This window comes from Ceratotherium simum, chromosome 12 (assembly GCF_057802395.1).
Source record: "Ceratotherium simum simum isolate JZ-2026a chromosome 12, ASM5780239v1, whole genome shotgun sequence".
In the NCBI taxonomy this organism is placed as follows: Eukaryota; Metazoa; Chordata; class Mammalia; order Perissodactyla; family Rhinocerotidae; genus Ceratotherium; species Ceratotherium simum.
Genome location: NC_141911.1, coordinates 11,763,583 through 11,907,761, shown reverse-complemented (window position 1 = coordinate 11,907,761; position 144,179 = coordinate 11,763,583). Strand labels below are relative to the sequence as shown.

The window sequence follows — 144,179 nt, the reverse complement described above, 5'->3', positions numbered from 1 at the left end:
AGAGGGAAGTTTATAGCAATACAGGCCTATCTCAACAAACAAGAAAAATCTCAAATAAACAATCTAACAATGCACCTAAAGGAACTGGAAAAAGAAGAACAAACATAGCCCAAAATCAGTAGAAGAAGGGAAATAATAAAAATCAGAGCAGAAATAAATGAAATAGAGACTAAAAAAACAATAGAAAAAATTAATAAAACCAAGAGCTGGTTCTTCGAAAAGATCAACAAAATTGACAAACCTTTAGCTAGACTCACCAAGAAAAAAAGAGAGAAGGCTCAAATAAGTAAAATCAGAAATGAAAGAGGAGAAATTACAACAGACACCTCAGAAATACAAAAGATTATAAGAGAATACTATGAAAAGCTATATGCCAACAAATTGGACAATCTGGATGAAATGGATAAATTCCTAGAATCATACAACCTTCCAAAACTGGATCAAGAAGAAATATAGAATTTGAATAGATCAATCACCAATAAGGAAACCGAAACAGTAATCAAAAACCTCCCCAAAAATAAAAGTCCAGGACCAGACGGCTTCCCTGGTGAATTCTACCAAACATTCAAAGAAGACTTAATACCTATCCTTCTCAAACTCTTCCAAAAACTTGAGGAGTGGGGGAAGCTCCCTAACTCATTCTACGAAGCCGACATTACCCTGATACCAAAACCAGACAAGGACAACACAAAAAAAGAAAATTACAGGCCAATATCACTGATGAACATTGATGCAAAAATCCTCAACAAAATACTAGCAAATTGCATATAACAATACATTAAAAAGATTATACACCATGATCAAGTGGGATTTATTCCAGGTATGCAGGGATGGTTCAACATTCGCAAATCAATCAATGCAATACACCACATTAATAAAATGAAGAATAAAAATCACATGATCGTCTCAATAGATGTAGAGAAAACATTTGACAAGATACAGCATCCATTTATGATAAAAACTCTGAATAAAATGGGTATAGAAGGAAAGTACCTCAACATAATAAAGGCCATATATGACAAACCCACAGCTAACATCATCCTTAATGGTGAAAAACTGAAAGCTATCCCTCTAAGAACAGGAACCAGACAAGGATGCCCACTCTCACCACTCCTATTTAACATAGTACTGGAAGTCCTAGCCAGAGCAATCAGGCAATAAAAAGGAATAAAAGGGATCCAAATTGGAAAGGAAGAAGTGAAACTCTCACTATTTGCAGATGACATGATTTTATATATAGAAAACCCTAAAGAATCCACCAAAAAACTTTTAGAAGTAATAAACGAATACGGTAAAGTTGCAGGATACAAAATCAACATACAAAAATCAGTTGCATTTCTATACACTAACAACAAAGTAGCAGAAAGAGAAATTAAGAATACAATCCCATTTACAATCGCAACAAAAAGAATAAAATACCTAGGAATAAACTTAACCAAAGAGGTGAAAGAGCTGTACACCGAAAACTATAAAACATTGCTGAAAGAAATTGAAGAAGACACAAAGAAATGGAAAGATATTCCGTGCTCTTGGATTGGAAGAATTAACATAGTTAAGATGTCCATACTTTCTAAAGCAATCTATAGATTCAATGCAATCCCTATCAAAGTTCCAACAACATTTTTCACAGAAATAGAACAAAGAATCCTAAAATTTATATGGAACAACAAAAGACCCCGAATAGCTAAAGGAATCCTGAGAAAAAAGAACAAATCACACTCCCTGATTTCAAAATATACTACAAAGCTATAGTAACCAAAACAGTATGGTACTGGCACAAAAACAGACACACAAATCAATGGAATAGAATCAAAAGCCCAGAAATAAACCCACACATCTGTGGACAGCTAATCTTCGACAAAGGAGCCAAGAACATACAATGGAGAAAAGAAAGTCTCTTCAACAAATGGTGTTGGGAAAACTGGACAGCCACATGCAAAAAAATGAAAGTAGACCCTTACCTTACACCATACACAAAAATTAACTCAAAATGGATTAAAGACTTGAATGTAAGACCTGAAACTATGAAACTTCTAGAAGAAAACATAGGCAGTACGCTCTTCGACATCGGTCTTAGCAACATATTTTCAAGCATCATGTCTGACCAGGCAAGAGAAACAATAGAAAAAATAAACAAATGAGACTACATCAAACTAAAAAACTTCTGCACAGCAAAGGAAACCATCAACAAAACGAAAAGACAACCTAACAATTGAGAGAAGATATTTGCAAACCATACATCTGATAAGGGGTTAATCTCCAAAATATACAAAGAACTCATGCATCTCAACAACAAAAAAACTAACGACCCAATTAAAAAATGGGCAAAAGACCTGAAAAGACATTTCTCCAAAGAAGATATACAGATGGCCAACAGGCACATGAAAAGATGTTCAACATCATTAACTATCAGGGAAATGCAAATCAAAACTACAATGAGATATCACCTCACGCCCGTAAGAATGGCTATAATTAACAAGACAGGAAACAACGTGTGTTGGAGAGGATGTGGAGAGAAGGGAACTCGCGTACACTGCTGGTGGGAGTGCAAACTGGTGCAGCCACTATGGAAAACAGTTTGGAGAGTCCTCAAAAAATTAAGGCTAGAACTACCATATGATCCAGCTATTCCACTGCTGGGTATTTATCCAAAGAACTTGAAAACACCAATGTGTAAAGATACATGCACCCCTGAGTTCATTGCAGCGTTATTCACAATAGCCAAGACTTGGAAGCAACCTAAGTGCCCACCAAGGGACGAATGGATAAAGAAGATGTGGTATATGTACAGAATGGAATACTACTCAGCCATAAGAAACAATGAAATCCAGCCATTTGTGACAACATGGATGGACCTTGAGGGTATTATGCAAAGTGAAATAAGTCAGAGGGAGAAGGTCAAATACCGTATGATCTCCTTCATTAAGTAGTAGATAATAACAACAACAAACAAACACATAGAGACAGAGATTGGATTGGTGGTTACCAGAGGGAAAGGGGGGAGGGAGGAGGGCGACAGGGATAATTCAGCACATGTGTGTGGTGATGGGTTGTAATTAGTATTTGCGTGGTGAACATGATGTAATCTATGCCGAAATAGAAGTATAATGATGTACACCTGAAATTTATACAGTGTTATAAACCAATGTTACTGCAATAAACAAAAAATTTAAAAAATAGAGAAAATTTTAAAAAAAAAGCACTCTTACAATGCACCTTTTGAGAAGAGGAAGCTAAAGCTCAGAGATGCTAAATAATTTATCCAAGGGCATGTGACGGCAAAATGGAGCGTAACCAATAAAAGTATGCTCTACCGCCACTTTACAGACTCAGAATCCTACAGCCTGGGGACACCTGGGTACAAGCCTGCCTCAAGGGGAAAGAATAAAACCAAAGTTAGTCTCTTCTCAACTCTCGGTCCTCCACCACCACTCCAGGGGAGACAGACCTAATGACCCTTCCCCAGAGCTGCCTCCCTGTAGCTCCAGGGAAGCCCTGTCCTGCTCCATTCGTAACACTGGGCATCCAACCTTGAACACAGCCTTGGACTGGCTCTTCCTGTGAGAAACCAGGAGAGAGTTCCAACCCACCCACTCCAACAAGAGAACCTGTCCCAGAACCCTCAAACTTCCCAAATTCTAGCCAACATTTCATACCAGCCATTTGGAAAACAAAACCCTTCAGTGAATTTTTCTGGGGGAAAGATTCCCTGCAGCACCTGCCTCCACCTAGGTGAGTGAATCTGCCACCCAAAGAGAAGGCTGTCCCTTCTCCACTATGTCTGAGCACCTACAACTCTTACTCAGCCCAGCAGTTGACACTTTGAGACCCCTTGTTTCTTAGGACACCGCAAGTTCTTGCTCACATCCTTTCTGGCCTTAAATTAAGCCTGTGTTTTCTACCATCGCTTCTCTGGGCTCCTGTGTTCTCAGTGGGACTCCAAAGGGAAGGAGAAACAAAGTCATTGCTTTCCCTGCCATTTTCCTATCAGTATACATTTGCAGTTGTAGGGAAAGTGTCTGGGCCTGCGCATGAGGATGCCTGGTCTCTGCTCCTGCTCTGCCTTGACTGAATCCCTTCTTCTCCGATGATTTGTAGAAGAGGAAGTAGCAAGGAATGGCCCAGGGACTCTTTTAACCCTAACCCTGAAGATGCCCTTCCAGGTAGAATGAGGCCAGTGTCCAGCCCCACCCAGCCTCACCCAGCTCTATAAAGGCAGCCACCCCCAGGAAGTTCCAGCTCTGTGCCCTCCTCAGCAATGAAGCTCTGTCTCTCTGGGTTATTCTTCCTCCTGGTGATCTCACTGCCTTCAGGTAAGACGATGGGTACAGGTCTGACCATGAAAGTGGGGGTCTTCCGAGGACTGAAGCACTTAAAAACCCCATGAGTATAAGCCCAGTAGGGGGACATTAATATCAAATGGACAAGCAGGCTAGGGATGGGATGTGGGTTAGTGGCCATCAGCCCCCACCCTGCTCATCTGTTGCAACATCCTGAAGGTCTGCCAGACCTGGAGAGAGGGGAGCCAATTGCATTGAAGGCATATCACTGTTCAGCTATCCAAACTCCTATTTCCCCTCAACTTCCTCTGATCAGCCGTAGACGGGCGGCCCTTGCTGAAATGTGATAGGAGGTAAAAGGATAGGGGACAGAAGGTAAATCACAGAATGATAAGCCATCCACCAGGAAGAAAGGAGAGGCCTAGGATTTCTCCCAGCCTCTTAAAGACTGATTTTTCTTTTCCGTGTTTTTTTTCCTTCAGTGAATGGTTTGTTTGGAAATGATGGAGTAGAACTTCGTGTTTGCACTACACTTGGTGGCAGATGTTTTTTCGGTTGTAAAATGGGATGGGCATGGGTGGCATACTGTCACAACGTACTGTCTTGTTGCATAGAAATGAAGAAAAATAAACCCCCGGCAGCCCTACTGCCATGACCCTCGCCTCATGGGTCCAATTAAAAGGATACATGAATGGCCAAAAGGACACAATCCTCAACCTGTGTGTAAGGATCATTAATGAGCCATGGGTAGCAAATGGGGGCCAGCTTCTGACAAATTTACTGGCAAAATCCCAGTATGTATCTTCTATGTATCTACCCAAATGTATCTCCTATTCTTTTTTCTGCCCTCCCATCTCCAATCGCTAATTCCTATTTCAAATTCAAATTCAATTGATTAATACACGACCACTGGCCCAAGAATATGCCGTATCCTGAGGCTAATAATAATAGATTACCATGTGCCAGTCACACTTTTAAGTGGATTACGTATGCTAAGTCACTTAACCTTCACAACAAGATCTGTGATTTCTCCTGTTTTTTCAGATGAAGAAACTTTTCAAAGGTCATACAACCAGTAAGAGTTAGTTAGCACTGGCTTTGAACCCAGACAGTCTTGATCCAGCGTCTTTCCTGTTAAGCTGTACCACCTCTCAATTACTAAGAATAGGAATCTAGCTGCAAGTTTTGATTGTAGATTGTAGTCCAATGAGGAGTCAAGAATCCAACTAGGCCCATGGAATAGCAAGCCCCTCAAAACTCTTCCTATGGCTTAAAGCCATAATGCTCTTGGTTGCTAAGTTGTGTTTGCGACTCTACTCAGTGGCTCTGATGATTCAAGACCAGTGTTGTCCTAAGATTCCACATATCAAACATCGCTGCCCTCACCACTGCAGTGGAAGCAATGGGCCGTACATACCCACACGACACTTCCAACTGTCTGCAGGGCAGTGTTGTTCCAGCAGCACTTTCTCACCACCCCTCCAGTGTCCCCACGCAGGGACAGAGGTCACAGATCTTCAAGACCCTTGTCATTATCTGCTCAGAAAAAAAGAACAGCAGCTGAGCTTCAGGGTTTCCCTTCTCCAAGGATGTGCCTGAAGGAAACACATCTGAATATCTGCACTGGAATGCTAAGCAGGCTCCATTCTCCCAGAAGACCTGCCTGCTCAGACTCCATACCTCCAATCTTCAACATTCAGCAAAAAAGAAAAACCAGGAATCTTCACTAGTCCATGGGGCTAGCCTCCCAGCGCTTTTATATTTTAGCTGGTCCTTTTGATTCTGTCTAGAGAGGTTCTGTGGTGTTGGGATGCCCGTATAATCTAACTTAAACTCACTCCCTAACCAAAAGAAAGAGAGAGGTGGTACAAAAGCTCGCAAAGTAATATAAATGCAATGAAATTGACATAAAAACAGAAAAGAAAAAGAGAAAACCCAGTGAAGGGAAAAAGCAAATATTCTTTCACCAGATTTCAAAAGGGTCCACAACCCAAAAAGAAGGCTAAACATTCCTACCCTTTTCTTGTGGTTCCTAAGGCCATGATTACACCAGCCTGGGGTGAGGTACTGCTCTACCTTTGACAGGCATGCAAGAAGAGACACAGGACACTGTCTTTGATTTTCTGCAGCTCAACTTAGATAAGACTGGAACATTCAAAGTGATTCTTGCTAAAAACCCACATCTGAAATTACTGAATTATCACACATAAAAGCCATTATGTGTTCACCTTGTGGCTCCATGGGTGTAGCCTTAGAAGTAGTGGCCACGGCCATCCCCTCTGAGGAAGCCAAAGGTGCCAATTGGCTAGGTTCCAGTACATAAAGGGAAAGGCTGTGCCACATAAAAGCCATTATGTGTTCACCTTGTGGCTCCATGGGTGTAGCCTTAGAAGTAGTGGCCACGGCCATCCCCTCTGAGGAAGCCAAAGGTGCCAATTGGCTAGGTTCCAGTACATAAAGGGAAAGGCTGTGCCACCCTTGGGGAAGGGCATTGAAGACAAGCAGCACCCCCAACCCCTAACTTACATGCACTATGAAGCCAGCACAGCGGTGGCAGTGGGAATCAGAATAGGCATCCACACATACAAAGGGAAAGCAGATCTCAGGAACAGAATCAAACCCAGTTCCCCAACACCATCACCTTACTGTAAAATTCTTCTTCCAGAATCAAACTTGAACATTTAAAGTTTTGGCTATGTATTTGTTTCCTGGGTCTGCCATAACAAATTACCACAAACTGGGGGGCTTAAAACAACAGAAATTGATTCTCTCACAGTTCTAGAGGCTAGAAGTCCAAAATCAGGGTATTTGCAGGGTCATATTGCCTCTGAAGGTTCTAGAAAAGAATGTCTCTAGATGTTCTTTTTTGTCTCTTCCTAGCTTCTAGTGGTTACTGGCAATCCTTGCCATTCCTTGGCTTACGGCCGCATCGCTTCAACCTCTGTCTCCGTCTTCACAAGTTCGTCTTACTTGTCTGTATGTGTCTCTGTGTCTTCACACGGCCTTCTTATAAGAATACCAGTCTTTGGGTTTAGGGCTGGCCCTAATCCTGTATGACCTCATCTCAACTAATTGCATCTACAAAGACCCTGTTTCCAAACAAGATCACAGTCTGAAGTTCCAAATGGACAGAATTTGGAGGGAACACTATTCAACCCAGCACAGGCTATAAATAGGAGATGTGCGTCTTCTTTTGGGGAAGTAGAGGCCTCTCTTTCCCCATATCCTTTTACACACAATGAGGAGAGCCAAGCCCAGGAGAGGATTTGCAAATGAATCAATCTTTGCTATGAAAACTAACATTTTTCCTCTTACTGGACATTCCCCAGACTCCCCCTGGAGAATAAGCAAAGGATAAGATGGTCCCTAGCCTCAAGATGCTCAGATTCTATTGGGAGAGAGAGAATCATAAATAATCACAATACAAGCTGACAGATCTTATAGAAATCCATGAGGTGATCTGCAGGCTTTCCTTTGAGACAGGAAGCTTTTTTCCCCAGCTTTATTGAGGCATGATTGACAATTTAAAATTGTATATATTTAAGACATACAACTGAATAATTTGATATAAGTATGCATTGTGAAATAATCACCACAAGCAAGACAATTCACATGTCTATCACCTCACAGAGTGTGTGTGCACGTGTGTGTGTGTGTTGAGAACACTGAAGATCTACCCTCTTAGCAAATTTCAAGTGTACAATACAGTATCATTGACACATGAAACTTTGAAGCCATGGTGGAGGTGAGCTGCAGGATATACTACAAATCGGGTTCTTTGTGTGGAAGTGTGGAGAAAATTATAGAAAATATAGTCCGTAGGGAGACACCCAGCCCAGAGGGAATGAAAGCAGAAAGTAAATCATCCACCAATTCTGTGCTCCCACTGGGCCAGTCTCTCCATAAGTCATCAACCGTGGCTTAGCGGTTAAGTGCGCACGCTCCGCTACTGGTGGCCCAGGTTCGGATCCCAGGGGCACACCAATGTACCGCTTGTCTCGCCATGCTGAGGCATGGCTGTATCCTCCCACATACAGCAACTACAGGGATGTGCAACTATGACATACAACTATATATTGGGGCTTTGGGGAGAGGGGAGGAAGAAAAAAGGAGGAGGATTGGCATGGATGTTAGCTCAGGGCTGATCTTCCTCACACAAAAAAAAAGAAGAAGAATTAAAAAAAAAAACATATATATATATATATATATATTTAGCTGTCAAATAATAATGATAGTGCAATTCCAATCCTGAGTCTCTTAAGTTGCATTAAAGGGGTCCAAGCTTGAGCCACAGAAACTCTCCCCAAAAGCCAGTTTCTGCACTCTTCAGTGTCCACATATGCTCCAACTTTGTACATCCAACTTCAGACTCCTCTCGCCGGAACAGAACTTGCTCTGTCTTTAGCCCTCATTCCCAGCTTAACTTCATTGTCCTGAGTCTTCCCATCATTTCTCTCACTACCCAATTCCCAGTTTTGAATCTCAAGATGCAAAAACCACACTGGGAGAAACTGTTCTTAGCAGGATGGGTGAGTAGGGTGAGAGAGGGAAAAAGGTGGGGAACACTCTGGCATTAAGCAGTGCCTCTGGGGCGTCCTTCTCAGAAACAGTTCATGTTCCCTCTCTGGCCAACAGTCCGGGAGCGATGGGCTGGGACCTGAGATGAGCAATCAGGTTATGGAGCCAGAACTCTGCACAACAGAACCAGGTCATATTGTCTCCCTTGAGATCATTACTATGTCTACCATCATTGGGATTGTGCCAGACCCTAAGAAAGGAAGAATTCTATTAGCAAGACTAGGTACATCCTACCCTGGGTTGCTCTGAGTTCTAGCATAAGAGCAGAGACCTCTTAAGTTTCCCCAGACCAGCCTTTGGCAAGGACCAGTCTCCAGTCTCCACGATAATGGCCCATTGTGCTGAGCACATGCCCAGACATCCCAGCAGACAGGACTGAGCCTGGCATGGCTGGGGGATCACAGGCAGACTCCCGGGCTTCAGGCCTGGCCTGATGAAAAGTGCAGTCAGCCACAGCAGTTCAGAGGCTGCATTCCCTGCATTCTTCCCCTCCAGAGTAAACTCGGAGCAGTAGTGAGCTCCGCCCATCAGATCCAGGTGGGGTATCCTACCCACAAAATCCAGGTAGCAGCCTCTGCTGCTCAGGTCTTCTCCACAAGCCACCAGCAGAGAGATTCTGACTCCATAAGACACGAAGTACTTTTGAATCAACCTGTTGGGAAAAGAGTGCCTTCTACATAAGCTGGTGGTTTGATTTGGAGATGCGAGTGGTTTTTTCTCAAATTACAGAACACTCCAGCTCATCTTACAGAGCCCAGGCGTGGTCTTCTGAGAACAAGAGCAACTTCACCATTACAAAGCTGGTGGAAGTAGCAGTTCCTCAAGCCCCTCCCCCAAAATACTCAAATGCTACATATTTACAGCATATTTCACAAGCAGCTCCAGCCCTAGCGTGTGCAGAGTTGCAACAGGCAATGCCCATGTTCACATGCCGAAGTGACTATGACAGCTATTTCAGACCTCAGGTTGCCTCCGGGTTGTGGCTTCTTAACTCAGACTGGACTCAGTACCAGTGAGCAACACAGGAAGCCGCTGATTATAAGTTACGGATGCTTACACGAGTGCCTGACCTTGATTTCTAAGGTTGCGTGGAAAGAAGTCCCGAAGTTTTGTTCTCTAAATTAGGGCAGGTTACTCAACAAATAGCCAGTCAATCAAGTGACCTGACATTCTAAAATCTTTCACAGCCTGAAGAGCAGCCATAAAAACTAACATTCAGAGCAGTTAAGAAATTTTCCCGACCACACAACTAGTGAAGGGCAAAGCTGGAACTCCAGCCCGGGTGCAGCCATTCCCTTCCGTGTCCTGATCCGGTAAAATGAAGCCCTGGGCTCTCTGAGAGCCCTGCTGGCACCAGAAGGAGAAGAGCCTAACCCTCAAGTTTCCAGAGGTGGTTAGAATGGCATGAATCAGGACTCCGGGAGAAACCAACCCTTCCAACAGGACCATAAGACAGGGACACTTAGGCTCGTATACTGAGACTTTGAAAGGACTTTATTGTTTGAACTTCTGAGAAATTCCCCTCCCAATATCCAGGGCAGGGGACTTCCCAGCTTCTGTCTGGTTCTCCCCACAGGCTAGTCTCACACTTCTGCTCAGGCTGGGGAGCTAATTGAGGGCGGAGTAGAGAAGAAGAAGAAATTGACCTTCCCGTTGGTCAGGCAGGTCACTCCCAGAGGGATAAAAGACCTTGACCCGAGGTCTTTGGGCTACATCTGGAGGGGGCTTCCCCTCCCTTGACTTCGGGGCAGGCTGACTCCTGGGTGCCTGGCCTTCTCCATCCAGAGTCCAGACAAGTATAACCAGCACCTTGACGGCCTTCAATGAGCCAGGAGACAGGGAAACCAGAGGAAGAAGCATTGCTGCTTCGACAGACTGAAACTTTCCTGGAGAGAGCAAAAGCATTTATTCGATTTGACAGAACAGCCCTTGAGAATGTCGCAATCTTCTGTCCATCTGTATTCACAAGGCTTGTCATCTGCAGTTGGCCCCTGACACCAAGCAGGTATTCTAGATAGGGTATGACCTCCACACACACCAGAAATAAGCAAACTGGCTTTCTGACTTTACAAGGAGATGTCCTGGGGGTTGGTTACCACAACCTAATTGTTTCTGGGGAAGCAGCCAAATCAACTTTCTCAACTTCTATTTGCTAGGTTAATTTCACCCCAAGTCCTGAGGACCACGAACCAGGCCCATGCTGGCCCTAATATAAAAGCCCCTCAGGAGGCCTGACCTAATATTATCTGAACATTCCTTCACCATTGCTCCGTTATGTACCGACCCAGGGGAATCCCCAATTCCTCCCAGTTCTGCAACTCCCTGCTAGAGGCTCAGCAGCCTTGGTTATTCTGGAAAGCGGCAAGGGGGTAATTTTAGCCCAAAGTCAGTTTATTCTGCTCCCAATGTCCTTCAAAGGAAGATGGAAAATAACTCAATCCTACAAACTTTAATTGAGGGAAAACATGATGTTTCCCTTTCACATCTATACATGAAGGCCTGCTTAGGTGGGTGCCTGGAGACTCTGCTCCAGGCATGAAGATTCTTCTCTCTGTATCTCTCTGTCTCTGTCTCCCACTCTCTCTCTGTCTCTCTCTCTCTCTCTGCCTCTCCTTCTTCTCTTGGCCCAATCTCTCCCAGGTAAAGCAGAATCTTTGGAGAATACTAAGAAGGTAATTGTTAATAAATACTAGTTTCTGCCGGTCTTGTTACCTTAGGGTTACCTAAGGCGACATCTGGCCTGAGAGCTCCTCTGGAGGGTCATTGTTATGCCCTGCCCATGGTGAACTACCACAGACAAGGTCTGCTTCTCCCCACCTTTGCACAACCAGATCGTGATCTGGGCCCGCACGACGCTCGGTGTGGGACTCGAGAAACGTCTGATGACAGATGCATGAGAGGCAGTGGGAGCAGTTCAAGCACTGAGGAGCTCGTGGGGTTCCCAGGGCCCCCGGCTGCCTGGCTTGGGGTCAGGGGCCCGTGATGCCAACAGGACTCTTTAATGGGATCAGGAGCATGTACTAGGTAAGAATGGGCCTCAGTATCAGACAACCTGGATTTAAATCTAGGTCCTTCCTGAGCCATGTATTAGCCAGGTGACCTTGAGCAAGTTATCTAACCTCTGTCAGCCTCCCTTTTTTCTTCCCTGGGAAGGGAATAACCAGGAAGAATAAGAAAAGAGGAATAATAGAGAATTTACTTTGCAGGATGGTTGGGAGGCTTGAGAAAGCTAAAAAGTGCTTCGCACAGACCGTGTCATAGAGTAACACTCCATAATTATTAACCAATAAGTAAGCACTCAATACAGAGTAGTTATTGTTGCTGCTGCTGTTAATGGTGGAGCAGCCCACTGCCCTCAGATTCTTGTTAAGTTCTCTCACTGTACCACATTGATGGAGCAATGGGCCAGGGTAGCAGCCCCTGAAGCCCCTAGGACTCAGAGTCACTAACAGTTAGAATGACCTATTCCTAGAGGTCATCACTGGAGAGGAGAGCCTTGTGGTCCAGCTGCTGGGACATGGCGCTGGGGAGACGCCTCCCAGAGCCAGCATGTCCCCCCAGCCGTGCCACTCCCCCCCTCACCCCTCCCACCAGCCTGCTAGGAAACCACATGGTCCACAAGCAAAGCCCTGGCCTGGGAGCCCCGAAACTGGGGATTTTCCCCACTCATGCACTATGACCCTGGGCACATCACGTCAACCCTGTGCAATAGGAAGGGTGGACTGGGTATACCATGGTGCTCCCTACTGAGGAGGGTGCCATCTAGAAAACAGTCGAGGCGTAGCAGATGCCCAGTTCCTGACTGGCTTGGAGGCACCACAGATGCATGGAGTGCCCCGTGGTGAGTGTCCTCCGAGGGGAGAGGGGCAGTGGGTGCATTCCCCAGCAGTGCACTGTCTGAAGAGGATGTAAAAACAATCATAAGGCCAACGAAAAGTCAGTTCTCTCTTTATTATCACCACATACCAGCAAATCTGAACAATGTCAATGGTGAAATACTTCTGGGGACAGGGAGTGGGTACCCCTCCCACTGTCCTTGATGTGACATTGCTCTGATCTCTTAGCCTCTGTATTTCCTAAAATGCTCCATGTCAGCACCCCCCCCCCTTTGTCTGGGATAGTGTTCGTTTTCTTCCTACTCCAGCTGCTGACGGGCCTCCACTGAGATCATGTCTGGGAGCCTCAACCTTGGGTCCCCAAGTTCCCCTCACCTTTGCTCCCTCACTGTGCCCACTCCCGGCTCTGTATCCAGCATAGACTCCTGGCCAGCAAAAGAGAATATGGGCTCAAATATTCGTTGCACCAGATCTGGGACCTTGGGCAGCTCAGGCAGCCTCTCCGAACCTCGATTTCCTCATCTGTAGAATGGGGATAGTACACAGCATACACACCTGTGAAGATCAACCAAGACACTGTACACATGAGCCTCTGCAAGACTTCGACAAGGATGAGCTGCTTTTGTTTGGTTTGGTTTATCCATCCCCCTTTTCATTACTTTGTTCCCCTCAGTTCCTTTGAGTCACAGGACGTGGGTCAGAGCCCTGTCCACTTCTGGTCCCACTCCTGCTCTTCTCTCATTTGTTTCAAAGCACAGTGTCCCCAGAACAATATTTCAGGCCTGCTCTGAGAGGTCAGGAGCCTCATCTCCCTGATTCTAGATTCCAAACCCCCGTGACTGCAGCCCAAAGTCAAACACACTTGGTGAGTCCCATCACTGACTACCAGCGAATTTTCTGTCTCTGGGAGCCACTTCTTTTTCTCAGATGCTGTGATCAATCTTTATCCTCCAAAAATGGATACTCATGTCACTGATTTTTTTTTTTAATCTATGAGCACAAACTTACATTTGCTGTAGTCTGCCCTTGTTTTATTAGATTTGGCCTCTCATGCCCATCTGTTAGGATCTTTCAGGATCCAGACTCTGCCACCCTATGATGAGGGGGTGGGTGGGATGGGCAGCTGCATGGCCAAGCCCACAATCTCCCCCAGGAGGAAAGGAAAGCTGTAGGCCCGGCTTAGAGAACATCTGTACCCCAGACTCCACTCCCGGGATCCTTGCCTTGGGTTTCGTGTGCAAGTTCAAGGCAATAATGAATATATTACAAGATGGATGATGTTGATATTTGGAACCTTCCATCCTTCTCTTTGCTGTCACTTTCTTTTTCCTTTACTAGACCACCCACTGCCCCCCTCTCAGCAGAGCTCATCCCAAAGTGCCCAAGACAAGTTGACTCATAAAGGGAATCCAACTGCAAGAATCAGTGAACTTTCTGTAAAGAGCCAGAGAGTAAATACATTAGGTTTTATGGACCTTTGCAGCATGAAAGCAGCTGTGTTTCAATAAAACTTTATTTATAAAAACAGGCAGGAATTGGCCCACAGGGTTCGATTTGCTACCTGCTGCTCTAACAGGACATTTCAGCTGCCCTTGCCCACCCTGGAGCTCTGAGTGAGCCACACTGAGTGCTGAGCGCCCAGAGAAGCCTAGGCCAAGATATCTGCCCTCAAGTGGCTTATAATCTACACGTATTTATGAAAGATGAATAAGTATACAAATGGAAACATTTAATGTTTTCCAGTAATATCACCACTATTCTTTCATTTGCTCTTCAAACATTTCCTGTGTAACTACTATGTTTCAAGCACCATGCTAGCCTGTGCGCGGTGTGGAGATGAACAAGCCCCGCACACTGCCCTCAGGGAGCTCCCTGCTCCACTGGCTGTATGAGCCTGGTTTCTGGGGCTTCTATCCTAGGAAGATTGGAGGGTGCACACAGACGAGAGCATAAAGGACAACAGCAAGAAGCAGAGGTGCTCGAGTCACCCCTGTACACCTTCCTTCTTTATCCTGCCAATGTGACTGTGGACAAGTTATTGAACTTCTCTAAATCTCAGCTTCTGCTCCTTTTTTTTTTTTTTTGGTGAGGAAGATCAGCCCTCTGCTAACATGTGCCAATCCTCCTCTTTTTTTTTGCTGAGGAAGACTGGCCCTGGGCTAACATCCGTGCCCATCTTCCTCCACTTTATACGGGATGCCGCCACAGCATGGCTTGCCAAGTGGTGCGTCGGTGCGTGCCTGGGATCTGAACCAGCGAACCCTGGGCTGCCGCAACGGAGTGCACGCACTTAACCGCTTGCGCCACCAGGCCAGCCCCCTCTCCTCCTTTTAAGATAACAATAATACTGGGGCCAGCCCTGTGGCCTAGTGGTTAAGTTCGGTGCAGTCTGCTTCAGCAGCCCAGGTTCAGTTCCCAGGCATGGACCTACACCACACGTCAGTGGCCATGCTGTGGCAGCGACCCATATTTAAATAGAGAAAGATTGACACAGATGTTAGCTCAGGGCTAATCTTCCTCAGCAAAAAACAATAGATAATAATACGTATCCCAAAATATTGTCATGAAGCTTAAATGAGACATTTGCAAAGCGCAAGGCCCAGCACGTTAGATGCTTAATAAATGATAGTCATATCAATTCTAAATAGAGAAACCTTCCTTATCAACATTACTTCTGACCATTCTATGCAATTCTGAGTTATGTGTATTCCATTCAAGGAAAGAACAAAGCATCCCAAAATGCAAAAGTGCATTCCTTTCTTCATTGTTTTTTGTATTCATTTATTCATCTAACAAATATATAATTCATGGCTACTACGTGAACAGGTGCCAACAAAAAAAAACAGCACGATCTCTGTCCTCTTTGAGTCTCTAGCATAGTAGAGGCAATAAACCAAAAGTAAATAAATAAATAAACAAACAAATCAATAATTTGTTGATTCAGTAACAGCTGAGCTGTTACCCTGTGCCAGGTCCTGGAGGGACCTTACTCCTTTATTATGTCTCATAATTATGAAACAAACAAATAAGCATGACATGTGATATAGACCAAGATTAAACAGATTATAGGGCTGAAGGACAACAATCCACAGGAAGGCAGAAGCAACTTGCATTCATCCCACAGCTCCTACAGTTCTCTGCGCCAGACACCAAAGGCCTTGGCCAGCTCTTCCTCCGCTTGTCGCCCTGCTGCTTTTGGGGCGTGGCACAAAGCGTCCCTCATGGAGAAGGACTCTTTTCTGCCACCATGTGGCAGGCTCTGTCCATTTTGCTCCGTCTGCAGCCTGACAGCCTGCTCAGAGTCCATAGAGAGCCCCAGCTGACAATGCCCCACTGTCTTCTTTAACATCCTGCCTGACAATGCTACTTCCTTTCCTTTGAGGTCCTCATGGTCACTGCAGTGGTGGGCGCAGAGGCAGCATTCAATGAAAAGCAAAGTTGATTAATAAAGGCAGAGCCCCCTCTGAGCTGTGATTTCTCCACAACACTGCCCAGTCTCCAGAGTGCTCTGTAACTTATGTTTACAGCACGAGACAATTTACAGAAATAAAGGCACAGAGAGGTTAAGGCTTTGGTCTTAGCCACACAGCAAGTGGGATTCAAAGCCCACATAAAAAGTCAAGCCAAGGACCACAGCAATCAGTGTCCTAACCTGAGGGAGGGGTCACAGAGCTGCATGCGGCTGTACCACGGGGACACTCCTGTGCCACTGGGTCTGACCCAAGGAAAGCAGCCCAAGTATGTGCCAAGGCAGCTCCCTCATCTGAAAACACACTCACACCAATGCCTGGATCTGGAAAGGCCCTTAGAAATCCTCTCTACAGAGAGAAAACAGAGGCCCAGAGAGGGGAGGGGACTTGCCCAAGATCACACTACTGGTGACACCAGAAACCAGAGAATGCCCCAGGTCTTCTGAGAGGCAGCCCAGTGTCCCATACTCCACACCACGCACATGTAGGGAAGGGAGCCAGCCAAGATGGTGGGCCACAATTAAAATTTTTAAATCTTTTTCAACTTTGCCTATTTTGGAAAATGTCAACTTGTGTAGGACTAGAAAGTGGACCAAAATTAATTGCAATCCAGTGATGATCCAAAAGGGACTCAATTCATTGAAAAGCTTCTAAGAGCCTTTGGAAGCTCTCGGTCTCGCTCTCTGTCACTCGTCAACGCTGCATGAAGCCGAGCCTGCAGTGAGAATGACAGGGTGGGAAAGAAGGCCAAATCCCTCGTGATCAAGAGGCTAGTAGGTAGAGTTCCTATTTTCACCACGAGGGGGCGCAGCTCAGCCAGGCAGCGAAATTGTCTGCTGTTCTCCTATCCTGTGGGTCTTTCCAGAGCCAATATGACCACTCGCGCCGCTTTTCCCCTTATAGGAGGCAACTTTCAACAACCTTTGGATGAGTGGGACAGAAAACTGCACAAGTGTGAACTGGGATATAAACTACACATCACACTGTAGGAGCCAGAGAGATGAAATTGTACTTTGTTGTTTGGTTTTTGCGGGGGTTTTTTTAGGGAGGGGGTGGGGGGGGAGCAGAGCAGGAGCATATTTATCTCAGTTTTGTAAAGGAAATCAATTTCTGACATTTTAAGAGATGGAAATCATTAGCAAAGATAAGTTGACAAGATGTATCAATTGGAGGTGAAGGTTTTTTTAATTGTACATAAAAATGTATATAAAAGGAAAGAAACTAATTTGGAAAACAAAGGGAGGGCAAAACAAATATAATGGAGAGTCGGTGAAGAGAACAGCACTGAAAGATTATAGACTCCGATGCAGCCTCCCTGCGCTCAGGCCCAACGTGTTCCTTACCAGCTGAGCGATATTAGGAAAAGTACTTAACTTCAGTTACTCATCTGTAAATGGAAAAATAATTATTACACGAGAGGCTATAAATAAGTTGATGTGGTTAGCACAACGTCTGGCAATCATATGAGTTCAATAGATGTTAGTACATCTGAATCTATAAGTTGATAATAAGAACTCATGGCACATGTCAGGTCTACACCCAGATTGACAAGAGGTCAGAAGAGACATGTTGTAAGGTACGTGGTAAGTGTTTTCTTATACTACATTTCTAATATTCAAAACCATCCAGCCAGATGTTATCTTTTTTTATGAAGTTTGCCAATACAAACAACTAGCTAGAAGATACAATGAAAGAAATGACCCCACTTAACAACAGCAAGGAAAAAAGAAAATACGTAGAAGTAAACTTCACAAGGAATGTGCAAATACCTACATGATGACACTTTCAACCTGTTGAGGCACCTGAAAGAAGACTTGAACAAATGGAAAGATTTGCCATGTTCTTAGATAAGAAGGTCGAATATGATAAACATGGCAACTCTCCCTAAGTTAATCTATAAATTGAATGTGACCTCATTAAAAATATCAAAAAGTTGAGGGGCCGGCCCGGTGGCGCAAGCGGTTGGGTGCGTGCACTCCGCTGCGGCGGCCCGGGGTTCGCTGGTTCGGATCCCCGGCGCGCACCGACGCACTGCTTTGGCGAGCCATGCTGTGGCAGCGACCCATATAAAGTGGAGGAGGATGGGCACGGATGTTAGCCCAGGGCCGTCTTCCTCGGCAAAAAAAGAGGAGGATTGGCAGATGTTAGCACAGGGCTGATCTCCTCACAAAAAAAAAAAAAAAATCAAAAAGTTGAAAATCAAACAAGCTAATTCCAAAGCTCATATGAAAAATATTAAAAGTAAGAATCTCATCGAAAATTCTAAAGATGAAGAGTAGACAAGTAGCCGTTCTGGATGTTAATTATTCAGTCTCAATAATTAAAACAGTGTGATAACGGCATATGACTAGATAGATCACTAAAGTCAAGATACGGACGCAGTACAAACGAGCATTTAGAAATGATAAAGAGGCCATCTAATCAAGGATTATTCAATAACTGGTGTCAGGAAAACTAGAGAGTCATCTGGAAAAATTATAAGGTTGGATCCCCGCCTAATACGGTAAGCAAAAATAAATTCCAAATGGATAAAGTTGTAAAGATAATAAGAGGAATCCGTAACAGTACTAGAAGAAAGTCTCTAATTACTTTATAACCCGTCTACCTGAAATTAAGCACAGGTACTACTATGGACTGAAAATTTGTGTCCCCCCAAAGTTTGTATGTTAAATCCTAACCCCCAATATGATGGTGTTAGGAGGTGGGGGCTTTGGGAAGTGATTAGGTCACGAGGATGGAGCTCTCACGAACTGGATTAGTGCTCTTATGAGAGTCATGCGAGAGCTTCCTTCCTCTCTGCTCTCTGCCACGTGAGGACACACAGGAAAGGATGTGAGGACATGGCCATCTGCAAACCAGGAAGTGGCCCTCGCCAGCACCTTCATCTTGGACTTCCCGGCCTCCAGGACTGTGAGAAATAAATTTCTGTTGTTTAAGACACCCAGTCTATGGTATTTTGTTATAGCAGCCCGAACTAAGACAGACACCATTTTAAAATAATAAATGGACTACACGAAATCAATAATGTCTTCACATAAAAGTCAAAACACTAAGTATGAACTGGGAACATAATTAGGAAACATCATAAATATTAAATTTGTAGAAGTTAGAGTAAAACTTCCAATTAAAATATTTTAAAATTTTAATAAGTCCTTTAAAATTACTTCTCTGAATATATATTTTTATATCCATTTTTATACTTCAAAAAGTCACAGACAATTCCTGATAGACACTTTTAATGATGAGCTCCTCAAGTTTTTAATAGTCACCGTCTATGAGAACCCTGTTCAAACAAGTAGATGATAAAAATCAACTTAAACCATTTTTACAGTCATTCAAAAATTTTTAACAATCAAAATTATACATAAAGACTCTAACAGCTCTTCCTTTTCTTTCATTGACAAATGTAATCTTTAAATAGTTTACAACAGTGAGAATGGATTTGAATCCATGTGAAACTTTCAAAAATAACAATGCTCTGATTTGCTGAATGTGTATTTCAAAATAATGATGAAGCTCTAATTTGAGAAAAGTCACCATCACTTAAGTGGATTGGGATGCTCCTTAAAGAGCACGTCACATGCAATCAAACTAAAGCAGCTGGAAAATGTGAAGACAGCTCCGCCTGCCAGGAGCCCTCACCTAAAGCCTTGCCCTCCCGCCCCTTACCAGCCACACCTTGACAGTACACCTGGCACTTGGGCACCAGGGTCACCACCTCCTCCAGCAGCCCCCGGGGCCCTTGGTCTGTAATGGACAGGCGGGTCTCTGCAGCTGGGCTCAGGTGGGTATCAGGGATGGAGTCCCCCTCTTGCCAGCAGCCAGCACTGAGTCTAGGCCACCCACAACGTGCACAGAACCTGTGGGGCCCATGCTGCCCAAGTGCCCTCAGGAGGCTGCAACAGCAGGAGGCACCTGGCTGGGGTCCCACTGTCCCGGGCCCAGCCCAGGGCTGAGAGGATCAACGTGTTGTGACACCCCGGCTGGCAGGTGTCTTAGTCCATTTGGGCTACTATAGCAAAATACCACAGACTGGGTGGCTTATAGACAGCAGACACTTATTGCTCACAGTTCTAGAAGCTGGAAGTCCAAGATGAAGGTGCTGGTAGATCTGGTGCCTGGTGAGAGCGCTTCCTGGTTCATAGCCAGCACCTTCTCTCTGTGTCCTCACATGGTGGAAGGGGCTAGGGAGCTCTCTTCAGTCTCTTTTAGAGGGGCACTATTCCCTCATAAGGGCTCCATCCTCATGACTAAGCACCTCCCAGCTAAGTCCCACCTCTGAATACCATCAGCCTGGTGTTAGGGTTTCGACATGTGAGTCTGGGGGCACGGGAACATTGAGACCACAGCAGAAGGGGTGAGGCTCTTGGCCTTAGCTGCTCTGGGTTTCGGGCCTGCTTTTGCTGTCTTTCAGCTTCCCTCTATTTCTAACTCCTTCACCTTGTAATTCACATATCATATCCCACTCCTGACGAAGAGGAAGACGTTTTTCTCTGCCTGGACAAGAATCCCAAGATGGGCTTTCAGTAAACTCCAAGAGATTTAGCCAGTGCTGGACTCAGTTACCCTTTTTTCCACTAATCACAGACTCGGGGTAATCCAGTGATTCTTCTTCTGCGCTCTTTGCTTCCACTTTCCAAGGCCCCGCCTGCTCTTAGCCACCTCCCATCAAGAGCTTGTCTCCGGGGGGCTGGCCCAGCAGCATAGCGGTTCAGTTCGCGCATTCCACTTCAGCGGCCCAGGGCTCGCCGGTTCAGATCCTAGGCATGACCTACTCACCGCTCATGAAGCCACGCTGAGGCTGCGTCCCACATAGAACTGGAAGGACCTACAACTAAGATATACAACTATGTACTGGGGCCTTTGGGGGGAAAAAAAAGAGGAAGATTTGGTAACAGAGGTCAGCTCAGGGCCAACTGCCTCAAAAAAAAAAAAAAAAAAAAGACTGGAAGAGAAGAAAAGGTTAGGGGGAAAAAAAAAAACTATCAACAAAAAAAAAAAAAGAGCTGGTCTCCAGCCTATCTGTTCCCTAAGAGATCCGTTCTCAACCATGCCACGGGGCCCAGGACTCTGGGGCTCAGATGGTCCTTCTTCTGGTCTTGACCACTTTGATTCCTGGTCGGCCTGGTCTTACACCCATGGGTGCCCTCACCTTGAATGGGCTCACACTTCTATCATCCCTCTGTTTTAGTCGCAACACTCTCTGTTGCTTAATTTGGGTGGGAAGGGTGACTTCCAGCACAGTCCCTCCAGGACCAGCCTTTCCCTTCGAGGAGAGCAGGACCGGTCCAGACCCCGCCAGCAGCTGCAGCGCTTCCTGCCCTGCCTGCCGCCATCACGCCGCAATTCCTGCTTGGGGAGAGTACATACCGAAACTGGGCTTTAAAAAATTAAACATATTAAATAGAAAGTGGATGCCACTGAGAATCCACCAGCTCGTAATGCCAACTCCAGACTGGCCTTCTGGACACAAACCAACTCTGTCACCTCTGGGGAAGGCCTTTGCCATTTTGTGTCCAAGACTTCACCTACCTCTAGCTTTGGAAATTTTCTTCAGTCAAAAGCATTGAGCTGTCTTTAAACTAAAAGGCAGCCGTATCTTAAAAATTCTTTCCCCCTCACCCAAAGAATCTTCTTCCTTCACAGTGAAAATACTCTGTATGATACAATAATGATGGATACATATCATTATACATTTGTCCAAACCCATAGAATGTACAACGCGAAGAGTGAACCATAATGTAAACTATGGACTCTGGGTGATAATGATGTGTCCATGTAGGTCCATCAGTTGTAACAATGCACCACTCTGGTGGTGGATGTTGATAGTGGGGAGGCTGTGAGTGTGGAGGCGGGGGTACATGGGAAATCTCTGTACCCTCAATTTTGCTGTGAACCTAAAACTGCTCTAAAAAATAAAGTCTATAAAAAACAGAGAAAAGAATGAACTACTGCTACTCACCTGAGCACAAGAGTAGGGTGAGGCTCCCAGACAGAATGATGAGGAAGCGACTCAGACACAAAAGGGCAAGCCTTCTTGACTCTGTTTATATGAATTTCAAGAACACACAAAACTAGGACAGAAGTCGTGGTTGCAGGTGTTGTGGGCGATGACAGGGAAGGGGCACAGAGAGACAGACAGGTCTATGCATCTGGTGGTGTTGACACGGGTGTCTTCATTAGTAAAAGTGCATCGATCTGCGCGCATAAGATCTGTGTACTCTATGCTGAACTTCAATTTAAGAACATCTAAGTGACACTAGGAAGCGTGCCCACTTCTCTCTTCATAAAGATGAATCTGAAACCCAAGCTTCGCTTGAGGACCAGAGAGAAAATTTGCAAACTGCCTGGGGCTGCCTCAAAGACAGTGACAAATAAGAGAAGTTCCTGTAGAGCAAAGCAAAGAGTTTGCAGCTTACACTGTCCTGTAGGTTCTTTGCTTCATCTGTAGCATGGCTTACGGTCAAAAGGAGGGCTCACGTCAGACCACGGACTGAATCATTCACAGTATCAGCCTGACAAAATTTGCAGGAGGCCTACAAATTCCCCGATCCCTGACATTTCAACCAAACTCTCATTTTCTCTTCCAGATTTGCTAACAATGCACAGACACTCCTCACCAGTCCCCTGCCCTCCTAGGCCCCCATTCCCGCCCACCACCGCCCCCCACAATGGGCACTCCTCAGATAAGACTCAGGCTTTCCAACCTGTGGCGCCAGCCCGGGAAAGGCAGACAGAGCGCTGGCCCTGTGGCCCCTCCGCCTGCTCCCCCCAGCCCTTCCCTTCCCTGGCACCAAAACAGATGACTTCATCTGCGGACCCAGCTCCTATCAGCTGCCAGGCCTCCCTGGGACCAGAGCGGGGAGGGAGCCTGGAGGCAGAGGACGGCCTGAGCTCTGGTTACTTTGGCACAGGCTGGGGCTCTGTGAAGTGTCAGCCGCAGCCTTCAAATCAGAGGAGACCCGGCCTCGTTCTGGGGGTTCCTGCCGCCCCGACCAGCAATGGCCCTGCACATGGCTACCTCTCCCGGCCCAGCCTCCATCCTCTTCCACGCTGTACTGGGGTACAAGACAGCTGCAGCTGGCAGCCACCACTTAGCCAGGCGCAGACGGGCAGAGGGAGTCTCCCTCTGTCCCTCAAAATAAAAGTTCCATTCCTGGTCCTGAGCTCCCACGCCATGATGGCACACCATTTATTTTTGTCCATGTTGTAGTCTCAATCCAGCCCAGCGCATCATTAATCCAGCTCTGGAATTAAACTCTCAGCCACCGTCCAGTTTCAGCATCTACCCACCTGCTCCAGTGTCACGTGAGACTACGGGAGACCTGCTCGTGCAGGCGATGGCCCAGGGGAAACGGCCGTGTCCTGCTGGGTCGTGTCACTGCTCTGGTGGCTTCATTGCTTGTATCATTTTCCAGTCTGGTCCAACACTTCAGGGATGCTGGTTACTGCTCCGGCCAGGGTGGGGCTCATATTCTCACCCACAGAGGACGGGCTCAGGAGCTGGGCTCTGCCTTCTCACAGCCATGTGATCTTAAGCAAAGTAAGTTCCCTAACCTCTCCGGACCCCAGCTACCTCATCTGTAAAATGGGGATATAATTGTTACTGTCTCAGAGCACTGTTGTAAGGATCAGATAAATTAATAAATTAGTACTTCATGCCTGGCGTGTAGTAAACACGTGTGGCTTTTTTTATGACCTGGGTCTGTCTGACACGGATGGTCTCTGTGATATGGTGGCCAGCTTCTGCCTTGCTCACTCAGCTCCCAACAGTTTGACTGCACCACCCTTTGAGTGTACAAATGGGAACTCTCTGGCCGCACCAGGGAGCCCCTGGGCTCCCTCTCGCTGGATCACAGGGCCCATGTGGGCCCTCTGCTCCCCTGGCCTCCATCCTCTCCTTCCAGGCCAGGACACACCGTGATTCCTGGTGCCCAGGCACTTCAACCACCTCCTGACTTCAGAAATTGCTAGACGGAGAAGCGGACTTGGTGAAGCGGATGTCTGTCAAACATCAGGGGAGAGTTGCATTACACCTCTTCCCCACCCCAGAAGGGAGGGCAATGTGCCATCCTAGCAGTTCCCCAGATAAATGCTCTCCCTCAGGTCTTCTCTCTCCCTTTCCACTCACTTCCTATGCCTTTCGGGAAGCACCAGGCCAGTTTACTCTCTTCAACCTTTGTGCAGACTCTGAGCCTCTCTTCTCGGCCAGGAGTCACCTCCAAGGCAGACTCTGCACCTCCCTCCTAGAGGTTGGATGTGGGACAAGTGGTCAGGGAGCAGGAGGAACCTTGGAAAGTAGTTCTCATCCTCTGTGCTTCCCAGATTTCACGTTCCTTCTAAATACCATCTCGTTCTTAGTACATCTAATAGCTTTCTGCATTTTAGTGAGGTTTTTGTCTTTCCATGTCCTGACTTTACCATCCCTTACTCCCTGACAACAGCTCCATATATTGGAAGGGTGGTTTTTATGTCTCCATCTAGTGCCTGTGAACACTGAGAAAGGAGAGAGCCAATGGCTTGCCCAAGGTCACACAGCTTGTTCCAGAATAGGATCTGGGCCTTCTGGTTCTGGTTCTAGAGAGCAGGCCCTGTATCCATCCAGCTACTCCAAGAGAGTTGGTTTGCATGCTCCTTTAGGGACAACTGGGCAAGGGCACATAGGGCTGGCCTCCAGATTCTCTCTCTCTTAATAGCCTATCAGTTGGAGTGATAACCATGAAGAGCCCCCTGTTAATGCCTACTGAGGGTCTGCCATGTGCTAGGCACTGTGCGGGCACTGGGAAGGCCCAGGCACTTAAACTCCCCCAGACAGTAAAACCCTCCAAGACTACAGTCCTCATGAGATACCATTGTTTAATATAATGATGAGTATTGGTGAGAGTGCTGGTCAACAGGAACTGTCATACTTTGCTGGGAGTGGTGAAAACTGAAACAACCATTTTGGATGCCCACTGGGCTCCATGGTTCAAAACACTTTAAAACCCAAATATTCCAGCTATTCTCCTTGACCCTCCCCTCTCATTCCAAACCTCACATCTAGCTCAAACCTCTTCAGGACCCAACTCCAAATCCCTGGCTCTGCACTTGGGCTTCGTTCCCGCTTTTGGCCCATTGTTTATATTTGGTTTTCCCTACATTTGATATTTAACCCTAAATTCTTTTACGGAATTCTGCCTTGGACCCACCTCTCTGACTCTTCACCAGACAGGCTCTGGTCGGACACTCTCAGTTATGGCCCCTCACATCTGAACACAGAGCCCCAGTTACACGGTTGTTACTGTGGTTAGGATATCAATGTTCAGTAAATGAGAAAGTTAGAAAGTCTGAGCATTTGGGAGACTGGAGAGCAAAAGGCTCAGACCGTTTCTAAGGAAAAAGCGAGTAGCTTCATCAATTAGGGCTGGAAATTTAGGCTTATATACAACCAGCCCATAAAGCCACCTTCCAGACAGGTTACCCCTCAAGTCCACCCTAAATGTTTCTTTTCCCCTTTTTAACCATATTACACATAGATGCTCATGCTGGGAGCTCAGGACGACGTAAATGTTACTTACTCTGTCTACTCCTCGCTAAGGATACACGCAGGAGTCTGGGCCCCAGGAGAACGCGCTAGAGATTATCTGGCCTCGTCCACAAGGGGGCGCTGCCGGGTGGAGCCCGCTTGCCAAGCCCCCTTGGAAGTGGCCCATGGCGGGGCCCAGATTTCTCAAGACCAGAGACCCAGGTTCTTCACTTCCCGGCTGTGCAACCTGGGGCGAGTCATTTAACCTTTGCAAGCTTCAGTTTCCTCGTCTGTAACAGATGTGAGAAGCCCTGCTCCACCTCCCTCCCAGGTTGTGAGGACTGAACGGGATCATTGGTACGGGCCACCTTCACTCTCTGTACAGCCCCACACAGTCTCCGGGTGTCCAAGCAGAGCCTCACAGGCTCCAGCCTCTCCTCCCCAGCCCTGGATGTGGGGACATAGAGCAGTCTACTCTTCCGGCCTAGTCAGTAGGGAGCTGGCCGCCTTCTTGAGGGAGCGGGAGCCCCGCCCGTCACAGCTGGTCTCCCGCACGCCCTTCTCCACGCCTTTACTCCACACGCGGAAGAAATGACCGACGCGGACACCAATAGCAGCCCAGATCAGCGGCACCCAGACCGTAAACATCGGACACAGCAGCAGGGAACACAGGGCGGGGAGACATGGTCTAGATTTATAATATAATTATAATGCCAGAGGGATCCTGAACTTGGCCAGACCATGAGGTCCTCGAGGGCAGAAACCGGGACTTACGGTTTTTTGTATTCTTTAGGACTAGCAGAGTACCTGGCACTTACTAAACTATTGTAGAAGGATGCCACAGCATAAAGCCTGAGAGTTGTGGGAAAGGAGGGAGGCATTGGCAGGAGAGAGGGGTCTTGTTATCAGGGCATCCCACCCAGAGTGCCTTGGGAACCGTAGAAAGAGAGGAAGGAGGTTTACAAACTTGTGCGTGCGCCTGAAGCTGAGCCACACTGCTGTCCTCCCTTCCAGGCCACAGTGATAACTCGGGCCCCCTGTGGTGACTCTATGCTCTATACATATAGCCAGGTGATTCTGGGCACCAGCGTAGCCCCAGCACCGCTGCGATCGTGGGTCTAACCCCTCCGCCTAGGTCGCCATCACCTCTACCCCCCTGCTGTGCTCGGAGCTGCTCATGCTGCCCGGGTCCTGGGCCGGCCCCAGGCACAGCCGTGCTGGCCAGGGCTTCTCAGGAGGGGCGGGCGGCGGGCTGTGGAGAAGCTGTCAGGCTGTGGTATTATTGTCCAGATCTGGGAGGCCACTTATCTGGGACGCCTACATGGGGAAATGAGATAGTCCGGCAGCACTTTTCCCACCAATATTCTTATCTTGACTGGAAAGAAGACTGTGTTTGTGTGTGTGTGATTTTATAAACTCTCATGTATGTCTGTTTAAGTGTTTTTCACTCCATGACTTCTGACCATATGGATTATGTTTGTGTAATTTTATGACTTGAATACAAAGTGCGAGTCTATGAAGCATGTCTGCTTGATATGTCAGAAGGGAAGTAGATGGTAAAAAGGGAGATGAGAGGTAGGAGATACTAAAGGAGAAAAGCAGCATCAGGGGAAAGCATTAAAAAAATTGGAAATAATCAGGTTTGGTGTAAGGATGAGAAAATGAGTATTTTCATACATTGATTAGGAAAGTTGTGTATTGATACAGCCCTTCTGGAGAGCAATCTCCAAATGTTAAAATGTTGAAAAGTTAAACGTATCTTCTCTTCACTGGTAAGTCGATTTTCCACCTCTACCCAAGAGAAATACTTGCATATGTACACAAAGAGATGTACAAGAATGTTCATTGCAGAATTATTACAGCAGCAAAAATTATAAACAACCTAAATGTCAATTGACCGGTGAGTAGTTAAATATATTATAGTACGGTATATCAATAATCTGAAATACTAGGTATCAGTCAGAAAAAAAGAATCTTTATATCAAAATGGAAAGATTCTCCCAAATATGTAAGTTAAAAAAAAAAACAAATTGCAGAATCTATACGGATTATACTACCTAAGGAACAAATTTATATATATATATACACACACACACATATATATGTGTCTATATAGAGAAATAGATATCTATATCTATATCTATATCTATATCCACATCTATAGAGAGAGAACCTGGAAGGTATACACACCAGAATGACAGCAGCAGTTACCTCTAAAGAAGCGAGCTGGAATTAAAGATGGGGAAAGCATCTTTTGCTTTATGTACATTATCTGAATTGTCCTACAATGGAAGTAAGTTTCTGTATGACTTATGTAATTATGAATACTTCTTAATTTTTTTTTAAGAAATCAGCAACACTAATATCCACTCACCATAGACCTAATCTAATCTAGACCCAATCCAAATAAAAACCAAGAAAGGAAATAAATATCTTGTTTTCCATGGCAAATCTGTGATTCAGCCTGGTTCTCATCCTCCTGGTGAGGTGGAGAAGGGAGCAGAGCAGGAGCAGCCTGGAAGAAAGGCACTTAGGTCACCACCACACTTACCTAGTATATATGGTGGAGGGGAGTATTTCTACCTGTGTTGTTCTGGAAAGTAGCTACCACTGCAGAGAACCCAGGGAGGGTGGCTGAAAGTTTTCCCCAGAGAGTTAGATCTAGAAAAAGCTTCAATTTGGGCCAATATATATATATATTTTTTTATTTTAACAGTTGTGAAACTGAGGCCTGGAGAGGTAGAGCAGAGTAAAATTAATCCACACAAGTCTACAATTATTTCTTCTCCTCTCTCTGGGCAGGGAGAGGAGAGGGAAATTCTATCTGTAGACAGCAATGAAGATGTTCACTCCCCCACCCAAAGAGAAATTCTGGCAAAGCTCTTGACTTGAGCAGACCCACAGATACTGCTAGAATAATCCAAAATCTCCCTACCTGGGGGGATGGGAGGCAGGCAGCTCAGGACCAGAAGGTAAAAACTAAAGCTCTCAGGCTCTACTGAACCTCCCCACAAAATCTCTTTGCCCGAGATAGAACCTCTACTCACAGGAGAGGTGCCAAGACCAAGCAGAACTAGTAAAGAAGAAATTGTCCCACATTCCTCCACCTCAGGTCCAAAGCAGTTCTCTCGAATCATAGTTTAGCTGGGTGTAAAATTCTAGGTGATCAGTCATTCTCCTTTAACACCTTATTCCATTGTCTTCTGGTTTTTGTAGCTATTGAAAAGTCTGCTCTCTGTCTAATTGGCATACCTTGGTGTATTCATACATCTTTTCTCTCTGGTTGCTTTAGAAATTTTTCTCCTTATCTTTGATGTTTTACAATGTGTCTGGGAATAGATTTTTTTTTTAATCCTGTTTAAGATTGTGTTTATTGAATCTAAGGATACTTGTCTTTTATTAATTCTGGAAAATTCTCAGATAGTATCCCTTCAAATATCACTTCTTCAGATAATTTGTTCTTTGCATTCCCTCCTTTTGCTTTAGTTTGAATTCCTTGAAAGCAGAGCCTGAGAGAAGGGTTTAAGTGCAAGTAGTTTATTCAGGAAGTGATCCCAGTGACCAGAAATAGTGAGGTATGGAGAGTGAAACAGGAAATTCAATAAAGTTTGCATTATTGAACTGGTTACCACTGTGACTAACTGGGGCTCAATCCTGCAGAGGGTTCTTCAGAGAACTTTACAATGTACGCCTCAGATTGTTTCAACAAAGAACAGTTGAATTGAGACATTTATTTACTTACTCCCATCCTCCATTGGTTGAGGGGGGCTGCTAGGAGAGTTAACACCTTCAAACTTCTGAACTGTGTGTACATGTAAGCTAAGTGGGCTTTTGCAGTGTTGGTGAAAGCCTAGGGTCACTGTGACATGTGGTTGAGAAGGGATGTTGGCATTGTGCATGGAATTATCCACCACTGCTGCACCAAATCAGTTGGCTCGAGGGAATGAGCAGAAGGCACCACCACCGTCATCTTTAGATTTATAGTGAGATTTCTCAGTCCATTCTTCGGTTTTTCTTTCACCTCTAATATATTTATTTTCTTTCAGATTGTCCCATCATCTCAATCTCTTGGGGGTGGTAGTCCTGCTGTTCATAACGTCTTCTGACTCTCCATCATGGTAGGCTATTTTCCTATGTGTTTTGCAATTTATTACTGTGAAACAATTTTCAGCGAGGATTCACTCAACCCCCACTGCCTGCCTTGCCACTCTACTGTGGGAACCACATACACTTTGGGAAGAGTATTGTTTCTCCAAGCAGTATTTTATTTGATTCTGCCAAACACTCCAGGGGTATCATAAACTTGGGACCAATTTTTTTTACTGCAGTAAAATATACATAATACAAAATGTACCATTTTAACCATTTTTAAGTGCACAGTTCAGTGGCATTAAGTACATTCACGTTGTTGTGCAACTGTCACCACCATCCATCTCCAGAACTTTTCATCATCCCAAACTGAAACTCTATACCCATTAAACAATAACTCCCCATTCTCTCCTCCCTTCAGCCCCTGGTAATCACCATTCTGTGAATTTGACCCTATATCTCTATGAATTTGACAACTCCAGGTGCCCCATATAAGTGGAATCATACAGCATCTGTCCTTTTGTGACGGGCTTATTTCACTTAGCACGATATGTTCAAGGTTTATCCATGTTGTGGCATGTGTCAGAATTTCATTCCTTGTACACCTAAAACTACTACAATGTTGTATGTCAATTATATCTCGCTTTGAAAAATAAATAAAAAGAATTTCATTCCTTTTTAAGGCTGAGTAATATTCCATTGTATGTATATGCCACATTTTGTTTATCCATTCAGCCACGGATGGATATTTGGGTTGTTTGGGCCCAATTTTTACCTGAATTTCTCAGCTAGAGTTTTGGGTTGTTCTGGGAGATGTTTTTCCCACCTAGAGCCCTAGGCAAACAAGGTCTCCTTCCCCAGTGGGTAGACGGTTTTAGTCCCCCTTTCACTGAGCATGCAGCTTTCCAAGGCCCTGACTTATGCAGGTATCTCAGGTCCAACATCCCTTTCGTACAGGCCTAGGGCCTCATCACGTGTCCCTGTGAGAGTGTTAAACCCAAGCCTCTAGCCAATAGGACCCATTTCCTGGTCAGAATCTGCCCCACCTAGACTCCAGGGCCCACAGCATCAGCTCTCACACTAATACTCTGTCTTTCAATTCCCTCTTCATCCCTGGAACCTTGGGATTTCCCTTTCTTGATTTGAAGAAGTGGTTTTCAACCTCGGCTCATATTAGAATCAACTGGGGACATTTTAAAAACCCCAGGACACAACCCAGACTAATCACATTCAGATCTCTGGTAATCAAAAGTGAGGTTATTTAAACAAAAATATATTGTGTAAACAATCCTACAAGAGGATGTGTGAAAAATGATGAAGGTGAACCCAAATTGTCAAAATATGGTGAGCCCTCCTCTAGCCCCCTGCCTTTGTTAGGCAGCTTCTGGGTTCTAGTCTTAACAGTGGGAAATTTTGGTCTGTGCTCATTTCTAGGCTGCAAGCTTAATCTGCAAATAATACCGATTGTCAATTTTAACTGCTGGGATCTCCCTTGCAAAGCCCAGATTCGGTGCCTTTAACATTCTGATGTTCCCCACCACATCCTCCTATGGGGAATGGACCATTTTTCAACAACAACAAAAAAATGAGTCTGTCCAGTATCAAACCGGCAATGCTCAAATCATCTTCATCCTGTCACCTCGATTGAAGAGTGCCATTCTTCTTTAGCCCATACGTGAGACTTTGGTTGATGTTCAGTTACTTGCATCCACTCCAGTAAATCTGTTAATGATAATAATAGCAGCCAGCAAGTATTAACAACTTTTGCTGTTTAAACTGCCCTGCTGCCATCAAGGCCAAGAACCTGGACCCCAAATTTTACATTCTTATTTTTTATCGTCCTTACATAAATGTAATTGTACAATATATAATGAATACATAACTTATACTATATAATAAATATAGAGTATAATATATATATACTATATAATAAATATAATAATTATTACTATTATTATAAACTATTTTAAACACAGAAATAAGTGCATAAAAACAGAGTCCAATATTACCCCTTCCAGGATTTAATAGATGTTGATACTTTGTCATATTGGCTTCAGATCTCTTCAAAGGGAAAAAAATTCATATATCCAGCTAAAATCCTTACCATGCTCTCCATCCCTACCCTCCCCAGAGGTAACTATTATCTTGAAGATATGTTTATCATTTGCAAACATATTTTATACATTTTCCACATGTGCATATATTCATAAAGAACACACAGGATTGCATGCGTCCAAAATTCTTACACAAATTGCATTGGAATGAAGGGAACGACTGGTTACCCCAGGCAGGTGCAGTATCTGCACATTCCAGTAGATGTCACTAGCGTTCCAGTCATCCAGGGATACGGGTTTTTCTGTTCTCAGTGAAAGGTTTGGGATTTCCGTCTGTGGAAGTTTTACTCTCATTTGCAGTTTGAGACTGTCTACATGCAAAATACAGGAGCTTTATTTTTCAAAACTTAAAAGCAGCACTGTAAGCAGTGATAGCTCAGATTATTTCTTTCAATTCTTTCCCTAGAGGGAAGCCTCGTGAGACCTGGGGTGTGGAGAAAAGCACTGAGCAGAGGTGGGGGATCCACATTCTAGTCCCAGTGCCTCAACTAACCAGCTGTGCCACCCTCGGCAGGCAGGTTCCCTCCATGGGCCCCAGGGCCCGCCTCTGTAGAAAAAGGGAGTTGGTCTCCTTCAGGGAGAGCAAATCATTGCATCACACACACCAGCTCTGGTCCTTTGACAGTGGCTCCCTGGGGGCTGCTCTGGGCAGAGACAGAAAAGTTTCCATAACCCACAAGCAATAGGGGGAAACTGGCAGCATGTATGCCTGGTGTTTGCCATCCCCAGAGGAGACAATCTCTGAAGGTCCTGCTGGCTCTAAACGTACCTGCTATCTTCCCCATGTGGCTGTGTAGCAGCCCCCAGAGATTCGCAGGCCTGGGGCCATGACCATCATCTCATCTCGGTTACACACAGATTTCATTGTACTCATTTTATTTTTAAAGTGAGGGTGGCTTCTTTTCAGTCCCAGGAAGGCTTAGTGAGATTAAACCTCGTAGGTGGCCAGTTTAGAGTCAGGGAGCCCAGGAGTTGAGAAACTGTTTGAACTGTGATCAGGCCTTGGCTTTTCCTGAAACCACCTTGGAGATTAACCCTGGCCCCCCAGATCCACAGCAGGGCCCTGAATGCACACATCTCCTACTTCCCCTCTCACTAAAATGTGCCAACAGATATAGCAAATTTGGTGAAACAAGAAAAAGTCCAGAGAAGGAAGTGCTGCCAATTTGATATTTTTCCAGGAGTCAATGGTGGCTAGTGGCTTCCCATTAGACATCGGTTTGTCCTAAAAACTGTTTGGCCTGGAGGCAGGGGCATGGACCAATGGTATGTGCCCTGAGCCTCAGAGGTCTGGGTCCCCCTGTGGCAATCTCCAGAGGGCTCAGAGCAGCCTCCCAGTCCACGCTCCTCCCACTGGCCCCTCCCTGACCTGCCCTCTCTCTGGCCTCAGGGCCCTGGGGGAGGCCTGAAGAGGCCGTGGGAGTTTGGCTACCATTATCCGGCCCTTATCTGAGCCCACTTAGTTCAATGACTAGGAGCCGACCTGAGGGTCACGCCTGTCTCCAGAGAGCCAGTGCTATCTCGGTGACCTGTGGAAACCTTGGCATGAGCTCATGTTTTCTGACGACAGAGAGGACCCCTGCCATATCACAGCCCCGCGCCCCCACCCCCAGCGTCTGGCATGAGCCCCGTGAAGGCTCCACCATTACTCACTGAAATAGCAACACTGATAAGTGCAGCAGACAGAAATACATTGATGAATTTCCATTCAGAAAAGTGCCTCCTCCCACCATCCCCTCTGTCTTCATGCAGTCTCAACCGGATGGACACTCAGGCTCACAGGCAGGGCCTTTCTCAGACACAGCCTCGAAACTGTCACTACCCCACCACCACCACCATGAAGATACCGTGTGTCCATAACCCCTAAAGAGGTATATATCCAAGAAGTCATGCTGAAACATACTTTCTCCTCATTCAGGAAAACGCAGAAACCTTGTTTTACTCATCTATATGTCCCAAAATTTGACACCGCCTGAAAAACAGTAGGCTGCTCAATATAAATATTCAGTTGGGTTGAAACGGATTGAATAGGGTTGACAGAGCACAGGATTAGGAAGCAGGTCATCCAGTTGCTGGCCCTGCCTCAACTCCCTGGGGAACCTTGGGCAAATTGGTTTCTTCTCTCTGGTCCACATAGAATTACTCCATATAGTCTTAAAATCTTTTGTCTGTCAACTGGAGCATTTAGTGCATTTACATTTAACGTAATTACTGACATATTTGAGTTTAAATCTACCACTTTTTTTGTCTTGACTACTCTAGGCTTGTTTTTCTCTCTCTTCTTGCCATCACTTGACTTTATTAATTTTATCATTCTATTTTCTTCCCTTTATTACCTTGGAAGTTATAAGCCCTATTTTTATCATGATTACCCTAGAAAGTACAACATGCAGAGTTAACTTCTCATCAAAGTCTATAAAGTTGAACAATATGTTTATCTCACTCCCCGACAATATAACAACCCATAATAATTTAATTCCTTACCCCTCCAGCTTATATGCTATTGCTATATATTTCAATTTTTCTAGTTGTTATTTCAAAGCCCACAAATTATTATTATTATTGTTTTATACGGTGTATGTTCATATAAAATTTACCCATATATTCACTGACTTTCTTTGATCTCTATTTATTCTTGCACCTCAGTCTTTCCATCTGGAATTGTTTTACTGTCTACCTGAAGCCCATCCTATAGAATTCCCTTACCTGGGTCCCCTATTGGAAAATTCCTTCTGGTTTTATTTATCTGAAAATGTCTTTATTTTGCTCTTATTCCTATAAAGATATTTTTGCTGTACAGAATTATAGATTGGCAGTTATTTTCTTTCAGTACATTGAAAGTTTTTGATTACCTTCTAGATTCCATTATTACTGGTGCGGTCATCTCTTTTTTTCCCCCTCTGGCTACTTTTAAGATTCTTTTATTTGTCTTTAGTTTTCTGCAGTTTTACTAAGATGTGTCTAGTGTGGATGTATGGTTTCTTTATTCACCTAGGGATTTATTCTGTTATACTTGAACCTGTGGATTGCAGTCTTTTATCAATTCTGGAAAATCCTTAGCTATTATTCCTTCATATATTGTCTCTGTTCTATTCTCACTTGTCTCCTTCTGGGACTCCAACTAAACATATACTAGATGCTCTCATTCTATCTTCTATCTCTCTTACACTTTCTTCTCCATTTTCCATTGTTTTGTCTCTCTGTGTTGCATTCCAGATGATTTCTTCGGGATAATTTCCTTTTCACTAATTCTCTCTTTGGTTATGTTTAATCTGCTATTATACCTAGCCATTGAACTTTTAATTTTTGGTTATTGTATGTTTCATTTGTAAAAGTTCTATTTGGTTTCTTTTAAGATCTTTTATGTCACTTTAGAAAGTTTCCTGCAGATATTTTCAATCTTCTGTTATTTCTTTAAGCATACTAAGTATACATTTTGTGGGGATACATTTGGAGTAATTGGACAGAGACGGGATCTCTATCTGATTATTCCAATAGCCAAAGTATTTGTAGATCTGCTTCTATTGTCTGTTCTTTCTACTGGTTCTCCTCATGATATCTTGTTTTCTTTTGGTACTAGGTTACCTTTTATTGTCAGCTGCTCATTATACTTGAAAAAATATTTATAGCAATAATTTCAGATCCAGGATGAAACTCCCTTTCTCCAAAGAGGATTTTGCTTGCTTCTGTCAGGCGCCTAGGGGCTACGCACCTGCAGAGCTGCTTTAAACCAAGTTCAAAGCTAAGGTTCCTTGGACCACCCAGGCAATGAGAACCCCAATTGCTAACCCTCAGTAGGACAGATGAACATCTGGTTCATCCTTACTCTAGAGATTAGCTCTTTGTGATTCCAGCATATCATGGGAGAAATTTTCTATTAGACTTTCCAACTTTCACGGGCTTGGACTTTTATTTCTGTCCCCCATCATCCAATCCATGATGCTGTCAAAGTAATGTCCAAATTTACCAGGATCAGTAAATGCTCTCAAGGCAAAAGTGGTTTCCAGGTTCTGCTTACATCTCTAGGTACTTGATTATACTTCAATTTTGACCTGATAATTTGGTACTGTTATGTTCATACTGAAATGCTTTTAAGATATTTTTTTCTTCCAGAATTTATTGTTTTCAGTAGGAGGTATTTGGCCCAAATAACTTAACCTGCTGTGTCCTGATCTCTTGAGCTTGTTTAACATTTATTTAACTAATGGTTTGGTGGTTTCCCTCAACCAGAGAACATTCTATCTCAGAGGAATATTTAAAGTCAGACAACTGCTTGCAGCTTTGAAAAGACAGTTTTTGTGACTTCTACCAAGAGGTTTAAAAGTAAAAGTACTACATCTTAAACTTTAACTTATCTACATAATTCCCATAGTTTTTCATGTTATTTGATATATATCTCTGTTTGTTACCTATTGCCACATAACAAATTATCACAAACTTAGGGACTTAAAACAACATATATTTAATATTTCATAGTTTCTGTACGTTGGAATCCAGGAAGGGCTTATCTGAGTCCTCTGCTCAGGTTCTCTCAGAAGGCGGATAACAAGACATCAGTCAGGGCTGGGGGCTCATCTGAAGGCTCAACTAAGGAAGGATCTGTCCCCAGGCTCACTTACGTGTTGTTAGCAGGATTCAGTTCCTTTTGGAATGATAGACCGAAGGCCTCAGTGTCCAGGTGACTGTTGGCTAAAGGCTGCCCTCATTCTCTTCTAATGTGGGCCTCCCAAACTTGTTTCATCAAAGCCAGCAAGGGAGTGGCTACTAGCAAGACGGCAATCAGAGTCTTTGTAATCTAATCATGGAAGTGACATCTCCTCATATTGAGGATTCAAGTAGTTAGAAGTAAGTGACTCAAAGGGAAAAGATAACAGAGGTGTGAATACCAGGAAGCAGGGATCATTGGGGACCATTTCAGAAGCTGCCTATTGCAACATCCTCTGGGTAGGCTTTCACATGTGGACACAGGCAAGGCCCCAGGAAGTGCTCAGCGTGACAACTCCTCTCCATCTAGGGGACACTTTGCTCCAAAGCCCGTGCTTCAAGGTTAGCCAGAAGGGTAAGAGTCCTGACTCTATCACACAATAGCTGAGTGACCATGAACAAGTTATTTAACATCTCTGGACCTTAGTTTCCTAATCTGTAAACTGGGATAATAAATATCCTCAAAGGGCTTACACAATCTACTGTTCAGCCAGCATGCCAACCAGTTCTTGAAATACTGAAATACTTTCAATCCTGTTGGTAAAATACTTGTTTCCCTGGAATGGAGGTCCCTTGGCCACCCCAGTATTCCTGATCTTTCCCTCAGGACCTTCTTGCACCCCACACTATCCAGCAATTACAGGAATAACGTCTGTCACAACAGCAGGCACCGAGGACCACGCTCCAGCACCATGCAGGCCATTTCCATCCCATCCTGAATGTAAAATGTTTTTAATATCACCCTTGATTGTTGGTATTATATAAATGTTGAGGTCTCCAAGAGCACCCTCAATAAATAGAACCCCACTTTCCTGCCTGTACTCTGAAAATTTTTGAGAAATAAAATAAACAAGTAAAGACGGAAAGCCTGGTTTTGAATTGACTCACCAAGTTGGCCTGTTCATGGAACCCTGAATGACATGGTCTTGCCTGTCAGATCCCAGCCAGCCGTGGACCAGGGCAGGCCTAGAGGGCACTCGGGGAAAACCTCTCCTAGTGGAAACCAGGTGTGGGAAAACAGGGTTCTTGCTTCCCAGACCATGTAGGTAAACTGCCCAGCACAGCTTACCGCATGATGTAGGGAAAGGAGCTTTCGCATTTGCATTTGGAGAAGAGAGTCTGTGCCCCAGCTCTGGTCCTGCCAGTGGTGCTGGAATCTGACTGCCTGGGTTCAAACTCCCAGCCTCATTAGTAACTAACCGTGTGGCTTGGGCAGAATTTTTCAATGCGAGGCCTTTGGAGTCAGGCTGCCCAGTTTGAGTCCCAGATCTGCTCCTTCCCTGCTCTGGCCTTGGGTGATTTGTTAACCCTCTCTTGGCCCCATTTCCTTACCGGGCTACCTCTTAAGGTTTTCGTGGAGATCAAATGAGTTCATGTATGTACAGAGCTTAGAACAGTATCTGCACGTGGTAAGTATTCAATAAATGGAAGCCACTGTTACTCAACAAATAATCCCAATAAAGCACTCGGCACTTCATGAGCGTCCGACTATAATTATTTATCATGCCTCTGTTGACTCACCTGCAAAGTGGGAATAACAACACCTACCTCAAAATGTATGAGAAAATGCTGAATGAAACACTACATGCAAGTTAGTTAATTTTATTTAAATGTCTCATTTTATAGACACCTTTTATCCCCCCCCCCAAGTGATGCTGGGGCTAGAATGACGAGGGCAGTTACCAAATGGGAGAACCTGTCAAGAATGGGACCCAGGAGATGGGGGAGCCATGAGGGATGGGAGCCAACACGATTTCTTCCCAACACCACCTCCTGGCAGCCCAGCCAGCTCTGTCACACTGACCCCTTCAATAGAGCCCTTTCAAGCGCAGATCTGAAAAGAGTGCTTTCCACAAGTCCCCTGAAGAGGCCGGAGACTGACCACAGAACTGCAAGAGGTTGTGAAGAGTACCTGGTCCAAACCCAGAAGCCCCGGGCCATTTTGGAAGAGACACTGAGTCCACACACCCTGAGTCCTCCCTGTGGCCATGTCGATATTTGTCACCCGGGAGGAGGCTGTAGAGAGGGGCGAGATGCCCACCCGTGAGAAGGCAGGACAGGGCCCAGGAGACTCAAGACTGAGCTCAGCCCTAGCCCTGCCTTTAGCTACATGGGCACCTTGAGCAAGTCAAGTCACCTCTCTGAGCCTCAGTTTCTGTAATGGGCATAACATCCTTGCCTTGCCCACCTCCCGCGTGGACTGGACCTCCTTCTAGATGGTAAATTTGAACTCTGCATCTAAAGCATTTTACAAATGTGGCCCAAGCGCTCCCCCAGCTGCCCAGATTTTCCCTGACAACCAGGCAACGGACGTGATCCTCCTTGGCCTCCAGAGACGACGTGGAAAATGCTGGCCAAATCCAAGTCCTGCCCCATTTCACCCCAATAAATGTCCCCTCTCATGGCACCCCCTCCACCATTAGATGCCTCCTTTGACATACTAAATTGTCCGGGGAGCATATTTCAGGTGTCGCTTCCTACCCATTCATTCGCCAAACTAACAGTCTGAACACCTACTGCGCATGCCTGGCCCCATGCTGCCTCTGGGGACATAGAATAAGAATGGCCTCTGTCACCAAGGGAAGAAAATGAGCTCACAGGGCCAAGAGTGATTAGGGCAACAAAACAAAGAAGTGCGGTCTCTAGGAGTATGGAGGAGGGTACCCCACCCGGCCCCACCGGCCAGGACAGGGTGCCCAGAGGAGGAAGGGCCTGGGCGGAGGCCTCAAGATGAGCAGGTGCTGCACCGGCAAAGGAGGGTGGGAAGGGCATGCTGAAAGGAACAGCCTGTGCAAAGGGAGGCAGGGGACAGGGGAGACCTGGAGGGTGGGGCCGTCTCCACGTCTCTGAAAGGGAGGCCACAACTCCCCCTCCCCTCCCAGAGAGCAGGTCCATCTCCAGGGACTGAGAATGGAAGGTGCTCAGAGCCATGGCAGCAACGCTGAGAAGCCACCAGCTGAATTCTGAGACCCAGGCTCCATGTCAGGTCAAAACCTCAGGACCTGTCCCCAAAAATACAACTCTTTTTTTTTTTTTTTTTCCTTTTCCTCTTATCTGTGTAAACATCCACACACGTTCCCTGTTCCCCTCGGCTGAGACCAGGTCAAGCCCCCGACCTCTGAGTCTTTCCTTCCTCAGGCCCCACCCCTGTCCCCTCAGCCAGGGGGGCCACAGTCACTCTACCCCTGCTGGCTTCCCCCTCTCGGCTGTGTGTCTGCAGCCACATCCGAGACACGAGTGTCCCCGAGGACGGGCAGACACGTGGGGAGACTTCAGGGAGATCGAGGGTGCCAGGCAGGAGAGGAAAACAGGAAGGTGGAGGTGATAAGGAGAGAGTCTCGAGGGAACTGGAAAAAACTTTTAAAAATAGCAGGTTTGGGGAAATCCTGGCCTGAAGAGTAGCAGTCATCAGGATGGTCATCAGGATGAGAGTGGAGCTGGCCCAGAAACATTCCTTGGCACAAGGCAAGGGAAAAAGACACGTCTCTGTGCTGCTGGGCGTGGCTCCTAGGGTAGGCTGGCCCATTCATTCATTCAATATGATATTTAGAAGGGCCTATTTCTTTTACGTTTTGCACAAACACAAATCTGGCAGCTCCCTGTGGGCCAAGGTGCCTGGGGAGGAGCAGGCTTACTTTTCCTGAGCATGCCAGGAACACTCCTGCCTCAGGGCCTTTGCACTTGCTTTCTCCTCTGCCTGGAATGCTCTTCCATAGATGTTCACATCACTCCTTTCCTCATCTTACTCAGGTCCTTAGGAAAATGTCGCCTTCTCTGTGATGTTTTCCCTGACCATCTTATTTAACATTGCAGTGACACACCCCCCCCAAAAGAAGTCCCTATCCTTATCTTCTCAGGCCTGCCCCTAACATTTGTAGAGCCTGGAGCTAAAGTAAACAGGGTGGTCCCCAAAATATGATCCACCCCCTTTCTCCTCCCACCCCTATTTCCACCTGGTATCTCAAAGAGCCTCAGACATCTATGTCAACATCCCAGCTATGTCCCCAGCAAGCAGCCACCCCTTGATCACCCCTCGGACTTAGGGGTACACACACCTGGGTTCCATTTCACTCTCTAAGGTCAGACATGGGGAAAATCCACACAAGCCCTGAACGTGGGCTCAGTGCCATTGGGCAGGAACTTTTGAGGTTCTGGGTAACCAGAGTGTGGTCTAGAAAGGGGGTTCAGGCTCCTAGGAGCACATCCCCTTGGCCTGGCAAACTGCTCACCCTGGAGGAGGGCTGGAGCCAGTCTCTAAAGTGTGGGGCTTAGGGCAGGGGCCCCTCTGGCCCAAGTCTAAGGATGGGACTGTCCCTTCTCTAATTTATTTTTCTGCATCTGATATACTATATATTTTACTTATGCATTTGGCTTGTTATCTGATTCCCTCCAGTACAATGTAAGCCCCAAAGAAGGTAGGGACCTGTTTCAATCACTGTTACATTCTTTGTACTTATAGCAGTACCTGTCTGGCCGACCCCGTGGCTTAGCAATTAAGTGCGCGTGCTCTGCTACTGGTGGCCTGGGTTCGGATCCCAGGCGCGCACTGATGCACCGCTTGTCTGGCCATGCTGAGGCGGTGTCCCACATACAGCAACTAGAAGGATGTGCAACTATGACATACAACTATCTACTGGGGCTTTGGGGAGAAAAGGGGAAAAAAGGGAGGAGGATTGGCAATAGATGTTAGCTCAGGGCTGGTCTTCCTCAGAAAAAAGAGAAGGATTGGCATGGATGTTAGCTCAGGGCTGATCTTCCTCAAAAAAAATAAAATAAAAATAACAGTGCCTATCACATAGTAGGTGCTCCACAAATATTTGTTGAATAAATACCATTATTTGGGGGGTTTGAGATGCCAGGACAGAAGCCAGGCTGGGGGATCCCCTCTCTTCCTAAAGCTTTTTTGTTCTACAGAGGGCTTATGGCACCAAGGATGACACGATGCATGGTGTCAAACTCCTTCTTTTCAAATATGCAAACCCCAGAGAGGAAACTATGAGTTTTGCTCTTTTAGAAGATAGCTAAAAAGATACAGTGGTGTATTTTAATTGTGTACATGATATTTACTTCAATATACACGTACTCAGTGAATGTGGATTGTAACAAAGACTCTCTCTTTGATGGATATTTAGTCAGGCTCCTCTGATCCCTCCTCCAGACTAGGTGTCAACCTGGGCCCCCATCCTGTCTTCAGGCTGCCTAACCCAGTTTTAGCAAGAATCCTGCTAAGTCAGTTTAGTGAGAAACCCCCACCCTTGAGATCTGATCACCCTGATATCTGATCACCTGGATATCTAGCTAATCAAGTTCCCCATCCCTTACCCTTGATACCTAAGTCCTTGGCCTCCCTTTAACAAGAATCCTGTTAGATTAGCTTGGCAAGAATCCCCCTACCCTTGATGTCTCCTCTTAGTCACTTTCCATCCACTGACCCCCACCCTGCTCCTTGTCCATAAATCCCCACTTGTCTTTGTATTCAGAGTTGAGTCCCATCTCTCCCCTACTGCAACTGTCATGACCCCTATTGCAATAATCTTGAATAAAGTCTTCCTTAACATTTTAACAAGTGTCTGAATAATTTCTCTTTAACAGGAATACAAAAATCTATCAGACAATGTCCCCAGCCTCAAAGAGTTCCAGTCAGATGCAAAAACCAATAGCCAAATACAAGATAATATGTATGGAAATAGAAGAATGGTCAAGGTGTCATCAACACCCAGATGAGAGAACAATTAACACTGCCTTGAGAGGAGTAATGTGGGATGAGTTTTGAAGGGTGAGTAGGAGTTCCTGCTTTCTGGAAGCTCAATATCTAGCTGCAGAAGCATAACTTTTACACATTAAAAGGTGGTTAATATATATGATCTTATGTTTGTAAAATACATGCATTTGCACAGAAAAAAATTTTTAAGTCTAGAGGGATAATTAATAAAAATTAATAGTAGCTATATCAAGGTAGTGGGATAATGGGTGATTCTTCCTTTTTGTACAAAACAGCACATATATTACCCTTTTAATTAGAAAACATTAACATAATTAACAGACCACGTCCACACATCCAACATAAGCTTTTGGTCCTGAGCTTGGGTGGCAGACTCTTGTCAGGCGTTCTGGAGGCTCAGGAGCAAGCAGAGCCTTTAAGGATGTGCAGACTTCAGGCAGAGTGAGCTGGGGGAGATGCCTTCCAGACCAAGGGAATAGCCGAACCAATGGTGTGTTTGTGTGAAATCCCAGAGACGTTTTGAGGCGACAGCGAGCCTATCTGCCTGGGTAGAGAGTAGTTGGAGTTAAGGTCAGGAGTGTAGGCTGAGGCCAGATTATGGGGTCTGGAATTGCAGGCGCAGGCTGTTGTTCTCTCACCTACAGGCTCAGGGCGCCCACAGCAGGGCTTGGAGCAAGGGCACTCTGTCTTCACCTGTGAGGCCTCTCACCCTCACCACCCACGTTACAGACAACAAGATGCTCATACACGGCACAGCTGCGTCTGGATCCCAAGTCTGTTGACTGTGTGCCTTGGGTCAATAAGCTCGAGAGGACATGGATATCCAGAAAGCTGAGGAGTTTGATAAAGAGAGAGGAGGAGGAGGAGAAGGCAGGAATTCTCGGGGAGCCCTGATGAGAGAGAGAAGAGGGAAACCCGCACGCCCCATGACATCTGTGCATGTGCTGCAGGCACAGGTGGGAGGGTCCCAAGACAGACCTCAGGACAGGGCGTCCCTCGGGCACAGCCCTGTGCACAGATCCCTCTCTCACAGGAACAGGAAAAGGGGAAACGCTTACGTCACAACGGTAGAAGCTACGGAAGTGGCTCCAGCTGGCTTGCGTGTCGCCATTCGTCCTCTATGGGGAGAAGGCCCCTTCTTGCCTGGGATAGTTTCCACTCCATCCGATCTAGACCAAAGCTGGGGTCTCCCGACTCCCTCCGCGCCCGGAACATCCCTGTCTTACTCCTGGTGATGCCTGCTGTTCTCCATGTTGGCCGCTGGGTGGCGCTGGCCGCATTAACGGAGGGAGCCGCTGGGCTCCGCAGCCGCTGGAAGGACCGCCTGCGATGTGACACGGATCCTGGAGCTTCCCCTCAACCCCCGCTCACCCCTGAGCTGGGTCAAGGAAGATCAAGGCTCATGGTGACTTCAAGGGGCCCACTTGCGGGCCTGAGTTAGAAACAAACACAAACCCAGAGCGCTAGCTCTGGCTGGTTTTAGAGTGGGGCTCCAGAAGAGGGTCTGTCAATCTACCTAAGATGACAGGGCAGGAACGACGGCTGTCCGTTTTACAGTGGAGGAAACCGGTCCCTTGAGGTTATAGGATCTACTCAAGTTTCTTTGGCTCCAAAGTTTAATGAGCACAGTTGTTTCTCTTTTTGTTCTTTGTTTTGTGAACAGTGCATGTTTGTGCAATAAATAAAAATCGCAGAGTGGGGTGGAATCAACAGGTAAAAGAGACAAAAGAAGATAGGCCTGAACTATGATGTGAGAGCTGGTAAACTATGTGGGAGGTCGCAACTAGCTGGTGCTGGAGCCTGCCCTGGGAATGACTCCACCCGTGTCCTTGTGGACTGGAGAAGGAGTAATGGAGCCAGGACCTCAGCTAGTTTCACTGTAAAATGGGCACACTGACCAATGCCCTGCCCGTCTCAAAGCGAAGAAGTACCGTAGGCAAGGACACGCTTTTAAAACTGTTACATGCCCAATAAGTGTAAAGATGATTAATATCCTCATCCTAATCAGCATTGTTGGCAAAGTCACTGCCCAGGGATCTACAAAACCTCTCTGAGGTAGCAGAGCAAAGACCTCCAAACCCACACCCCGGGCTGCTTCTGTTTTACTCGGGCATCAGTTTGGAGACGGAGTTAATCTATAGTGTTTACACTTTGCAGCCACATTTCCTGGTAATTTATATATCTGTAGTTTGAAGGATTTTCAACCAGGAGCCATAACGGGGCTGGGACCAAAAAGTGGAAAGAGGTGCCCAGACTCAATGACCTTCCCAGTCACATGGGTCCCATTTCAGAGGTTATGATGCCATAAGAGGCCTGCTGACCTCATCTCTCCCTGCCTCCTCTGCCATGTGACCCTCTTCCCTGCATTTGCCGAGGTCCTTACAATTCCCCTCCACCAACAACAGACTTCCGGTCATGATGAGGGCAGTGAGCTATAGAAATCAGGAGGAAAACTAGATAGGGCCCACTGTCCCTGAGTGAATAACTTACATCTTTATAACGCTCTCTATACTTTGCTTTCACTCACTCAGAAGACAGACAGCTCAATTTCAAAAATGGGCAAAAGGCTTGAATAAACACTTTGCAAAAGAAGATATATGAATGCCAATAAGCATGTTAGTCATCAGGGAAATGCAAATTAAAACCACAATAAGACACCACTGCGCCTCCACTGGGATGACTACACTGAAAGACTGACTACCCCAAGTGTTGGTGAGGATGTGGAACAAATGGAACTCTCACACACTGCTGGTGGGAACGTAAAATGGTACAACCACTTCAGAAACAGTTTGACAGGTTCTTAAAAAGTTCAACATATACCTATATATGACCTAACCATTCTACTTTTAGGTATGTACCCAAGAGAAATTAAAATATCAGTTCCCACAAAGACTTTCACTCAAATGTTCATAGCAGTTTTCTTTATAATAACAAGAAATGGAAACAACCCAAACTTCCATTGATGGGTAACAGATAAATTGTGGTCTATCCATTCAATAGAATACTACTCAGCCATAAAAAAAAGAGTGAACTATTGATACATGCATCCTACATAGATGAATCTCCAAATAAGAAGCCAGACAAAAAAGAGCACATACCATATGATTCCATTTATAGAAAATGCAATCAAATTCGTAGTGAGAACAAGATAAGTGGTTGCCTGGGATGGGGATGAAGAGAAAAGCAGGAGGGAGGGATTATGAAGGGGCACAAGAAAATTTTTGGAGGTGATGGACGTTTTCATAATCTTGATTAATGTGATGGTTTCATGGTGTATATTCATGGGTCAAAACTTATCAAAGTGTACTCGTTAAATACACGCAGTTTATTGTATGTCAGTTATACCTCAATAAAGCTGTTAAAATTTTTAAAAAGGAACACACTATCGATACACATAATAACATAGATGATTGTCAAAATCATTACGTTAGGGGCCAGCCCAGTGGCGCAGCAGTTAAGTTTGTGTGTTTCATTTTGGCAGCCCAGAGTTTGCCGGTTGGGATCCTGGGCACGGACCTACTCACCACTCCTCAAGCCATGCTGAGGTGGCATCCCACATAGAAGAGCTGCAACTCTACAGCTGTGATATACAACTATGTACTGGGGCTTTGGGGAGAAGAAAAAGAAAAAGAGAAAGATTGGCAACAGATGTTAGCACAGGGCCAATCTTCCTCAAAAAAAAAAAAATCATTACATTGAATGAAAGAAGCCAGACATAAAAAAGAATGCACTGTATGGCTCCATTTATATAAAATTCTTGAAAGTGAAAACTAATGCTTAGTTACAGACAGCATATCAGCGGTTGCCTGGGGGAAGGGGTGGAAGTAGGGATGGATTACAAAGGGACATAAGGAAACTTTTGGGGGTGATGGAAGTATTTGCTATCTTTGTTATGGTGATGGCTTCACTGATGAAGGTATATGTCAAAGCTCATCAAATTATACACCATATATATGTGTAGTTGACCATAAGTCAATTATACTTGAAAATAGGTGTTTAAAAATGCATCAGAACATCAAAAAAATTATGAAGTATAGTTACAACCAATGGGAAATTGCAGACATGACAGTGTGTGGCTTCTGAGGCAAAGGCATAAAAGACGTAGGGACTTCTGCCTCACTCTCTCATGGATCACTCACTCGGGGAGGCCAGCTGCCGTGTTGTGAGGACACTCAAGCAGCCCAGATGGGGAGAAACTGAGGTCTCCTGCCAACCCAGCACCAACTTGCCGGCCACCTTGGAAGCAAATCCTCCAGCCCTGGTCAAGTCTTCAGACGACAGCAGCCCTTGGCCAACATCCTGACTGGAATTCCTTGAGAGACCCCGAGCCAGAGCAGCCCAGCTCCAACTGCTCCCAAGTTCCTAATCCGTAGAAACCGTGAGATCATAAATGATTGTCATTGTTTTAAACTACCGAGTTTTGGGATAATCTGTCGCTCAACAAGAGACCACTAATGTAGGTGGTGACGGGCAAAAACACTGAACCTGAGACAGAGCTGAGTTTCAGTTCCTGCTCTTGCACTTATTGCTAGTCACTTTCCTCTTGACCCCAGTTCTTGTCAGTTTCGGCTGCTATAACAACACCAGAGGCTGGGTGGCTTAAGCAGCAAACATTTATTTCTCACAGTTCTGGAGGCTGGAAGTCCAAGATCAAGGTGCCAGCAGATCCAGTGTCTGGTGAGAGCCCTCTTCCTGGCTTGTAGACAGCTGCCTTCTTGCTGTGTCCTCACTTGGTGGAGAGAGCACTGATCTCTTTCTCTTCTTATAAACACACTGATCCCACCATGGGGCCCCACTCTCACAACCTCTTATAAACCTAATCACCTCTCAAAGGCACCCCCCTCCTAATACCATCCCATTGGGGTTAGGGCTTCAACATGTGAATTTGGGGGGGACACAAACATGCAGTCCATACACTTATCTTTACAGCAAATAGAATGAAAATATGACTTGCCTCACAAGTTTAAGGTGTATAAAGCATCCACGCAGTGCTGGCCGAAGGAAGAGACTTAACACATGCTGGTTGCCTTCTCTAACTACACTTTTCCCCATTCTCCCGCTTAACATGGACCTTCTCCTCTGTCAAGTGGACTTGAAATGCCTGCCTCCAGGGTGGCTGCGGGGGTCAAATGGGAGAGTGTATTTGGAGAAGCTTTGTAAACTCTCAAGTCCTACACAGTGCTGTTATCAGCATTTAAGGGCCTGTCTCAGGAGAATCTGCATAGCGTGGCTTCCTCTATCAGAGGGTCAAATCAGGGGTCCACCAGGAGTCATTGGTATCATGTGGACACGGATGGAAAGCTGAAGAAAGACTTCTCCCCACTGCTGACGTCAGGCCCACATGCTCTCTATTGCCAAAGAGCTGGGGCCTTATAAATCTCACATTCCAAAGTCGAGAAAGGCATATGACTCCACAGTCAGGAGACACTGAGGTTGCTGCGTAGAAGCACGGAGAGGAAGTGAAAATGCCGAAAATAAAAGATCTTTCGTAATGACTTCTGAAGAAACAAGCGGAGTTTTACTGCGCTGTTAAGTCTGTGCCTTGCCCTGAGCGGTCCAGGGTCCTGATTCCCAGGCTCTGCCCTCCCCGCCCATCATCCTGCCCTTGATCCCCCTGAAATGGGAACTGGCCTGGGGGCATCCTCAGATAAATCGCGCCTGACAGCAGGTCAGGAAATATGCAAACTGGGGAAGAGAAAGAGAAAAGAAAACAACCACCATGACTTGGTCAAATTTATGCCTGCAAATCCCTATTTGCAAAAGTTTTGCTTCCTGAAAATTTTGCCTCAAAATCTGGATTTCTTTCTTTTTTTTTTTCCTATTCTTTTATTCTAAAATACCTGGACACAGCCACGAATGAATACATTTTAAGAGCAGCTATAGGGGCCGGCCCCGTGGCTTAGTGGTTAAGTGCGTGCTCGCTGATGCTGGCAGCCCGGGTTCGGAGCCCGGGTTCGGATCCCGGGCGCGCACCGACGCACCGCTTCTCCAGCCATGCTGAGGCCGCGTCCCACATACGGCAACTATGACATACAACTATCTACTGGGGCTTTGGGGGGAAAATAAATAAATAAATCTTTAAAAAAAAAAAAAAAGAGCAGCTATACATCAAAGAAACCAAACGAAGTACAACTTTATAAATCAGTATGTATGAATGTTAGGCCTATACATTGGATCGGAAAAGCGTGTCACAAAACTAGGACATACAACCATTGTGATAAACCTCAAAATAAGTGGAAGCAAACAATTATCATTTACAGATTCATAATTCACGACAATGCAATTTTTAATTTTTAAAAAGGCAAAATCATGATATATATTCAATTCTGAGTGGCTGTTCTCTCTGGGAAGGAGGGAGAGATAAGGAAAGTGTATACAGATGCTGCCCTTTCCTGGCCACTGTCGTCAATCATAGGTTGGGTAGCAGGGTCACAAACATGCATTTCATGATTATGGTCCACAGCCTGCATGTTTTTCACATTCTCTCTTAAAATCTGGATTTCTTTTATTCAATTTTCCTATAATATTTTGCATAGAAGTGAATACAAACAAATTAAAGAATTTTGAAAAATTTAAAGGGAGAAAATCCTCCACAGTCCTACCATCCTATTTGTATTTCAGCTCAGAGCCTCCTCTCTTTCCCTGTTTCTTTCAGCCTAGTTATAATCACACTGTACATACTTTGGCTTTCTGTTCTTTAACACTGTATCATAAGCAGTTTTCTAAATTACCTAAAATCTTCAAAATTGTTCTTCTTCATAGCCACATAATGAAATATCTACAATTCTTCATGAAAATTCCAAGAATCCCAATGACTTCGGTATAGTATACATGAGTTTAAAAAAATATATGCTGTTATATTAGTCTCCTAGGGCTGCCGTAACAAATTACCACAAACTGGATGGCTTAAAACAATAGAAATGCATTCTCTCTACAGTTCTGGAAGTCAGAAGTCCAAAATCAAGGTTTCTGCAGAACCATACTCCCTTCAAAGGATCTAGGAAAGAATCCTTCCTTGCTTCTCTCCTAGCTTCTGGTGACTCCTGGCAATCCTTGGGTTCCTTGGCTTGTAGCTGATTACTCTAATCTCTGCTTCTGTCTTCATAGCTCCTTGTTCTCTGTATGTTTCTGTGTGACCTCTCCTCTTCTTACAAGGACACCAGTCATTGGATTTAGGGTCAACTCTAATTCAGTATAATCTCAACCTAATTACATCTGCAAAGACCCTACTTCCAAATAAGGTCACAGTCTGAGGTTCCGGATAGACATGAATTTTGGGAGACTCTATTTGACAAACTCCTGCTGCCTTCTGCAAAAATCTGAAATATCGAAAACTGGCTTTTAAACAAGGCATCAATGGGCAGCTAGAAGCCAACCAATCCAAATGTACTAGCTGTGGGCTCTTAATCCATATTGTGGAATGTTTGCACTGAAAGAGATGTTGGACATCTGTCCCAACTTCTCATTTCATCAATAAGAATTTTGAGGGGATGAATGGTAACATGATTTATCCTAGGAGACTCAAATTTCGAGTTACATTCAAGGAGTCCTCCTCGGGCCAATGCTAATTGGGCCTAAAATAAAGCTCAGTCGACATCTCAAGGACCTTTTCCAGGATTGTATTATTTATCTACTGCTGAGTAATAAATTAGCACACACTTAGCACCTTAAAACAACACACATCTGTTATCACACAGTTTCTGTGGATCAGGAATCTGGACACAGCTTTGCTGTCTTCCTCTCCACGGTCTCTCACAGGGCTGCACTCAAGGTGTCAGCCAAGGCTGAGGTCTTTCCTGAAGCTCAGCTGGGGAAGGATCCGCATCCAAGCTCACTTATGTGATTGTTAGAAGAATTCCGTTCCTTTTGGGCTGTTAGGCTGACGGCCTCAGCTCCTAGCTGGCTTTTGGCCAGAAGCCACCCTCAGTTTCTTGCCTTGTGGGCCTCCCCACAGACTGGGTGACTAAAACAACAGAAATTTATTTTCTCATGGTTCTGGAGGCTGGAAATCCAAGATCAAGGTGTCAGAAATGTTGGTTTCTTCTGAGGCTTCTCTCTTTGGCCTGTAGATGGTCACCTTCTCACTGTGTCCCCACATGTGAACTCTGTGTGTGCTTGTCTGGTTTCTACATTTCCTCTTATAAGGACCCAGTCAGATTGGATTAGGGCCCACTCTAAAGGCCTCATTTAACTCAATCACTTCTTTTAAGACCTTAACTCCAAATACAGTCATACTCTGAGATACTGGGGGTTAGGGTTTCAACATATAAATTGGCAGGGGGGCAGAGACATAATTCAGCCCATAACACAGACTTGACCTCATTGTAGCAGCTCTTACCATCCTTAGCTCTCACCATTAGACTGGCAGCCTCTGAGTCCATCTGACTGAGGAGAGCTCCACCAGCAGCTTCAGAGCTCAAGGGGAGACCTTCTGATGGGGCAGAGTCCAGGGGGCCAGAAAGATCACTGCATACCCAACTCCTGCCACACAGCCCCGATCTCCTTTATTCCGGGGATCAACCCCAGCATCTGGGGCCCAAAATGGACACCTCTGGACAGCTGTTTTCCCTAATCCACAAATTCCCCCTCACTGCTCAGGGCCCTCTCCCTGAGACTCTGGCCCTTTCTGAAGTGCTCCTCAATCCCTATTCCTCACAGCTCAGCTGCACTCCCTGACCTGCCAGTGACCCTCACACTCAGCGGTCTGCGGACAGACCCTATCAGGCACACACCACTGATTTCATTGATTCCCCTGGGGGCACTGCCTTCACTGGAATCCCACAAGGACGCATCCTCCTGGTTGTCCTCTTCCTTAGCTGCTTCTTCCTGATTCCTCCTTGTGTCCCCGACCTCTTAACCTGGGAGCTTCTTCAAGCTCACTCCCCGGACTTGTTTTTCTGGCTGTTCTTACTACTTTGGTGAACTCAATCTGTCTCGTGGTAATAGATACCATCTATACACTGATTACTTGCAAATCTCTATCTCCACTTAGGCTGCTGTGAACTCCAGATCCAGCTCTCTATTCAACATCGTGGCTTGAACATTTAATAAGGTATCTCACTCTGAACACGTCCAAAATTGAGCTCCTGGCTTCCCCCAGGAAACTTCTCCCTCTGAATCTTTCCTCGCCTAACTTTATGGCAAATCTATTTTTCCAGTTGCTTAGGTCAAAACATCTTGGAATCATCCTTGATTCCTCCTTTTTTCTCATAGCCCACATCAAATCCATTGGCCAGTCTTGTTGGCTCTGCCTTCAGAATATTCTCACTTCTCACAACCTCCCCTGCAACCACCCTGGTCCCAGTCACCCTCTTCTCTCACCTGGATGATTGCAGCAGCCTCCTAACTAGCTTCCCTGCTTCTGCCTCTACTCTCCTTCAGGTCAATCCCAACCCAGCAGCCAGAAGACGTCTATTAAAACCTAAGTCAATCATAGCACTTCTCTCTTCAAAATCCACCAATAGCTCCCATAACACTCACAGTCAAAGCCAGGGCACAGGAAGGAGAATGGGGGTTGCCAGGGGCTGAGGGAGGGGAAGGGGGAGTCAGTGTTTAACGGGTGCAGGGTTTCAGTTTGGGAAGATGAAAATCAAGTTCTGGAAATGGATGGTGGTGATGGTTGCACAGCGATGGGAATGTACTTAATGTCACTGAAAATTACACTTGAAAATGGTTAAAAAGTTCAATTTTATGTTATGTGTATGTTACCACAATAAAAATAAGTAGATAGATAGGCTAGATAGATAGATTTTTAAAAAAGCAAAGGTCCCTACACATTCTGACTGCCTTTTTTTTCCTGATGTCATCTCCTACCATCCCCATCTCACGTATTCCACTACAGTCACACATGCCTCCTTACCATTCTTCAAACCCTCCGGGCATTCAGCGCTTTTGCATTTGCTAATCTCTCAGTTGGTTGAAAATGCTCTTCCCCAAGTATCTGGATGGCTCCACTGCTCCCCTTCTCACACTCTGCTGGGGTTGGGGGACATTCCCATGCCATCCTATCTAAAATTGCAAACCATACCTCATTGGTACTTCCCATCCACCCTCTCTGCTTTACTTTTTCCTATCGAGTATCATCATCTGACATACTATGTTATTATTTAGGCATCTTTTTTTATTGTCTGTCTTCTACCACTGCAATGGGAGCTCCATGGTGCTGAGATTTTTATGTGCTTTCTTTACTGCTGCATCCCTGCTCCTAGAACAGTGTCTGGCACATGCAGATGCCCAATAAAATGTCTAAATTAGTATTTTTGTGACTTTGGCAATACTTTTTTAAAAATTAGAAATATTATAAATTCATGATAAAATTATGGTCTTTCTATACATATCTTCTGCAAACAGTAAAAAAAAAGTGAGATCATGAAAGCTATATAGAAACAAAGGGAAATGTTTATGACAAAAGTGGAGGTGGCTATGTATGTTATAATTGCAAGGACCTAAAATATGTATTCATGTGGGCAAGAATGGAAAGAAATGTGCAAAATGAGAATAGCTGTTAGGATAACAGGAGTACTTTTATTTCCCCTCAAAAAAAATTAGCATTATTATTAGCTAGAATATTCAGAATCTACTATGAGCCAGATAACATTCTAAACAAATTACATGTATAGTTTCATTTAATCTTCACCAAAATAAGCCCTGTACTATGGTGGTAAGAAGTTTAGTAACTTGGTCAGGATCACCAGACAGTGACAGAAGCCAAGCTAATCTTACATCTGACTCATGTCAAAGTATTAACCAATTTCTGAATGAGTCAACTATATCCACAATGGTGCTGCATAACAAACCACCCCAAACCTTGGTGGCTTGCAACACAGATATTTGGTCTCCTGCTTGCTGGTTTTCAGGGTGACTGTGACATGGCAGATCTAGACTGGGCTTAGCTGGGGAACTTGCTTGCCTCAAGTGGCAGGCTGCACGTGTGGCTCAGGTCAGCTTGTTCTGAGGTCCATGCTGAAGGGACATGTTCTTAACCAGTGTCTTACACTCCTGGTGGCTCTTCGTGTGCACACACCATGCTCTTCCCTACATGTGTCCCTTTACTCAGAGCATTGTTCCCTTACCGCTTGTGAAGACCTGGGGACCTAGGCTGGTCTTAAAAATTCAGTACTCAGAGCTGTTAAATATCTGAAAATCACATGCTCTCATGAAAAGAGAGCCAAATTAAGACCTGAGTTGACGATCTAGTTCTACCATTCACCATGAAGGAGGTTACCAGCAAAAGAGAGAAACTCTCTAGACTTCCTTTCTCTATCTAAAAATGGAAACCATGTGAGTAATAGTCAAAGTATTTAGTGAACAATTTGCTGCCTGGACGCTTCCTGCTGTGCTAGACATTAACTCTTTCTAGCTCTTTAGTTCAGAGGGTCCCAGGGAGGTCTTGAGAGACGGGGAGGTGGCTATGGGGGAGAGCACTCAGGGGCCTTTTCCTCTACCGAACTACTTCACTGTTCTCTGACTGGTGAAGGCACACCACTGCATCCAAACTGACTATCATCCCTGGAGATCAAGTGTCCTAGCCCCGCTGTGAGGAGAAGGATGTGTTCATCAAGAAATTGTGGAATCAAGGAAGGGAGGAAGGTGCCATCATAATAGGAAAATCCCGTGGGTCCTATAGGTGCCACCTGGCCAGACAGCCTTCAAAACTGCAGGAGGCTGCCTGAAAGAAAGTCTCCATCACCTTGGGCAGAACCTCTGATGATGGGTTTCTTTCTCTGTGATAATTTTGCCTTTTAGGACGTAAAGCAGATATCACTACTACCTGCGGCCAGTAGTATAAGAACAGTGCCTCATCGTTTTGTTTGGTCTCATCTGGTATCTGTTTGTTCATTTGTTTTTCATTTGAGCCAACACTGAAAGAGCAAGAGACTTCATCTAAAAAAGAAAGACTTCTACTTCTGTGGAATAAACTAGAAGATATGGCAATACTCTGCTGGCAACCCCTGCATGGCCAGAATCTGCTTGAACTGAGTAGAAGTTATCCCTTATTTAAGGCCTACATGCTCTCTTTCTCCCCACTCCTCACCACTCCCTTGGTCTCTTCCCAACACTGAGGCCAAATATTAATTACCACTTGTCATAGCCCTGGAACTGTCTTCGGGTTTTTTTTTTTTTTTTTTTTTTTTTTTTTTTGTGAGGAGGACCAGCCCTGAGCTAACAATCCAGTGCCAATCCTCCTCTTTTTTTTGCTGAGTAAGACTGGCTCGAGGCCAACATCCATGCCCATCCTCCTCTACTTTATATGGGACGCAGCCACAGCATGGCTTAACAAGCGGTGCGTGGGTGTGCACCCAGGATCTGAACCAGCAAACCCTGAGCCGCCACAGCGGAGCGCAAGCACTTAACCGCTTGTGCCAACGGGCCGGCCCTTGTCTTTGCTTCTAATAGAGAAATATTTCTCTGTGTAAGACTCTTCTCGAAAATGAGGAAAGGAACTCAGAGCTGCCAACTCAGGGAAGACTCTGATGGACTTTGACATGACAAAGATGGGTGTATGAAACATGGACGTGTGCCCACGGGGCCATTGTGTACCACTGTGTAATTCCCCTCGTCACTTCTGTGAATGGCGCCCCCCAGGGTATTGCAGTAAACAATCTGCACAGCTGTTCAGTGCATACTGGAGGCACAAGAAAGATACAGATGTGGCAGAGACCCGTGAGAGCAGGGCAGGCAGGCTATGGCCCCAAATGCGGCTGGAGGAGCGCACTAAGGCTTACAAAGGGAGCCCTTCCAGTTTTACTAGAAGAAAGAAGTGAGGAAGGGTTGGGATTGATTATGATGGCAGACCACAGGAGAAAATGAACGCATTTAAGTCTTTTGTGCTTTCCTCTTCACCAAAGCGTGTGATCCTCAAGAGGGAGAGGGCAGAGCAAACCCCAGGAGGCCTCTGAAGTCCAGGTTAGCAGGTTTGCACCTTGTCCATATTGGCTAGATGCTGGGGCTTGCACAGCACTCTGGACTCAGGAGCAAATGAGGCATAACTGGCCTTTCTGGGTGAGGCCTCACTTTGATGCTTTCTATAGCAGTAAAAAGGAAGTTTCTGGACACCAAGAGACAGACGCAAAACGGTTTTCTGTTGCCTTTATTTCCTTACCATAGGGCCCTCCCTCGGGCACGGGGTGGACCTTCCTGGGGCCTGGAGCTGCAGCCAGGCTCTGGGGAGGGCCACCAGAGAGTATCTTCAAGCCCTTTTTTTCCTTCCTCTAGGGCAGAAAGGTGGCTCCCAAAGCCCCAGTACCATAATTCTCTTACTGTGTTTGTAATAATGAGGGAGAAGTGTTTTTTTTTTAACTGTCAAGTTGAAACATTAAAAAGCAAGCATACTTTGTAGACCCAGAGGGGCTGCTGTAAGAAATTCTGCAGGCAGGGAGAGGGGAATATAATCCTTGGTGAGGGGTCTCAAGACTAGATGGTAGTCACAGCTTGGTCCTGTCTGCTCCCCAGAGAGTAATGAATTTATTGCATAGTTAGTGCTGAGGCCTCTTGGGGCCCATGGGGGCCTGGCTGAGAGGCTCCCTCGGCAGGTCCATGGACTAAATTGGCAGGAGGGGCTGGGAAGGCGAGGACTGAGGAAAGAGCACAGAGACCTCCATGTGCAGGGCCAGAAATGGGGTCCTGAGAAGGCACAGAGATGAGCAGGGCACCATCCTTCCCTCCCGGGCTTCCCAGGGTGCTTAGGCCCAAATGACCATGTGGGAGATCAAGATTTGGCCACCCTGAAATATATCTCTTTACCTTGATTGTTTTTTTCTAAGGGACATTTGATCTCCCCCACTAACTGCCTAAAGAATTTGACATGGTGGCTCCTTTCTGAACAGATCTTCTATCATGATGGCTGTAAAGATAATGTAGGATAGAGGTTACAATAGGAAAGGCACCAAGCCCCTTTTATCAAAAACTCTGTCTCTCCCTGACCACATTATCTATAGATGACCCTGAAAAGAATTGTCTTCCTGCCCTCTAAAGTCCCAGACTACTACCCACCCCCAACACGCTCCTCACCTTTAGCTGCAATACTTAAGCAAGCAGCTTAGACAGAGGGACGAGTTGCTCATTTCTGAGTTTCTCCCATGTGTACATGTTATTAAACTTGGTATTATTTTCTCCTGCTAACCTGTCTTGTTAATTATTTGGCCAGCCATAAGAACCTTAAGGAAAAGGGCAGAGGGAGATTCTCCCCCTTCCCCCAACAGTTTTGGCGTAGTCGCCAGGAGCCACACTGGCTGGCAAGTTGCCTTCTCTGGCTGGAAGACCTGCCTTCTCCCTGGACTACTGCAGATGATGAGATACGGGAACGCCTGACGAAAGCTGGCAAAAGGTAAGACTTCTTACCATGTCAGCCTCCCAGAATCTCTATCTGCGGGGTCCGGCAGAAGGAAGTGGTGAGAATTTTTTTCTCTTTCTAAATTTAGATTGGCAGGAGAAAATATTTGGGAAACTAGTTTCTTGTGCTTTTAGTGACTCTTGGTTTAAATTTGGTAGAGTACTCTTGGTTTTGATCTTGATCCTTTTTCCTCCCAGATAGTCTCTGTCTTGTTCTGTGTCCTGAGAAAACTTGGCTTTGTGACCAGTGAGAATCTTCTCCTTGGTCTCCACCATACGGAAGGTGCATTTACTGGGGTGCCCCTTGGTGGCCAGTCGAGAAGACTGGGGTTCCGAACTGTCTCTTTGTCCGGCTGTGCCAAGCTCTCAGGGGAGTTTGTCATAAAGGGCGCAGTCCATAAGGGCTTTTGCCGTCTTAACCTTCGTTGCTTGTTAGTGCTGGAAAAATCCCATTCCAGTATCGCCTGCCCGGTGTCACAGATTAGCGGGTCTGTGACTGGAGGCATCCCACACTATTGTGGGAGACCGGAGACACCGTTTCCACTACACCATCCTTACCGCCTGTGCAACGAAGGTCTTTACTTTCTCTGAATATCTTTGGGAGTGAATTCTGTGGATCATCGGGGCTACATCATCTGCGCCCTCACCAGGGACGCCTCTTGCGTTCATGGTAAAGATTTATTCTAAGCGTGGAAAGTTACCTCCGGGTCTTTCCTTAAGAAGGCTTATTAGATCGAGTCACTATTGGAATAAATATACAAATGAAGATCCTACTCGTCAATGGCCAGATGACGGATCCTTTGAATTGGGAAAACTTCTAAATTGGAGAAAAAAAAAATTGTTTTGAGAGCTCTCACATAATTGTTTAATTGGTACCTAAAAAAAGGCCAGAAAAAGGAAGGGAAAAATTTGACTAGCCTTAAGACCTTGACTCAGGTTACAATGAAATTGAGAACATGTAAAAGTGTAAGTGTTGACAAGATTATAAAGGTTAGAATGTTTGAGCTAATTTTATATAAAGAGGTTACATCAACTTTGCCTGAGTATGTTTTAAAATGTCTGACTGGGAACGCTTCCCTTATCCAAAATTAGAAGACCAAGACCTATTGATAAAAATCTTAATAAAAACTATGTCTAAAGGTATAAGAATTTACATAAAATTTTGTAGAAAAGAAAACTGATGTTATTTCTATTACAGAACTGGTTAACAAAAATAATAACCTAAATGATGGCTAATTTTATCTGATGTCTCATGAAATCTTATAGGCAACCTAAATAATTATTGGGAACAAGTAAATAGTTGTAAAAAAGATGAATGTTGGATGAACTTTAAACAATAATTATGTGTTATGGTGGTTACAGCTTCCAAACTCTTTTTGGCAACTTAAAACTTTAGAGTTTTGCCAAATTTTATGATAAAAATTCAATTAAGTATCTAAATCATTTCCAAATAACATAAGATATTAGACATTGATTGCTAAATGTACGTTTGTCTACTTTTGGCTTTTTTTTATTACAGGAAAACTAAAAGGTGTTTTGGGTCTATTGGTAAACATGTGGTTTATTAAAAGATTGTACTATAAAGTAACATATTTCTAAAAGTTACAAAGTGTTTATAAATTTTCCAAGCCACAAAATACTAATGTAAAAGAAAGTTTATAATTGTTTACTTAGTTTTTACTTACAAATTAAGGTTTCTAAAGGTTAAAATTTCTAATTAATATATGTGATTGAAGCTACTAAAAAATTAAGAAAAATATGTCTGTGTACAAGAAAAGTAAGATGTATAAAGGTACAAAGAATGGAAATATTTTGTTTGATTGATTAAAAAAGATAAATTTGTCCTCAAGTACTAGGAGGGAAAAAAAAGACATGGGACAAATTCTGAAAGTAAAAAGAAAGTTATAGGTTTGTGGAAGAGGAATTCTGGAAAAGGAGTTTTTGCATGGTCAAGTTGGCTAAGATTAAAATAAATTTAATTAAGTAAATGAGTTTTAATATCAGAAGTAAGCTGGTACAAAATTATAAGTTGGTCTTATTTCTCTTAAAAGGATAATCTTCTTGAACTTGATAAAGAGGTTATAAAAGATTTTTCTTTACCTTTGGGTAAGTCTACCTAAAAGACAAAAAAAAAAAACAAAGCAAAATTGTTAAAATAATTTCCTGTGTTCAAAAGACTGAGGTCTCTCTTAAGGCTTTTTAGACTGTTAATTCTCTGTTTGCTTTGACTTTTTATATTTTTGACAAGCTCCCCAAAATTCATATCTTAAATAAAGTCTTTTTTTTTACTTTTTTTCTTTGAGAATTTTCAAAGGGCCCTGGAACTTCTCAAAGATATTTGTTCTCTTCCTATAAGGAGAAAGATACTAAACTTATTAGGCTGATTCAGTATGTTAAATTACATGAAAAACATTGTCAAACAAGTGAAGATAAACCTTCTTAGGTGGTATTATGTGGGTAAATGTTATTGATATAGGTATTTTAAAATTGTATAACATTACTGAAATTCTGATCTGTCCTGGTTATCAGTCATAATTCTGGTTATTATTATTTTAAAGTGTTGTATGTCACAAAATTAACCAGATTTCTCTGTCAATTGCCATTTTGAGGTCTTGTTGTTTACAGAATTATTTCTTTGCTCTAATGCTTTTGCAAAATGTTTCAACTTCAAAAAAATCATGGAAAGGACTCTGACATTTACACTGGAGTACAGGCTTCTGATAAACTTTCTGATCATAAAACTAAACTTGGTAAAAAAATTACAGAAATCTGATAGAAAAACTGATGACTTCATGAAGCCGCTAACAAAAAGATTGGGATCAAAAATAGATTACACAGGACTGAATAAACTGATAAAAATGATTATAATTTTTATAATTTTTCATTTAAAGTATTGCTGAATTTTTAATGTTTTCTTTTTTCAGATTTAAGAAAAACTTTTTCTCTTTTCTCCTGAGCTAGCTATGACATAGCAATTTGGTAAATGATACTTTTGTAAGTAAAATTAAAATATTTATCTTTTTCTCTCTATCTGATCCCTCGAATTTAGAAACTCTTAGTGAGTGAGTATTGTTGTTTTCATGGCAATATAGTTATTTGCATAAGTTCAATAAGAATCTGTTATCCTTATAACAGGACACAATTAGAAACACTGGTTATATTACCAAGGCTGTGACTAGAACATCATATTTGCGATATAACCATACAGCTTTTGAGAAATGAAGATTGGACTTTATAGAATAAAGCCACGTGGAAATATTGGCCTGGTACCTTATGTTCCAAGCAGCACTTACCAGGATAAGTAAAAAATGTCACTTATCTGGCAGGTACAAGGAACCTCAAAATATTGTGGGGAAACCTCAAAAGAGAGGAATTCACCCAAATCTGTAAGTATTACAGGCAAAGTCTGATGACAAAATCCTTGGCTTGGCTTTCCTGGCCTAGAAAGGCCTTTAAAGTTAAATCTGAGATTCCTTATAAAAAGTTCCAGCAAAGCAGATTTAAAAGAGCCTATGTGATCAACTGCTATTCTTGCCGTACTTATGTAAATAATTGGGCCAACTCTATTGGAACTAGACTTATTTTGCAAACTAGTTAGTTTTAATTTGGCTATCTTAATAAAAATGAGGGTGATTTTAGAGAGAAAAATTATATTTCAGTAAAAACTATAGTATACATTTGCGGATATTAGATCCTAGTTTTGTTAATTGTCTTTTGAGGTTTTTGTTTTATATCTGTTGACTAGACTGGATCCTGATTTCTTCTAGTCTCCTAAAATATCTGGCTACAGATATCCAAACTAACGTTTTTGATTTTTTCCATCATTTTCATTTAAAATCACTGAAAACTGAACCTGCCCTTTTTCCTGAAGCCTTACAAACTAAAGCTGATAGACTTGATATAAACTTAAGAGATGACCTGACGACACCATCAGAGACATTTTAAACTGCAAAAGATGCTTTGACGCTGACATCTAAAACCTTAACTGGCTGTCCTCTAAACTCAAAAACTGCTTTACAACTTGCTCCAACCATTAACCTTGTTTTTCTTTCGTTTACACAGAAATGCTTCTATTAAATACTTGATTGCTTGCTTCCATAATATAGGCGTAACCTTAAGAGCCCACCTGCATCACCACCTTCCAAAAGGAACTTAATTGAACTGATCTATTATCAAGACTAAAAAATGTGTTCAGTGAGATAAAACAATCTACCAACTCAGCTTCTAGACTATGAAACTTCTTTAAGTTTCAAAGACTGTGAAACTTTTAGTTTCAAAGGCGGGACTGTGGGAGATCAAGATTTGGCCACCCTGAAATATATCTCTTTACCTTGATTGCTTTCTCTGAGGGACATTTGATCTCCCCCACTAACTGCCTAAAGAATTTGACATGGTGGCTCCTTCCTGGAACAGATCTTCTATCATGATGGCTGTAAAGATAATGTAGGATAGAGGTTACAATAGGAAAGGCACCAAGCCCCTTTTATCAAAAACTCTGTCTCTCCCTGACCACATTATCTATAGATGACCCTGAAAAGAATTGTCCTCCTGCCCTCTGAAGTCCCAGGCCACTACCCACCCCCAACACGCTCCTCGCCTTTAGCTGCAATACTTAAGCAAGCAGCTTAGACAGAGGGACGAGTTGCTCATTTCTGAGTTTCTCCCATGTATACATGTTATTAAACTTGGTATTATTTTCTCCTGCTAACCTGTCTTGTTAATTATTTGGCCAGCCATAAGAACCTTAAGAAAAAGGGCAGAGGGGGATTCTCCCTCTTCCCCCGACAGCCACAAGGCCGCCAGCCTGGTGACTACGGAGAACCAAGAACCAAGAACAAGAAGAACGACTCTGGCGGCCACAGAGAGCGAGAGCGCCCCTCTGGCCACAGGGATCAATAAAGGCCTCAGGGAAGAGATGCGTTTGTTCTTGGCCTGCAGCTCCGAGGTGGAAATGGAGACAGAAGAGAGCGTTTGAAGGAGAAGGCGCTGCAAAAACAAATGTCAAAGGCATGGCTATGGAAGAGCATATGTGAAAACTCTTCAGAACAGAAGGCCCACGGAGTCTGTTATTACCGCCTTCCTTCCCCGGCTAACCCTGCCCCCAGCTCCCACTTCCGGCCACACCCAGCCCTCTGCAGGGATGAGGCTTAACGTGTCCTCCCAAAACTTTGTTCTGCTGTTGCCTCACGTAGAAGGATCTGTGGCTTTTGCTCCCTACGTCCCTTCCTGCTGTTGAAATTCTGCCTTTCAAAGTGTAACTCAGAGGCCTCTTTGGTAAAGCCTTCCCTGATTCTCCCAGTCAGAATTCCAGTCTCTCTCTCTTTCTCCTCCTCCTCTGCCTGATACAGGGTGTGGGTGTGTGGGTGTGTGGGGGTGTGTGTGTGCTGAAGTGCAGCTCATTTGGTTCCCCACCTAGAATACCACCAGCTCCTTGGAGTGGGCTCTGGGGCTTCCTCTGTTTTCTCCCTGGCATCTGGCTCGTGGCTCAAGGAGGGCCCTAGGTTGGTCTTGGTTACTGCCCAGCCAAATGAGCTGACTCCATGTCCTGGCTTTACTGCTGACCAATCGACTATGGGTTCTTGGACAGATTACCTCACTCCTTGTGCCTCAGTTTCCTCATCTGTTAAAAGGTCTTATAGGGTTGATGTAAAGAATGAATGACATTGTGCATTGAAAGTGCATGTTGACTATTATCATCATTTATATTTACTTGTTATGTATGTCTAACATATATCTTACAGTCTGTCTTTGAGAATTCCAAAGTCCTTTTCACCTTGAACCCAGAGATAAGAATTTGCTTCAATGACTGCAATTGAGCAAAAGTCACAGACCTGTCCTTGGGCTCACAGTGACCTGGGACTATTCTGGAAAGACAAAGGAATTCCTGTCATCCTCTTTGCAGCTCAAACCACAGGTCAGGCTTTTAGAAATCCATAAAATATTTAGGGCAGGGCCCTTGCTACACCAGACTTTTCATAGCTAGTTAACATTTTTATAAATAAAAGAACATTATTACTCATAACAATAAAGGGGATGAGAGACATGTGATTTCATTATGTCACCCTGTGGAGAAACGGGAAGTCAGGTGACTTAATGAAGAGTTTGAACATTAGAAATTTGAGAAAAAGTCTCTTGCCTTTAGAAAAACTGTCCGTGACCCTGCTGCTTCTAGAGGAAGCGGCACCTGGGTCTTAGTGGGCAGCGCTGTCCCCTCACCCCCACCCCAGAGCTGTACCACTCCAGGGTTGGGTCCATTCTGGAGGCCATGTTTTTAGGAAGATTGTGGCAAATGGTAAGAAGACCCATCAGGATGATGTCAGGTCTGGGAAGCATATCCCAGGAGCATAAGCTGATGGAACTGAGCCTATTTGGCCCTACGCCAAAGGATATGGCAGCCTCGCCTGCGCAGAAAGTGATATTTGAACCTGGGGAGTGAGGCAGGTAGGGCAGAGATCCAACTCTGTATCGTAAAATTCAGAAATCAGAGAGGCCTTGTGAGGTAGCAAGAATCCCAGCACCCCAATCATTCAAGCACAGGGCCAGTGACCGCTAGCCAAGGTTCAGATTCCTCATAGAAAGTGCTACTGCCTTGTACAGGATGTACGATGGATGTACAGGATGTTGTAGAAGGCAGAGAGCCTGTCAAGACCCTCTCTGTATCCCCAATATCCAGTACAGCACCTGGCACTTACAAGGCCCTTAATCATCTTTAAGTACACTTCAATTTTGAAATTACTTAGACTTTTGCAAAGACTATAATATATAAATAATAATGCTACTGAGAGACACCTTCTCACCAAAGAGGCTCCACTTATGCAGATATATAAATATCCACTAAACACTCTTTCCTCACTTATGCAGCAAACAGCCCATCACAAAAGGTACAAGAGGTGGGTTGTAACACAGCGTGTTTTTGATCTTGTAGCAATACATTTTCTTCATATTCCAGAACCAGCAAACAATTTCTCAGTAATACTAGCCCCAGAAAAGCATCTGAGGGTAGACTCTTGCTTAGAGAGTAATCCTGAGCAGGCTCTTCATGTTTCTCTCTTCCTGGCCATTAATTAGCTTTTACTATTAAATTCTGTGAAAAATACCACTATCACCTCTCCTGCATAATTACCAACTCCCAAACCACAGAAACATTGTGCAGAGAAAGAGGCTAGGGAAGGAAATGGCAGAGTCTCACAATAATGAGCATCTATGGAGGCCACTGCTTGGCTAGAAGCTTTTTACCTGGTGTTATGGGCTGAATTGTATCCCTCTAAAGTGCCTGTGTTGACGCCCTAACCCCTAGTACCTCTGAATATGACTGTGTTTGGAGATAGGGTCTTTAAAGATGTGATTAAGTTAAAATGAGGCCAGGCCTTTGGGGTTGATCCTGATCCAATCTTATCAGTGTCTTTAGAAGAAGAGGAAATTTGAACACAGAGAGACAACAGTGATGCTCAAGGACAGAGGAAAGACCACGTGAGGACAAAGAGAGAAGGCAGCCATCGGTAAGCCAATGAGAGATCTGAAGAAACCAACCCTACCAACACCTTGATCTCAGACTTCCAGCCTCCAGCACTGTAATAAATGTCTGCTGTTTAAGCCCCCTAGTCTGTGGTGTTTTGTTATGGCAGCCTGAGCAGACCAGTGCAACTGGGATATTTCATTTCACCCTTATAACTACTCTGATTATTTTACTAATTTTGCAGAGGAAATTGAGGCTCAGAGAAGTCAGTTAATTTGTCCCAGTTTCACAGTGAGTGAGTGGCATAGCCAGGATTTGATATTAGGTCTGTGAGTTGCAAAACACACATTCTTTCTATCACATCAAGTTGCCTACAACACCATGTTTTCTTGAAAATACTCTAGAACCTATCCCATACTGGACCAATCAATATAGGATGTTTTAACAGAGGGGATTTCTTGCTAATATCATAAAGAAGCTGGGCACGACTAAGTTTAATCGCCTGCACTCATCACCACCCACACAATGTTGTCTGGACCTGGACTGATGACAAACTGACAGGGAGGGCTCTATCAAGCCGTCACATGGTATTAGAGCCACATAGTGTCCAACAGGACCTGACAGGAAGCAGCTGGGGGGTGGGGGCAGGTGTTCTTTGCACTCTCTGAAGGAGACACTATTATACAAACTTGATCTCAGCCCCTATCCTCATCGATATCAGAGAGTGGGGCCCCTTACCTAATAATTACAGTGATGACCATCACCTACAACTTCCATCTACGGAGTACTACGCTAGGCATTTGACATAAGTTATTTCTAATCTTGACATCCATTTTGTGAGATAAAAAAATAACCACTAACCATTCTATAGATAAGGGAGATAAGGTGAGTTTTACTTGAGCCAGGGTGAGGATTATAACCTGGGAAGGCAGTTGCCACAAAGGAAGAAAGCATTCCAGAGAAGCATGGTTTTCAGTACAGTGATACCTTTTTAAAACAAAGAACATACATTAAACACCTAGGATACATATTCATCAAAGTTTCAAAGAGGTATTCAACTGCAAATTAGTAGGTCAACATGACCCTGATGTTGGGAAAGGGACTATTATGGGCATTGGGCATTACCATAGGGCGTAGGAGGGAAAGTATGCATTCTTAAGAGAGTGCATTCTTTGATGGTTAAAGCAGATGTACAATGTATGTTTGATAGGCCATAAGTCAGGCTTCTTTAGTTCAAGCCGAATCAGTTTTGAACCAGAAGTTACCCCATATACCTCAATATGTGAGAATGTCTTGTCAATACTATCCCCATATCACAGATGACAGAGGGTGAAACTGAAGTCACGCAGAAAATCTCAGTGACTTGCTCAAGGACACACCACCTAGCAAGACACAGAGTCTGAATTCCAGCTCCCCAAAGCCTATCTTTCATCTACACTGCCCTACCTCACACCTAGAGAAACCAGAGAACACACGGAGACACACCTGTACAGCTCACTACTGGTGCTTCCAAGACCCCTAAGAAGACCACCCAAGAGACCCCTGAAGCCTCTTCAGTGGGGGAGCCACTACAGGAGCCAGGAGACCTCCAGGGATGGCAACCTCATCACCCCCCCTAATTAAAATGGGAACCCAGCCAGGAATAGACCAAAGATGGTCTACAGATAGTGCGTTCCTGTCAAGCCATCTCCCTGGCTCCTAGCAGCCTGTTTTTCTCAGCCCCACGCCCTTGACTCACAATCCAGCAGGCAGCCAGGGGGCTGGGGAAGCAGCCAGCATCCACACTATGACCTTGGCATTGGTTAACTCTGACCCTGGAAACACCAGCACAGTGATGATCCCTATCAGTGAATGCCTGCATCATGTGTGTTGACATCTGTACCAAGTGGGGATACCAGTCACCTGAGTGTGCCTGGAAGGACGGGCAGCACGGGCAGTGCATTCAGATCCACAGTGCTTAATCCAGGAACTTGGGTGTTAATTAGTTCTAGTTTGGATGGGTCGCATGTCCATGTCATTTCTCTAGGCCTCATCCTCCTCAACTGTCTATTAAGGGGTTAAGCCTGACCATCTCTGAAGATCATTAAAGCACCAGTGTTTTTGGATTCCATTCCCTGGATCTCATCTCCAACCTACAGTGGCCGTATCAAGCTCCTTGTAATAGTCTGGATTCTCCAGAGAAACAGAACCAATAGAATATATATATAGAGAGAGAGATAAGAGGACATTTATTCTAGGAATTGGCTCACATGGTTATGGAGGCTGAGAAGTCTCACAATCTGCTGTCTGCAAACTGGAGAACCAGGAAATCCCGTGGTATAATTCAGTCTGAGTTTAAAGTCTTGAGAACCAGGGGAGCCAAGGGTGTAACTTCCAGTCTGAAGTCAAAGGCCTGAGAGCTAAGGGGCCACTGGTGTAAGTCATGAGGTCCAAAAGCCCAAGAACCAGGAGCTCAGATGCCTGAGGGCAGGAAAATATGGTCAGGCGTCCCAGCTCAAAAAGAGAGAAAGAATTCACCCTTCCTTTGCCTTTTTGTTCCATCCTGGCCCCCAGTGGATTGGATGACACCCCCCCATTGGTGAGGGCTGATTTCTTTACTGAACTCAAATGCTAATCTCTTCCAGAAACACCTCACAGACACACTCAGAAATAATGTTTTACCAGCTATCTGGGCATCCCTTAGCCCAGTCAAGTTTACACATAAAATTAACCATCACACTCCTAGGTGAGAATCAGAGTCAAACTTTATAATTCATACATTTATCCCTTTACTCAATCATTCAGCCACTGTCCACTACGTGCCTACTGTGAGCCAAATGTTGGAATAGCTACAGAAAGACCTTGGAAGAGAGTAAGATAGCACTTGATAACCAGGTTTACCAGACCCCTGGAGGTATGCAGCCTGCAGATAAATACCATTGATTGGGCTGACTGATTAACATCTGTCTCTCCACCTAGATCCTAAGTTCCTTATCAGTCTTGCTTGCCACGCAGGTCCCAATGCCTGGGACAGTGCCTGACACATAGTAGGCAACATAAATGTACAAACACTGCAAATCTGAAGAATACATTATTTTTATATTAACACAAACATTAATATATTATGAATGAAAGTCGAACTTCACATGCATTTTTAAGAAGAAAACTTCAGGGCAGAAATGAGGGAGGGATGAATAGGTGGAGCACAGAGGATTTTTAGGGCAATGTAATACTCTGTATGATACTATAATGGTGGATACGTGTCATTGTAAATTTCTCCAAACCCATAGAATGTATAACACCAAGAGTGAACCCTAATGTAAACTATGGACTCTGGCTGATAATGACATGTCAGGGTAGGTTCATCAGTTGTAACAAATGTACCACTCTGGTGGGGGATGTCCATAGTGGGGGAGGCTATGCATGTCTGGGAGCAGGGTGTGTATGGCAAATCTCTGTACCTTCCTCTCAGTTTTGCTGTGAACCTAAAACAGCTCTAAAAAATAAAGTCTATTTAGGGGTTGGCCCCATGGCGTAGTGGTTAAGTTTCTGTGCACACAGCTTCAGCGGCCCGGGATTTGCAGGTTCAGATCCCAGGTGCAGACCTACGTCGTTCACCAGCCATGCTGTGGTAGTGTCCCACATACAAAATAGAGGAAGATTGGCAGCATATGTTAGTGCAGGGTGACCTTTCCTCAGCAAAAAAAAAAAAAATACTTTTCAATAAACAAATAAAAATAATAAAATCTATTAAAAAAAACTTCAGGGCAAAGTTGCTGTCCAGACAGGCACATCTAGAGCATGTTCTCTCTCCCAGGAGAGCTTCTGGAGCACAGCAATCATGCCAACTGGGAAGGAGCTGTGCCCTCACCCAGCTGCTGGGTCTCCCTGCTGTTCAGCTCATCAACCCTCTACAAGCACACCCTGGAACAGGGGAGGCCCAAACAACTTAAGGCCTTCAGCCATGCACAACCCCACCAGCAGTCTTGCCCTGACCCTTGTGGGAGATCAGAATTGGCCACCTCAAAATATGTCTCTTTACCTTGATTATTTTCTCTGAAAGAAACTTTGACCTCCCCCACACCCCTCCACTAACTGCCTAAAAGAATTTAAATCTGGGTATGGATAGATTGGGAGGGTCCTTGCTAAGCCCATTCCAAGTAAAACCAGAAATTATCCTTTGTAAAAGATATTTACATTTGTAAGGGAAATCTCCATTTGTAAAGATATCTCCCTGTCAGTACTGGGAAGAGGGGGGGATGACCTCAACTCTAGAAACTTGTCAATGCAGAAGGCAAGGCCTTAAATCTGCATAATAACCTTACTCTTGTTTACTGTGCTTTTCTGGTAATCTCCCATAGCTGACTCCCCCCACCCCCAACATCCTCCTTTGTCTTTACCTGAATCTATTTAAGAAGAGAACCTCTGCCATTTTGTCAAGTTACCCAGTGGGTCTCTCCCATATATACATATTGTAAAGCTTTGTTTGATTTTCTCCTCCTATTCGGTCTCATGTCAATTTACTTTGTAGCCCAGCCACAAAGGACCCAGAGTGGGTAGAGAAGTCTTCCTCCCCTTCACCCTCTTAGTTCAGCTGAGCAAGGTTGGAATTTCCAAAAGAAACTTTCTTAGAGAAGTGAAATTAAAAAGAGAGAGTACAGCTGGCCCCAGAACTCTAACTGGCACAGATCTTAGCCTGGAGAGGCCAGGTGGGAGGTAGATGAGATCTTGTGGGTTGAATGTCAGCAAGGACTGAGACCAGAGAATGGGGAGGCTGCTCTGGGTGAGATAGGGAAGGAATGGGTTGTTTTGCTGCTGAAAAGGAAGGGGAGAGATGTAAAGGAGGGAGGGAGCCAAAAAGATGGGGAGTTCGGGACCAAATGAAATTCAGCATGGTGGGGTCACCAAAGAACATTTTCTGAAAGAAGATGCCTCATGTTCTGGATGCATTTCTGCAAGGCAAAACTCTCCTCCATCTCTTGACCACCTCCTCCCCATCCTCACTGCCTACTCCCAAACCTCCATGAGGAGCCAAGATTTGTGGGAGCTTCAGGTGTGTGGAAATCAAGCAAGGCATGGAGTTTTATATCTTCAGAAAGCAGGCACAACCTCCTCCCCCAGCGCTCCTCCTGCATCTGGAGATTTGCAGACATCTTAGGGACAGCTTTGAACATCCAAAGGCCATGAAAATGGAAGATTTCCATCCATTTACCTGGATCTAAAGGGAGGGGAGGCCCTGTTGAAAACCTAAAGTGCAAGCGACAAAATAGAAAAGCAAAAAGGGACAAGTTAACAGATATTTTGCCTTAATTAACTTAGGTTTGTCTTAGACACACAGACCCTGGTTCCCCTCCTGTCCCCTGATCTTGAGCTGATGTGCGGGTCCACTGCAAAGGCTGGCCCCAGGCTTGAGCAAAGCCGGTCCTTTTTCCCTTGGCTTCCTGACCTACATCTGGCTCAGCGCTACCAGCAAACTCTGACGACAGGCCCGGTCACACTAGAATCTTGCCTCCCACATGTCATCTTCCCTCTGTTGGCAGGAGGCTCCATTCTTTTACAGGTTCATGAGCTTGTAACCCTAGCCAAACTTCCATGAAGCTCATGTTCCAGGACTGAAGGCCACTTCTGGTTGAATGAAAGGCAGTAAACTGAGCTGGGATTAAGGCTGTACCCTGCCGCCATCGAATGCTTAAGCCCTTTTCAGCTCTTGTTGCAAAATTCACTAACTTCCCTCACCTGCTCCCCGATGACTGACCCACTTCTTCCTTCGCACACACAAACGAGATGATTAACAATGAAAAAATGCTTTATGTGTCCAGTCACAGACACACATACCAATTAGAGTAGGTCTTTTCACCTACACAGAACCCTAGATAAACAAACAGGATGGAAAGGTCACACAGGTAAACATCTGGAGGAAACAAAGGATTTCTTGTCTCACATGGATTTCTAAAATCTGAAGACATCCTCAAGCTAAAGCAGAATTCATGAAAAATAAAAACACTTCTTTGAAGATTAGTTAATTTTTGAAAATTACTTATTGGCCATCTATAGCAAACAAGGTATTGTTTCTGAAATCAATAGAGAAATTAGACCATTCTCCATGGCTGAATTCACTGGCATCTAAAGTGAGCCAGTGCAATGATTATGCACTTAAATGGGAACAGTTTGCTCTTTACCTTCCCTTAGCAAAAAGAATCTCATACACAAAAACTATTTCTGCCGGCATGTGGTAATAAAACTTTTATCCCGGGGCCGGCCCGGTGGTGCAAGCGGTTGGGTTTGCGCACTCTGCTGCGGCGGCCCGGGGTTTGCCGGTTCGGATCCCAGGCGCGCACCAACGCACTGCTTGGCAAGCCATGCTGTGGCGGTGTCCCATATAAAGTGGAGAAAGACGGGCATGGATGTTAGCCCAGGGCCAGTCTTCCCCAGCAAAAAAAGAGGAGGATTGGCACTTTTCTCCCATTTGGACGGTGGGCTGGGCCAAAAATGATTGAGAAAGCCTTGTCGACTCAAAATAACCAATAACCATTCCATAAATAAGAGCGATAAGGTTCGTTTTACAGGACCAAGCTGAGGATTATAACCTGGGAGGGCAGTTTCCACAAAGGAAGAAAGCATTCCAGATAAGCATGGTTTTCAGTAGAGTTTTATAGTTATTTTAGAACAAAGAACATACATTAAACATGCCCAGGATACATATTCATCAGAGTTTCAAAGAGGTATTCAGTTGCAAATTAGCCAGTCAACAGGACCCTGATGTCAGGAAACGGAACTGATCTTCAGGAGGACTAATACTGGGTACCAATACTGCTGGGCCTAGGAGGAAAAGTATGCATTCTTATCTTAAAAGAGTACATTCTTTTACTTTGACATAATTTTTAATGCAATCTATACTTTAATGGTTAAAGTAGATGTACAATGTATGTTTGATAGGCCATAAGTCAGGCTTCTTCAGTTCAAGCCAAAACAGTTTTGAACCAGAATAGCTACCCCATATCTCAACATATGAAAATCTCTTGTCACCCTGAATTGGGTACTTCCCTATTGTCATTCCTCCTGATAACTTTGCCGATTGGACATTCAATATTCACTGCTGAGGGCATGGAGCTGCTTTTTCACGGAAAGCTAAGTCAATAGGTCTGTCCCTAGAGGAAATTTAGTATCTAGGACAAAAACACTCTGAAACATTCCATGAAACCCCAAGTAGCGGCCAGAAGTAGACTCATCAATTCTCTATAACTCAGACCCTTTTTGCAAGCTTCTCAGCACCGCTGGAGTGGGTCCAGGGGACCACATTGTGCTAAAGACGGTGACTGTGTTCTCAGAAAGAGAGACAGGAAGAACACTGGACTGAGTCAGGAGGCTTAGCTGCTCAAGTGCATATGACCTTGGCAAACCGCCCAGCCTCTCCTCAGTTTTCTCATCTGGAAAAAGCCTACCTCACACGGCTGCTAAGAGGCTCCAAGTAGAAAAGGTTATGAGGATGAGAATGCATTGTGAACTGCATACAAGGGCAAACATGCTCACATGTATTGTCAGTACTTTTGATTTGGAGCAGGCTGAATGATAGCTCATGCTTACTGAGCTTGCTCTGTGCTGGGCACACAGGATCTTACATGTATTAACTACCTGCCATGGGCTGAATTGTGCCCCCCATATCTCATATGTTGAAGCCCTAACCCTCAATGGGATGGTAATTGGAGATGGGGCCTCTGGAAAGTAACCAGGTTGAGATCAGGCCATGAGAGTGCTCTTATAAGAAGAGACATCAGAGAGCTTTTGCTTCCTCTCTCTCCACTCGCTGGCATGGAGGAAAGATCACGTGAGGACACAGTGAGAAGGTGGCCATTTTCAACCCAAGGAGAGAGCCCTCACCAGGCACCAACCCTGCAGGCATCTTGAGCATGGACTTCCAGCCTCCAGACTGTGAGAAATAAAGTCCTGTTTTGTTATGGCAGCCTGAGCGGACTAAGACACTCCCTTGATCTTGTAACTTTCCTATGAGATCAGCCCCATCATCATTGCCATTCTACAGATGAGGAAAAGGAGCCCAGAAAGTTTAACAAACTTGCATAAGGCCAAGGCCACCGACTGGGAAGAGGCAGAACCAGGATTATGAATTTGTGACAGAGACCAGCTAGAGCTCACCTAAACCATTTGTTCTTCCTGGGCACACAGCTAAACCACTTTTCCCAGCCCTGTGACATCCAGAGTTTTCTTCAGTGGAATGGATGTGAAAGCACTGTATACTGCTCATAGGCTAGGGAGGTGAAGAGGACATGGACGTTTCCTCCATTCTCTCCCTTGCCTTTGACAGAGACCTCAGAGTCCATGTGTAGGAGATGGCAGTGCAACAAGAAGGGAGCAGCCTGAGTCCCTCAGTGACACCATGAAACGGAGCACGTTGCTCCAACCAACTCTCACTGGTCTCCAACTTTAGTCTGAGATGAACTGTTGTTGGGATAGGCCTGTTTATTATAGCAGCTTGTATTACTTACCCTGACTAATACACCTGCCAGAGTCCTTCTTAAAGGGACTATTGAACTCTCTCTTGACTATAGCCACAGGCAGCAAGTAGGTACTACCATTTAGGGTGTCTTAACAGTATAAAGTTAGTTCTAGACATCAAGTATCAGCAAGGTAACCAAACCACGCTTATATGTACAAATGATGGAGATATCTGTTTGCAATATAAAAACCTGAATGAATACTACCTTAATCCTAAACCAGGAAACAACACAAAGATAATTTTTAAATGAATATAGGAAAACTCATTTACTATTGCACTTACCTTCAAGAAAATTTACTTTGATTAATAACATATAGGCAACCTAGTCCAACATGGTTTATAGCAAAGTTCCCTTGTAACTTCCAGTACCAGGCACAGCCCCTGTCCCACAATAGACTGTCAATTAACATTTGTTGAGAAAATGACTGGTCTTCACTCCCTTATTGTTTTCTGCTCACTACAGAGTTGAGACACATATGGTCAGGAATGTCCCCAATCAGTTTTTGATCTGAGGTTTCCAAATGGCCTGCCTCTTCTGGGAAAGTCCAAAGCAGCCCTCTCCTCTAGGACAGTGTTATGGACTGAACTATGTCCCTCCAAAATTCATGTGTTGAAGCCCCAACACCGAAGACCTCAGATTGTGACTGAATTTGGAGATTGGGCCTTTAAAGAGGTGATTACATTAAATGAGGACTTTAGAGTGAGCCCCAATCCAATCTGACTGGTGTCCTCAAAAAAAAACAAGGTTAGGACACAAAAAGAGATACCAGGAATGTGTGTGCACAGAAAAAAAAGGATATTTGAGCCCATTTTTGAAGAATAGTTTTTGTGGAGTTGTTTTCAATTTATATTTTGTTTTTGTTTCATATAAGACCAGAACTTTTATTCCAACGTGATATTATGAAAATTTTCAAAGACAACAAAGCTGGAAGAATTTTACAGTGAATTTTATGATGGATACTGTTTCACCCACCACCCAGATTCTACCATCAACATTTTACTGCATTTGCATTATTGCCCATCTGTCCATCTACGCATCCCTCACTTCCTCCATCCATCCATCCATCCTCTTAATGCATTTCAGAGTAAACTGCAGTAACTTCTCTTTCAGCATCCATATCATTAACCAGAATCCAATATTGCTTACAGTGGCTTCTGTTGATGTAAACTCTATCTGGAATGATGAAATGCACAAATCTGAAGTGTATTTTCCCTGAGTATTGACAAGCACATACACCCGTGTAACCCAAAACCCTATCAACATATAGACCATCATCATCACTCCAGAATGTCCACCCTCACTGTCCCCAGAGGCAACCACTGTTATAATTTTTGTGCCACCATACAATAGTTTTGCTTGTCCTAGAACTTCATTTTAAAAAGAATCAGGGGCTGGCCTGGTGGCATAGTGGCTAAGTTTGCACACTCTGCTTCGGCGACCCAGGGTTCGCAGGTTCAGATGCTGGGCGCGGACCTACACACCACTTATCAAGTCATGCTGTGGTGGCATCCCACGTATAAAGTAGAGTAAGATGGGTACAGATGTTAGCCCAGGGCCAATCTTCCTCAGCAAAAAGAGGAGGATTGGCAACGGATGTTAGCTCAGGGCTAATCTTCCTCACCAAAAAAAACAAAAATAAAAGAGGGCATATGGCATGCCCTCTTTTGCGTATGATTTCTTTCACTCAGCATAATGTTTTTGAGACTGATTCTGTAGTTGTGTGTAACAGCAATTTGATCCCTTTTTGTGTTTGGGAAGGATTATTGAATATACCGTGGCTTGTTGATCCATCCTCCTATGGATGGACACCTGGTCTGTTTCAGGTTTTGCCTATTATGAATAAAATTAATACGAAGATTCTTGTACAAGTCTTTTTGTGGCCAAATATTTTCTTTCTCTTGGGTAAATACGTAAAAATGGAATTGCTGGGTCATAGGGTAAGGGGTATATCTAGTTTAAAAAAAAAAAACAATTGCCAGAGTGTTTCTTGAAACAAAGTGGCTGTACCCTCTAATTCTCCTACCAACAATATACGAGAACCCCCATTGCTCCACATCCTTGCCAACATTTGGTGTTGTCAGTGTTTTTAATAAGACCAGAAATTTCTATATATCTGGCTCTAGGCATTAGAAAATGGGAAAAGCTTTGTTATCACTAAGCACATGTCTGTAGGGGCACTGTGGTTGGTGTATTAACAGAACCTAATTTAAATTTATTTCTCATAACAACCTGTTTAGAGGCTGGGAAAAGTGAAGTAACTGTGGAACTAGGATTCAAACCCAGGTTCTTCTGCTTCCTTTTTTTTTTTTTTTGGTACCCTGGCTAGGACTAGTGAAACAACAGGGTGTTAAGAAAGGAGATCCCCATGCAAAGCAGTGTTGTCAACTTTTTCCCATTGGTCAGAGCCCTCCAGGAAACTCAGAAGATTCTGGTTCATGGTAGCACAGTCTGGTGCTTCTGGCCCTGTAGGTTTGGATGAACTGGGACAGGGGATAAGGGGGGATGAAATCCTCCTCCAAACACTTGCTATCTTCCACCTGCTAGAGGCCTCAGGAGATCAAGCTCTTGGGCTCATAAAAGGCCTGAAGGAAGAATGAGCACAAAATACCTTGGCCAGAAGAAAGCCACTCTTTGTCCCTTCCTAAAATCGCACCACAGACTCTGGGGCCCAAAGGTGTGTGAGTTGCAGCCATTCCTATTGCCTGATGAAGCTGGAGAGAGGCTGGGGCTGGGGATTCACGGGGTCCTGTTAAAAATGCTGCTCTGCCCCTAACAAACTGTGTTAACCTAGGATGTATTAGGACTTCTCTGAGTCCCTTTTTCTTCATCTGTAAAATGGGGGCAACTTTCCAACATCACAGGGTTGTTGAGAATATTTTTTAAAAGGTGTGTATTACATAATAGAGTATATTACATAATAGATGATCTATAATTATTCTTTTTCATTCTCCTTTTCTCCTGTTTGGTCAAATAGATTCTTAAAAAGAAAGTTAACTTGTTCTACCGTGTTAGATATTGTCATGTTCCTTTTGGGGATGGTGAAAACGGTTCCATGTTGTCACAGCTTTGCGTGGGGCCTGTGCCCTTCCTTTGTCCTGTTGCCCTTGTACACCAAGCTGGGTAGGAAGGTTGGTCTGCTCCTGCGATTCTAAGCCTGAAGGTAAACTTGAACTAATGGGTTTAAGCAGCAACAATAAAATACAAGATCACTCTTATCAGCTGTCACTCTGTTGGGTCAACACCTGGGAGGAAGAACTGGCCAAAGCCAAAACCATTAGACTCCTCTGTCGACTACTAAAGAACCCACTGAAAGTCAACACACCATCAACTAAAAATCTATCCACCAAAGACTCTAAGGCCCTGGGACTTAGAAGCTGGCAGAGAGAGGTCAGAGAAAAACAAACTTACAAGGGCTTACAAACAAGGGGGAAACAAGTTAGGCATTTCTTCAGAAAAGGGAGTTCTTTTATTTTTTTCGTGAGGAAGACCAGCCCTGAGCTAACATCCGATGCCAATCCTCCTCTTTTTTTGCTGAGAAGACTGGCCCTGGGCTAACATCTGTGCCCACCTTCCTCTACTTTATATGGGACGCTGCCACAGCATGGCTTGACAAGGGGTGCGTCGGTGCACACCCAGCATCGGGACTGGTGAACCCCGGGCCACCGCAGCAGAGCGCACACACCTAACCCCTTGCGCCACCGGGCCGGCCCCAGAAAAGGGACTTTTAAAGGACTGCCAAAAAAAGAAAAATAAAAAAGGATCATTTCTACTTTAGCCTTTTCCAGTACTCCCCTAATCAACCCTCCTGTTTTTGGTAAAAGGTTTATTGTGATATGACTGACTCACCATAATATTCACCCATTTAAAGCATACAATTCAATGGTTTTTAGTATGTTCTCAGGATATATATACATATATATATATATCATCACCACAATCAATTTTAGAACACTTTTATTATTCCTAAAAGAAATCCTGTATCTTTTAGCTATCGCCTCCCAAATCTCCAACCTCCCTCCCCCTCCAGCCTAAGGCAATCACTAATCTACTTTTTGTCTCTATAGATTTGCCTATTCTGGACATTCCATATAAATGCAATCATAGGGGCCAGCCTCGTGGCCTAGTGGTTAAGTTTGCTGCACTCTGCTTTGGCAGCCAGGGTTCGGTTCCTGGGCTTGGACCTACACCACTCGTCGGTGGCCATGCTGTGGCAGTGACCCACATACAAAATAGAGGAAGATTGGCACAGATGTTAGCTCAGGGCAAATCTTTCCCAGCAAAAAAAAATAAAATAAAAAATAAAAATAAACAAATAAATGGAATCATATAACATGTGGCCTTTGTGACTGGCTTCTTTCATGTAGCATAAATGTTTTCAAGGTTTATCCATGTTGTAGCATGTGCCGGTATTTCATTCCTTTGTATGAATGAATAATATTCTATTACACAGGCATACGACACTTTGTTTATCCATTCATCAGCGGATGGACATTGGATTGTTCCACCTTTTAGTTATTGTGAATGCTGCTGCAATGAACCTGCGGGTACAAGTTTTTGTGAGGACATATGTTTTCATCTCTTTTGCTTATATACCTAGGCCTCTTTTCCAGAAGCTCAGCAGGCAAACAGCTTCTGCACATACAGGCCAAGGCTCTTCTGTAAATTCTGAGGGCTATTCCCTGACCCCCAAACCTGGGAGGTTAAGCCAAAACCCTACTCACCTTCAAGGCCCACCTCATTCATTTATGCATTCACTCAGTGAATATGTATTCATTCATAACATGAATATGTGCGAGGCACTCTGCTATGTGCTGGGGATGCACAGGGAATGACACAGGCAAAAATCCTTTTCCTCATAGAGCTTAAGATCCAGAGGAGGTGAGGAAAATAAGTAAAATTATGTGGCATGTTCCTTTCTCCATGGAGCATTCCTGGATGCCCCAGGAAGGACTAATTCTACTCTAGTAGTACTTATTTTTCTCTTGTTTTATTTCAGAAGTGATTTCTACCTTTATAATGGCACCAATCCAAAATTCCATAAAATTGGGATAATGTGTGTAAAGCACTCAGCACTCCTCCTGTCACGCTATAAAGATGAGAGAGAGAGGATGAGAGAGAAAAAGAGAGATTTATCATGGTTATGTGTGTTTCCTCTCCATTTGTGCCTTCTCTTATTAGCTCCATTATGGAATTCAAAAATGATTGACATTCATTCAGAAGGTGACATGTCAAAACATTGATTTGCAGTCTGTAGTCCAAGGCTGGAGTCTCTTCGTCCTTCCTGTTGCCCTAAGTTCCTTGGGAACACCACTCAATTGGGGGTTTAGTAACCTTGTGCAGACTCTGAGACTTCTTTCCTTCCGTATTCTTTTTTTTTTTAATAATTTTATTTATTTATTTTTTTCCCCAAAGCCCCAGTAGATAGTTGTATGTCACAGCTGCACATCCTTCTAGTTGCTGTACGTGGGACACGGCCTCAGCATGGCCAGAGAAGCAGTGCCTCGGTGCGCACCGGGGTGGAACGCAGGCCGCCAGCAGCGGAGCGCGCGCACTTAACCTCTAAGCCACGGGCCGGCCCACCTTCCGTATTCTTAATTGGGACCAAACAGGTGCAATCACATGTCTCCAGAGAGCTCTCTGATGGGCCCTGGCAGGCACAAAGATTATGTGACAACTGATGGTCAGGCATCTGTACGACACAGCAGATGCCTCTTGGATCTGTAGCCAGGGCCTCTTGCAGTTGCCCAGACTTACAGCTTTCTTATTACCAGTAGCACGGGCGTAAAATACCAGACCTTACCAGATAAAATGCCAGCCTCTTGAATAAAACGGGGATCATACCTACCTTGCAAGGTTGTCATAAGGATTACAAACATCTGGGTATTCTTGGAGGAGGGTAGGTCTTGAGTTACCCCACCATCTCCATCAGCCTCTCCAGTCACTCCCCCAAATGAACTCCAGGTGAAATAGCCTGCTGCTGTGTGTGCCCCTTCAGGACAGGCCTCCTGGCACCCTCTTCCAAACAGATTTCCGCCCCTAAGGTCCTTCTCCTCAATAGAAATCCTGACGCAGCTCCTGAAATTAGTACTTAGCTATTATCACACAGCTGCAGTATCTTATAGGCACGTTCTCAGAATATTAAGGATAAAAGGGCCTTTTAAGGCTCTTCTGGGAGGCCTGCTGTCTTGATAATCCCGCCTCTGGCAGTGGTTTCTGAATGAATGAAAAGAGGGATAGTTATGCCCTCCCCCAAGGAGGGATCCAGCAGGCTTCGAATGCGTCGGGCAGCGGCGGGCCCTAGGGAATTTCTCCAGGCTGGGTGGACTGGGCCTCCTTCAGCTCCTTCCGCTCCCCACAGGCCCCAGTCCGCAGGGTTAGAGGCCGGCGGGGCTCAGAGCCCCTATTCCCGGGCCGGCGAGCCGGCGCCCAGCGGGATCTCCCGGAGGCGAGGCGGGAGCGGGGTCCAAAGCGGGAGCTGGGGGTGGGGCTGGAGTCGGGGTGCAGGGTCCGCAGGGGCAGCGCGAGGAGCTGGGGGTGGGGTGCGGAGCCCGCAGGGGAGCCCGCGGCACGGTAGGGTGGGGGCGGGCGGCCGGCTCGGCGCGCTCACGTGACGAGTCAGCCGGGCGCGGGGCGGGGCCGGCGCGGTACATAGGCGCGGGGGCGCGCCGGGAAGCGACTGCGGCTGCTTGGGCACCGGCTGGGGCGCACTCGCAGGCTGCAGGCCCAGGCTCTCGGCGGCGGGGCTCGGTGAGTGCGGGCGGGCCGGGGCGCGGGCGCAGCGCCAGCGCGGCGGAAGTCACCGTGGCCGGGGATGGGGAGACTGGGGCCCCTTGCGCCTTTCTCCGGGCCCAGGCGCGGTCCCGCGGCGTCCCCAGGCCTGGCGGGAAGGGGGGACCCTCGGGCTAGCACAGCCGGGCTGGCAGGGGTGGCAGCCCGCGCACTCCTAGAAGTCCCTGTGGTGAGAGACGCAGAAAACCACCCTCACGCAGCCAGCCGGGCACCTCCGCCCCCACTGCGGCCGGAAGGCTCGCCCCCGCTGGCCTCCACCCTAGGGCTTTGTTCGTGACCCGGCGCAGGGTCAGCGCGACCCCAGGCTGCGCCGGCCTCCAGGCCCGGGCGGGAGGCGGCCGGGGCGGAGCTGGGGAGTTTCCTGGGGAGATGGAGGGAGGAGCCTGCGAGGAAGAGCTTGGCCGGGATCCCGGTGACTGTCGGCTAGAATCTGGCTCCTCAGCCCCTGGTGAGCTTCCGGACCTCAGTTTCCTCAGCAAAATTGCTAAGATAATGGTATCTACCTGCATCTATTTTAGATGTTTTCTTATTGTAAAGGGTTTTCCTGGGCAACTTTCTGCACACAGCCACACCCAATTCCGGGTACGCCAGAAGACAGGAGCCTGGAACTGGGTGGAGTGGGGTGGAACCCACATGAAATCCACGGATGGGAGGAGAAATTAAGCAGAGGATAGGAGAATGTATAGGCATGGAGGCCTCAGTCCTCTTCTCCCTGGGGGTATGGGGGGGGAAGGAGGAGGATGCCACTCCCTACTCCTTGACTGCTATGGAAGGGAGACAGTGCCTCAGGCCCAGGGTGGTGTGGGAGAGAGGAAAACAGGGCAGAGCCCCTGGGGTATCACCTCTTCCCTCAGTTAATGACTCTGGGGGCCTGGGAGAGGGAGAAGTGTGGGGTGACTGAATTGGGGGGCTCAGCAGGCAGTCTAGATAGATGTGAATTGGGTTTGCCTTCTTAGTGGGCCTACATCAACCCCTTCCTCAGGCATTGAGGAAACCAACAGGCTGGCCCAGGGAGAAGGACAATAATCCAGGCTTCCCATGTTTCTACCTGACTCATAGAGACCCTCACACCAGGTGGGAGCGGAGGTGGTTGGGTTCAAAGGGAGACCTAGCACCTTTTGTTACCTTGGAAAAACTGGTCCTCAAGTGCTTTCAGGAGAGGCGAAGGCAGCTGAGATGCATTACAGATGCAGAACAATAAGGTGAAGAGGCTTAGAAGGGTGTCTGGTTTGGTAAAGGCTGCTTTCCTTTTCTTCCATAACATCTTTAATGGAGAATTGTTTCCTGTTGGCGCTGGTGATGGTGACCTAGAGCCTTTGAGCTTCGTAGAGAAGGGGGCTGGGCTGTCCCCCTGTGTGTGGCTTTCCCACACAGGGAGAGGGTTGAAGGTGCCCTGGAGAAAGGTTCTGCTCAAACCTTTTTGGGCGTTTGTCCCAGAGCAGGGGTACTGCTGAATGGAAAAGTGCATATCCCTTCTCTGCGGGCTTCCCAGCCCCCAAGGGGAGGCAACACAGGCCAGACACAGCCCTGGCTCCAGTAACTGCCCTGATGTTGAGTCAGGACAGCCCTGTTTCTGGACTGGTCAGGCGGTGAGGCTGGAAGCCCTTTGGCTCCAGGATGAACCTGCTCATGTGCTGCTGATTCAGCAGCTTGAGCTGAGGCCCTTCTTGTAGACTGGGTCTGTCTCTGACTGCTGGACCTGGGGGTTGGAGTAGGAAGCTGCACACATTTTAGGGGTAAAAGAAATTTTGTGTTACTGTTGGCAGTTGAATTGAGAAGTGAAGGGAGAGCACTTCCAGGGGACACTTGAAATGTCTGGGTGATCTTCTTAAATGTTGTAATGAGCTGTGGTTGTGTAGAATGTCACTGTCCTTGGGAGAGAAGGACTGAAATATTTTGGAGTGAGGACTCACAACGTCTGCTGCCAATTTTAGATAGATTAGCCTAGGAAAGTATTAGCAATATGAGGTTGAACTATATGAAATGGGAATTTATGTGGGTCAAGAAGGATCGAAATCGGGGCAGTTTCATATGGTTCAGCCTCACGTGTAGAGAGAGGGTCGACAGTAAATTGATGAATTGAGTTGAGGCACATACAGGTGTGTATAGTACTCACTGGGTATTGGGAAGCAGTCAGCAGTCTATACCTGGTCCCGTAGCATCATCTCTTTTGGTTTATTCTCTCAGCGCACACTCCAGGAGCCCCCTAAGAGAGGGAGCGTGGGAGAGAAATCCTGAGTCCTTCCATGATTGATAATGTTCGGATTCTACCCTAGTTTGGATAGGGAGGGGGATCAAGGGATCAAATGCCATTACATATCAACCAATTCTGTTTTTAACCTTAAACCTCATCCCCACCCACTATCCACAGTTCCCGGGGCCTCCAAGTCTCAGGCTTGTGTGGGGTTCATAGGATGAGTGCGTTCCCTCTTGGTTACAGCTCCCCTTTGCAGGCTGTAGGTTTCAGCTTCTTTGCTCTGCAAGTCCTTTACCCTCCTGTGCCTGCTCCCAGTCTTCCTGAGGGACATTGTAGCTCTTATCTGCTGTCTCTTTATAATTCTCCTGCACGTTTTTTGGTACTTCTAATACTTTGTATCACTCCAGGAACAATATTATTTAAATTGATGTAACTTAATTATACTGCATGTATCCTTTTCCTCTGGTGTTTATGAGAGTTATTTATATTGATACATACAGATCTAGTTCATTCATCTTAAATGCACAGTGTATCTACTGAGGGAAAATTAGGTTGCTTTTGCTTTTTCCCTGTTGCTCACAGTGCTACAGTAAATATCCTGGTATCTCTCACACACTTGCAAGAGTTTCTCTAGGGCAAAAGCACAAGTAAAGTGCTGGATGGTAGAGTGTGTGCATCTTGCAATTTGCTAGATACTGGCAGTGCTGTCCAATGAGGTTTTACCAATGTATACTCCCAGCGGTGTTAAGGGTTCCTGTTCCTAATTTTTACCAACACTAGATATTACCAGACTTTAATTTTTGCCAATCTGATGGCCATGAAGTGGTGTCCCTGTTTTAATTTTCATGACTAGGAATTCAAATTTAATTTTTTGCCCTAGGAAATTGTTAATTAGTGAGCTTTTCTATTTTTGTTGTTGATGAGTGATAGTGTTTGTGGGTTTTAATGTGTTTATAAACAGTGAGAACTTACTAAGTTTTCTTTAGATCCTAACCTAGATATCTGGACCTCTGAAATTAAATAATGTTTTCTAATTTTTTAACTCTCAGAATGCATGTGAGTTTTGGGTCCTGGCAGTCTGACTCTCCCTCTTTACAGATGAAAAAGCTGAGGCACCTGCAAGTTTGTGACATGATGGGGGTCACTCAGATAATTGTGGTGGAATTTCTCCTAGAATTTGACCTCTTGACAGTTCTCCATCCCTGCTCAGGTAGACCATTCAGGGTTTGCTCTTGGTCTTTTCTCAATCACCCGATTCCTGCACCTGTAAAACAAAAGCCTTATACAAGACCAAAGGTCCTCTTCCAGCATTACTGTTCGATGAATGCTGGGTGCTGGGAAGGATGCATGCCTGCAGTGTTGACTGTGTTATCTGTCTCTACCAGGCCAGTAACTCATTTAGTCTGGTCATCAAGATAACCTAGAGTTGCCAGCAGGGATGGGGGAGGGGAAAGGGACAGATACCACCAAGATAGTAAACTGATTCAGTATAGAGCACTGTGAGAACATCTAGATATTCTGCCAGGAGACCCAGCAGGGGCTGGGCTTCTCCATGACCCTCTGACCTGGACTTGGGCAGGATGTGCGCGTGCACACACACAAGTCATGTGGCCTTCAGGCTTGCGCAAGACCTGGGAAGGTGGTGCCAGCCCAAGGCTTCAGCCACTCCAGGATTGACGCATTGTCAGACATCAGCTGGGAGCCATCTGCTGCCTGTTCTCGATCCACTTAACCCTACAAGTGTTGGAGGGTGCTTTGTTCTGGTGGGCCAGATAGCAGAAAGCAGAATAAACCATCATTTGAGGGCTTATCGCAAAAAGGAGGGGGATCATGATTTTTTATCCACAATGGCATACTTTTGCGAATAAAAACAATTACTCCGGGACAGCAAGAGTTAACTGGTCTGCATAGGGCGGTGTATACTCACCACACTAGTGAGGGAGAGACTTCCTGGTGGCAGTTCAGCGTAAGGGCTGCCTGCTCTGAGCCAGGCTGCGTGGGAGGCACTTTCAAAAAAAACATCTCCTTCCATCTCCCAACAGCCTTGTGAGGTGAGTGTCTCTTCCCAGGGGCCCCAGGAGGGGAAACCGGGGCCAAGCCATAGAGGCGAGACCTTTCCATTACTTGCTTTTGTGGCTGCCAGTGTCTCAGCTGCCCCAGCTGGCAGGGGGATGTAATCTAGCCTGTGATCGAATTAGGGAGCCGCTGTGTTCCTGCGGGCTGGAGAGGCACAGAACACTAATCTCGTTGGAGTCTCTAAGGATTTCTAAAAGCTTTTATAAAGTCATCCCGGGGTCCTTCAGAATCCGGGCAGTGTGCCCATTTTAGAAACCGAGACATGGGGATGTAGTGCCCCCTTCAGCATCTCAGTAAGTCAGTTTCAGAGGCGATGAGCAAAGCTGGTAAGCACAAGCTTCCAGAACTTTGCCCAGATTGTGTTGTTTCTCAACAATACAAAATATTTCGACTGCTGAGGGCCTTTCTGGGGTCCATTGTTTTAAGCCTAAGGTAGTAGTTTTCTTCTGTTTGCGGGATGTGGGCTGCTGTGGCTGATCTTAAGTAATGTTCCATTTGTGGGCACTGTAGCTACATGGTTTCCAGATACTGTGGGAGAGTAGCTTGAGTAGGCTGGCCTTGCTGAACCTGGGGGGAATTAGTCATTTATTTTGGACAGATGATTGGCAGGTGGGCAGCAGGGGAAGTACCTGTGAGTGGCCTAAAGGGTTTAGGTGGGTGAGGCAGGTGTGGGGCCTTCTCACTGCTTCTCCTGGTTCCCTTGGAGCCTGCTGGCAGCCAGCTACAATGGATGCCTTTTCTGGGTCATAACAGTTGCTTGGGGGCATTCAGCTGCAGGGAGCCCAGCTCTGGGGGATGGAGAGCCAGCTGGTGCCTGTTGATCCTCACAGCTTTCAGGAGACAAGTAATGACTAGGAGCCGTTTTTTCTTTTTTTAATTTAAAGATCAAAAGCCAAGAACCAGTTAAACATGTTTCCGTTACAAGCAAAGACATAAAACACGAAAGACCACATCAAAGCTGTGATTCAGACTCAAAAAGGAGAGGTCTTGGGTCTCCTTCAGGTTGATCGCAGCACATCTGAGATCAGGGCACGTATGTCAGCCACCATAGTGCTGCCCCAGCCTTGGGGTGTAGCTGGGCAGACAGAAGTCGAGGGGAAGTGGAGACTGCCCAGCGTTGTTGTGTGGGTGCACTGAAATGGTCGGAACTTGAGGAACAACTGCTGTTAATGACAGCAAGAGACAAGTCTTTGTGGAAGAGAGAGACACTTATAAAGTTCTCTAGCAAGGTCCCACTGAGTCGTCACAACCCTCCCTTTCCACCTTCCCCCTTACCTAGAGCCCCTCTGCTGATATATGAGGCACAACCTTAATTTGTGGCAATTGACAAAACGTAGCCACTCAGTTTTTTGAGTCTTGAGAGCCAGCTGTGAGAGAGGTCAGCAGTATTGGACAGCAGCAGTGGGCAAGGAAGAGCAAGGTACTGGAGGAAGGGCTGTCGGCACACCTGCATTCATCTTTTTCTGTATTAGCCAGAAGATTGCAGCTGGCTTATTTGGAAATTTCACATATATATGTCTTGTCCCTTTAGATCCAATACAGATTTAGAATTCAGTCTACCTGAGGGCTGTATAACCTTGTGACAAAGCTTTTGTAAAAATCAGAGTTGGGGGGCCGGCCCGGTGGCGCAAGCGGTTAAGTGCACGCGCTCCGCCGCGGCAGCCCGGGGTTTGCCGGTTCGGATCCCGGGCGCACACTGACGCACCGCTTGGCAAGTCATGCTGTGGCGGCGTCCCATATAAAGTGGAGGAAGATGGGCACGGATGTTAGCCCAGGGCTAGTCTTCCTCAGCAAAAAAAGAGGAGGATTGGCAGATGTCAGCACAGGGCTGATCTCACCCACAAAAAAAAAAAAAAAGAGTTGGTGGGAGCCAAAACTGATTTCATGTCCTTAGGGATGTCAGGACTTGAGGCCTCCTGCGAGTTGGCATCAGCTTCTCTCCTCTGTTCATTCCACCTCCTTCCAGAGTCCCAAGGTCCACATTAGTCCCAGGAACGGCTTCAAGGTAGTCGGGGGAATGGTTCTGCTGTGAGGGGAGGTTGAAGGATCACCTGGCCACAGGCCCTTTTTTGCACACGACAATATTCTACAGAACCTCGGTGGAATGTGTTTTCATATAAACCATTAAGTGCTATAGGAGTTGGGAGAGGAAAGAAATGTGAGAGCCCATTTTTTTAGCCAGAGATTAGCTTGAAAAAGGGGCAGAGGGGTGTCGTGGAACCCCAGGTCTGCCCAGGAAGTCCAGCTGGCTGGGAACTAGGAGTCACATCTGCCCGCAGCTGTTTCCTCCCTCCACCGGCCCGCACCCGGAGAGGGAGGGAGTCTGTGATTTGTGAGTGTTCTTATCCTGTTTGGGCCCCTCTTCCCCCATCAATAAGGACTTTCTGTTCATTCTGTCCTGCAGTTAAAGGGAAAAACCTCGCACAGTTGAGAAATAAAAGGGAAGTGTATGCCCAACGATGGGAAGTGAAAGCTGGTTCTGTTTCGTGCTAAGGCCGCGGGCCCTGTGACCTGCTTGTTAACAACAGCACAGCTTGTTTTAACCACTTGTGTGTGGTTTGTCCAATGTTCATGATTTGTGTGGATGTGGAGAGGAAGAAAGGTGGCTAGTGCTCACTAGAATGAAGTTGCCATGGCTCTCGGGGTATCTGTGTCTGTCCCTCTAGGAGGAGAAATTTGAGTTAATATTCTTTGGGCTCAGGACCCTCAAAATGAAGCCCATTTGGAGGCTAATTGAGGTTAAAACCTCAATTTTAATTCAGACTCTTCTTTGTGATGTGGAAGTGTTGTGGACAGGTTTGGCGTGAACTGACACAGGCTACAAGTAGGGGAAAGAAGAGAAGAGAGGGAAGGAAGGGAGGAGGGTGGAGAGTCGGAGCTGGAAGTCAAGGAGCCTTCATTGCCTTACTGTTTGGTAGGCACTGTGGCAGGGGCTTCTGCCCACCCTCGTTTCACTCTTGATTTCCACCTGGAGAAACTAATGGTTATTAGCTCCGTTTTACAAGTGGGGAGACTGAGGCTCAGTGAAGGCTGGGTGCTCAAGTAAGTGGAGGAGCTGAGATCTGATTCTAGGTCTCCTGACTCCAAGCCGAGTGCTCATCCTTACCGCCCGCTACAGCGGCTGTTGACCACTTAACCCCAACCCAGACGCTCTCCCATAATGCCACAACGCTGTGCCAGGGGTGCTGGGGCTGGAAGGAAGAGCTTCCCAAGGCTCAGTCTGAGTGGGGTTGGGAGTCAGTTGTTTATGCTGAGCTCCAGGCTCACAGTCACGGGGACCCTGCCTCTCCACCAAGGCAGGTTATGAGGGAGAATAAAGTTGACAGGAAATATGGAGAAGGACCAGTGGAACCAAAGAAAAAGAAGGGTACATGCACGGAAGCCTCACGTCTGGTGAGGTAGCGTGGGAGGCCTGGCAGGCCACAGGACGCAGGCCCGTGATGGCCATGGCAGTCATCCATGCAGGAACTGAGAACCATCTGGGAGGTGGGTGGGCCCTGTGTTCTCTGCCACCACAGAAACCAGAGCAATCTTATTTAAAAATCTGAGTTGCCATGGAAGTGTTCCCATTCTCCACTTGCTTATGATTTAACATCTAAGCAAACAGACAGCTAAGACCCCAGGGGGGCACCTGGGGTCACTCCTGTTTGACATACAGGGAGCATTCTGCCAGGACTGCCTCAGATTTCCTGAGGACCCAGCCACGTCCCTGTCTCCCTGGAGAGGTCATGATGAGAGCCGAGGATGGCGACCCTTCTAGGTGGGATTCTAATGGGCTGTCAGCCAGGCCTCGACGTGCAGGGAGCGCATACTGCCAGTGTTTCCACGCTAGGTTCTCCTACCTCAGAAAAATGTTAAGATGCCGAGTGTAAGTCAGAAGGTGTGAACAGAAAGACAGGAACCCAACCGCTTTGCTTGTCTGTGCAGAAGACATTATAAAAGAGGCCTCAGAGAGCTCCCTTGCCCCTTCCACCATGAGGACCCAATGAGGCATTTACCTCGAGTTTGGAGGCCATGTGGGCCTCTGATGTGTGGTTCTGTGAGCGGTAGCTTCCCCATGAGTCGCTGAAAATGGGAAGGCTAAGTGTTGTGAGCAGAAAGCCTCTCTGGTGAGTGGGGAGACGACTGGAGATGCATTTGGAGGCTCATGAGAACAAGTGTTCTTTTATCAGTTTGGTGGGTATGGATCTTGGGTAGCACTAGAGACTATTCTTCCTAAAAGAACAAAACTTCCCGTATAATAACATGTGCGTTAAAAAAAAACGGAGGGACCGCCCGGGTGGCACAAGTGGTTGAGTGTGCGCACTCTGCTTCGCCGGCCCAGGGTTTGCAGGTTCGGATCCCAGGCGCGCACCGACGCACTGCTTGTCAGGCCATGCTGTGGCGGCGTCCCATATAAAGTCGAGGAAGATGGGCACGGATGTTAGCCCAGGGCCAGTCTTCCTCAGCAAAAAGAGGAGGATTGGCAGATGTTAGCTCAGGGCCGCTCTTCCTCGCAAAAAAAAAAAAAAAAAAAAAGGAAAGATGTATAGTGAAAAATAAGTCTCCCTACCGCAGTTTCTTGTTACTTTTGTGTGTTTTTCTTGCTGTTTTGCGTGTAGTGACAGGCACGTACATGGACTTTGCTTAATGGGCTTATGCGTTTGCCGTGACTCACTTGCTCCTTGCTTTCTTTTGCTCACCGGATATCTTGGGTGTTTTGGCTTTATCAGTACAGTGTGATTCACTTCAGCTAGTTCATTTCTTACTGGCAGCTTTGCGTTCTGTTATTTAACCATTTACCATAACTTAACAGTTCCTGCTTTGTTTCTGGTCTTTTGCTAATACAAAAAATATTCAGTCAACATCCGTGTACCTGTATCTTTGCGTTTTGAGGCTAGCAGGATGAATTTCTAAATGTCAAATTGCTGAGTCAAAGGGCATGCAGGTGGAAAAAATGATGGAGCCGGCCAGGTGGGCCTCTCCATGGTTGTCTTCATCACCAATGCGGTGTCTGTTTCCCCATGTCCTACTGCCACCGAGGTCTATCTGTCCATCCTTTGCTGGTCTGACTTAAGATGAATATCTCCTTCATTTTATCTGCATCTCCCTGTGGTTGAGCGTCTTTTAATATCTATGTTGGCCTTTCTAGTTCTTTTTCTGTAAATTCACTCTATGTCCTTCAGCCATTTTTCTATTATGCTGTTTCTGTTCTGATTTTTAAAAGCCCTTTGCATATTAAGGAAACGAAACCTTAGATATATGTAGGTGCTATTTTTTGTCAGATCGTCACTTTGTATTTTGTTTTTCTAGAAGAGGGGCTTTATTTTCATGTAATCAAACATTTTCCCTTTAAGGTTGTGTTTGATGTCAATCTTAGGCATTCCTCAATACAATATTACATTCTTAAAAGTGCATTTATTTTCTTCATACAACTTTGTGTTTTTATTCCAGATCTTTGGTTTTTTTTGTTTTCTTTTAATGTGCAGGATTAATTGAACACATTTTATGAGAAGTTGCTTGCCAGATATCACTTCCCACAATGATCTGCAGTTTTTTTTCCCCCCCAAAGCCCAGTGCATGGTTGTGTATCCTAGTTGTAAGTCCTTCTACTTCTTCTATTTGAGCCGCTGCCACAGCATGGCAACTGACAGGTGGTGTGGTTCCATGACCGAGAAGTGAACCCGGGCCACTGAAGCAGTGAGAGCACTGAACTTTAACTGCTAGGCCATCAAGGCTGGCTCCCAGATCTTTGTTTTATGTAGCACTTTTTGTGTAGGGAATCAAGTGTAAAGATTCAGCCTTACTTTTTCTTTTCAAAATGCATGGCCAGTTGTGCGAGCACCATCTGCTGACAAGGTGCCATTTCGTCAGTCGCCTCTACTATATACACTAGGTTCCCACACATAGGAGAAGCTTCTGGATGGCCTGTTTTGTTGATTGGACTGTTCCTGGACCAGTGTCGCCTGGGGTTTTATAATACATTTACTGCCCCAGAGGGCCAGACACCACATCGGTGCTCTTTTCCAGAAGTGTGTTGCTGCTATCACACATTTATTCTTCCAGATGAATTATTGCTTAAGCAACAATTAAGTTTAAATTTTCCCTTAACTATAATTCACTCTTTAGGAGGCAGCGTCTTAAGTGCTGTCACCTACATCATCTTCCTGTAATCCTCACAATGACCTGTGACCTGTGGGTGGGTCATTTCACGGAGCCAGTCCTGTAAGCCCCTGAGCACATCCCCCCAACTCACATGCACCCCCATTCCCACTGCACGGGAATCGCACAGGCCCTGAGGTGGTCTGGCACCCAGGACACATGTCTTGTTTTCATCAGAGCTGCTTGCCTCAGAGCGTGATTCAGAGGCCAAGCTGAAACTTGCCAGTCTCCTGAACTTGCAGGCCAGTCCGAGATCTAAGGGCCGTGCTTGTGATGTGATAGTTTCCGTCTCGGAAGCCCTGTCTCTGAAAACAGAAGTGGAGCCCTTTGCTGACTGGAAAAACCAGAGAAATCCCAGGAGACCTGTGCCACTGGCCAGACCAGCTCTGCTTCCCTGGCTCTCCCGGGCCTGGCATATGCTGAGCTTAGGTTGGCTCATGTTTTGCTTGTTTTGTATTCAAAATGTGGCCCATGAAATTTATTTTCTCTTGGATTTTTCTTATCCCTTTGGTCCGCCACTTGACGTAATCACACGGACAGACTGTTAACTCTTTCAGAGCACTAACCTGGGAAGAGGCTCAAGCTTTGTTCTACTAAACCATGGAGACGGAGTTTGGCAGAAGCAGAGAAGGCACTGGACTCAGCGTAGCCTGAAGGTCTAGGTTTATTTGTTCCTTTAGGAAGGTCTTGTTGAGGCTGCTTGTTGCCTGGGCCCTGGGGTTGACAGACCCTGGCGCCATCCTCACAGCTCACAAGATAGTCAGGGCTGCAAACCATCCAGTGAACAGTACCATCTCAGACTGAGCTGGCCCTAGCTCTGAGCGGCAGCCCTGGAGACACGTGTCACCAGCCCGCAGCTGCATGTGGCCTCACTGCAGGCGGCATAGCCCCTGTGCTTTCTCTCTCCCGGCTCCCAGCCACCTGGAGGAGGAGCACACACGATCTATCTTAGCCCGTTCAGGCTGCTACAACAGACCACAGACTGGGAGGCTTCTAAACAAATTTATTTCTCATGGTTCTGGAGGCTGGAAGTCCAGGGTGCCAGTGTGGTTGGGTGAGGGCCCTCTTCCGGGTCACAGACTTCTCCCTGTGTCCTCACATGGCGGAAGAGGTGAGGGATGTTTCTGGGCCTCTTTTATAAGAACACTAATCCTGTTCATGTGGGCTCCACCCTCATGACCTAATCACCTCCCAAGGCCCCACCTTCTAATACCATCATTTGGGGAGTTATGATTTCAACATGAATTTTGAGGGGAACACAAATGTCCGGTCCATAGCACAGGCCTGTGTGCTATGGGCACCTGTTGGGTCTTTAAGATGAGGTCTGGGAGCCCACGGGCACTGTAGGTCCTTGAGGGCTCTCTGCCGCCACACTCAGGCTTAACAGAAGAGGAAACTGAGGAACAGAGGGGGAAAATGGCAGAGCCGGGATAAGAACGTGGGTCTTCTGGCCACTGGGTTGTTCCTGGCCTCAGAACCATGCTGCCTGAGACGGTGCCCGTGTGTGTGTTGAGCGCTTGAACTGAGTGAAGGAGGAGCATCCTGATGTCTTGTGTCCTTCCCTTTCTAGGTGAATCTAGGGTCCAGCTTCCAAAATGTGGCAGCTCTTGGTGACCCTCAGCTGCCTGGTGGTGCTGACCAGTGCCCGGAGCAGGCCATATTTCCAGCCGCTGTCGGATGAGCTGGTCAACTATGTTAACAAACGTAACACTACGTGGAAGGTGAGCTTTGGGGGCCGCTTCCTGAGTGTGTCCCCTCCGAGGGTTGGTCTGTGCACTCTGCTTCCCAAGGGAGGTGGCTGCAGCTGTTTCAACGTGTGAACTTTGGGGAAAGCAGACATTGAGTCTTTGGCAGTGCCCCGGCCCCCTCGCTCTGCTGAGTTGGATGGGACCTCAGGTCTTGTCAGGCCTTGCGTGTGAGCGGCGTGCACACCCACATCTGCCCTGTCCCTGGTAACACCCCCTCTGTTGGTGGGTGACTGCTGTGTTGGGGTTCTCTTCCAGGCCGGACACAACTTCCACAATGTGGACCTGAGCTACGTGAAGAGGCTGTGTGGCACCTTCCTGGGTGGGCGCAAGCTGCCCCAGAGGTGAGTGCCCGCTCCCTGAGGAGGATGCGCTGCAGCACCTGAACTGCTGCCATATTGGCAGCAGGCGTGTGGGCGAGTGGGAAGGACGGAGGTCTCACTTCCCCTAGAGCTGCAGGGACTCTACTTGAGGCCCAGGGCACAGCCCCAAATGCCAGTGTTTCCTGTTGTGCTTCTCCAGGTGTCTCAGAGCCCCTGTGGGAAAGGCCCCGCATCTGGGTCTCCACGATCTGGATGGGCCTGATCTTGAATAATTTAAGGAAAATATAAAGAAAAGCCATGTGATCTGCCATTAATGTTTTATTTTTCTAGAAAACTTTGCAGTGGACATTTTCATGTAGATATTATTCTTGTAGGAAGCATTAGAAAAATCTCACAGTGAGGATAGGGTAGTTAAGTTATGGGACATCACACAAGGGTGAAGATATTGGACATGGTGTGAGGAACCTGGGCACACATTTGTGATTGGGTATGAGGTGGGGGAAGCAAGAAACGCTATCTGGACGCTGTGGCTAAAACTCTTGAAAAATATCCATATGATAAGTCTTGAAAGAAGCTTATGGCATGATAAATTGTGTTGAGCAGTAGAATCAGGTTTTGTTTTATAAAATTCCAAGGGGACATCCCTGCAGACGTCCTCGTGCCTCACTCCCTTGCTAGGTTATAATCCCAAGTCAGCTTGCCTTTGCTGGGGTTCGGGGTGGGGTGAGTGGTAAGATGTAACCTTGTAATGGAGACCTGCCTTATCCAGAGTTTGGTTTGCTGAGGACATGGTTCTGCCTGAAAACTTCGATGCCCGGGAACAGTGGCCAAACTGCCCGACCATCAAGGAGATCCGAGACCAGGGTTCCTGTGGCTCCTGCTGGGTGAGGCCCTGCTGGTGGGAGGGGCTGGAGTGAAGGCGGAGCAGGTGGGGGTGGCAGTGACCAGGGAGATGGGGTGGGACCAACTGTCACATAAACTTCCTGAGTCTCAGTTTCCACCAATGTAAAAATCATAAAGATCCCTACAATCATGAGTTCTTGCAAGGGCTAGGTGGAAGAAGAGACGTGTGAAGCACCCTGCTCAGGGCACGGCCTGTGTGTGGGTTGTGAAGCTGTTTACTTCTCTGTTTGACACACTGTCCCGGTCCATCAGCAAATACCATTAGTTTTGAGCCCTGCCCTGCTTCTTTTTTTTTTTTTTTTTTCCCCGCTGTGAGGAAGATCAGCGCTGAGCTAACATCCATGCTAATCCTCCTCTTTTTGCTGAGGAAGACCAGCTCTGAGCTAACATCTATTGCCAATCCTCCTCCTTCCCCCCTCCACCCCCAAAGCCCCAGTGGATAGTTGTATGTCATAGCTGCACATCCTTCTAGTTGCTGTATGTGGGACACAGCATGGCCGGAGAAGCAGTGCGTCGGGGCACGCCCGGGATCCGAACCCGGGCCGCCAGTAGCGGAGCGCGCGCACTTAACTGCTAAGCCCCGGGGCCGGCCCAGCCCTGCCCTGCTTCTTGAAGCATCCCGTCTGTATCTGTAATCAATGAGCTGTCTTAATTTTGTTTTTTTTCACTGTGGTAAAATACACATAATATAAATTTAACCATCTTAATCGTTTTTAATTGTACAGTTCGGTGGCATTATTCACATTATTGTGTAGCCGTCACCACCCTCCATCCAGAAAGCTCTTCATCATCTTGCAAAACCGAAACTCACCCCATGAAACACTAACCCCCCGTTCGCCCTCCCCCCAGCCCCTGACGGCCACCCTTCTACTTTCTCTGTCTCTGACTTTAACTAGTCTGGCTACCTCATATAAGTGAAATCATGCAGTATTTGTGCTTTGTGCCAGTTGTGTCTTAATGTTAGAAACCAAAAGCCACATGTTTCAGGAGTGAACTGAGTGCTCAGGTAGAGGCTCGGGGTGGGTTGGTCTCTTGCTTTAAAGCAGCGCCTGAGGGCCAGGACCCTCACTTGACATTGGGACAGACTTAGCCACCAAGAAGGTCTGAGGTGCCACTGTGGTCCTCCAAGGTGATGGCTGCAGGGGCCCACAGTCTAGAGTGGGGCTCACCTGGATGGGGTGTGTTCCTTCAGGCATTTGGAGCTGTGGAAGCCATTTCTGACCGGATCTGCGTCCGCACCAATGGGCATGTCAGTGTGGAGGTGTCTGCCGAGGACCTGCTCACCTGCTGTGGTGACCAGTGTGGGGACGGGTGAGTCTGAGGTAGCACCTCCACCGCAGGAGCCCGGGTCCTGGGAATGGTGCCGGGAGACTCTAGGCTGAGGCCGCCTCAGGTGGACGGTGACCGTGAGGGCTCCCGGGGAATGGGAGTGGTACTCCTTCAGGATGGAGGATGGTCCTTCGCCAAGACAGTGTGGGGACCTGGGGAGTGTGGAAGTGGGCCCTAGTGTAGCTTCTGCTTTCTGGGAGCTGCCTCAAACCAGGCTGGCCCCACAGAGCTGGGTGGTGGGTGCTGGGCAAAACAGATGGTCCCAGAATCGGTGGTTAAATTTCTGATCTCAGGCCTGGTTTTTGTCATTCTTGTTCCCTTTTCCTGCTCAAGGAAGTGTAATAGCCTCCGGGCCTCTTTCCTCCTCTGTAATTAAGGATGCTAGGTCCCCAGATTGGTCACACAGAACTGAATCCCTGCCTCGGGTGCCTGCCTTCCACCAACTCTGGCCTTGGTTCTGCAACAGCAGTTCTCAGCTGGGCTGCAGATTAGAAATACCAGATTAAAAAAAAAAAAAAAAGTGTGCCTGGCCTCACCCCACACCAGTTAAATCAGAATCCCTGGCATTAGTGTTTTTTGTAAGTACCCCAGGGAGTTCTAATGTGGTGCCTGATTGAGAATCCCTGTTCTAGAAACGGCACAACCTGGTTTGTTGTAGACGTGACTATGAGAGTCCTTCTGTCTTCTTGAGGATCTTAGTGGGCAAGGCTGGGAGCTTGGGGCCTTGGGCACCAGGCAACTGTCTGGGAGCAGCTAGAACTTCTCTCATAATGAATTTAATGAATGGCTCTTTTCTTAGCTGTAATGGTGGCTTTCCTGCTGAAGCTTGGAACTTCTGGACAAAACAAGGCCTGGTTTCCGGTGGCCTTTATGACTCCCATGTAGGTGAGTATCTGCCCTCAGCCTATATCTGGCCGGATAGATTTTATAAGCAGTGAATAATAATGGTCTCATTTTCCATTATGAAGTGAAGGTTGAGGGTTGAGGGCAGGAGAACTGGGCAGAAAAATGGGGTAGAAAGACAAGCCAGTCCTCTCTGCGGCAGAATTAGCACCAGGTGGAAGAAGAGCATTGATGCTGCAGATTCCCCCCACCCCCCCCAAAGCCCCAGTAGATAGTTGTATGTCATAGCTGCACATCCTTCTAGTTGCTGTATGTGGGACGCGGCCTCAGCATGGCCGGAGAAGCGGTGCGTCGGTGCGCACCCGGGATCCGAACCCGGGCCGCCAGCAGCAGAGCATGCGCACTTAACCGCTAAGCCACGGGGCCGGCCCAATGCTGCAGACTTGAGAGTGACTACAATTCCACTAGCCATTGCCCCAGTTCTTCTCTCTGGCCTCAGGGGGCCTATGTAGGGGCTGTCAGCTGACACCCTCCTTTCTTCTTGGCCCCCCAGGTTGCAGACCCTACTCCATTCCTCCCTGTGAGCACCACGTGAATGGCTCCCGGCCCCCATGCACGGGGGAAGGGGGGGACACCCCCAAGTGCAGCAAGATCTGCGAGCCCGGCTACAGCCCATCCTACAAAGAAGACAAACACTACGGTAAGGTGGGGCCCGGGCTGCCCAACACACAGGCCCAGGACCCACTGACTCCCTTCCCAAGCCAGACAAAGGGAGAGGCCAGGGCAATTGGACCTTGGAGTCAGGGAGACAGGATGGAGAAGGGAAGGTCATTAATACCTCTCTCTCCAGAGGGAGCAGCACACTGCATTTTCTGCATGTTTCCACCCTGAATTCAGCCTCAGGCGTGGTGTCTTAGAGTTACAGACCCTCAGAGTCGGAAGGGACCAAACCCCTCATTTTACAGGGGGATGATCAGATCCAGAATCCTTTCGGATACCACTCTGCCCTTCTTCCAGGGTCTTATGCTCACTGCCCCCTCCCACCACAGAGCCCACTTCTAAGCTTCCAGATCCAGCTCAATCATTCCTCCCTCCGGAAAGCCTTCCCTGATGGCCTGAGCTGGGCAAGTCCCCTAAACGCCCAGTCGTCACCTGGCGACTCCCCAAAAATGAGTGAATAATTGGCTGATGGAGATGCAGGAGGCACGCCTCACTCCCACTTGGCTGGTTCATTTGCCAGGATGCAGTTCCTACAGCGTCCCCAGCAGCGAGAAGGAGATCATGGCAGAGATCTTCAAGAACGGCCCGGTGGAGGCGGCCTTCTCTGTGTATTCGGACTTCCTGCTGTACAAGTCTGGTGTGTGTTGACCACTGTTGGCAGTGCGGGGGAGGGAAGGTGTGGGTTCTGGGGACCCGCAGGACTTGATCAGGTAAGGAAGGCAGGGCCTTCAGGAGAGGACAGTGTCAGACCTCCCATTGCCCGGCTCTCATTCTTTGCAGACCACTCAGCAGCTGGCCCCTGACACTCATAATCACTGCTCTCAGCAGCTTCCCACCTGCTCTGCCCTCTTGCCCGCATTTGCATCTTCTGCACATGTAATTTGCAGATACCCTCTCCAGAGTTTTTCTATAGGGCCTATTCCTACTTATCCCGTAAAGGCCAACTCAAGTATCTCCTTCGGGAACCTGTCCTCACCTCTCTGGAGCCGCTAGCTCCCACCTCTGTCTGGCTCCCTTTATCAGTGTTTTCACATTGTAACTATAGATTTTATGTGTCTGGACTGAGTGATCCTTTTTGTTGACGTTTGTCTTGGCAAAGTCCTAGTATCTGCCTACCGCTGAGTGGATGAGTAAACAAGAAGCACCTTGCTGTGTGCGATGCTGTGGGGATTCAACCTGGGGAACTGGATGGTCCTGGCCTGAGAGCTGTCTTAGAAATCCCACATTCCCGATGAAGAGTCTGTGCTAACTGCTTCTGTCTCGTTTACATGCTGCTGGACTGAAAACTTCCCAGCTCTCAACTCTTAGAAAACAAGGGTTGGACACAAAGGAAGATGATTCTGGCAAGGAAAAAAATGCTGTAAAGCTGGCAGCTCTTAACACAGCCCCCACCCAGTATTATAAAAGGATGCATTTTCAGTTTGACAAAGTGGTTCACCAACGAGGGGATAGCCTGGGTGGCCCCCCTCTGAGCACCTCAGCCAGTGTCTTTCTCCGCTGATCAACATCGGTGGTCGCCAGCTCAGCCGTTCTGCTACTTCACGTCTCCAGGGTGTACCCCAGAGTGGCAGTTTAAAACTCGTTCAGCCACAGAACCCTTTTGAGAAATACATCCTTAAATGGATCCTCTGTATGAAAAACAGATAATTAGTATTTTAACATTAAGTATATTTATTAAATTAGAATTTATTACTTTACTTTTAAAGGCAACCAATAAGCACATTTTGTTGGACTCCATTTTAATATTTACTTAAACATTTGAGTTGTTGGGCTTTCAAAAATATATTTAAATAATTTCCAAATGTTGTGGGAACCCCTGGAGCCTTCTGATAGAACACCAGGGTTTGGAAAGAACCCTCTTTGAAAACAATGGGTCTCATCCTTTTCTTGTGGCAGGCCTGTTGAGGCCTCTGTACCCCATTTGTCCTGACTGGGGGTAGCCACCTGAGTTGGAGGGATGCTGTGGGAGATGGGGCAGCAGCCTTGTATCTGAATGGGTGTTTCCTTTCTCAGGAGTGTACCAACATGTCACTGGAGAAATGATGGGAGGCCATGCTGTCCGCATCCTAGGCTGGGGAGTGGAGGATGGCACCCCCTACTGGCTGGTTGGCAACTCCTGGAACACTGACTGGGGTGACAATGGTGAGTGGGAGCTCCCTTCCTGCCCAGAATAGGGTGTTGTGAGCTGGATCATAGTGGTCATCATGTCCGTTTCTGCTCTACCTGCTGCACAGCTCCAAACCCTAGGCCTGGGGCTTAGCTGTGACCTTCCAGATGTCCAGGTGCCTGTGAGCTGGGGTTTCCTTTTGCCACAAGTGCCACAAGGGCAGTCTGATCCTGAGAGAGGGTGGCATGGACCAGGAACGGGTTCAAATTGCTGTGCCTCCCACAGTGCCCCATCGTACCAGGTGTGGTGACGGTGACGTAGGGTCCAGTGAAGTGGCGTCCAGAGGCCTCGTGATGTGGAGCTGGGCTCCTGGGCAAACAGTAGAAACTGACAGAGCACCTTGGTGCCAGTTTGGTGACTGCTTTGGGGCTGGCTTGGTGACTTCTGCTCCTAGGTCTTACAGGGTCAAAACCCAAGGCCTACTTTAAAGGCATCCTACTTTTGCTTTCCAGGCTTCTTTAAAATCCTCAGAGGCCAGGATCACTGTGGAATTGAATCGGAAATCGTGGCTGGAATCCCATGCACTGATCAATACTGGAAGAGGATCTAATCTGCTGCGGCCTGTCGGCCAGCCCGGGGCAGTTTTTCCCTAAATAGAGCCAGCTGGGGTCGGGGGGGAGGAATGTCTTTTATTGAGTTCAGGTAAGATACAAGAGCTTTTAGACAGGGCCTGAAGGACTGGATTGGGCCAAACCTCGTGTCTGCCATCAGAGTTGTCTTCCAAGGAAACACATCCCAGGCCTGGCTCCCTCCCAGACTGGTCAGCGGACTGCTGTCACAATGCACACACTCAGACCACATAAGCCCCTGCTGCAAGCGAGTGGGTCCTTCCCCCCCAGACTACTACTGTGTGTAGTGCCCGCTGCTCCGGCTCCTGCAACCACCTCCTCCTCCCTCCCCATCCGTGCATCCCCAGGGAGCAAGACAGACCTAAAGGGTTTGTAGGTTTTCCAAAGAAATCCTAAAGTGGACTTCCTAACGAGACAAATTCCCACATGTCGGCAGTACGTCTAAACAAGCAGATTTCTAGATTTGGAATAGGTTGAGAAGAGAAATAGTGGGATGGGCAGCCCTGTGGAGAAAGCCACGTTCTCCCAGGGTCCCTGCGTCTGAGCTTTGCGCTGTTGTTAACCCTCTCTGGTCTTGTCCTTGGCATGATTCTTTTTTAATAGAAGTTTTATTTTCTGTGCACCTCAGCTGATCATGTGAATGAGAGTCTGATCATTGGAAGAGCTGTACTAGTTTTACAGAGACTGTCTCCTTAAAACAAAACGGGGTAGTTGTGATTTGACTGACCTCTAATACCACAGTGAAACTAGTTTGGGAGAAACCAGCTTTTACTGTCTAAAAATCACCACGTCACTCTGTTAATTTACAAGGAAAGGAATGACTGTGCCAATAAAAGTTTACTCCTTCGGTGTGAAGTCTGCGTTCTGCTGGGATCTCGATCATTTGTCACTGTCGGTAGACTTGTAGCTGCTGTCTATCCTTATCTCCCAGAAGGAATCATGTTCTTATGGATCTGGGTGCCCTTGAAACTCGAACCAGGATATCTGGCCTCAGTTGGGTGGAACAAAATAAATACCTAATTTTAACTTCTCTGTGCCCTAGCCATACTTTCGAACCATGGCTTCTATCTCTTTGTAGTCCCATCATTCTCATCAACCCTTCTCTGTGCATCCCTCCCCTACACTGCCCCAAGCCTTGATAAGCTCTGCCCCTGCTTAATTTAAAGAGCTACGAACATAGCTGTACTTGATTTTTTTTTACCAACCACAAACCAGCAGTGACCTGAAGGTTCACATAGGCACGGTGTATTGGTCATGTCCCCAGGTTTCCCTGGTGCCCTCCAACACCGGAATGGGCTAGAGGCAGAGCCTGCATGCCATATTTCGAGCGTTCCCTATGACTCTGATCTACACTGCTGGTTAAGAACTATTCCTTGGCAAAGGCCTACTTAAGAGTCATAGCAATGAAGTACACCAGTTCTTGAGGGAACAGAGGGAACTAGAAGAATTGGTGTCCATCACACTGGCCTGTCAGCACCTCAGGTACTTCCCTTTCCCAACTGACGGACTATTTCCAAAAGCTTGGGAAGTCTGACTTCTGATGTGACTCAGAAGTTAGGAATCAGAAGCTACCTCAAATAAGCTCTTAAACACCTGGTGAACACTAGGAAAATTTGTGAACCTCATCATAGTACTTATGAAATGCTTAACAAGGGTTACCAAAACCACAGATTTGTAATCACTTTATTACAATTCCAACTAGAATACATTCAAAACCTCAGTGAAGTTCTGGTATATTCTACCTGCTCCCAAACGGAGTTGAATAATTCCATTTCCATGTTACTTTCCCCAGTCTTGACCATGTGCCCACCTGCAACTCCCTCCTCATCCTAGCAGCCAGCAGAGATGTGCTCAATGAAGTACCAAAATGAATTGCAGGGTGTCTTCACACTTGGTTTAAGGAGTCTTTGTTAGAAAACAAAAAAAAAAGCAATTTTATGATTGGGATCGATTCCAGTACTTGAATAAAGCTCAAATTACCCCATTATCACCTCATCACCTCAGATCAATTCAGTACGTGATAAGTTCTCCTTGGGTGCCTGTCCCAATAAGATGACAGAAGTGACAGTGACTTTTCATTCTTTAACTGGAGAAGGGCATATTTTTAGACATTTCAGATTTAGAAGTTTGAGCAAAGATAGGTAGTTCAAGCTTTTCCATTCTTTGATATGCATCAGATAGCTTTACTCTGCAGAACCTGGCTGCTGGAAGTGGTCCACAGACCAGCAGCACTGCCATCACCTCGGAGCTTGATAGAAATGCAGAATTTGGGGCCAGACCTCTGCATTGGCATTTGCACTGTAACAAGACTCCAGGTGATTCGTATGTTCACTAAAGTTTGAAGGATAATGCTTTCAATAAGGCATTGGTTCTCAAACTGCTCTCCTGATCAGCAACATTTGTTATCACCTGAGAACTTGTTAAAAATGCAAGTTTGGGGGCACCTCCCCAGACCTACTGAGAAAGTCTACAGTCCTAGCAATCTGAGACTTTCAGGAAATAATGATACACACTAAAGTTTGAGAACCCCAGCCTTAGAGCTCTGCTTCCAAAACTGCTAATAACCTAGAATGCTTAACAAATGGGTAGCCCTCTCCTCCCGCCCCCAGCCCGCCACACACACACCCCAGCCCCAGAGAAATGGCTCAGTAGACGGAAGAATGGGGCTTCCAGGTAGTTGCTGCAAGCACCTGCCCAAAGGGAGAAGGGTGTGTGTGTCCAGAAGCTCCCAAAACATAGAGCTCAGGTCTTTCTCCTATCTCTTAGCCCTAGATTCAGAGGGGTCAGATACTCCTCTGATGAAAACTTACAATATCCCACTGTAAGCAGGAATCAAGTAGACTGTAAGCTGGGAATGCTATATATTTGATTAATTACATTACAAGTGTAGTAGAGGGTGGGGTTGCCAAATTTAGCAAATGAAAATACAGGATGCCCAATTAGACTTGAATTTCAGATAAACTTTTTTATTATAAATGTCCCATGCAATATTTGGGACATAATTATACTAAAAAGAAATTGCTCATCTGAAATTTAAGTTTAACTGGGCATCCTGTATTTCATCTGGCAATTTTAGCTGAGAAATAATCATCTTCCAAAGAGCTTAAGAGTGGGCATAAGAGCTAAGACCTTTGCACAAGCCGGTGATACTAAAAATTGCATAGCTGTATAGCTGGGAGGGACCTAAGAAATCACCTAAACCACAGTGAAGCTTAGAAAGTCCCACAGGTCATGACTGAGCCAGGAGAGAAGCTTCCAGTACGTCCAGCTCAGACCAAGGCCCTTCCACCAGGTTGTCTTGTGTCAACTTTAGCAGAACTAATCTTAGATTTCAACATATAGATTTTTAACAACCTACCTTGGAATCTCAAATCAAGTTTTGATGGTTAAATTACTTGGGAAATTACTGTTAAGTCTGGCTTATAGCTGTACTCTATGTGGCAAGTTCCTGTGTCTTCAGTGTGGTGACGAGTTTGTCCAGGACTGAGCCTCAAATGAACCTGTTAACTGAAGCCTCCATTGATCAAAACTAAGCCAGTTGTGTCAGACAGCGGCAGTGGTCACAGGAGGAAAATCAGTAAGGGTGTGTATCTAACAATGTAAATCCAACATTATTGCTGGAAAAAAACCTCAAACCCAATGATTAAGTCACTGTACACAAAGGACTGCAGCCAAAGAGTAGACTATATACTGTATAGTATATAGTCTGAGAGCATTAGTGGCTTCTAGAAAGTACTTCAATGCACTGCAACATTGCTTCTCAGCCTGAGGGGCTTTTTCAAACACACCCCTAGTAGGGGCCCATGTTCTCCCGTCCAAGCTGATAATCTCAGTGAGTCACTGTGAGCGACAGGACACTACAAGCCTTGGCTGTGCTGGGGTCAAGAGGGAGGCGACCCACTCTGCTAGGAGGATAAGGCCAAGTGTCATCCGGCTCTCAAGCCAATCACCAGAAAACATCTTTTGCCTTACTTGAGACTTCAGTGTATAAACTAGTAACTAAAAAAAAAAAAAAACTGAAACAGAAACCCCTGAATGCAATAAAATTTCTGAATGCAGCTAAGAGAATGAGCCGTAAGTAGAGGAGGCTGGCAGTGAATGCAGGCTATGAGGTGGAGCGGTGAGGCAATGCTGCCACTTGCTCATTTTCCAGCAGGCAGTCGTGCAGGGGCTGGGCGGCTGTGTCCCTTCTCGGTACTGCTCTGGCTGGCTTTGTGGTGGCAGCAGACGGCCGGCCATGGGTCCCTCAATCACTGACTCCATTCCCGAGTTTCATACATGCCATGGTCATCCAGACTTTCAAGTGAACTGCCCTTGTTGAATGCAGAGTAATTCAATCGTTGATTATAAAAATTTTCTCAAAAATGTCAGGCTTAACTGGAGACCAATCTTCCGTAGTGGGGCCAAAGGCAATCCTGCTGTTTCTTTCTGAAAGCCAAACTCCCTTTAAACGAGGAAATAGTACCAGAACACCCAGAAGTTAATTCCTAGCCTTCATGTGCGGAAGACAGTCTGCCTTTCTTAGGAACACAGGAATATTACCTAGAACTATAAACATTCATACCTACTCCATCCAAATCAACTGAAGAAAAAACGAGGAAAAGCAGGAATGGAACAGAAAGAAAATTCACTTCATTTTCTACTAGAATAGATATTGAAAGGTTGCTTCAAATTAAATACATTTAATTATAATCCTTGCCAAGATTCACACTAAATAAGACCTCCCAGCAGGCCCATATGCAACCACTTCCCCGAACCCACGGCAGTGGGTGCTCTGCCATCAGCCCCCATGTGCAGAGGTGAGCAGCACCCACGAGCATCCCCAGGTAGCTGAGGATGAGGCATCCTTCCCTTCTATTCTTATCTTCTTCTCAACTGCATGTCACAGTTTCTAATGGTCCAAGCCCACAGAGTTCTTTTAGAGATTAAAGCAGGAGGGAACAGAGGAGGGGAAGCCAATATCCATCCATGAAGAAAATCAATCCACGTCATGGTGAACCTCAGCTTCCAGACCGATTCCAGATCAGCGTTCTCCGGTCTGAACATAGTCTTCTGTGACCTGGGACAGGGTGCTCAGGTACTGCCAACTCAGGGCAGCCAAGAGCATGACAAATGACAGGTAGATGGGGGAGTAGTGGCTTCGGGAGATCAGCTGACAATTGGGAAGATTCTGTGTCCTGATCCTGGAGATGATCTGCCTTGTTTTACCAGAAGATGGGTCTGAGTTGGGGATTCTATGATAAATCTGTTAAAGAAAGAGGAAAAAAAGTTAAGTGCCACTCACTGAGTCCTAGGAAATTTATAAACACTTCTGTGTTGACTTCTTACAGCAATCCTCAACAGGTAGATATTTTATGCCCATTTTACCAATGAGGAAACTGAGGCTCAGAGAACATGAAAGTAATGACGCCAAGTCACTCCACTAAGAAGGCAGGATGTCACTCCGTGCCTGTGTAATCCCGAAGCCCGTCCAATGGAGCAAGCGGGGAGGCCTGGGCATGTGCGGCAACTGGGCAGGTCCCCAGGTCTGCACTGAGCATCGCATCCCCACACCTCACAGAGCCAGGAGCACAGCAGGCGCTCGGGAATGTCAGCAGTTTGATCAGGCTGAAGCCGAGTAACGCGGAGAAGGGGAAATGGTATTGGAGAGACTGGGCAGACGCAGCTCAGGGACTCAAGATGGAATCTGTGGTGTGGGCAACAGGCCAGACGAAGGCAGGCAAGAGCAGAAGCAGGGCACCTAAGAGGCATCCTCGAGTCCTCCCTGTCCCTCCACACCTCCTACCCGCTCTGCAAACCTCCCCATCCCCCTCTACATGCCTATTGTTACTGCCCTGGTTAGGCCCTCAGTGCCTCTCATCTGAGCTGCACCAGCCTCCAAATTGGGCTCCTGCCTCTGTGCTTGAACCCCTAAATCCACTCACCTGTTCTCCACACTGTCCCCAGAGATGGAAAACCACTGCCTGACAACCTCAGTGGCTCCCTATCTTACCTGCCAAGTAAGGACTGAGCTCCTTAAAGTGGAGTGCGAGGCCGCCCATGACCTGGGCTCACTCCACCCTCCAGCCTCACCTGCTGCGCACCTCCCTCTGCACGCTTCTGTTCCCTTCTTCGCTCACACCACTCCCTCTGCTGGAATGCTCCTCCCACGGTCCTTCACCTGCCTAACTCTTATCTATCGCCCAAGTCTCAACTTAGGTATCGTATCTTCTAGAAAACCTGCCTCACACCCCCAGGTGGGCCAAGAGCTGCTTTCCTGTACATAGTCCTTCCTTATAACTTACACTGAAATCATCTATTTGTATTTGTCTCCCTAACTAGACTACAAGTCGCAAAGGCACGTCTTACTCAGCTTTCTCTCTCCAGCCTGGCCCTGCGGCTGGCACACAGCAGGGCTCCAGAAACGTTTACTGACCCAAACTGACAAACCAGGTAAGAGGTTACTAAGGTGGGAAGTGACGATGATCTGAGCCGAGAGGAAGCAAAGAGGATGAAGAGGACAGAGCAGGCATTAAAAATTTTTTTTCCCAAAAATCTCAGTATATAATAGGTATTTTTTCCACAAACATATCTTATATACTTGCCACCCTCCCTCCTCCCCCGAAAAAAGCACAGCTACAATTTAACATCACAAGGAACTCAAAGAATATGCCTGCAGGAATATGCTAATGATATCTAATATCTAATATTATGCTACAAAGGACAGCTACAGGGAGAAAAACAGAGAAGGGGATGAAACTACAATTTCTTCCTTAATTTCTTTAAAAAAATTTTGGATGATGGAATTATGCTTGTAAAAACAATACAGAAATAAAGTAAAAAGTCAAAATTCCCTTACTCTGGGGCTGGCCCTGTGGCTTAGTGGTTAAGGGCACGCGCTCCGCTATTGGCAGCCCGGGTTCGGATCCCAGGCGCGCACCAACGCACCGCTTCTCCAGCCATGCTGAGGCCGCGTCCCACATACAGCAACTAGAAGGATGTGCAACTATGACATACAACTATTCAGTGGGGCTTTGGGGAAAAAAAAGGAGGAAGATTGGCAATAGATGTTAGTTCAGAGCCAGTCTTCCTCAGCAAAAAGAGCAGGATTAGCATGGATGTTAGCTCAGGGCTGATCTTCCTCACAAAAAAAAAAAAAAAAATTCCCTTACTCTACTCCCCTCAGCCACAGGCTGGTGTACTTACTTTCACACCTAATCTCCCCAGGCCCTTAATGTCTATATATATAAATGTATAAAATGTCATATATATATTAATATAATATACTAGCATAGTTACTTTTATACATTTTGCTATACCCATATAAACCTTTCTATAAACACAAAATGTCATATATATGTATTATATATTATATGCAATATACATGACTATATTATATATAATGTATAAACATATGTGACTCTGACTTATGCATATTAAATTATATGTATATACAATTTTATTTTTAAAATAGGTTATAAACATATTGTTCTATGATTTTTTTCACTCACAGAATTTTTTTATAGACATTTTTTAATGCCAGAACCTACAAATTATGTCATTCTTTTTTTAAACACAAGCCACATAGTATGAATGTACTACAATTTAATCAATTCCCTCTCAATGAGGATTGAGGACAAAATGCTATAGTAAACATCCTTGCAATTTTCTGGTTACTTTTGTAGGTAAAGTCCTAGAATTGCTCAGTCAGAGGGTAACGCACACAAAATCTTGATGAGTATAGAAAGCCTAAAGGTAGACGAGGCAGGACATGGAGATTCCTACGTGGGGTTAGGGAGAATAGAGGGGGACTTGGGGACATTCCCCAGGTCATCTGGATTCCACGATTAGGTGAATGGCAATGTCACGAACAACAACAACAACAGTCTACAACCAAGGTCTGAGCTGGAGTAATCAAGTCAGGAGCGATGAGCACATGGTGCAGGAAGCAGCCACGGCCATACATGAGAGAACCAGACAGCTTCTGTGCAGTGAGAAAAAATGAAAATCAAGACAGAACTCAAGGGGGCCGGCCCCCTGGCGTAGCGGTTAAGTGCGCGTGCTCCACTGCTGGCGGCACATCCCGGATGTGCACCGAGGCACCGCTTGTCAGGCCATGCTGTGGCGGTGTCCCACATAAAGTGGAGGAAGATGGGCACGGATGTTAGCTCAGGGCCAGTCTTCCTCAGCAAAAAGAGGAGGATTGGCATGGATGTTAGCTCAGGGCTGATCTTCCTCACAAAAAAAAAAAAAAAAAAAAAAAAAGGAGGGGGGGAAAAAAAAAAGAGCTCAAGGAAATAGCAGCTAAGGAGCCAGAAAAGAAAGGAGTCGACAGAGAGGTAAGAGGTTAAACAGGAGACAAGTGTCACAGAAGCCACAGGAGGAAAGGGCTTCAAGGAGAGAAAGATCCCATGTCAAATGATACAGTGGGATCATAGAAAAATTTTAAAAATTGGTCATTAGATTTGTAAATCAGGAGGTTATGACATCACTTCGGTAGGAAAAGTTCTAATGACAACGTAGGAACGAAAGCTAGAATGAAGTGGGTTGAGAAAAAATGGGAATGAATAAATAACCTTAAGTACAGCTGCTCTCTCTTGAGGCTCAGCTGTGAAGGAAAGGAGGGAGCGGCGGAGGTGGAGAGGAGTGAATGTGGAGGCAGAGTTACGACTGGTCCCTTCTCGCAGTGAGCGGCCTGAGCACATACGTAAACTGAGAGGAAGGACCCAGGGAAGAGGACGGGTTTGGATACTCGAGGCGGGAGGATCTCCAGCAGACAGACAGGAGGGAAAGAGCATGTGGAGGCGGGGGTCAGGCCTGCACACGAGAGGCGGACACAGACAAGAGTGGAGTGAGTTCCCGACATATAACCTCGCACTTCTTCACATGGTTAAAAGGCAGAGTCACCTGAGAACGAGAGGCTGGTGATACAGAGCAGTGCTTTTCAAACTCTATGGTCACAGGAACCCCTGGGGATCTTGGTGAAGGCAGATTCTCATTCAGTAGGTTTGAGCAGGGACTGAGATTCCAGCAAGCTCTCGGTGACGTAGAAGCTGCGGGACAGAGGCCCACACTTGGAGACAAGAGAATAGGGCTTGAAGAGCATGGCGATGCTCTAGATTAACCACAGGGAGGGTGAAACCGGAAGCTTTGCCAGCTTGAACAAGATTGCCCTTGCCAAGGAATTAACTTTGGTGGAGAAGGAAATAAAGTTTCTGGCTGTTTGCCTGCGCATTTGTTTCTGTCTCAAAATAGCTGCCCGTGGTTCCCACCAGCTGACAGGCATCGAGGCTGTAAGCTGAGGCTGCTCCCGAGGACGGAGGGCCCTGAGGAGCAGCGTCCACCACCTCAGGAGGATTTGGGCTTCACTTCAGCTCTTCCTTTAAACATTAGAGTTGCGTGAGGAGATCTTCCCAGTCCCTGCAGGAGTATTATTGCTACAAGCAGTAAGTCCAGGGGCATGACGGAATAAACGTCTTCTTGTCTTACTGCAAAGGACAGACTTGGTGGGTGAGGAGGAACAGGATCAGACAACTTGTGGACTTCATACAAACAGTTTCAACTTGAAATTTGATTTACAAAATGTCCTTAATACTGACATTAAAACCATTATCACATTCTAGAAGATAAACACACACATGGACAAAGAGAACAGACTAGCGGTTACCAGAGGGGGAGGAGTGTTGGGGGGGGTGGGCACATATATATGGTGACTGACAAATAACAACGTACAACTGAAATTTCACAATGTTATCAACTATTATGACCTCAATAAAATAATAATTAAAAAAAATCACATTCTATTACTTATAGATTTTTATTTATTTTATTTTTCCCCCCAAAGCCCCAGTGGATAGTCGTGTGTCGTAGCTGCACATCCTTCTAGTTGCTGTATGTGGGACTCGGCCTCAGGATGAACGGAGAAGTGGTGCCTCGATGCGCACCCGGGATCCGAACCCGGGCCACCAGCATCGCAGCGCGCGCACTTAACCACCAAGCCACAGGGCCGGCCCAACATTCTATTACTTGAGACTCGGAAATCTTCCGAGATTTTTTTTTTTTTTTTTTTTTTTATAATTTTTATTTATTTTTTCCCCCCAAAGCCCCAGTAGATAGTTCTGTGTCATAGTTGGACATCCTTCTAGTTGCTGTATGTGGGACGCGGCCTCAGCATGGCTGGAGAAGTGGTGCGACGGTGCGCGCCCGGGATCCAAACCCGGGCCGCCAGCAGCAGAGCGCGCGCACTTAACCGCTAAGCCACGGGGCCGGCCCTTCCGAGATTTTTCTGAATCAAATCAACTTAAGTATTAATATTAACATTTCCTCCAAAAGACCTTGAGTTTCAGGAGAGTAACTTTAAACAAAATTACTGATGCCCTAAATCAGGGGTCAGCAAACGTTTTCTTAAAGGGCCAAACAATATTCCCAGCTTTGGGGGCCGCCTTCTGCAGCAGCTACTTGAGCCCGCCGCTGCACTACAGAAGCAGCCACAGACAACACGTGAAGAAATGGGCGTGGCCGTGCTCCAGCAACAAGTTATTTACAAAAACGGGGTCAGCCAGCTGTCGTTTGCCCACCCCTGCCCTAAATCAAACTGTGAATCACAACTAGCATTTAATTCCAATAGTTAAGAGAAACTCCAGAATCCAAATTTTAATATAGTAATAGAACTGCCTACCACATTTTTAAAAAATGGTTTTCTAAAATTAGTGATCAGAATAAAATTGCAAAACTAAAATATTTCTGAACTACATACTACATAAAATGTTTATATATATATAAAATGGAGACGCAGTGCCTAAAATGGCAGTATTCAGTTTGGAAAGGGTAATGCAACCCCTCAGAATCGTGGTGAATAGCACAGGCTCCAAAGCCAGCCAGACCTGGGTCCAAGTGATGCCTCCAGCCATGGAGTTAGGGCCTCAAGTTTCCTTGATATTAATAGCACCCACCTATTCGGTTGTATGCCAGGCACATAGTAAGCCCAAAATAAGTGCTGGCTATATGGTGAACCAGAGTGTCCTGAGTCTTGTCAGTAGCAATATTTTGGTCAATGGCTGAACACTTTCATCTAGTCACTAAAAGGATTTTAGGGTTTTTTAAAAATTTGGTCTTCTCCTATACCTTCTATAGGTGCCTCTGGTGGAAATGCTGAGGTCCAAAACTTGTCAGATAGAAGACATGGAGGAAATACAAGGGAATGTGCAATAGAAATCAGAGGAAATAATTGTGTTATAGACTCTGTTCTAATGAAACTGCTGTTACAAACCATGTCCCTGTAAAGGTATAACCAGGGGACTGGAAGGATGCAGAAAACTAGTGACAGCGGTGATCTCCAGGGAGGCAGGAGTGAGGAGCGTCTTTCTATGTTTTCATATACTTTTGTAGTAGTTCAATCTTCAGTAAGAACATACCTAAGGATCTCGGGGCCTCCACTCACCAGATGGCGGTAGCCAGCCCCCTCCCCAGTTGTGACAATCAAAAATGTCTCCAGACATTGCCCAGTGTCCCCTGGGGAGAGGGAGCAAAATTACCTCCATCTGAGAACCCTTGCTCTAGGGCCTAGTCATTAGAGAGTTCCAGCCTCTAAGAAGAAGTTCTTTTGAATCTAGTCAGATATTATACCCTCCACAGTTGGCGATTCGACTCGAACAAGTATGTTTTGTTTACAGGACAGTTTTGGCATTTAAAACGAGATTTGCATTAGAAAATTTAGAAATAATTGCAACTTGATGGTTTTCCTTTGCTGAAATTCCCTACTGTGGTTTCTCAGTTGAGGCCTATGATGTAATGGAAAGTACTAGATTGGGTATCAGGCAATGTGGACTGGGATCCAAGATCCACTTAGTCAGATGCTGCATTAGCAAACACAAGTCATAGCTTCACACTCCTCACCCACAAAACAAGAAGCTTGGTTGGCCTCTAACATCATCTTCTAGCTCAAAATATCTGATTCTACTTAGGAGCTCCATCCTAAAGCCTTGCTCCTCGTATTTACTCTCACCAGGGTACTGTGCAGCTCTGAACAGTCAGCTCTCTATGCATATACTTTTTCCTAATAAAGGATACCAACTCCTGTCTCTTTACGCCATAAGAGTGAGTTAGAATCATCTGACATCCAAATATGAAATCTTTAAATAGTGACATTATTTAAATCATAAAAATAGCTACAAATTATCCAGGTAATTAAATAAAAACCCACCTCTTCCATATACTGATATATTATAGCTTTGACAGCCGGCATATTGGTGGCATCCATCATTAAGGTCACTGCTTGTCCTTTTCGAATCTTCACTACCCCTTTGAACACCTGCTGATTATTATAACAGGCAGCCAAAGTAGCAATGGCCATCACCTACAGATAATAAGAAGACAGAAAAAACACTGATTCATTTCATTTCATGAACAAAATGAAAAATGGTGCTGTAAGCAATCATCATCATGAAAAGGTAAGAATACCTTCTGTAGAATGAGAAAGCACCAGAGAGCTAAGATGTAACTAACCAAGAAAAAATCCCCATGAAGAAAGCATGTCAAGACTTTTAACCTTCTCACTCCTCCTTTCTCAACAACACACACAATCCAGGGGTCTTTGCAGTCTTAAATAACTCTGTAGTTGAGCCACAAGAGTTCCTTTTTATTTGGAAAAAACAAATACAAGCCAATGCAACATTTTCCATGCTAGAGCAATGAATTATTACATCTGGAAAATATATCTCAAATTAATATCTGAAAAGAATTTTCTATTTTGTTTTTTCTTTCTATTTTTTCTACATCAAACATAATCATTATACATTAAAAAATAACATGAGGGGGAAAAACAATAGAAAAGGGGAGGGTAGTTTCCCAGTTCAAATATAAATTATTTCTAGGATAAATGGAAGCCTAAGTTGGGCATACAGATTTTAGTTCCAACAAACATTCAAGATTGGTCATTACAGCAAGATCAAACCAAGTTTCCAAATCAGTTAAATCCTATGATTTTCTTCATTTATTTGAGTTTAAAATGGAAATAATTGGTAAAGGCATTTAAAAAGTGTAAGGTCTTAGAATATTGAGGGGGTAGGTCCATAGGATCAGATTCTAGGAAAAGGACAGCAGTGCTTAATGAAGACTTTATAATGATAACAGCTTCACCTACAGGAAGCACTCAGCACTCCCATAAATCTAGGCCAAAGCCCTACATTTAATTGTGAGGATAAGGATCTAACTAGTTTAGAATAATTGATGGAAGAAAGCTTCTGGAAAGGAGCAGATTTAACCTCAAGGCTGAGCTGAGTGTGGTGGTTGTGGGGCAAAGGGGAGGTATTGTGAAACACTGCCTACCTCCCAGCAAAAGAAAATAAACTAGAGTCGTCTTTTTAAGGAACCATATTCATGAATACAGCAGACCAAAACAGTAAAGGCATTCTAACCACCCCCATCACACCACCACACCATTCCCTTTAGCTCTGCCTCCCATATACAACAATAGCCCCATTCCATACCTGTGGAATAGCACAGAAGTTAAACACACTTTGGTTTCTAAGTCTTGAAAGGTAGGTGATGACATCTGGGATGTGGTGTAGGGCGTTGGTTATAAGTTCGTTCAGGCATTGCACAGCCAAGTCAATATTCTCTGGCTTAGCAAAATCACCCAACTTCTTAACATACTTGCTCCAAACCTAGACAGATAAGATTAAAAAACAAGTCAACCTGTGCCTAAGAGAAGAATGTATGAGCAATATGAAAGCATCATTGTGAATAAGAACTATTATACACAGTAAAGTCTTCCTTAGCTGCTGACTCATCTTGCACCAAAATCATGTCCGTTTTAAGCTCTATGCAATGGCTATTTTTTTTCTTTTTTCTTTTATTGTGAAATTTTTGTTGTACATTATTGTTTGTCAGTTACAATATAAGTGCATTCCTCCACCCCTTGTGCCCACCCCCCAACCCCCCAGCCCCTGGTAACCACCAAACAGTTCTATTTGTCCGTGTGCTGGTTTATCTTCCACATACGAGTGAAATCATGCACCGTTTGTTATGCAATGGCTATTTACGACTACCAGTCAAAGTCTATCTAATCACAACCTAAGAGTAAGCTAAGTATTTAGGAAAGTGTCCCTTTGCGACAATTAGCACAGCATGTACTAAGCAATACTTTGATGCCCTCTGACTAAAGAGGCCTCCTATTATTCAGAAGGCATTAGTCTATTCCTGAAACATATCCAGATATATACAAAATCAGTTACAACAGTACAGCAAGCTACACATTAAACATTCTCAAGATGGCCAGGCCTCAAAATAATAATGATTAACATTACATTCCCAATTCTGATGAAAGTGCTGCTGAACAAGCACACCTGGGGAAGATGAGCTGGGTCTACACTGTAAGAACATTACCTCCTTGAATCTTAGTAACTTGAAAGTGAAATAACATCCTTAACTCCAATAGTGAGATTGGCTTGATGATTTTTTAATATTATCTAGAGGATTCTCTGAAGCTAGCAAATAACTCACTTTTATTCTTGGGAAATTCTTAAGCTTCCTGAAGAATAATACTTGCTGTAACTTTATACACTCCCCAAAATAAATGACCAGGCCTAAAAGGACTAGGAGATTCTACGGACAGTCAAATTTGTTATCCATTCTGAATTTGCACCTAAACCCACTGAGACCGATGGCACTAGATTGTTCTGCAGAACCTGGAGAAAATAGTTAATGAACTCCTATGTATCCATCCACAGCTTCAACAATTACTGCCATTTGGCCCATCTTATTCCAGCTATACGTCCCCCTGCCGTAGTCCCAGGATTATCTTAAATTAAAGACTTGATATATCATTTTATCCACAAATACTTCATTATGAATTTCTAAAAGACTTGGAATCTTTCTTATACACATATCTTATCACACCTAAATATTAATGATAAATATTTAATACAAAATATCCAGTGTTCAAATTATCCCATTGTCTAAATTTTTTTTTCCACTTGGTTTGTTCAAATAAGGATCTAAACAAAATCCATATATTGCATTTGGTTGATGTCACTTAGGTCTCTTCTGCTCAATTTTTTTTTTTTTTTTTTTTTTTGGTCAGGAAGATTGGCCCTGAGCTAACATCTGTGCCCATCCTCCTCTTTTTTTTTTTTTTGTATGTGGGTTGCTGCCACAGCATGGCTTGATGAGTGGTGTAGGTCCACACCTGGGATCCGAACCTGCGAACCCAGGACACTGAAGCAGAGTGCACTGAACTTAACCACTACACCACCAGGCTGGTCCCCTATTCTGCTCAATTTTTATTTCACTACTCAATGGGGAGCCCAATCCTGGAAGAGAATCTTGGCTGGTCAGTGTCCAGTTCAAGGAGGCTAGTCCACTCCAGCTCCTGTAGGCTGTGCCATGGCCCCCATGGACTCACTCACTACTGAAGAAACTCCTCTCTCCGTTTCACCTGCTCTTCTCAAACGGGCCTCTGTCCAGTGAATACCTGTTGGCTCTTTTGGGGCCTTTCCTGTTCTCAGGCCTCTTAGACACCCTGTGGCCAACCCCTGCTTTCTCCTGCATGGGCTCCGGCAGCAGGCAAGTGTTGTTTGTGGTGCTCGTGTTTTGTCTGCACCCACTTGTGTTGTGGAGTTCCTGGGGATGCTCTGTCACTTAGTACTTTTGTGCATGTTATCCATGGGCTGGGTTTGGGGTATGTTTCTTTTAGTTTTTTTGTTGAGTTGTTTCATCATTTTTTGTGAGAATTTGGGAAAATCCAAAAGCTATGCTGCTGCCACCACTGCCACCATTTTCACAAAATCCAAAATTCCAGCTAATAAATGCAGAAAGGATGATGGAATTAGGATACCACCATTTGGCATCTCCAATGACAATGGATCTAGGCAGTGACCATCAAGGAAAAGAAAAAGAACCATAACTTGTAAGGAAAAGAAAATTAAGTTTTCATTAGATATTCAAAAGCCAGTCTTTAAAGCAGAAGAAAACAGAGTAACACATTTAAGATACTCAATAATGTGAGCTAAAAACTTTATACCCAGAAAAACTGACCTTCAAATATAAAGGACACAAACTATTATCAATATGCATAAATATGGGAAATTGTCATCCTCATGGATCTTTCCAGAGCGTGAGCTTCAGAAAACCAAAACGACTAGAGACATCAATATAAAGACTGGTGGTGAGCATAAAATTAAGACTAAATAAGGGGGAAAAGGGAGATATTATAGTATGTAATGGCTATCTGATCTGACAATTTAGATAGAAATACAACCATAAAAAATAGGAATTAAACTAGCATATGCAAAAAAATATTTTCAATTGTTTTCAATAATCATACTTGGTGATAATAGTATTAGTATCACTATTCAGAGACTGCAGGATCTGGCTGGCCCGGTGGCGCAGCGGTTAAGTGCGCAAGCTCCGCTTCATTGGCCCGGAGTTCGCAGGTTCAGATCCCAGGCGCGCACCGACGCACCGCTTAAGCCGTGCTGTGGTGGCGTCCCATATGAAGCGGAGGAAGATGGGCACAGATGTTAGCCCAGGGCCCGTCTTCCTCAGCAAAAAAGAGGAGGATTGGCATCGGATGTTACCTCAGGGCTAGTCTTCCTCACACACACACACAACATAAATAAAGTCTGGGCCGGCCCCATGGTTTAGCGGTTAGGTGCATGCACTCTGCTGCTGGTGGCCCTGGTTCGGATCCCGGGCGTGCACCAACGCACCACTTCTCTGGCCATGCTGAGGCCGTGTCCCACATACAGCAACTAGAAGGATGTGCAGCTATGACATACAACTATCTACTGGGGCTTTGGGGGAAAAAAATAAATAAGTAAAAAAATTAAAAAAAAAAAAAGAAACTGCAGGATCTGTAATGTGGAAAAAAGCAAGTGAGTAGTTATGGGATATACTATTTCTATCATCTCTTATTTCCCTGAGGCATACGAATCTCAATGAGGAAGAAGTGAGGTAGAGATCTAATACAAAAGAGATTATGTAACAATCCTATAGTCCAGAGTTTGAATTGGAAATATCAATATAAACTTACAAGGTATTTTAACTTGAAAACTAAACACACACACAATGACTACCCTAAGAGCAATGCATATCCCTAGTGCCCAGTGTGGTCTTCAGTAACTGTTTCCCATTAAAAGAAACCTTGGCTTCTTGAAGAACTAGACTGAGTCCAGATCTCAGGCAAAAAATGGACAAAATGAGCTTAGGACATCTTGACATACCCAATGGTAAGGAAGCTATCAAAGACTATTAGGGTACCATCAAGAGAACTCGGGAGCCAACTTGAACTTTCTGCTGACCAAAAAAGTGAAACTTGGAGCTTTATTAATAGTGAGAATAATTACAATAGATTGAACCCAATCAAATATGTTTTAATCCACAAGTTTATAATGATAACAAAAAATACCTAATTAGTCACCTTCTGAGGATAACAGAAAACCAATTCACTACCTTAAAAGCTGGGAAAATAAAAGAATTGAGTATAAATACTGTCTTCCCTATATGAACTGTACCACCCAGTAACCAAATAGTAGATGAGGGGAGGCATCTCCTTATAAAATCAGTCTAGCTAATAAATGAAAACAAAATTAATAGAACTAAAAAATTATTATTTTGTGGCATAGAATTGAAAGTCCTGGAATAAACCCTCACATTTAGGGTCAACCATTTTCAATGAGGGTGCTAAAATAATTCAATGGGTAAAGAACAGTCTTTTCGACAAATAGTACTCGGACAACTGGACATCCATGCAAAAAAAATGAAGCTGGATTCCTACCTTACATCATATACAAAAATTAACTCAAAGTGGATCAAAGAACCAAATGTAAGAGCTAAAACTATAAAACTCTTAGGAGAAAATGTAGGCATAAATCTTCATGACCATAGATTAGGCAATGGTTTCTTACATATGATACCAAAAGCACAAGAACAAAAAAGAAAATAGATAAATTGGACTTCATCAAAATTAAAACCTTTTGTGCTTCAAAGGACATCATCAAGAAAGGAAAAAGATAACCCATAAATGGGAGAAAATATTCTCAGTTCATATAGCTGATAAGTGACCTGTATCCAGAGCATAGAAAAAATTCTTATAATTCAATAATAAAAACACAAACAACCCAATTAAAATATCTGAAAGTATTTTAGTAGTATTCAGGAAAAGTATCTGAATAGATATTTCTTCAAAGAAAACACACAAATGGCCAATAATCATATGAAAAGATGCTCCACATCATTAGCCACCAGAGGCTGCAAATCAAAACCACAATGAGATATCACTTTATACCCACTAGGAAGGCTATAATCAAAAAGATAGATAATAGGGAGAAGGGAATGGGGAGTTAAGTGTTTAATAGGTATGGAGTTTCTGTTTGGGATGATGAAAAAGTTCTGGAGATAGATGGTAATGGTTGCACAATATTGTGAATGTACTTAATACCATTGAACTGTATACTTAAAAATAGTCAGAATGCTATATTTTATATTACGTACACTTTACCACAATAAAAAAGATGTCAAGTATATATACACACATACAGTTAAAAAAAAAAAAAAGATAAGTGTTGGCAAGGATGTGAAGAAACTGGAACCCCCATACGCTGCTGGTAGGACTATAAAACGGGGCAGCCACTATGGAAAACAGTCTGGCAGTTCCTCAAAAGGTCGGCGTTGCTGGTTCATACAGAGCTGCTGTATGAACCAGCAATTCCTCTCCTAGGTATATATCCAAGAGAGATGAAAACATATGTCCGCATAAAACCTTGTATACAAATGTTCATAGCATTATTAATAATAATAATGTGGAAACAACCCAAACGTTCCTCAACTGATGAATGGATAAATAAAATGTGGCATATCCATACAAATGAATATTATTTGGCAATAAAAAGGAATGAAGTACTGATACATGTTAGCACATGGATGAACCCTGAAAACATTATGCTAAGTGAAAGAAGTCAGTCACTAAGATCACATATTATATGATTCCATTTATATGATAGGTCCAGAACTGGCAAAACGACAGAGAGAGAAAGTAGTCTTGGTTGCTGAGGGATGGAGAGTGGGCGTCAGGGGACAATGGACAGTGACTGTTAGTGAGCACGGATTTCCTCCGGGGTAATGAAAGGTTCTAAAACTGATTGTGGTGACAGCTGCACAACTCCATGGATACCCTGAAAACCACTGAAAACTTTAAAACGGTGAACTATATGGTATGTGAACTATATCTCAATAAAACTGATATGATAAAAAATTACTATTTTGCAAGCCCAATAAATTAACAGAACTAGGCATGAAGTATGACTGCTAACATCAAAAGTGGGCAAAAATCAGACATTATGTGCCTCTTGATGCATCAAGAGGTGCATATCTGCTTTTCGTTAATTTTTTTTTTTTTTTAAAGATTTTATTTATTTATTTTTTCCCCCAAAGCCCCAGCAGATAGTTGTATGTCATAGCTGCACATCCTTCCAGTTGCTGCACGTGGGACACGGCCCCAGCATGGCCAGAGAAGCGGTGCGTCGGTGCACGCCCGGGATCCGAACCCGGGCCGCCAGCAGCGGAGCGCGTGCACCCAACCGCCAAGCCACCGGGCCGGCCCTCGTTAATTTTTGATTTAGATTTAAACATATTTGATGTGTTTCAACCCATTATAGTTTTTATTCTTTTTGATATTCAAACTCTCCCATATGTGGCCAGCAAAAGCCCCTTCAAATTGACTCCTGTATCTTTTTACCGAATCTTTGATAACTCCCTTACTTCCTGGTGTGACACTATGTTCCAAGCTCATCTTGTATATTTCTGGCCCCTACTATTGCTCAGGTTCCTTTTAGTGGGAAATGGTATTAAAAGACCATAATCTTAACACCAGGGATATGCTTTACTACTGGTTTGGGTCACTGTTTCTATACCTTTAAGAGCTAGACTTTTTTTTTCTTTTTTTTTTTGTGAGGAAGATCAGCCCTGAGCTAACAGCCATGCCAATCCTCCTCTTTTTGCTGAGGAAGACCAGCCCTGAGCTAACATCTATTGCCAATCCTCCTCATTTTCCCTTTCTCTCCCCAAAGCCCCAGTAGATAGTTGTATATCATAGTTGCACATCCTTCTAGTTGCTGTATGTGGGACGCGGCCTCAGCATGGCCAGAGAAGCGGTACGTCAGTGTGCGCCCGGGATCCGAACCCGGGCCACCAACAGCGGAGCACGTGCACTCAACTGCTAAGCCATAGGGCCGGCCCCTAGACATTTCATATCATAAATTCATACTGATATTTCCAGTTCCAGATTACGGGAGTTTTTGCTTAACTTCATTGTTTTATATTTGTATCTTTTATTTTAGACTGAAAATCTTGATTCCTAATGATATGAATACAATTACCTATTTGCTTTATGCTACAAAGTTTCTATAATAGTTTCAGTATTTCAATACCAGTATTATTCACAATAAGATTACCGAAATCATTTTATTACTTTTTGTTTTTTCCTTCCATTTAAACTACACACTCTGTTGTGCACCCGTTTTTTTTCATTTAATAATATAACCTGGAGATAACTCCACAGTGTACAATTCTTTTCCTGCCCCACTGGGTGGATATACCATAGTTCATTCCATCAGTCCTATAGGGAGGGACATCTGAGTTATTTATTACAAACAATGCTGTGGTCAATAACCTCCTATAGCCACCACTTGCCATGTGCCTGCCCTCAGGGTTGTACCACTGTATACCCCACAGCACACACAAGGGCCGTTTCCCCAGTCTTGCTCAGGGCTTATTAAACTCAGGACAATTTGCCAATCTGATGTGAGAAATGCTATCTCAGGGTTCTTTTTTTTTTTAAGCTGTTGCAACTGACTAAACACTGTGCTAGAAGTTGATCTCATTTTATTCACACCACCATCCTGAGCTATAAAGCGAACTATCCTATTTTACGTAAGAGGGGAGTGAAACGTGTACAGGGCCGCAGAGCTGGTGCTCATGAACTGCACCGGGCGATGTGCTCGACTGAGAGGCAGTGTGGCATGCTGGTGAGGTGCCAAGCTGGGACCTGGAGACTGAGGCTTCCCTTCCAGGAAAGCCACTGAGGCACGGGGGGTCCTTAGTCAAGCCCCTTCTCTTCTCCGAGTCTTGGTGTCAAAGGAGGGGTGGTCAGGAGCTGTTTCTCAGCCCTGGTTGCACATTAGAGTCACCTGGGAACCTTGAAAAACTATGATGCTGAGCTCAGGGTAGTTTTAGTGTGAATGTTTCTTATTAGGAGTAAGATCGATCACTTTTTCAGATGTTTAAGGATCATTTGCATTTTTCTGTGAACTATCTGTTATCTCTCTGCCCATTTTTCTACAGGACAGTGGGTCTTTTTCTTAACTTCTAGCAGTTCTTTTTATAGTAGGAATATTACCCATTTATCTGCAGTATAAGTTACAAATATTTTTCCCCCTTTGTCACTTGCCTTTTTTTACTTTAAAAGCATTTGGTTTTAGGAAACTATTTAATGGAAAGTAAAAGGTAAATGCTGTGGTAAAATAAGGAAATATTTATAAGACTTTCTAGCTTTGCTTCCAAATAAAAGCAATGTCAGGGGCCGGCCTGGTGGCATAGTGGTTAAGTTGGCACATTCTACTTCGGCAGCCCGGGGTTTGCGGGTTCAGATCCCAGACACAGACCTACACACCGCTTATCAAGCCATGCTGTGGCAGACGTCCCACATATAAAGTAGAAGAAGATGCGCACAGATGTTAGCCCAGGGCCAATCTTCCTCAGCAAAAAGAGGAGGATTGGCAACAGATGTTAGCTCAGGGCTAAGCTTCCTCACCAAAAAAAAAAAAAAAAAAAATCTATGTCAAAGCCTTTCTTTTTCCTGTCCATTTTTTAATTAAGTTAAAGATGAACTCTTGTCTCTTATAATGAACATCTGTAGTTTTTGCCTATCCAGCATCTTTTCCCCATTCTTGCCATAGAATCCTTCTTTGTTAAGGAGAATCTACTCTATGTGTCTTGGGCAGATATAATCCAGGTCTGGACAGAGTACTCAGCCCTCTGGCTACAGTAATTGATTAAGAGATAAGGAACAGGGACCAAACCCTACCAACCAGGCCTTCCTAAGGACTCTTTTGTTATGCTAGTAGGTTGTGAGTCATAGGTTGATATATCTACCACTTGGAGAAAGCTTGTCCAAGAGATGAAAAGAAAGGAGACAGAGCCTGATTATACAGGCTCTGAACCTCTAGATTCAGCCAGTTTACCTGAAACAAACTAAATCTTAACCTAATTTATACATTCTCTTATGCCATCTAAGGTAATTTGAGTTGCGTTTCTGTCGCTTGCAACCAAAAGGGTTTAATGTTTAAAATTATTTTTCCCCAAATCCCCTGAATCTGTTACCTCTTGAGGCCAAAACTCTCTTCCTTCTCGCTGGTCTTCCAGATAATCACGAATGATGTTTGTTTTCTGCAGAAACAGGCCCATAGAGTTGGCACGCTCTTCATCTTCACCAACTAAGGGGTCTTCTAGCTCTGAGGCCGAGAACAGACGGGAAAGGCCAATTCCCACCAGCCCGGCAACATAGTGACAGTACTGTAAAAGATTATTTTTAAAGTACTTTAATAATGAAATTTTTACTAAAATGGAAATGCTAGAGATTATTAGCTACAAAAAAACAGGTTCCAAACAGAATATACAAGATCTGATTTTGATTGAAAAACACAAATATACACTATACACATATAAGGAGTAAAAAACAACCAAGAAAAATGTGTACAAAAGACTTAACAAAAGTGATCTCTGGCTGGTTGATATATTTTTTACTTGTATTTTCTATATTTCTACAATGCACATGCACTGCTTCTAGAATAAAAGGTTGCTGAAAAACTTAACCAGTACAGTAAACTTTTTGATATACAAAACTGTGAGTGAAAGCAATAAGGGAATAAAGAATACTCTAACAGAAACAAGAATGCTAAGTAGAGTTTAATCTTGAAGACATTTCAAGATCTTGCAGTGTCTCAGAATCCTCATGTAGAAGAACAAAATACTACCGCTATGTTCTTGACACTGTTTTAAGCACTCTGCATATTCAATCCTCACAAACATCTTATGAGGTACATACTATTATTATCACCATTTTACAGATGTGGAAACTAAGGAACAGAGAGGTCAATTAACTTGCCGAAGATCACTCATCTGGAAAGTCAGAGGCCAGGGATTCAAAGCCAGGTAGTCTGACTTGCGAGGCACGCTTCAACAACTTTGCTAAAACTCTCTCTCAAAAGAGTCTCCGTAACATAATTCTTGATCGTCAAAGGATTTTTTTTCCATAAAAGTGGTTAGTTTGTTAAAGCTAACTTCCCCTGAAAAGAGTATTCCAAGACAACTTAATGCAACACTCTTATAAAATGAAGGTCCACCGCACAATTCAGAAGGGAAGAGTCGTTAAAGAAGGTACGCTCTGGAGTCTGCAAAGACCACAGAGGAAAGAGCGTCTCTGGTTAACAGCAATACAAAGCCAGAGACCAATCAAGGAGCACAATGAAATGACCAAGAGAAAGCACCTGAACTATGTTCCAGGAGAGGAAAAATCTGGAAAGAGTAAAGATATACTGAAACCAGACAGAGAGAAATGAGCTGTGGACAGGAGATTTAAAAAGAATTAGCAGAAATTAAAAAACATTAGTATATTCATAGTGCTGTCCAAGGAAAAGTATATTTTTACTTTAAGATAATAGTTCTTTGGGTAGAAATACTCCTAGAATGGAAGTATTAATCTTCGTCCAAAGACAGAAAAAAAAGTCTTTAAAAGTATTCAATTTTATCTGGTCGTAACCTCTATTCAACAACCCGTAATTAAGTTTCCTGAACAGATGTGCACAGCAGGAAGGCAAGTTACTGTGTGGATAACTAGTGCTGGTTCTTGGCCAGGAGGAGTTTTAGCTTTAACTTTAAATTCATAAACTGATAATTCTAGCAACAGTCACACGCACGCTCACTTGTGGAGCATAAACCAGGAGCTCCAAAGATGCTGCCAATGAGTTTTGAGGCTTGAAGGATTACGAGGACAAACTTTATACTTACACTCACTCAGTGAATATGTAGCAGTGTTTCTTTTGAGATCCTAACCTAAATACTATTAAAGATACAAAATACGTACAGTTTAGATGTTTAAAATGTCTTTGCGTCCACTGGGGGGATGAATACGTCTCATAAACGCCATTCTTATGGAAAACGGGCAAGACCCCTCCCCGCTACCTTGCATTGTGATGTTCAGTTTAGTTCTCATAGTCAGTTAGGTTACTCTGTCTAAATAAGTGCTCTCTCCCAGGCCCCTACTCCTACCCTGGCCAATATCCTACACGGCTACAGGTTTGGAATAAACTCTGACCAAATAAAAGCCATTATAATTTTATTTGCCACATCATCTGCTCTCATAGCTCTTTCCAGCTCCTTTGTCTCCTGAGGAAGACAACCTCATCTATGTGGGGTCTCCCACAGCTCATCCCCACATATATTCATTTATAACCAGCATACAAATTGGGAGGGGGGTGTCAAGAAACTTGGAACATCTCATGTGGTCCTATTTCTGTAAGGAGATGATGGGAAAGGAAGAAGTAAGGTATTAGAGAGGTGCTTACTCCTCAGCATAACACACCTAGGATCCAAAGTTAACACCTCTGGATTCTCATGAACCGTTCTTGTTTCTAAGGAAACAGACACATAATATAACTTAACAGTCTAACTGATAACTATTTCTCCTAAGTAAATGGGGCCACGCTGGCACTGAGTTCAAATTAATCTTGTGTTAAGATGGAACTGGAAATGACTCAGATACTAAGGTACATATACACACACACATCGTAATGGAAAAGAAGAAAATAACAAAAAACACATTTTTAAGATTTGAAAACTACTGGTATCTCTATATAACATGAAGTAATTGGCCATTTACCTAAAATTCCACACCAAGTCGAAGACACTTTTATAAGCATAATGACTGTATCTCTAGGACAAGTTATATCTACGTTGGCCTAACTTAATGGTAAACTCTCTAGGGCCTGGATTATTTCAAGTATTAAACTATAAGCCCCAATTAAGTGTTTATGATGAGACATTCAAGCTAAACAGAAGGGTGGTAAAACCAAGAAACCTAGAACTGGTGGACAACTTTCTCCTTGTTCTGAACTTCACAGTGAGTAGCCCCAGCTCTGTCTTAGGCACCACACACCGACACTGCTTTACAGAGACACTAACCTTGTCCCATTCTCGTTCAGACGTTACATCCTTATCCAAAAACTCCGCCATCCCAATCCCCATTTTCCGGCAAATGTCAACAATCACTGTTTGATATTTCTCAGCCAGATTTCTAAACTCAAGGGAGATCTGAAATGGAGATCATAAAAAACAGAAAATATGAAATATGTATTTACACTGGGAACCAATGTGGTGCCTATACATCATAAAGCAAAGCAACGGTAGAACTCGTTAATTAAGATGCCCAAATGATTCATCTATAAGCCTAACATCTAGGTTATGACAGTTTTCAACATACTGAATACTAAGCTCAGCAAATTTTATAAATATTAAAATAGAATGGTCTAAAAATGCTAAAGTTTCTAGATTCAAAAGAAGATTCAAAGTCTCTCTATACACTCATCTTGCCAATATATAACAAATGAGATGCTTCCACATAAAACTGGGCATAAGTGTAAGAATTTTAGGAAATGCCTCATTTCAGACAAACCTCATGACAGTGAAGATTCATTCATGCAAACATTATTGAGCACTTCCTACATAATAAGCATTGTCTAGGCACTGGGGATATATAGCTGGGAAACAACCAGAAACTCATGTAGAGTTTACATTCTATTGAGGAGATCAGCCAGTCATTTTCTATCACCAGTCCCAAAATTTACAGCATGAAGTTATAGTGTCTCCCCCACCATAAGGCTACACTTTTTAATTCCTTCAACAACTGAACTTAGCTCAATTTGAAGCATATTACCCAATATTTTTTTTCAGAGCCCAAGCTCCAATGCAGAACAGTAGTATTGATGCTTTTAAAATTCATTGCTACTGCACAAATATCTTATTTAAGTTCAAAGAATTGTTTATAGGTTATTAAAATACAATATTAAAACACCATGAAACTTTTTAAATAAAATGGTACAAAATATTAAGAGCCAACACACAAGACTAAACACAGTGAATAGACTTTGTTAAATACCAAAGGTGTGAGAGATACTTGGTCTGTGTTGACAAAAAGGTGCGAAAAACTTCCTCGGGAAACACTTGAATTTGAGGACCTGAGGGAAAACCAGCTGGTTGCAGGGTACTGATGGGAATCCGAAGCCTATGGTACTTGAGGATTACTCGGAGGAACATCAGCTGTTAAACTCAAAAAAACCCATAAAATCAATTCAATCTTTCCAGAACTCTGTCCTTTCCAGAACAGCTGTTCCAAGATAAAGCCAAAAGGTAACTCCTATTGTTACCAAAAAAGCAACTCTACCAAAGGTTATTTGAATCCCTGAATCTCCCCAGGATCCCGTTCTCTCAACAGATCGTTGGCTAGGTCAGTTCTATTTATAAGAGGAAAGGCCAGGGAGGTGGGGGAGGAGGAGCAGCTTAGACTCTTAAAAACAAATACTCCAAAATAAACACTTCACTGCTGAATATGAACTGTTCCTTTCAACAACTCTTTGGCACTTATTACATAATTATATAATTCAAATAACGAAAACAAAAATATCTAGGAAAGAGTGACAATGAAGAGTTCTGTGTTTTCCCAGAACCCTGAGGGAGGAAGGGAGGGAGAACATTGCTGACTCGCTCCCAGTTTCCATATTCTCGAGGAATAACAGTAAACTGCCTAACGGAGTGAGCCAGGATGGCTGTCCCTCTAGGTAATTCTGCTTCACAACTACAGCACATTTCTAGGTCCCTGGGTCACTCTCTGGTGACCTGGATCCCAAGTACATGAAGGAAGGATACCACGGTGAGTCCACGAGTGTAAAGGAGAAAGGCCACATCCCAAGGAGGGGGCAAGCATAGTGTGACGCTTCCATTAACCTGTAAAGAAAAATTCTCCTCATTATAAACCTTACGATGTTATGATCAAAGCACTGGGTGATTCCACCTTCACCTACATGCAGCTTTTTGTTTTCAACCATTTTTTAAAGGGGTCATAAAGTGCGGCAGTGATTAAGCACAAGGGTTCTGGAGTCAGACCTTTTGGATTTGAATCTCTGTTCTGCCACTTAACTTCATGGGTGATTTTAGGCAAGGTACTTAAATCTCTGTGCCTCAGTTTCCTCATCTACAGAAAATGTGGATAACGGTATATCACATATATTACCTGTTAAAACTACATTAATATAAAATAATACAAATGGTAAATCAATAATGAAATATATTTCACAACTAATTCATAGCTCAATAAATGTATGCTATTATTGCTATTATCATTTAAAAACACCCTGTATTACCTGAAGGGTATTATGTTAAGTGAAATAAGCCAGACAGAGAAAGACAAACACTGCATGACCTCTCTCATACATGGAATATAAACTAACACACGGACAAAGACAACAGTTTGGTGCTTACTGGGGGAAGGGAGTTGGGGGTGAGCACAAGGGGTGAAGGGGCACATTTATATAGTGACTGACAAATAATATTGTACAACTGGAATCTCACAATGTTATAAACTATTATGACATCAATTAAAAGAAAACACCCTGTATTATTCCTTAAGCTATGTTTGGAGGTAGGTCTCTAAGATTACTAGTTTCTACTAGTATCAGATAAAAAAGATATACTCTAATTAATCCACAAGATACAATGAGAGTTCTAGAAAGCCTGACTCCAAGTGATATCAACTAATGACTACTAGAGCATAAAGCGCCAGGTTCAATCTGAGTGCAGACTAACCATACATCAAGGAAGAGTTCACCTGGTTAGAACACTCTGTCTAAGCTTAGCCCTAATTCCATGGGCCTGGGAAAAGAGCACAAGTGCAGGCCCACATACCACATGGCTGGAAATTTAAAAATTAAAAATCAAGCTAGTAACTTGTTAAATACAGTATATTCTATTCTCCTGTCTTGACAAACATACCTTCATAACAACCTGGAGGACTCACATGTGAGTTTAAAATGCTTGGTCCCTTGGGGTTTTGCTCCAAAATGCAGCAGGGCCGAGACTGCTGATCCCCACTCCCAGCCCGCACCCTGCCCTTCCTACCCCAGCTCTGTCCGGCACTGGGTCCGGCACTGGGAGGAGGGATCTCTCACTCATGTATGAGAACACCTCAGCCTGCAGGGCACGGTTTCATCCACAACCCTCCTGAACAGCCGCCCTTGGCCACCCTCAGGCCTAGGGACGCGGTCACTGGTACATGGTCCACCCTGGAGGAGATGGACCTGAGGAAACAGACTGCAGACTCTGGAAGTGGGCTCAAGAAATTAGGGGCAAGGAATCCCAGACACCCAGAACATGGCCTAGAAGGGGGCCGCCTAAGCTCTAGGCAGGCCCACTCCCATGGCCTCAGACACCCCTCACCCCTTTGACGGTGAAGAGGCCCAGAGTGGGGCCCTCTAAAGTGAGGGGCTGGGGGGAGGGGCCCTTCTTGCCTCAGTCTAAGGGCAGTACTACGGGAGTGAGGCCAAGCTATCTGTTCTGCCCTAGGACCTAGCCAAAAACTGACTGTACACCTAACCCCAGGCAACTGGTTCACCCTTCAAATTGTGCAACTCATCTCAAGGAGATGCTGGGACAGATCAGCATATAGACAGCCCAGTCCTTTAGAAGAGTAAGGCACTATGAAGCTCCATATACTCCTATCTCAAGCTGAATCAGACTGAAAGGACCTCCAATTCAAGTATCTTAAAATCACACTCTCATGTATTTCATATTCATAAGGATATAAAAGGTTAACAACAGCAAAACAGTGATGCCTGGCCTGTGCGTTCTGCTACCTTGACTCTACCAGGGGCAAGTCTGCTTTCAGGAGGGTAGTGTCTGTCTGCTCTCTAACCTACCACTCAACACAGGAAAAGATGGATTTAACGTTCAAACTGAAACTTTCCAAAACAAAGTGCTGTTTTTCCATTGGAATGCTACATTTATAAAGGAATAGGCTTAGGTTGTATAAGCATATTGGAATATTGTCTGAAAATTTACTAGCTATACCCCCAAAATTATTTTAGCATTCACACATTTTCATATTCTCTCACATCTGCTGAGTGGATACGGCTGCCTTGATTTTTAAAATACCTATGACATTTATCCCATGACCAGAAAGTATTTAATTGCTATGAATCTCCTCAAAAGTAGTTAAGGAGGTTGTTTTTGTTTTTGGAGGCTCTAGCTAGAATAATATATGGTTAATTTTTTAAAGTGAGAATACACTTCAATCATAAATGGGGTGTGACCCTGTTTGCAGCACTTCCTCTGTTTTAGCAGTTGCAAAAGCTCCTCAATGAATGTCCACAGATTTCCAGTCACAGGGAACCTGTCCTCTGGTCCTGTGAGAGCCAAATCACCATACCTGCCCCAGGTGAGAGCTCTTAATTCCCCACCTAATCATTCTTCACAGATTCTTTTTCTTTTTTCTTCTTTTGTACCGTACTGTGTCAACTCCACCTAATTATTCTTCAGAGACTTTTTCCCTTGGTTTGTATTGCACTGTATTTTATTTTTGGCTTTGATTGAAAATGTGATCTCAGTAATCCGAAATACCCCTTGTTCCGAAGGAGTCTTTCTCAAACCTTCTTTTGTTTCAATAGCAAGAGACACATAAGGACTATTCTTCCCCCAAAATTCTGGCAACTGTGTACAAAAAGAAGTGCTTCTTTGGGCTATTAGGGAACATAAGATTTTGCTAAATCAAACCTTTATTTATAAGTTATGGAAGAAACACTTATTTGTGTAGTAAGACATGCAAATTCCAGAAAACTAAGAACTAGTCACATGTATAACATAAACTTGAGGGATTTTCTAAAGCTCAAGATTTTAATAACCCACTTTACTCCAACAGAATGGACTAAACACCTAATATTTACAGAATACTTAGTATGTACCAGGCATTATTCTAAGTACTTTATATGTATGAACTTATTTAATCCTCACAGCTCTAACTTTACAAAGGAGAGAACTGAAGCACAAATAAAGTTAAAGAACTTGTCCAGGATCACATAGCTGTAGGCAGCAGAGGATCATCCTGCTTCTCAGTCCTCACCTCAGCTGCAGAGCCTGCTCCCTACCCAAGCTGCGACCCTTCATGAGCAGCACAGCACGTCCATGCTACTGGGCTTAGGGCACCCAAGAAGCCAGGAGTGCTATATACTCAGGCTGCATTATACAGGCAACCAGTTTTGTGAGCTAGCCTGAGAATTCATCTTTTACAACATTGGAATTTGAATGCATCTGTCCACAGAAGAAACACTGGACTTCCAAACAACACATTGGTAATAATAATAGCAGCTACCATCATTCTAAGAGCTTTACTTATAGTAACTCGTTTAATCCTCATAACAATACTATGAGGTAGTACTATTACTATCTCTATCTTAAAGATGAAGAAACTGAGGCACAGATAGGCTACGTAACTAAGCACCAGTTAATAAGCAGGAGAGCTGGGATTCCAACCCAGGTGGTCTGGCTTCAGAGTCTTGGCTACCAGAATTCTTAACCACGACATTACACCATGCTGCCTTCACACTGCTTATGTTACCGTTCTCTGCAGGGATGTGGGTTAGCTGACAAGGACATCATCAGTTATAAACACAAACTCTATGCAGAAGACATCTGTAATGCTGCTACCGTTGGGAAGTCCTCGAGCACTTGTCGATCCTTCTCCTTGCTCTCCATGAACCGCCAGTCGGGCTCATAAAGGAAAGAGTGAAAGTTGTGCAGCAGTGGGACCTTCTTCTCTACACTGATGGTCATGTCGTCTTCCAGAGTGTCCAGCGCTCGCAGAACCAGATAAAATATGCACACTGCATGGCTGTAAAAAAGGAACAGCCATTAATATACTGGAACAAACATCCAAAGATACGTATTTTAAAGTAACGTTTCATTTATGCCAGGCCATTTTCTAAACCCTCCTACACCCTAACTCTACAGAACTATAAAGGATTTCCAAAGCTTACTTAACCAAACATCTTAGTTTTCCTTTCTTAGATGGAAACAATGAACTTCTGTAGTTTATTTATTAAAAAAAACCTACCAGCTGGATGTCATTACTACTCCCAGAACGAGTTACATTGAACTAATGTAGAACAACTGTACAAAGACCAACAGGCCAAATGTTTAGACGGAACGAGTATTTTGCAGATAAAAAATAAAAGAAAGACACAATAACCTCTCAGTATAAATACTATCATACATAAACGCAATTGGTCTAAGTTCATGTATGGAATCTGCACAGAGGCAACTTCAGAAGAATTAACCCAATACAACTAGAAATGCAAAATAGCTAAGTGAAGCCAAGAAAAATGCATGACCTGCTCAGAGAGAGGTTCAGCAGCCAGGACTAAAAAAAAGGTAATAACCATCGCCATTCTCCCTGCCCTTCCCTGACAGAGCTGGGCCCGCAGGGACGCTATTAGATGGCGAGGCGCCTGGAAGGGCATTCTAAAGTAAACACATGGGCGTTCCAGCCGGAACGTTTCCTTCACTCTGGCTAAGCCACAAGCACGGGGACTGCCACGCTAGGGGCCATGTCGAAAAGTAGCTTCGAACGACTCCACGTCCCTGGAAAAAGATTTCCTCCCCAAAACCAAAAGGAGCTGCCTCCGCCACTCACCGCATTTCCCCATCCAGCGCCTGGATAACAGCTGCGAAGCTGCGACTGGTCTGATTGAGATACTTGTAGCAAGTTTTCAAGCTGCTGCTGAGCGAGTCCTGCGGGCAGAGCAGACAGGCGGAGGTGGGGGCCGTGGAGGCGCAGCAGTGGGACGGGGGCAGGCGGCCGGCGGCCGTGGGGGCCCGCAGCCTGCCGCACACGCCCTCTCCTCGCGGCCAGTCCTTGGAGGGCCAGGCGGCGGGAGGCAAGGGGCAGCCGCGCGGGGGGGTGCCCGTGCCCGTGCCCCGGGGCCCCGCGGCGGGGCTGAGCACCCAGGTCCGCTTGAAGAGGGACATGGCCTTGGTGCCGCAGGCGGCTGCGGCCATGGGACTCGCCGAGCCGACGCAGGGCTTTTCCTCCATAGAAGCGAGCGGAGCTGGGAGGCGCCCACCGACGGGCGGGGCGGGCTCTCCCTCCACCCCAATAGGCTTGGGGCTGGCCCTCCGGCCCACCCCACACGTGGGGCCCGCCGCCCGCCCCGCCCCGCGGTCGGCTCCACCCTGCGGCCTCTCGCAAGTGCCACGCCGCCCGGTGCCTCCCTCTCGGTCTTCCTCTTCTCCCCAGAACCCACAGGCTACCAACGGAAGCCAGTCCTCTTTTGAGAAGCCTGCCCTTCCTCCCTGTGACAGAATCTCTCCTTGACCAAACGCTAGTCAGACTCCTCTAAATCTCCCCTTTTGTACTTCTGTGTCTATCTTTGCATCGGCCAATTTTAGCAAGAACCCTGCTAAATTGGTTTCGCCAGAATCCTCCATCCCGGATATCTTATCACCCTATCTGACCCGGTTCCTCATCCCCCACCATCCCATCGCCCTGGCCTGCCTCCAGCAGGACCTCCAGTGAGGTCCTTTAGCCAGAACACCTCCTTACCCCAGATGTTTCTTTCCTCTTAGTCACTTTGCTTGCATCCACCGACTCCTCCACTCTGCTTCTTGGCTATATAGTCCCACTTTTCCTCCTTGTCTTCGGAATTCAGCCCAGTTCTATACTGAGGTCTCTTTCTCCTATTGCAATAGCTTTTCTGAATAAAATCTGTTTTTACCGCTTTAACTACTGTCCAGCTCTGGTTTTTCTTGAACACTGGTTAAACCTCTACTATCCTCTGGAAATCTAGCTATTCTTTTAAGATTTCTTCTCATCTTCCCCTTTCAAATCAGTGACTTGTAATGAGCTGATTCCTGAACTCTACCCTTCTCTAAGGAAAACAAGAACTGTTTTTCCAGGGGAAAAAAGCCGTATTTTCAATGCAAGCATATCAGAAAGAATTGTTGACTGTTTTTATGTGGTTTTGTTTTGTTTTACAGAGACTTTATATTTTAGAGAAGTTACGGATTCACAGGAAAATTGAGTGGAAAGTACAGAGAGTCTCCATATACTCCTCTCCCCCAGGGCTCGCCCACTCTATCTTTAAGAGAGAACCAGGAAACATTTGAAATATCTAACAACAGGAGAGTGGTTAAAATATACCCCACAGTCACTTTGGAATGTTAAAAGTGAACCTTGGACCCTAGTGGGGTCCAGGTGAACTATGTTCTTTTTACTTGTGTACATTTCTTCAATTTCCTACCACAGATGTATACTGTTTTGTCAAAAGAGTAAAGCTTTTAAAAAAAAAAAATCACATAATCGTGAGAATTTCACTTTATTGCCATGTTCAATAAAAAGTTATTAGTAAAAATTAATATTTACTGAGCACCATACATTAGTAAAATCATTTAGTACAGTGTCTGGCATATAAAAATACTCAGTGAAGGTTTGATGAATAAATGAATACATTCATAGGTATTTTAAAACAATTCACCAACTCCTTCTCAAAACGTGGAGAGACAAGACCTTACAAGAAACAGAATAGCTGCAACTCAGGCTATTTACTGAGCTCCATGCCCGCTCTTCACATACACTGGTGTTATCAAGCCACAGTGGTTCTCTCACTGCACTGCCAAATGTTTTAATTCTCAGCTACAACTAATAATAGCTTGGGGGCTGATGTCCAACCATGAGTTTCAATAAATGCAAAGGTGCAGCTGCACTGGTTTTGAAGAGCAAACCATCTTAAAGAACGGTACCCTCCTTTCCAACACACCTCCTCCACTAGGTCAGTAAATCACTTTCCTCTCTCCTTCCCCCCTAGTTCTTTCTCCAGTCACCTATTTGTTTTCAGTACCCCAGGCTGTAACAATAATTACCTCACACTACCAAGAAGATACAGGAAGATATGGGAATCAAGCAGTGGAAATTTTTATGGTGAGTAGTGTTTTCCAGAGTGTTTAATAATTATGAGCTAGGGGGAGAAAAGCTAACCCTCCCGCACCTGTCCCTAGAGCCTACTGATGTTTTCCTCTGCTGTCTGAGAGTGAGCACTCTCCCCAGAACTCTCCAGTGGGAGAAAACCAGGATAAAGGGCATTGAGGGGAAGAGTGTGCAGCTGCTGGAAGTACAAGACTGAACTCCTGGGACTGTGGCTCCAGCCTCAAGCTGAAAGACAGTTCCACAGTGAAGAGCTACGAAGCCTCCCCACGGCCTTCCATTGAGACATTAAGTAACACAGCTTCCCTCAGAAGGGGGGGGGGGTAACCCCACAAACTGGAGTTTATGTAACAGCAAGATCAATAACTACCATTTATTGGGCAGCTACTACGAGCCAAGCACAATACAATCATTACCTTTAATCCTTAAAAAACACTTTAAGGAAGGTATTACGGACCTACAATCCATCTGAAATCTTCATGGCCAGATGTGTGGCAGAATTCAGAATTTTTAGTGTTTTAGAAAACAGGCCAAAAAATGCATATACAGCCCCAGTCATCATGCAGTAGCACCCCATAATTGATTATTAACATTTCTTCAGCAAAATATTTGAATATTTACACTAAGTGGGATCACTTCAATTCAGGGCAGTTTTGCTGGCCAAATCCGGAGCCAGACTTAGGAAAAAACGCTTCGCTTTCAGACCATTTTGGAGTTGGGAAATTGTGGTTAAGGGATTGTGATCTGGTATCTCTATTTTATAGATGAAGAAACTGTCGCCTGGAGGTTAAGTTACCAAAAGTTATTCACCTAATAGAGTCAGGATTTAGAAATAGACTTAAGTCTATTTAGACTATAGTCTAAATAATAGGATTTAGACTTGCTAGAAGCCAAATTGGCATGATCACAAAACACCTGCTTTTTCCATTGTGTGCCCTCTGAGTAATCTCACTCAACTTGCAGGTAGCAGTAGGCCCCTAGATTCACTGATATGCTCCTAAAAATTCAGTATAAATCAAGTTTACTGAATTCTGAATTCCTACAACCAAATCTGTGATAGAAATAATCATCCCTCAATATCTGCTAAGTGTAAATTTTTTTTTCTAGCTTGTTACTTCAGAGAAAAAGCAAGAAGAGCTAGAGAGCTAGAAGAGAGAATAGCCCAAGTCTCACTTATAAAAAAATTCAAAAGATTATATACAGAAAAGTCTTTCTCCTACTCCCTTACCATGGCCACCCAGTCTCCTCTCTAGAGGTAACCAATGCTACTGTTTTCTCCAATAGTCTCATTTTATAGAGAGAAAAACAAGACACAGAAAAGTCAAGTGTCTGAACCCAAATCACAATCCTAAAAGCTGTGTGCCCTGACTTCAGACACGCAGATCCCTTGTCCTATTATTTTTCTTTGTAGTACTTATTTCCACCTGGAATATTGTATATTTGCTTTTTTTAAAATTCTCTGTCTCTTCCTCTAGAACATAAATTTTATAAAAGCAAGCTGTTCACCTATCTTGTTTACTGTTGTATCTCCAGCACCTAGAACAATATCTGGCATGCAATTGTTGGTCACATATTTGTTAAATGAAGGAAGGAAGGAAAGAAGGAAGGAAGGTAGGAAGGAAGAGAGGGAGAGAGGGAGGGACGGAGGTTGGTTGCTTGGAAGGAAGCTCATATACAGCAGAACTGGGAAGGGAAGAAAGGAACTAGGGATTGCAGAGTGCCTGTGATGCGCTGGGAGCACATGTGACAGCCTGGGATCTGGTCAGCTGTCTGGGGCCAAAGTCTGTGCTCTTTATCCCAGATGGCCTCCAAACTGGAAGCATGGAGGTCTTCAGACAAGCCTGGGTTGGCATCCTGGAACCACTGCTTGGGAGCTGTGTGACCCTACAAAAGTTATTTAGTTACTTTATGCCACCATTTCCAAATCTGTAAAATGGCAGTAATAATAGTACTTATCTCTTCAGGGTTGTTGTCAAGTGTGGTAAGTTACAAAATAGCCACAGAAGTTTCTGGCTCTTTCCATCAGGAGATGGAGTTTTTTTCCACCTCCTTGAATCTGGGCTCATCTTAAGATTTTTGGGGGGCCAAAAAGACAGTAGCAAATATGACTCAAGTAGACGCTTGGACAGTGCGTGCGCACTGGGGTTTGTGCTCTTCCTGTGGCCACGTGAAGAGTCTAGGGGCTAGCCTGCTGGATGATGAGAAATTTATATAGCCCAGTCTCCCCTTGACACTCCAGCCTACAGCTTGCTAACCACCAGATCTTCCAGCCACAAGCCGACTGGTCAGCTGAGCAAGCCCAGTAGAAAGGGACCAAGCTGGCCCAGACCAGAAGAACTCCCCAGCTCTCCCAGAGAATTGTGAACTAAATAACAGTTATCTTAAGTCAGTAAGTTTGGGTTTCTTGCGGTTTTTTTTTTTTTTGCTAGGAAAGATTTGCCCTGAGCTAACATCTGTTGCCAATCTTCCTTTTTTTTTTTTTCCCTCCCCAAAGCCTCAATAAATAGTTGTATATTCTAGTTGTAAGTCTTTCTAGTTCCTCTATGTGAGCTGCCGCCACAGCATGGCTACTGACAGACAAGTGGGGTGGTTCTGCGCCCGGGAACCAAACTCGGACTGCCGAAGGAGAGTGCGCGGAACCCAGTGGCTCTGGGTTTTTAATTTGTGTTAATAAAATATACATAACAAAATTTACCATCTTAACCATTTTTAAGTGTGCAGTTCCGTAGTTCCGTAGTGTTAAGTACACTCACATTGCTGTGCAACCAATCCCCAGAATTAAGTCACTCAGTTTTGGGGTGGTTTGGTACTCAATGAAAGCTAACTGATACATTGAGATAATAGACTTAAAGAGCTTAGCACAGTGCCTGGCAAACGTAAGAACTCAATAAATGCTGTCTATTATTATTAATACTATCATTATTAATTACTCTAACTCATAATACAATCTCCTCTTAATCTCACTCACCTGCCAAATTAGTGTTCTAAAACGATACTAGCTGCTTTCATCATGTCCTAGTTCTGCCTTTACACACTACCTGCTGTACTTACCACGCTCCGCTGCTGGACTTGCACACACACTTACTGAACTTTGTACTTCTAGCTTACGTTTTCAATCCCAGCAGGGCTGGTGTCCTTATCTTTCCACACACATCGGGCTCAGTCTTTATATGACTTGGCTCATGCTGGCTTTTTCCACTGAGGATCCTCCCCGATAATCTACATCTAACCTTTTCAAGGTCTACACGTTACAAAGCACTTTTCCTGTGTTTTCTGAAAACTTTCCTCTCTAAAACATTTCTACTTCACTAAAATTTCCTGAAATAAAAATGTACATAAGATTACTTGGCACTTCCTAGGTGATCTTACTTTTGTACACCTGTTGTCCTGAACAAGTGCAACTGGGGATCTGGACTGAGCACAATTCAAGTCCACAGCATGAGGAGACTGCCTTAAAAAGTCAATGAACACTGAGGAGCAGGGTAGGGTGAGATGGGGAAAAGGACTTTAGTTGTATCTGGACGTTTCCTAAGAAAAAAAAAATGAAGCAAATACAGCCAAAACTTAATATATATTTAATCTTGGAGATAGAAACAAAATGGTTTGTTATAGTATTTTTTGTACTTCTCTATTTGCTTGACACTTGAATATTATTGTTTTGTATTCTTTAAATTGTTTCATGTATGTACATAAGTTTCATATCACTCAGGAAATATAAGCTTCTTGAAGAGACAGACAGTTTTTTTTTGTGAGGAGGCTTGGCCAGGAGCTAACATCCGTTGCCAATCTTCCTCTTTTTGCTGAGGAAGATTGGCCCTGAGCTAACATCTGTGCCCATCTTCCTCTATTTTGTATATGGGATGCCTCCACGGCATGGCTTGATGAGTGGTCCGCCAGCACCCGGGATCCAAACCTGCAAACCTCAGGCCCCAAAGCAGAGCACAGGAACTTAACCACTAAGTCACCAGGCTGGCCCCTCTGTTTGCTTGAAATATTTTATAATTAAAACACATTTTTTAAAAAGTTAAAGCAATCTTAAGCTATATCAATTAGCAAGACAGCATCCATAAGAAAGGAGTTGGAAGTTCTGAAACAACCAGACCACACCTGAAGTACTGTTCAATTTTGGACACTAGACTTTCAAGGGATAGAGACCAGGTTGGTAAATGACCTGCAATGAATAAAATAGAATGAATAACCACAGGAAAACATTTGGCTCATATATCAGTATTCTTAGAGACAATATGAGCCTTCTCTTAAAATACCTCAAGTGCTGTGTTACAAAACAAGGATTAGACTTTGACTCTAGGGGGAAGACAGAGTGAAGGTTCAGCTCATCACATGGTTAACACTTCCTGAAAACCAGAACTTCCTGGAAATTGAGTGGGTAGTCACCAGAGGTAATGAATTACCTGTCACAGGACGTGTTCAGGAGACTGTTACAGAGTGGATTGTAAAGCAGTGACTATCCATCTGTTTTAGGCCACAGATCCCCAGAAGAATCTGATAACAGTGGACACCATTCTCCTCCCTCCAAAGCACACAAATGTACAATAATTTAAATATTTGCAAATAATTTCAGGAAAGCTCCAAGAACACTTAGTAAGAATCTCTAATTAAACAGATATCTACTGAGCAACGCATAGGAGCAATTTAAAGCTGTATTTCCTTTAGGCATCCGTCAGAAGATTAATCCCCTATCCCAGCCAGAAGTGATTTTTCCCTTCTGTGAATTTCCCTATGGCATTTATTATATTCTGCCCCATTTACTTAAGTTTATCTTGTTTAAAAAGCTAGAGGTTTCTTGAGAGCAGTGCACCCATCTATTGTTTGTTAATTCACTAAGGGTACATCAAATAAGATTCCTATTTTCAAATAGCTTAAAATCAAATATAGAATCTTAAACCTGAAAGGGACTCGGGGAATGTAAAACCAATATACAAATAACCACAAAGCTATGGGACTGACATATGGTAAAATAGGCTAGAGACAATGGTCGAGGGAGGTTCACAGGTAACATGAAAAGGCATCTTGTTATGGTGCCTTCCTGTTTTCTGTGAACAATTTTATAACGTTTTATTGACCTGACAAGATGGTGAGCTCTTTGAGTGTCTTATTTGTTTATACTGCCATCCTGCCAGGCTGCGTCCAGTATAACGTCTAGCACCGAACAAGAGTTCAATACAGGTCTGTGCAATGGTCAATAGAAGCGGCACTCATTTAAGCTAGACACTGAAGGATGAGGATGATTCTGAGTTATGAGACAAAGGGAAAAGTTTTTTCTGATAGAAAATTAAAGCGCTTTAATAAAGGACACCAATTAAGAGTACATTTAAACAAAGAACAGTATTTGCGATATTTTGATTGGGGAAAAAAATTTAAAACTTTTGATATAACCCACTAATTTGGCTGAATGTGTCTATTCATTCAATAATCACCTAAGAATACTTTTCTTGTTGTTATAAATACCTTTGTAAGCATTCATTTAACAAAGGCTACAGGAATGAGGCAGATGAAATATAAACAAAAGCAGGTCTGGCCTTCTAGCAGCCAACAATGTAGCTAATGGACAGGCATACAGATAACTAGTAAGAACCTGGAAGTGTAGACATGTTTTATAAAAAGCGAAAGGAGCAGTGAGGAAGGAGGGACCGATCAGACTGCAGCAAAGTGAGGGAAGCTTATGGAGGAGGTGGTGTAATCGAAAACTGGAAGGATGAGTAAGGTTTCACTCCAGAAAAGGTATTCACGTGACAATATCTGCACAGTTCACTATGTTCACAAAATTCTCTCTCACGTCCCTTCCCACGTCATCTACCCATATAATCTCACTTTGTAACCCATGTATTAGGTCACAGGTAAATGTCAGTGTGCACGGACAGAACGAAATGTGAGGCAAAACTACCTGAAAACCAATGCCTTGAATGAGCTGAAACATTTTAAGCAGCAACACAACTTGAGGGAGGATCGGGGAGGGAGGAGGGGAGGCCTGCCTAGGGGATCAAGTCCAGCTGGGCCCGCCGTGGGGTTAAGGAGAGCGGAACGAGGCTGTGCCGGCGGGGCTGCCTGACGGGACGGCGGTCTGCGCCCCGAGGGAAGGAGGGAGTCTGAGGCTCGCCGCGTCCCTCGCCCTCGATTCTGGGCCCGGCCAGCCAGACCCGGACGCCGGCCCCGCGCAGCCTCCCCGCCCCGGCCGGGATGCAGGGATGCTCGGCCCACCTGGTCCATCTTGGGTATCACCTTCCGCCGGCCCCCCATCTGGAAGCGCAGCAGGTTGTAGAACTCCTCGGGGTGCCCCAAGCACTTCACGAACTCCATGCCGGCGGCGGCGAGATGTCAGACCTCGGGGTCACCTCGCAGAAACCTACAGCTGGCACCCGGCCGCCGTCGGCAGCATTAGGCGAAGGAGGCGCGGTGGGCGGGGTGGGGCGGGAGCGGAGGCGGGCCCAGCGCGGCGAAGCCCCGCCTACTTCCCGCCCAAGTCAACGGGCCTCGGCTCTCGCGCCGCTTCCCGTGGGCTCGTGGGGTGGACTGACGGGCGTTGATTCGCCAGTGCTGCTCGCACCAGGAACACGCCGGCCAATCGGCGGCGGGACGAGTCTGGCGTGACGACCACACCCTAGAAGCTAATTGGAGGGTGAGAAAGAGGCAGGCGAGCGAGATTGGTGCTCCTAATGGGGGCGGGCCCTTCTTTTCCTCCGCTTGCCCTGCGCCAGGCTGGAAGGTGGACAGCCCTCCCGGAGGCCGGCCTCTGCTGAAGCCGAGCAGGCGAGAGTCCGCTATGATTTTGTCAATAAGCCGTCCACGTGTTCAGTTTTGTTTGTCCTGCCGGCCAGATTAGCTCTTCGGTGACGCACTCCGCTCGCGACCGCATCCCGCGTGAGGCTGCCAAACATTTAAAAGGCGGGTGGGCCCACCACCGAGTTGTCGGGTCTTTAGAGCTCAAAGGAAAACAAAAGCTTGGCAGAGTCCCGCAGCACATCCCCCGCACAGGACCTTTCACCTGCCTCCCACACCACACGCAGCCCCATGGAATACCTGCCCCCCCACCCCCGGCAGTTCACTTCGCTCTGGGTGATGTCAGTCACCCCTGGAGTTTCAAGTGCCCTCCTTAAACTGTTTATTTTAGATTCCCCTTAGTCCCAAAAAAGGATTTGAAGCGTTTCTACGACCTACACAAGGGTGATGTGGAAATTTATATCTCCATCCTAGATCTCTCACAAGCTCTAGAAACTACTTGCCACCGAAGCCCCCACTCCCCCTACCAGCGATCTGTTAAGATTTAAGCCTAAATCCCTGCAATGTCTCTCCATTTCACTCAGTAAAAGACAAAGTTCCTACAGAGGTCTACAAAGCTCCGCTTGATTAGCCCTCCACCCCATTACCTCTCTGACCTCCACTTTTACTACTCTCCTTCTCTGGCCTTAGGGCCTTTTGGTCTAGCTGTTCACTAACCTCTTCCTGCAATATTTTCCCCCTAGATATCCAACTGGCTAACTCCTTCACCTCCTTCAAGACATTGCTGAAGTCTCATCCTCTCATTTAGGCCCACCCTGATCACCCTATTTTATACTGCAGCTTGCCCCCCCCACCACTGCTCATCCCGCATCCTGTTCTAATTTTTCCCACAGTATTTATCACATTCTAATATAATACATAATTCACTTGTGATGTTTAGAGTGTTTCCCCTTGCTAGAATGTAAGCTCAATGATGACAGATCTTTTTGTTTTGTTCACTGACACACCCCCAAGCATCTACAAAAGTCCCTGGCACATAGTAGGTGCATAATGAATACTTACTGAATTGAGCTGCATCTAGAACACCTCCTCTTTGATGTCCCCTGACAGTGCAAACTTAACATGTCCATAACTGAAATCTCTCTCCCACGGAACTTATTTGTCCCGTGAATGGCACTAAAAGCCTCCCAATTGCCTAATTATAAAATCCAAACGCCATCCCTAACTTCTCCTTTCCCTCTCTATACCCACCCCTTCAAAATCATTCATCAAATTGTATGGAGTCCAAGAAACAAATGTCTCTCATCTTAATCTCTCCTCTCTGCTCCATCTTGGTTCAAGTCCCATCTTCTCTCCCAAATTATTTTGAGGCTGACTTCCCATCTTTCTCCATCCATCCCATCTCTCTCCATCCATCCCATCTGAAACATATACTTGACTATGTTACTCTCTTGCCTACAATCCTTCAATTTTAAATTCCTCAAAGGAAATGCATTTCAAGATAAAATCAAGGATTCTGGCAGAGCATAAAAACTCCCTCATCATTTGGCACCTACATTCCCTTTTTTGGATTTTAGCTTTCTATCCAGTCACTCCCCTACTTTCAAACCCTGATCCAGCCCTGGCAGCACTTCCAGATCCCAAACAGGCCACACTACTTGACACCCCAGGTCTCCCCTGAATAATTCACCTGCCTAGAATGCCCTGCCTTGCTCTTCACCTAGCTACCCACCAGACCTTCATTACAGCTCAGGTGGAATCCCCTTCTTCAGGAATCCTTTTCTGAAGCTCCCTGGTCTCTCCTCTATCTGTTCTTTAGATTCAACAAACATCCACTGCACACCAACAATGTGGCAGACACTGAAAATAACAAGGACAAGTGAGATGAGGTTCCACCCCAAAGAGCTTCCAGTCCAGAGGAAAAGACAGACATACCTGGCATGAATAGCCAGGTATTCATACCTGGCTATTCATTCCTGGCTTTAATAAATAGCAGCATCAACTGCTATTTATTAATATGCTGCTATTTATTAAAGACACAGCTGGAGCCTAATCCAGCTCCTCCACTCTGAACTAGATGCCCAACCGGAGGCTGCATGTACAAATGGACAATGGTCAGACCCTATAGAATAACAGAACTCTGACCCACAACCTCTGCAACAATTGGCCTAGAATGGTCAGAACCTGATCAATGACGTCTCTATTTTTTGCCCCCACTTTCAACTCAGGACCAACAACGAAAGCCAAATATGCTCCCCAAATCAATTACATAAGACACCTGGCCTCCAGTTAGCCTGCTGTCAGTTTCCCCACGCCAACCTCCTCCAACCACAACACACTTGATGACTTTTTTTTCACTTTGCTTTCCCACTCCCCTGCATGCTTTTGAGTCTCTGCCAAATGCAAGTGATGGCGGCTGATGCCTTTGCTATAGCAAGCTCTGAATCAAGAGCCTCATCTGTTTGTTCTTTTTTTTGTGTGTGTGAGGAAGATCAGCCCTGAGCTAACATCCGTGCAAATCCTCCTCTTTTTGCTGAGGAAGACCGGCTCTGAGCTAACATCTATTGCCAATCCTCCTCCCTTTTTTTTTTTTCCCCAAAGCCCCAGTAGATAGTTGTATGTCATAGCTGCACATCCTTCTAGTTGCTGTATGTGGGACACGGCCTCAGCATGGCCAGAGAAGTGGTGCGTCAGTGCGCACCTGGGATCTGAACCCGGGCCGCCAGTAGCGGAGCGAGCGCACTTAACCGCTAAGCCACGGGGCGGGCCCCCACATCTGTTTGTTCTTATTTTGTGGTTATTTCCACAAACTTCAGTCCTTCCATCAAGTTCAGTGGTTACTCTCATCCTGAACTTTTTATATTCTAATTATCTCTTCTCTGACTCTTTACCTCACCATGAACCCCTCAAGGTCAGAGACCATGTCTAAGTGTACCTGGCACAGCGCTTGCCACATAACAAGTCTCCACTACTTTTTGTTGAATAATAATGCTTGACATCAGGACTATACTAGACCTTTTTTTGTTGTTGTTTGTAAGGAAGATTAGCCCTGAGCTAACATCTGTTGCCAATCCTCCTCTTTTTGCTGAGCAAGATTGGCCCTGCGCTAGCATCCGTGCCCATCTTCCTCTACTTTATGTGGGACGCCACCACAGCATGGCTTGGTGAGTGGTATATAGGTCAGTGCATAGGATCCGAACTTTCGAACCCCGGGCTGCCGAAGCGGAGCACGAGAACTTAACCACTATGCCACTGGGCCAGCCCCCTATGCTGGAACTTTTAGAACACAGGTGGCAGTCACTTATCCTCTCCACCCTAACATGGCACTTTTTCCATAACCTGTTGAAACACTATTAACACTATTGTAACAAGCCGGCCTCCTCCTATTAGTGTAGGGGTTTTCTTGTCTGGTTTATCCCTGTACTCTCAAACCTAGCACTTAGGAGGCATTTAAGAAATATTTATTTAATGACTAGGGCCACTGAAACCTAACATTAAATTCCAAGTTTTTCACAATGTCAGTTATCACAAAACTCCAGTTCATGAGATACATACATCTTTCCCCTAGAATCTGTTGAGTACAAATATCTCACTTCTCCTTACTTCTAAGTGGGACCTGGACTCACCCTCTATGTACCCCATCCTCACCTGCAGTTCTGTCAAGCAAAAGCCTCTCCTTATATCCGACAGGCACATGGACAACAGGAGCCATTCTCTCTGTGCAACTCCCCATCCCTCCTGCTTCTGTACCACCTGTACCTCTTCTCTAACTCGCCTTCAGTCCACTTATGCTACCCCTTCTCTTCCTCCTTGCAGAACTTGGAACTTTCTGCCGAGAGCCTCCTGCCAGGACCTGAGCTTTGGAGAGGAGCGTGGTAGCTGTGGTTTCTGTCAGCTGTCCCCGTTTCCACTTGCCCATTTCTTCCACGCACACCAAGTCCATGTAGTTCCGACAGTGCCCACACAACCTCACAACTCAGCTGCTCGGTGCAGCAGACTGTAAGTCACTGAAGTCAGAGGAATTATACGCAAGTCTGCTCCTGGGAAGACAGAGTAGGCATGGGGATTTTTCTTCCACATTTTGCTCTATAAACTTCTATATTGCTTGAATCTTTTGATGTCCATAATTTAAAAAATAATTAAAAAAAATAAGGATTCTCCTTTGGCCTCTTGGCCTTCCACCATTCTTACCCTGACAACCTTCAACTGTGGGTTAATCTAGCATCCATTTCCTTTATTTTTGATCCTAAACTACTCGACACTGCTGGACAAGGGTGGGAAATGAAGCAACTACCCTGGATCTTCACTGTGGCTCTACAACCCTTCCCTTGAACTCTAAGTAGCTCTAAATTCCCATAATAGCTGTTACAAACCTCCCCACTCCTCCACTGCACCTCAAAAGACCTCACTTCCAGCAAATTTTCTCTGGATCTATTTTTCTTTTCCCATCTTAGCCCAGTCATCTTTAAGTGCTGGCACTGGTGTGCTCTCTCTCCTGGTTTTTTCCCTCAACTAATCATATACAAATCCTCACATTATATCCACCCTTTAATAAATAACTCTCCTCCCTGACCTTCTCTTTCCCATTTCCTTCAAGGCCAATCTTCCTGAAGAGCAGACCATCCTCATCACTTCCACTTCCTCAGCTCCCACCCAGCTGTCAGCCCCTTTAGACTGGCTACCACTCTGCACAAATCGCTCTCTTGAAGATCATCATGACCTCAAATATGATCAACTGCCGAATTCAAAAGCCTCTTTCAATCATTCTGCTCCTTCAATTCAGCTTGATCCAACATTACAGACCATTAGCTTCTACTCCAAGTCCTTTTTTCTCCTGTTACATTTGACTTCTCATTGACTGGCTTCTCTTTCTTCTCTTGCCCCTTAAACACAAGACTTTCTCTAAGGTTTCCCTGTGATTTCCATCTTCGCTCATGCTACATGACCGCCCTTGTTAACCTTCTCTAACTGACAATCAGGCTGAGAGAAGCTCCCAAATCGGCGCCTC

The 144,179-nt window shown here is 45.0% G+C and overlaps 3 protein-coding genes and 1 pseudogene across 5 annotated transcripts; 3 read left to right on the top strand and 1 right to left on the bottom strand.

Moving 5' to 3' along the window:
• Positions 1-4,258: 4,258 nt before the first annotated feature.
• On the top strand, positions 4,259-4,935 carry DEFB136 (defensin beta 136). The gene is made up of 2 exons (XM_087437229.1): positions 4,259-4,313; positions 4,763-4,935. Exons 1-2 carry the CDS (start codon positions 4,259-4,261, stop codon positions 4,933-4,935), a joined length of 228 nt encoding a protein of 75 aa, XP_087293355.1.
• Positions 4,936-32,573: 27,638 nt separating this feature from the next.
• Positions 32,574-33,858, top strand: LOC147915773 (uncharacterized; annotated as a pseudogene).
• A 45,362-nt stretch (positions 33,859-79,220) lies between these two features.
• On the top strand, positions 79,221-99,234 carry CTSB (cathepsin B). Of its 2 annotated transcripts, none has more exons than XM_004433507.3 (10): positions 79,221-79,324; positions 91,351-91,501; positions 91,784-91,869; positions 92,618-92,732; positions 93,944-94,062; positions 94,880-94,965; positions 95,477-95,623; positions 96,164-96,280; positions 97,657-97,785; positions 98,263-99,234. In XM_004433507.3, exons 2-10 carry the CDS (start codon positions 91,376-91,378, stop codon positions 98,358-98,360), a joined length of 1,023 nt encoding a protein of 340 aa, XP_004433564.1. In that variant the 5' UTR covers positions 79,221-79,324; positions 91,351-91,375; the 3' UTR covers positions 98,361-99,234. The 2 variants fall into 2 exon arrangements, with proteins under 2 accessions (XP_004433564.1, XP_087293532.1); XM_087437406.1 differs by lacking the exon at positions 79,221-79,324 and adding an exon at positions 79,797-79,814.
• Positions 98,942-138,827, bottom strand: FDFT1 (farnesyl-diphosphate farnesyltransferase 1). Of its 2 annotated transcripts, XM_004433511.3 has the most exons (8): positions 138,653-138,827; positions 130,148-130,245; positions 129,163-129,346; positions 123,595-123,723; positions 120,736-120,927; positions 111,846-112,022; positions 110,561-110,713; positions 98,942-103,624 (listed from the first exon to the last, which is right to left on the bottom strand). In XM_004433511.3, exons 1-8 carry the CDS (start codon positions 138,749-138,751, stop codon positions 103,403-103,405), a joined length of 1,254 nt encoding a protein of 417 aa, XP_004433568.1. In that variant the 5' UTR covers positions 138,752-138,827; the 3' UTR covers positions 98,942-103,402. The 2 variants fall into 2 exon arrangements, with proteins under 2 accessions (XP_004433568.1, XP_004433567.1); XM_004433510.3 differs by lacking the exon at positions 138,653-138,827 and having other exon boundaries at positions 130,148-130,563.
• Positions 138,828-144,179: the final 5,352 nt, after the last annotated feature.

What these genes read in the sequence shown, in the direction of transcription:
- CTSB (XM_004433507.3), top strand. Translation starts at nt 91,376, where the DNA reads ATGTGGCAGCTCTTGGTGACCCTCAGCTGCCTGGTGGTGCTGACCAGT. An exon ending in GGGCGCAAGCTGCCCCAGAG is followed by an intron (nt 91,870 to 92,617) that starts GTGAGTGCCCGC and finishes TGCCTTATCCAG; the next exon opens with AGTTTGGTTTGCTGAGGACA. An exon ending in GTTCCTGTGGCTCCTGCTGG is followed by an intron (nt 92,733 to 93,943) that starts GTGAGGCCCTGC and finishes GTGTTCCTTCAG; the next exon opens with GCATTTGGAGCTGTGGAAGC.
- DEFB136 (XM_087437229.1), top strand. Translation starts at nt 4,259, where the DNA reads ATGAAGCTCTGTCTCTCTGGGTTATTCTTCCTCCTGGTGATCTCACTG. An exon ending in GGTGATCTCACTGCCTTCAG is followed by an intron (nt 4,314 to 4,762) that starts GTAAGACGATGG and finishes TTTTTCCTTCAG; the next exon opens with TGAATGGTTTGTTTGGAAAT.
- FDFT1 (XM_004433510.3), bottom strand. Translation starts at nt 130,548, where the DNA reads ATGGAGGAAAAGCCCTGCGTCGGCTCGGCGAGTCCCATGGCCGCAGCC. An exon ending in CTGAACGAGAATGGGACAAG is followed by an intron (nt 120,928 to 123,594) that starts GTTAGTGTCTCT and finishes AATCTTTTACAG; the next exon opens with TACTGTCACTATGTTGCCGG. An exon ending in GAGAGTTTTGGCCTCAAGAG is followed by an intron (nt 112,023 to 120,735) that starts GTAACAGATTCA and finishes TTATCTGTCTAG; the next exon opens with GTTTGGAGCAAGTATGTTAA.